This window comes from Bufo bufo, chromosome 1 (assembly GCF_905171765.1).
Source record: "Bufo bufo chromosome 1, aBufBuf1.1, whole genome shotgun sequence".
NCBI lineage: Eukaryota > Metazoa > Chordata > Amphibia > Anura > Bufonidae > Bufo > Bufo bufo.
This window is the reverse complement of record NC_053389.1, coordinates 53,245,470-53,389,648: the sequence shown is the minus strand read 5'-3', so window position 1 is coordinate 53,389,648 and position 144,179 is coordinate 53,245,470. Positions and strand designations below refer to the sequence as shown.

General features: G+C 44.0%; 1 protein-coding gene and 1 long non-coding RNA gene across 2 annotated transcripts; one reads left to right on the top strand and one right to left on the bottom strand.

Annotated features, from left to right (window-relative positions):
• The first annotated feature begins 36,550 nt into the window (after nt 1-36,550).
• EPHA8 (EPH receptor A8) lies at nt 36,551-135,467 on the top strand. Its single transcript, XM_040415534.1, has 17 exons — nt 36,551-36,655; nt 56,245-56,309; nt 92,056-92,719; nt 114,918-115,073; nt 116,007-116,342; nt 119,970-120,094; nt 120,455-120,617; nt 121,063-121,159; nt 121,312-121,379; nt 121,771-121,896; nt 125,812-125,997; nt 126,333-126,394; nt 126,662-126,871; nt 128,332-128,481; nt 131,965-132,155; nt 134,936-135,091; nt 135,353-135,467. The coding sequence occupies exons 1-17, from the start codon at nt 36,574-36,576 to the stop codon at nt 135,465-135,467; spliced, it is 2,952 nt and encodes a 983-aa protein (XP_040271468.1). The 5' UTR covers nt 36,551-36,573.
• On the bottom strand, nt 93,570-106,229 carry LOC120986829. Its single transcript, XR_005775804.1, has 3 exons — nt 106,218-106,229; nt 102,838-102,840; nt 93,570-93,712 (listed from the first exon to the last, which is right to left on the bottom strand). It is a non-coding gene; the product is annotated as an uncharacterized LOC120986829 (long non-coding RNA).
• Nucleotides 135,468-144,179: the final 8,712 nt, after the last annotated feature.

Here is a 144,179-nt window from a genome sequence, read left to right as displayed (position 1 = left end):
TTCTGCTGCTGCAGCTCGAGGAGGGTGTGCTTTGCGGTGTACGAGTGCTGAAGTGCATGCAAAGTTTACTGGCCATTTTTAGGATGTCTTGCAGATGGGTGGAAGATTTCAGGAACTGCTTAACAACCAGATTGAACATGTGTGCCATGCAGGGCGCATGGCTCAGCCCTCCTTGACGCAGCGCCGACACAATGTTCTTCTCGTTGTCGATCATCATGGTTCCGATTTTCAGTTGTCGCAGAGAAAGCCAGGATTCGATTTCTTGATGAAGGACACGGAGCAGTTCCTCCCCTGTGTGACTCCGTTCGCCCAGACAAACGAGATGTAGAACAGCGTGACACCGCCGTGCCCTGCACATGTGGTATGCTGGAGGGACACTGTGAATTGTCCCTGCAGTGGAGGCTGAGGACATGGTGGAGGATGAGAAGGCAGAGGCGGACATTGTCGAAGGACCAATGGCGTGAGAACGTAGAGGCGGAAACGGCGTCACCTGGCCAAGTTGCTGGTGTGGCTGTGCAGGAACCACATTCACCCAGTGGGCCATAAAGGACATGTATTGTCCCTGACCGTAGTTACAGCTCCACAAGTCAGCACTGCGGTGCAGTTTGCCAGACACCGACAGGCTCAAGGACTGGCCCACCTTCTGTTCTACATATGTGTGCAGGGCTGGTACTGCCTTTTTGGCAACTAAATGACGGCTTGGGACTCTCCACCTTGGCTTGGCACAAGCCATCAGTTCTCTGAAAGGTGCAGAGTCTACTACTTGAAACGGGAGGGACTGCAGCACCAATAACTTGGACAGGAGCATGTTCACACACTGTTGTCTCTTGGCAACCGCTTCACTGATCGATTGCTGACGGAATGAGTGATGAGGAGCAGGAGGAGGAAGAGGAGCAGGAGCATCAGGACCAGCAGATGATGGGAAGGACAGACAGCTTCCTTCGGTTGAGGTGGTGGAGCCTTGACTGCCTGAAATCGGGTGCGTGCCACTGGGTGATGCAGCGGTTGCTGTGGCAGGCTGAATCTCCACATCGGAGCCACGGTTCTCCCAGGCCACTTGATGGTGACGCTTCATATGTTGACTCAGGGCCGTAGTGCCAACATTGGCACCCTGTCCATATGTAATGACCCAGAGTGCCATTACCACACTTTTTAACACCTTGCTACCATTTCCTATGTGCTAATATCATTCATCCAATGTATTTCATGTCATTTTCTGATAATGTGCATATTTACTCCATGTAACTGTTATATCTCACGTAGTGTGCCTGGTTACCACAAGGTGGCAGCAACATTTGGCAGTGCTACTAGCAGGGAATGGACTGGATTTCCATTCTCTCTCTCCCTCTAGAGGGAGAAGGAGAGGAGGAGTTAGTATGTAGGAGCAGTCTAGCTTCCTGTAAGGAAAAGCAGCAGGTTCTCGTCCTTCCTGGGCGAGCCTGCAAAGAGAGTCTTGCCTTCACCCTCCTAAGGAAGAGGCTGTACCGGCCAGCAGAGCGCTGCCTGCTCTGCTGGGCCTGCAGGTTCTGCCTGCAAAGGACTATTTGGTTGCATGTCCCCTCTTGGGCTTGTATTGCCTTCACCCAAGCTGAGACGAAGCTTGAGGTACTAAATACCAGGACAAGAATTTCCTAGGAGTACCTACACCAAGAGACTACTACTATTGCTAACATAGCAGAGCTGAGATTGCTACCGCATAGCAGAGCTGAGATTGTTTTGCAGAAGGGTTTGCCTGCCATTTGCCTGCTGAAACCTATAGGAAACCAAGATCAAGTCTGGAAACTGTCTGGATTATCGTTTATGCCAAGTAAAAGCAACTGTTCAACGTTTACCAAGTCTGGGCTCAACTTTGTTCTACCCCATCCAAGTTCTTCATCCTCTTTTGCACTGCCTCGGTCGGCCACGTCTGGGATCCACCCGTATTCAGGTAGGAGCACCGTGACAAAAGTGCTACACAACATCTCCAGGGATATTGTGGCCTATTTAACACCACTCTGGCTTTCCTACACTGGGTACCAACATTACCATTTGTCAGGGGGTAAAACACATTTACTAAGGGGACTTCATGTTCCCGTTGCTTAACTGCAACTGGCGTCACGTTTACTTGCTCTTTAAGAGGGACATGTTTTGTAGAAACCTCCTAAGGAGCAAGGGATCCCCCAGGAGCTGGCCACCGACCGTGGGTATCACACATGCTTCACCTTCTGCCCACAGATTCTACAAATTCTGCAAATGGCCATGTTGACCTCCTCCAGCGGCTTAACAAAAAACTGCCACACCGCCGAGTAAGTGATTTTACCCCCAACACTATGCACTTAATGACTGCTACTGCTGCCTCCTGCATGAACCCCTGCACGAAGTGGGTGGTCTACCCCGGGCCCGTTTGGCTACCGACCTCCCACTGCTGCCACCCTGCTGACTCCCGCCCACGCTAGCGACTTGCTGGCTCCGCTGCTGGCTCACGGGCAAGCTGCCACCCTCTTCTCCCGATGATGAAGCCCCTTCGTCACCAGGCTCCCAAGTGCGATCAGCTACATCATCATCATCGAGTACTGTCTGCACGTCACTGATGTCCTCCTCAACCGTCTCTGGGTTTAGGAGCCATACCGCTCTCAACACCAGCTCCCACACCACTCTCCTCATCACTACTTGGCCGTCTAGCGGAGGAAGAGGCGGATGTCTCCTTCACATCTTGGCTGGACAGTAGCTGCTGACTGTCCTCTAGTAGCTCTTCTTCGCTAAAAAGTGGAGCTGAGCCTACTGCATATAATACTTCTCACGGTGAGGGAACAGAAACAAACACAGGCAGGTTGAGAACAGGTGAGGGCACAGGGCCTGCTCCCGGCCCATGCCAACTAAGGGTTGTGTCTGACAAACTCACTGACGCTTGGCTGGGGGTGTCTGATGTAAGTTGCGACGAAGCTGAAGATCGAGTCAACCATTCAAGAGCCACTGGGTTGCTTGCAACGACACGACTGCTAGATGACACCAGGAGCTCAGGCCTCTCGCTGCGACTCCTGCTGCCACTCTCCCTTACTCTGCTGAGACCTCTGACTGCGTCAGAAACATTTAGGCCTCTGCCACTCCCCTGTGCAGGGCCTGGCACTTCTCTGTCTGACATACTGTTAGATCAAATAACCAAATGTTAAATCAAATATTTTTTATTTCGCCACTAATACACGGCAAACTGGGCTGTAAAATATCTCACTGCACCGTAGAACGGCAATTAGGCACTAATTTTTTTCTATTTTTCACAAAAGGATCTTCGACAGAGAAGTGCAACGATGAACGGCGAATATATTTGTACTGTATTTCGCCACTAATACACGACAAAAAGGGCTGTAATTTTTGCACTTAACCACCCAACAGCTAATAAGCCCTTTTTTCCCACTAATACAAGCTAAAAATGCTTTAGAGCATATAACTGCACCGCACAAGAAAGGGCAAATAAGACATAGAAATATTTCCTTGTAATAAACCCTGTTAATGGCTGTAGCAAACAGCACTTGCACCCCAATTACAAGAACGGTTTGCTGGAATTATAGAGCTGTATAATGGCAATTCGGATCCCCAGTCAGTGCAGCAAGGTGTAATGGGATTGTTCCTATTACTTGGGCTGTATCCTTCCCTACTGAACCCTGTTTTACATAAATGCTGTGGAATGATTCCTCCCTATCCTTTCCCTACACCGTGAATAATCTTTCCCTGCACTTGTAAATCGTTTTTTCCTAGCACAATGACGTCGTTTTTTCTATCACTGTCCCTAGCGCCGGCAGACACGTCTCTCCCTGCACAAAGACTGTACATTATAACTTTTCATATACAGTATAATACACTGTACATTGTAGCCCTCCATATAGAACACACTGTATATAATAACCATCCATATAAAACAGTACATTAGAACTTTTCCACCTACTGTACATTATAACCCTCCATTTATACCATAACACTTTATTATAAACTTTAATATATTACACACTGTATATTATAACTAGAGATGAGCGAATTTCATATTTTGAAATTCGTTCACGCTTCGTTTACTGGTAAAAGATGAATTGCGTTATGGATTCCGTTACCACGGACCATAACGCAATTCTATGACGGAATGCATAACGGAATACCTTTAGAGGCATTCCGTTATTCATTCCATCATAATTGTAGTCTATGGGCTGCATAACGGACCCGTCCCGTTTCCGTTATGTAGGGGAGTCCATCCGTGATGCGGAGAGCACACGGCCGGTGCCCGCATATTGCGGACCTGCTGTTTGCGGGCCGCAGTACGGCCATGGCCGGGCAACGGCCTTGTGTATGAGGCCTTATCCTGCAAGTTGATCCAGAGGAAGGCAAAAAAAAAAACATGAGGTAGAAGCCAATTTTCCTCATTTTAGGGGGGAAAAAATTCGACTCCAATCAGGCAATCGGAATAACTCCCTGGATCAACGATCCCTCTCTAGTAGCTATAGCCTGTAATATTATTACACTCTAGAAATACGTCCAGGCCCCTCTTGAATTCCTTTATTGTACTCACCATCACCACCTCCCCAGGCAGAGAGTTCCATAGTCTCACTGCTCTTACCGTAAAGAATCCTCTTCTATGTTTGTGTACAAACCTTCTTTCCTCAAGACGCAGAGGATGTCCCCTCGTCACAGTCACAGTCCTGGGGATAAATAGATGATGGGAGAGATCTCTGTACTGACCCCTGATATATTTATACATAGTAATTAGATCTCCCCTCAGTCGTCTTTTTTCTAAAGTGAATAAAGTGAAAAACCCTAATGTTGATATTCTTTCAGGGTACTGTAGTCCCCCCATTCCAGTCATTACTTTAGTTGCCCTCCTCTGAGCCCTCTCCAGCTCTGCTATGTCTGCCTTGTTTACAGGAGCCCAGAACTGTACACAGTACTCCATGTGTGGTCTGACTAGTGATTTGTAAAGTAGTAGGACTATGTTCTCATCACGGGCATCAATGCCCCTTTTGATGCAACCCATTATCTTATTGGCCTTGGCAGCCATTGGCCTTATTTTCAGATTTTATCGGATCTGAAAAAAAGTATTTTCCAGTTTTTTAAGTTCATTATCACAGCGGAAGAAAAAGATGGCTACGGTCTATTGCGGTTTTAGTCCCATGCTAGGTGAATGAGGTTGGAATTACAGCCCTTCTAGTGAGGAGAGAAAAAGTGGATAAGTCGTGAATGGAAGATGCTATTTAATTACAGACGAGGAATAAGGGTGGACTTTGGCTAAGAGAATATTGGGTGTTGACACACTCGGTATCTTGGTGCCATAATAGGTGTGTGGTGATGGTCACTCACGTGACACAACCACACATATTGCTCCCTCTCAAGTTAAGCCTTATAATGGCTATAACTCAACCTTATACAATTGTAGATGTACTGTCCCTTTAAGGGACTTATGTTCTTCCGACATTGACGGCTTGATATCCTTATTTTATAGTATTCACACAAATCTGCCTATTAACACTATACAACCTTATCATTCCCTATATGGTACTTCATTTCCCTGTTTGGTCATAATTGCGGTGCCCTGTCCAGCTCTGGATGTCAGTGACGTGCCGGTATGGTGGACGCTTCCCGGTAGCCAAGCGACGGCTCACATGATGCGTCATGTGATCCTGTGGCTGGGCAATGGGGCGTCGCCTTCTGGCCTGTCACGCTTCTGGGGAGGGGCCTGGCCGTTGGTGCGCGCCTCGTGACTGACGTCACACAGAGGGGGACGTGTCACGTGCTGTGTGCACTGGTTGCCGGGTTACCGAGCATGCGCAATGGAGGACCAGGGACGCCGAGACAGTCGCCATCACAGTACTCCGCTGTGTAAGTTTATTTTCTATACAATTTGTGCGGCCGATTGACCGCCACCTAGCACACACAGGTGATCACTTTGATTAAATCACATGGCACTTTATGAAAATGTATGTTTTTATTTGCGATCTCTTGAGGATTAGTGACTATGGCTTCACAATGTATATGCACTAACGACTTGATATATGCTGTATATAATTTATTCACATTGGATCATGTATTCTTAATATTTTTGTATAATTGATTATGTAATTGTCACTTGTTATTAATTGACTCACAAAGGCTTGTGGGTATAAAAGGGGATACTTTGACACCAAATGTATGCTTGAGAAAGACTGCAATGAGCAGAGGGGAATAAAGCGGGTCATTTCACCTTTACATTGGAGTGCTGCCTCATTTTTGGAAAACTATATATATATATAATTTAGAAAGCTGAGTGTATGTGAGTATGTGTGTGTGTATGTGTGTATGTCCTCTAAAGGAATCCACACAGTCCTATTTACAATCACGAAATTTGGCACACAGGTACCTCAGGTGTCCGGGAAGGTTTTAGACCAGGTCTCAGCTCTCTAGTACGTACCCTTCCTGAGATATTCCCAAAAAATGCAAATATCGCACATCACCTGACCTACATTAGCCAATAGAAGCCTGCAGGTCTTTTGTAATGACCCAGAGTGCCATTACCACTCTTTTGCACCTTGCTACTGTCTCCTATGTGCTAACTTGTGTCATCAAAATGTATGCATATCTATTCCTATGTAACTGGTTGTGCTCATGTAATAGCCTGGTTCACCAGTAGGTGGCAGCAACACTTGGCAGTGCTGGTTAGCAGAGGATGGAACCTTTCTTTCCTTTTCTCCTGCTCCCTCTAGGGAGGAGAATAGTTAGGAGTCAGTTCCAGCCTACCCCTCCTGGGGAGAAGTTGTGTCTAGCTTGCCCCCTGCTAGGGGAGAAAGCAGGCCTTGTCCTGTCTGGACAGGTTTTGCCAGTGTGTTCTAAATGGTTGCATGTCCCCTCCTGTGCTTGCTTTGCCTAAAGCCAAGCTAAGGAACCTTGAAGCCAGGAAGAAGTTTTCCTAGGATTACAGAGAGAGAAAGACTACAGCTAAGTTAGAAGTTTCAGCAGAAAACAAGCTGAAGGAAACAAGCTGAAGGAAAATATTCCTATTTAATATTGCTGACATAGCAGAGCTGAGAAAGCTACTCACAAAAGGTACAGCATAGAGAAGTTTGTTGCAGAAGTTGTTTGCCTGCCAAATCAATGGTAAAAACCTATTGGGAATCAAGACGATTTCTGTGGATTGTTTTGGAACACATTTATTCAAGTAAAGCTGCATTGGAACTACCTACAAGTCTGAACTCCATTTATTCTACTTCCTTCATCATCCAAGTAATTCATCCCTTTTTGCACTGCTTCGTCCGACCACATCTGGGATCCAAGGATATCCAGGTAGGAGCACCGTGACACGTGCATTCAACACCTTCAGGGAGATTGCAGGTCTAGTGATGAGCGGCAGGTGCCATATTCGATTTCGACGAAATTCGCGAATATTCAATAGAATATTCGTTTTATATTCGACGAAATCGAATATTCGTCATTATTCTTGTTATCGCGATTAAGATGCGATTTAAATAATCGCGTATTGCGATTTTAACTTAAAGGCTACTCTCCTATTGAAATAGCAATGCGATTAATTCAAGTTATAATAATCGAATTTCGATTTTAACTTAGCACTGCTATATTCCATATTCGTTAATATGGAATATAGCAGTGCTAAGTTAAAATCGAAATTCGATTATTATAACTTGATTTATAAAAAAAAAATTTATTATATTTTTTTCTTTCCCACTTCCCTAAAGTTGTTCTTACCTGTCCTTTGGATTCCTGGCTTCCTGGCTGCTCCAGTCAGTGCCCGTTGCCGCTTCTGCCGACTTCCGTGCTCATGGAGCGTCCCCATCACCATGGGAACGTCTCCATATACTAGAATGTACTGTCGGATTTGAGAATTACGTGAAAAATCGCAATTCGATTATTTCAAGTTATAATAATCGAATTTCGATTTTAACTTAGCACTGCTATATTTAATTCTAGCCTAATATGGAATATAGCAGTGCTAAGTTAAAATCGAAATTCGATTATTATAACTTGAATTAATCGAATTGCGATTTTAACTTGGACCTGGTTTACTATGGTTGGCTTGGTAGAATTAGCGAATATGACGAATGTATTCGTCATATTCCACAAAACGAATATAACGAATGTATTCGTCATATTCCACAAAACGAAGATAACGAAGTATTCTGCATCTTCGTTTTAGCTACCTATTCATCAACTTCGCTAATTCTAGCAATCATATAGGAAAGTTTACTATAGAGACAGCTGTGTTTAATTCGCTATGCGATTATATTACTTTGCTTTTTTTTAAAAAAATAAATAGAATAATTATAATACCTGATAATTATTATAATTATTCTATTTATAAAAAAAGCAAAGTAATATAATCGCATAGAAAATTAAACACAGCTGTCTCTATAGTAAACTTTCCTATTTGATTGCTAGAATTAGCGAAGTTGATGAATAGGTAGCTAAAACGAAGATGCAGAATACTTCGTTATCTTCGTTTTGTGGAATATGACGAATACATTCGTCATATTTGCTAATTCTACCAAGCCAACCATAGTAAACCAGGTCCAAGTTAAAATCGCAATTCGATTAATTCAAGTTATAATAATCGAATTTCGATTTTAACTTAGCACCGCTATATTCCATATTAGGCTAGAATTAAATATAGCAGTGCTAAGTTAAAATCGAAATTCGATTATTATAACTTGAAATAATCGAATTGCGATTTTATACGTAATTCTCAAATCCGACAGTACATTCTAGTATATGGAGACGTTCCCATGGGGACGCTCCATGAGCACGGAAGTCGGCAGAAGCGGCAACGGGCACTGACTGGAGCAGCCAGGAAGCCAGGAATCCAAAGGACAGGTAAGAACTACTTTAGGGAAGTGGGAAAGAAAAAAATATAACAATAAAAAAATAAAAAAACGAATATTTGAAATATCGAATTTATATCACTATATTCGAAATATTCGCGAATTAGCGAAGTGCCGATATTCTCGAAAAAAATTCGATAATCGAATATTCGCGCTCAACACTATGTAGGTCCACCTACATCACTCTGTCATTCCTACCCTGGGTATCAACACCACCATACTTAATGGGGACTCCATGTCCTCGTTGCTTAACTGCAACTGGCGTCACGACTACTTGCTCTATAAGAGGGACATATTTCATATAAACCTCCTAAGGGGAAAGAGATACACCAGACGCACGGCCCTCGGGCACTGCACTTTCTCTTCATATCCCAATTGCCATATACACAGTCACATGTCCCTTATCAGCAGGGCCGGCACTTCCATATAGGCAAGGGGGGCAATTGCCCCAGGGCCCCCGAGTCCTTAGGGGCCCCCCCGCAACTAACTATATTTTCGTGGGGGCATCGGCGGCAGGACAGTCACACGGAGATGAGCGCTTCCATTGTGGAAGCGCTCATCTCCATAGTCATCTGTATCGCCGTCCTCAGGACAGCGATACAGATAGCTGTGCAGCAGGGCAGGGGAGGGAGAGGTGTGTCCCTTCCCCTTCATCTGATAGGCTGCAGGCACTAGGCCAGCAGCCTATCAGAGGCCGGTGCAGGCGACGCGATGACGTAATTGCGCCGCCTGAGCTGTACAGCGCGGGACACAGGCCGGAAGAGGCCTGCATCGCATCGCTGACATGGATGTAAGTATAAGTGTTTTTTTGTTTTTGTGTACAATACTGGTGGCTACTGGCACATGATGGGGGGCTCTGGCTACTGGCACATGTTGATGGGGGGGCCTCAGGCTACTGGTACATGATAGGGAAGGGGGGGCTCTGGCTACTGGCACATGTTGATGGGGGGCTTAGGCTACTGGCACATGATAGGGGGGCCTATGGCTACTGGCACATGATAGGGGGGCCTATGGCTACTGGCACATGATAGGGGGGCTCTGACTACTGGCACATGATAGGGGGGCTCTGGCTACTGGCACATTATAGGGGGTGCTCTGGCTACTGGTACATGATAGGGGGGCCCTATGGCTACTGGCACATGATAGGGGGGCCTATGGCTACTGGCACATGATGGGGGGGCTCAGGCTACTGGCACATGATAGGGGGGCCTATGGCTATTGGCACATGATAGGGGGGCCTCTGGCTACTGGCACATGATAGGGGGGCTCTGGCTCATGGCACATGATAGCGGGGCTCTGGCTACTGGCACATGATAGGGGGGGGCTCTGGCTACTGGCACAAAATTGGGGGCTCTGGCTACTGGCACATGATATAGGAAGGGTGCTCTGGCTACTGGCACATGATATGGGGGGGGGGCTCTGGCTACTGACACATGATAGGGGGGGGGGGGGTCTGGCTACTGACACATGATAGGGGGGCTCTGGCTACTGGCACATGATATAGGGAGTTCTTTGGCTACTGGCACATGATATAGGGGGGGCTCTGGTTACTGGCACAGGAAGTGTCCCACAGGATTGGCGCATGGCAAATGTGGTGCCAATATTCAAAAAGGGTCCAAAAACAGATACTGGAAACTATAGGCCGGTAAGTTTAACATCTGTTGTGGGTAAACTGTTTGAAGGTTTTCTGAGAGATGCTATCTTAGAGCATCTTAACGGAAATAAGCAAATAACGCCATATCAGCATGGCTTCATGAGGGATCGGTCATGTCAAACTAATTTAATCAGTTTCTATGAGGAGGTAAGTTCTAGACTTGACAGCGGCGAATCAATGGATGTCGTGTATCTGGACTTCTCCAAAGCATTTGACACTGTACCGCATAAAAGGTTAGTATATAAAATGAGAATGCTCGGACTGGGAGAAAATGTCTGTATGTGGGTAAGTAACTGGCTCAGTGATAGAAAACAGAGGGTGGTTATTAACGGTACATAGCAGATTGGGTCACTGTCACTAGTGGGGTACCTCAGGGGTCAGTATTGGGCCCTATTCTCTTCAATATATTTATTAATGATCTTGTAGAAGGCTTGCATAGTAAAGTATCAATTTTCGCAGATGACACTAAACTGTGTAAAGTAATTAACACTGAAGAGGACAGTATACTGTATATATACTACAGAGGACAGTATACTGTATATATACTACAGAGGACAGTATACTGTATATATACACTACAGAGGGCAGTATACTACTACAGAGGGATCTAGATAGATTGGAGGCTTGGGCAGATAAGTGGCAGATGAGGTTTAACACTGACAAATGTAAGGTTATGCACATGGGAAGGAATAATGCAAGTCACCCGTACATACTTAATGGTAAAACACTCGGTAACACTGACATGGAAAAGGATCTAGGAATTTTAATAAACAGCAAACTAAGCTGCAAAAACCAGTGTCAGGCAGCTGCTGCCAAGGCCAATAAGATAATGGGTTGCATCAAAAGGGGCATAGATGCCCGTGATGAGAACATAGTCCTACTACTTTACAAATCACTGGTCAGACCACACATGGAGTACTGTGTACAGTTCTGGGCTCCTGTAAACAAGGCAGACATAGCAGAGCTGGAGAGGGTACAGAGGAGGGCAACTAAAGTAATAACTGGAATGGGGCAACTACAGTACCCTGAAAGATTATCAAAATTAGGGCTATTCACTTTAGAAAAAAGACGACAGAGGGGAGATCTAATAACTATGTATAAATATATCAGGGGTCAGTACAGAGATCTATCCCATCATCTATTTACCCCCAGGACTGTGACGAGGGGACATCCTCTGCGTCTGGAGGAAAGAAGGTTTGTACACAAACATAGAAGAGGATTCTTTACGGTAAGAGCAGTGAGACTATGGAGCTCTCTGCCTGAGGAGGTGGTGATGGTGAGTACAATAAAGGAATTCAAGAGGGGCCTGGATGTATTTCTGGAGTGTAATAATATTACAGGCTATAGCTACTAGAGAGGGGTCGTTGATCCAGGGAGTTATTCTGATTGCCTGATTGGAGTCGGGAAGGAATTTGTTATTCCCCTAAAGCAGTGCTTCTCAATTATTTTCTGTCATGCCCCCCCCCTAGGAAGAAGAAAACATTTTGCGCCCCCCGCGCGACTGTAAATAGTATCATTTGTCTATAAAATTGTTATAAGTACTGCTACTGGGGCTCCCTCTCTCCAGCCGTAGAGTTGCTAGGCAACCGACGCCGTGTGGGACGCCGCTTGTGGATGACGGACACTTATGGGGGATCTGTGGATGACGGACACTTATGGGGGATCTGTGGATGACGGACACTTATGGGGGGGGATCTGTGGATGACGGACACTTATGGGGGGATCTGTGGATAACGGACACTTATGGGGGGATCTGTGGATGACGGACACTTATAGGGGGATCTGTGGATGACGGACACTTATGGGGGGATCTGTGGATGACGGACACTTATGGGGGGATCTGTGGATGACTGACACACACTTATGGGGGGGATCTGTGGATGACTGACACACACTTATGGGGGGATCTGTGGATGACGGACACACACTTATGGGGGGATCTGTGGATGACGGACACACACTTATGGGGGGATCTGTGGATGACGGACACACACTTATGGGGGGATCTGTGGATGACGGACACACACTTATGGGGGGATCTGTGGATGACGGACACACACTTATGGGGGGATCTGTGGATGACGGACACACACTTATGGGGGGATCTGTGGATGACGGACACACACTTATGGGGGGATCTGTGGATGACGGACACACACTTATGGGGGGATCTGTGGATGACGGACACACACTTATGGGGGGATCTGTGGATGACGGACACACACTTATGGGGGATCTGTGGATGACGGACACACACTTATGGGGGATCTGTGGATGATGGACACACACTTATGGGGGGATCTGTGGATGACGGACACACACTTATGGGGGGATCTGTGGATGACGGACACACACTCATGGGGGGATCTGTGGATGACTGACACACACTTATGGGGGGATCTGTGGATGACGGACACACACTTATGGGGGGATCTGTGGATGACGGACACACACTTATGGGGGGATCTGTGGATGACGGACACACACTTATGGGGGGATCTGTGGATGACGGACACTTATGGGGGGGATCTGTGGCTGGCACTGTTATATATGTGCCATCCACAGACCCCCCACCCCATAACTGTGCCATCCACAGATTCCGTGTGCCCGCCGCCGCCGTTTAAAGTTATTAAACATGCCCCCCTCACTCCTAATAGTACCGTATATCCGAATTTCTTCTGTATAAAGCCGGCAGGCGGGCCGGGCGGCCGGCAGTCCCTCAGTGACGTCACTTGTCTGCGCCGCCTGCTTCATTCATAAAGCAGGCGGCGCAGGCACGTGACATCACTGAGGGACGCGCCGGCCGCCCCTGGCCCGCCTGCCGGCATTATACAGAAGAAATTCGGATATACGGTACTATTAGGAGTGAGGGGGCATGTTTAATAACTTTTAATTCAATAATACATTTTATATTAGTATACCGGAGGGAGCGGTGGGGCTGGGCTATAGTACAGTGACCGCACCGCCCCACTGCTATTGCCGGTCCCCAGCTCCTCCTCCCAGTCCCTCCCCCGGCCCCGCTCCGTACATCGCGTCCAGCGCCTGTGCCGGCCTCTGATCAGAGGAAGGGAGATGAGCGCTTCCACAATGGAAGCGCTCAACTCCCTGCCGCATATTACACTTATGTACTATGTTACTATGATGGGGGGCCTCTGGCTACTGGCACATGATGGGGGGGCTCTGGCTACTGGCACATGATAGGGGGGGCTCTGGCTACTGGCACATGATATGGGGAGGCTCTTGTTACTGACACATGATGGTGGGGGGGCTCTTATTACTGGCACATGATTGGGGGCATCTATGAGGGCACATTTTACTGGCACATTATTGGGGGACATCTATGGGGGTACGTATTACTGGCACATTATTGGGGGCACTTATTACTGGCACATTGGGGGCACTTATTACTGGCACATTATTGGTGGGTACTATAGGGACATCTACTGAGGCCACAAAGAACGGTTATTTTATATGGGGGCTCTGTATAGGGGCATTTTATACTGAGACACATTATGGTGGGTACTATGGGGAAGGGGGGAGATGAGTACTATGGGGTCATCTACGGGGGCACTGAGAAGGGGTATTTTATACTTATATAACAAAATAATAGCAAAGACAGGTGCACTCTGTGGTCTTACTAAACCCTCAAACTGATTTTAAAATTGAGAGATTAGCCAACATATCCTACGGTGTAGGACATGTCTGAGCCCGAGCACCGCGACAAGGTTTCTCAAGTAGCTCGGGGACCTAACACTCACCTACCTGCGCTGTATGGGCACTACCAGGAGCCAGTGGGCAAATTACAGGAGCATGAGGCCGACTCACAAACAATTCACCAGTTACCTCCAGCATGTAACCATGCGGTCTTACTAAACCCTCAAACTGATTTTAAAATTGAGAGATTAGCCAACATATCCTACGGTGTAGGACATGTCTGAGCCCGAGCACCTATATATATGCACAACTGCATGTGGGTTTGAGCACTTACTGCTTGTTTAATGCCACGCCGACTCCTCCCTCCTCCCATTGCTAGCATGGCTACATGCTGGAGGTCACTGGTGAGTTGTCTGTGAGTCGGCCTCATGCTCCTGTAATTTGCCCACTGGCTCCTGGTATTGCCCATACGGCGCAGGTAGGTGAGTGTTAGCTTCCCGAGCTACTTGAGAAACCTTGGCGCGGTGCTCAGGCTCAGACATGTCCTACACCGTAGGATATTTTGGCTAATCTCTCAATTTTAAAATCAGTTTGAGGGTTTAGTAAGACCGCAGAGTGCACCTGTCTTTGCTATTATTTTGTTATATTGCTATATTGATTATCACATCCACATAATTGCTATCTTGTGTAGGATGTCTATTGTGGTACTTGTGGTTCGCTGCGGGCATCCTCCACTGTATGCATTTTTACTGGGGATCATCATTAGCAATGGGCCACAAGTGCAGGATTTGCTCCCCTATATATATGCACAACTGCATGTGGGTTTGAGCACTTCCTGCCTGTTTAATGCCACGCCATTCTTTTCAGTTTGTATTTTATACTTAAAAATTATGGGGGACACTGAGGGCATCTACTGGGGCACTATATATGGGGCATTTTATACAGGTACATCATGGGGGGCACTAGGAGGGAGGGGGGAGAGGAGCACTATGGGGGCATTTACTGGGGGCACTATATAGGGGTATTTTATACTGGCACATTATGGGGGCACTATGGGGACATTAGCTCAACTGGGGGCATTACAAGGGGGTATTTTTTGCACTGTCACATTATAAGGAGAATTATTTCTACTGGGGGGGAGAGGGCATTATGGTGGGCTTTATTACTCCCCCATTGTATGAGCCCCCTAGTAGCAGCACCAGCCTCTCCCTGCTCTGCTATTCCTCTGCCCTTTCTCCAAATCCTTATTATGAAATCTTTCTCATTAGGATAAAACACAACATCAGCTCCACCGAGCCCCCGGCCAAAGTGTTGAAGTGGCGTCCGAGATCCCCAAGGGCCAAGCCAAGTAATTGTAAGTTTTCATGTGAAATATGTTTGTTATACACATATAGCCTACACTGTGCCACACAATATACAGTATACCGCTACACTGTGACACACAATATACAGTATACCGCTACACTGTGCCACACAATGTACAGTATACCTCTACACTGTGCCCCACAATATACAGTATACCGCTACACTGTGCCACACAATATACAGTATACCTCTACACTGTGACACACAATATACAGTATACCGCTACACTGTGCCACACAATGTACAGTATACCTCTACACTGTGCCACACAATATACAGTATACCGCTACACTGTGCCACACAATGTACAGTATACCGCTACACTGTGCCACACAATATACAGTATACCGCTACACTGTGCCACACAATGTACAGTATACCGCTACACTGTGCCACACAATATACAGTATACCTCTACACTGTGCCACACAATGTACAGTATACCGCTACACTGTGCCACACAATATACAGTTTCTTCCGTAAAAGTCATCAAGTGTCATGGGGAGGGGCCCTTATTGTTTTTCGCCCCAGGGCCCCATTTCACCTAGAACCGGCCCTGCTTATCAGCCAATAGAAGCTCGCAGGTCCTTAGTCTCCACATACACACAGTTTTACACCAGCTTTCCATAACAACCCAGCCATTTTTCTTCACTGCTGCAGGTCAGCTTTAAAGGGGCAGGGTGCTGTGGATGACACTGTTAGGGGGACAGAGTGATGTGGAGGTCACAGTTCAGGGGCAGGTAAGACTTTAAAACCCTGCCCCCAGATCCCGCTAAGCTGCGCCCCCGATCCGGTTAGGTCACGCCCCCTCCCACTCCGCAGCCGATTGGGATTCAAAAAATGAAGGTAAAAATCAACATCTGTCAGCTGCAGGTGTGGGAAGGATGGTGACTTTCTCCCTGCAGTTCACACTCAGACAGCACAGTGCTGCTGTCTGAGAGTGAGCAGTTCAAAAGGACATCCCTGCATCCGTCCAGGCCCTGTGGACAGGGAGTCTGAAAGCCAGACTGTCCGGCCTAAAACCGGACCTCTGGCTACCCTAGGGGCATGCTGCTGTGGAGGTCACAGTTAAGGGGACGATCCGCTATGGAGGTCAGTGTTAAGGGGCAGATTGCTGTAGAGGCCACTGTTAAGGGGACGGGGTGTTGTGGAAATTCCTGTTAAGGAGATTGGGTACTGTGGAGGTCACTAATAAAGGGGCGGCCGCTGTGGAGGTCACTGTTAATGGGGTGGGATGCTGTTGAACTCACTGTTAAGGGGGCGGGCACTGTGGAGGTCTCTGTTAAGAGGGCAGGGAACGGTGGAGGTCACAGTTAAGGGGACGGTCCGCTATGGAGGTCAGTGCTAAGGTGCAGGGTGCTGTAGAGGTAACTGTTAAGGGGGTGAGGTGTTGTGGAAGTCACATTTTAAGGGAACAGAGCTCTGTGGAGGTCACTGTTAAAGAGGCGAGTTATTGTGGAAATCAATGTTAACAAGATGGGGTACTGTGGAGGTCACTAATAAATAGGTGGCCGCTGTGGTGGTCACTGTTAAAGGGGAGGGAGCTGTAGATGTTACTGTTAAGGGGGCAGGCCACTGTGGCGGTCAATGTTAAGGGAGGAGGGCCTGTGGAGGCCACTATTAAAGGGGCAAAGGGGTACTGTGAGGCCACTGTTAAGGGAGCGCAAAACAGTGGAGGTCACTGTTAAGGGATTGGGGTACTGTGGCAGTCACTGTTAAAGGGTCAGTCGCTGTGGAGGTCTCTGTTAAGGGGGCCGGGAATGGTGGAGGTCAGTTAAGGGGACTGTAACCTATGGTCAGTGTTAAGGGGAGGGTGCTATAGATGTCACTGTTAAGGGGGCGGCCCCCTTGGAGGTCACTGTCAAGGGGATGGGGTGCTGTAGAACTCACTATTAAAAGGGCAGGCTGCTTTAAAGGTCAAAGTTAAGGGGGTGGGCTGCTGTGGAGGTCCCATTTTAAGGAGACGGGGCACTGTGGGGGATCAGTGTTAAGGAGTGGGGGCTGTGGAGGTCACTGTTAAGGGGGCGGGGTGCTATAGATGTCACTGCTATAGTGGATACAGTCGATATCTTTTAACGACTCACACAAACATTAAATGAAATACATTAAATATACCCTGTGTGAAGCCGGATCCTTCTGCTAGTATATATATATATATATATATCTTATATATATATAAATGAATTACTGTCTGTCTGTCTGTCTAGACGTCTGTCTGTCTGTCTGGACGTTCTTTATGCGCGACCAAACGACTGGACCGATCTTTACCAAATTTGGCACACAGGTACATCAGGTGTCCAGGAAGGTTTTAGACCGGATCTCAGCTCTCTAGGACGTACCGTTCCTGAGATATTCCCAAAAAATTACCCACATTAGCCAATACAAGCCAGCAAGTCTTTCTCTTCAAATCCCAACTGCAATAAACACAGTTTTACTCCAGGTTTCCATAACAACCCAGCCATTATTCTTTACTGCTTAAAGGGGCGGGCACTGTGGAGGTCACTGTTTTTAAAGGGGCGGGAACAGTGGAGGTCATTGTTATTAAAGGGGCGGGTACTGTGGAGGTCACTGTTATTAAATGGGTGTGCACTGTGGAGGTCACTGTTATTAAAGGGGCGGGCGCTATGAAGGTCCCTGTTAAAAGGGCGGTCACTGTGAAAGTCACTGTTAAAGGGGCGGTTACTATGAAAGTCACTGCTAACGGGGCGGTCAGTGTGAAAGTCACTGTTAAAGGGGCGGTTACTGTTAAAGAGGCAGTCACTGTTAAAGGGGCAGTCATTGTGAAAGTCACTGTGAAAGTCACTGTTAAAGGGGCGGTCACTGTGAAAGTCACTGTTAAAGGGGCGGTCACTGTGAAAGTCACTGTTAAAGGGGCGGTCACTGTAAAAGTCACTGTTAAAGGGGCGGTCACTGTGAAAGTCACTGTTAAAGGGGCGGTCACTGTGAAATTCACTGTTAAAGGGGCGGTCCTGTGAAAGTCACTGTTAAAGGGGCGGTCACTGTAAAAGTCACTGTTAAAGGGGCGGTCACTGTTAAAGGGGGTGGTCACTGTGAAAGTCACTGTTAAAGGGGCGGTCACTGTGAAAGTCACTGTTAAAGGGGCGGTCACTGTGAAAGTCACTGTTAAAGGGGCGTCACTGTGAAAGTCACTGTTAAAGGGGCGGTCACTGTGAAAGTCACTGTTAAAGGGGCGGTCACTGTGAAAGTCACTGTTAAAGGGGCGGTCACTGTGAAATTTACTGTTAAAGGGGCGGTCACTGTGAAAGTCACTGTTAAAGGGGCGGTCACTGTAAAAGTCACTGTTAAAGGGGCGGTCACTGTGGAAGTCACTGTTAAAGGGGCGGTCACTGTAAAAGTCACTGTTAAAGGGGCGGTCACTGTGAAAGTCACTGTTAAAGGGGCGGTCACTGTGAAAGTCACTGTTAAAGGGGCGGTCACTGTGAAAGTCACTGTTAAAGGGGCGGTCACTGTAAAAGTCACTGTTAAAGGGGCGGTCACTGTTAAAGGGGTGGTCACTGTGAAAGTCACTGTTAAAGGGGCGGTCACTGTGAAAGTCACTGTTAAAGGGGCGGTCACTGTGAAAGTCACTGTTAAAGGGGCGGTCACTGTGAAAGTCACTGTTAAAGGGGCGGTCACTGTGAAAGTCACTGTTAAAGGGGCGGTCACTGTGAAAGTCACTGTTAAAGGGGCGGTCACTGTAAAAGTCACTGTTAAAGGGGCGGTCACTGTGAAAGTCACTGTTAAAGGGCTGGTCAATGTGAAAATCACTATTAAAGGGGCGGTCACTGTGAAAGTCACTGTTAAAGGGGCAGTCACTGTTAAATGGCTGGTCAATGTGAAAATCACTATTAAAGGGGTGGTCACTGTGGAAGTCACTGTTAAAGGGCTGGTCAATGTGAAAATCACTATTAAAGGGGCGGTCACTGTGAAAGTCACTGTTAAAGGGGCGGTCACTGTTAAATGGGTGGTCACTGTGAAAGTCGCTGTTAAAGGGGCGGTCACTGTGAAAGTCACTGTTAAAGGGGCGGTCACTGTGAAAGTCACTGTTAAAGGGGCGGTCACTGTGGAAGTCACTGTTAAAGGGCTGGTCAATGTGAAAATCACTATTAAAGGGCGGTCACTGTGAAAGTCGCTGTTAAAGGGGCGGTCACTGTTAAATGGGTGGTCACTGTGAAAGTCGCTGTTAAAGGGGCGGTCACTGTGAAAGTCACTGTTAAAGGGGCGGTCACTGTTAAAGGGGCGGTCACTGTGAAAGTCACTATTTAAGGGACAGTCACTGTGAAAGTCACTGTTAAAGGGGAGGTCACTGTAAAAGTCACTGTTAAAGGGGTGGTCACTGTGAAAGTCACAGTTAAAGGGGCGGTCACTGTGAAAGTCACAGTTAAAGGGGCGATCACTGTCAAAGTCACTTTTAAATGGGCGGGCACTGTGTAGGTCACTGTTAAAGGGGTGGTCAATGCTAAAGGGGTGGTCATTGTTAAAGAGGCGGGCACTGTGGAGGTCACTGCTAAAGGGGCAGGCACCGGTAAAGGGGCGGGCACTCTAAAGGTCCTTGTTAAAGGGGGGCACTGTGGAGGTCAATGTTAAAGTGGCGGCCACTGTGGAGGTCAATGTTAAAGGGGTGGGCACTGTGGAGGTCATTGTTAAAGGGGCGGGTACTGTAGAGGTCACTCTTATGGGGGAAACTGTCAATATATTTTTGCGACACATGGAAACATAAAATAAAAAATAGATGAAATATACCCGTGCAAAGCCGGGTCCTTCTGCTAGTATATATATATTTACCTGAGTGCACGTAGTGTTAACAGTTACCCCTATGATAATAATGTCCCCCATAGTACCCATACTAGTTATCATCTTTCCCAGTAATAATAATTCCCCTCAGGGTCCACTCACACGTCTGTAGTTCTGGGTCCGCATCCGTTTCGCAAATTTTGCAGCTTGGTTCAATTCAATGGGGCCGAAAAAGAGGCGGAAAGCACACCGTGTGCTGCACACATCCGTAGTTACGTTTTTTGGCTCCGCAAAAAAGTTAGAGCATGTTATATTCTTGTCTGGACAAGAATAGGCATTTTTATCATAGTGCTGGCCATGTGCACAAAAATACCCCCTTATAATGTGCACAAGCACAAAAAAATGCCCCCTTATATACTCCTTTATAATACGTGCCAGTACAAAAAATGCTCCCCCTTAGTGTCTCCAGTAGAGCTTATGTCCCCATTGTGCCCCCAGGACTTTCCTTTCTGTCCTGGATAATGGCAGACGGATCAGTTATGGTGCCCATAGACCTCAATTATGACGGATCAAAACAGAATGCCTGTAAAGGTTTCCATTGTGAATTCTGTCTTACACTTACGTTATTTTCTGTTGTAACCATGTTATAACAGAAAGCAATGATGGAACGCTCATGTGAACTTTTACTGTGCAAGCCTTCTACAAAATCATTAATAAATATATTGAAGAGTATAGGGGCCCAATACTGACCCATTTCGTACCCCACTAGTAACAGTGACCCCTACAATACTGCCCCCTGTGTTACCCCACTAGTAACAGTGACCCCTCCAGTACTGGCCCCTTTGTTACCCCACTAGTAACAGTGACCCCTCCAGTACTGGCCCTTGTGTTAACCCACTAGTAACTATGACCTCTCCAATACTCACCCCCGTGGTGTCCCACTAGTAAAAGTGACCCTTCCAATACTGCCCCCTGTGTTACCCCCACTAGTAACTATGACCTCTCCAATACTGCCCCCTGTGGTATCCCACTAGTAACTATGACCTCTCCAATACTGCCCCATGTGGTATCCCACTAGTAACAATGACCTCTCCAATACTGCCCCCTGTGGTACCCCACTTGTAACAATCACTTCTCCAATACTGCCCCCTTTGATACCCAACTACTAACAATGACCTCTCCAATACTGCCCCCTGTGGTACCCCATTAGTAACAATGACCTCTCCAATACTGCCCCCCTGTGGTACCCCATTAGTAACAATGACCTCTCGAATACTGCCCCCTGTGGTACCCTATTAATAACAATGACCTCTCCAATACTGCCCCCTGTGGTACTCCACTAATAACAATGACCACTCTAATACTGCCCCCTGTAGTACTCCACAAGTAGTGACCCAATGAACCGATAATGACAATCAGCTTTTGCATGAACAACTTTCCCCTTCCCCCACAATGACACCTGACAAGCCGTCCCGTTGCCTTTGGCTAATAAAGGATCTCATTTCAGCTTTAGTGACAGAGGAGACGCCATTTGAAAAGAACTTCTCAGGTTTAATGGATAAAAGAACATGAATCCCTTTAATATCCGACAATCAGTCATGAAATAGCGCTGTCTCCTTCCACCTCATTCTAATGAGAGGCGCCCGGACGGTAAAGGGCTGTTTAGCATTTCAATGCATTTCATATCCTCACAGATAACCAAAGTCTTTAAAAACATAGACTGCTCTTCAGGCAGTACCCTGTTGGCTCGAGGGGTGCACTGAATTCCAATTCTGAGACATTGTCCTCAATGTGGTAAGACAATTTAAGCAGAAAGAAGCCGCGTGGCCACAAAGACCCAGACCTAAATTACTGTGTGCAGTATGCTCAGTGGGTCAAGGTGTAGTAAGAAACATCCATACAGACCGATCCCTTGGCATCCTAAATAGCTGCGTAAGAGGGTCACAAACCTAGATCTTTTAGGTCAGTCTGCAGGAACTAGCCCAAAAAGTGGGGATATCAATTGAGCCTCCTAAATCTCAAATGGTGATTTATGTTTGTGCTGTGGAATGTATTGGATTAAAGGGGGCTCAGATGGTCTGCTAATGCTAAGCAGATCACAAAATGTCTACTTGATGGTGGGACCAGTGGCATACCTCCAATAGAGGCAGACCAGGCAGCTGCTATGGGGTCCATGGGGAAACGGAGCCAGCAGTGAACCAAAGGCCCCACCCCCTAATTACACTCATTACTGTCCAGCTCCAGTATAGTATCCCTATCAAAAGTCCAGAAAGCTAAAGGACCTGTCACAGGTCCTGTACATTTAGTAAAGGAACTGTACAAAGAATGGTGTAGTTCCCAGGTTAGATAGGAACGTCTGCCAGGACCTGTGATGACACTGACTTCACCATCACAGTTCCTGTACATCTAGTTAAGAAACTGCACAGAGCTTGGTGTAGTTCCCAGGTTAGATAGGAGCATCTGCCAGGACCTGTGATGACATCATCATCGTCATTATTACAGGTCCTCTACATCTAGTAAAGGAACTGCACAGAGCATCATCACAGGTCCTTCAATCCCCAATGTCACGGAGAAGAACTGCAGGATGAGCTCTGCACTGAGACTAGAATGGAGTGGTAAGAGGAGGTCCTCTTCCTTTCTTTTCATTTGCCCCCCATTCCCTATTTTTACTCATATCTTACTCATGTATGTAGTACTTGTGGGGTTTCGCTCTGGTAGACAGGGTGTGCGGACACAGTACAGAGGCAAATTACCAGTTCTTAAATCAAACGTCCGTGTTTCTTCACACATAAAGCAAAAACAAAACGTCACTTTGCAGTCTTGGTGTTAGTTCACACACAATGGAAAGTCCACATAGCAAAAATCATTTTGTTGGCAGTTATGCTTCCAGCAGTCTATGGCAGGCTTTTAGGGGGGCAGTTTCCCTTACAGACAGGTCTCAGCCATCCAACACGGCACAAGCCTCAGATCCTAGCACACACACCTCCTGAGCTCTACTGTCAGACTAAGGTAATCCTCCTCACCTGGCAGTGCTGGCTGGTTTTTAGGCCTGGCAAAACCCGGCCTGGAACATGGGGAGTAGTCACCCACCCATCACTTTGACTACTCCCAGTAAGAGCCGTACTTATCATCCACGATGATTCCTTGTACCTTCTTACATACTGCGGATGGTTACAACCACTATTACCTAATGTACCTTACACACAGTGACCATGATATACAGTACAGACCAAAAGTTTGGACACACCTTCTCATTCAAAGAGTTTTCTTTATTTTCATGACTATGAAGGTATCAAAACTATGAATTAACACATGTGGAATTATATACATGACAAACAAGTGTGAAACAACTGAAAATATGTCATATTATAGGTTCTTCAAAGTAGCCACCTTTTGCTTTGATTACTGCTTTGCACACTCTTGGCATTCTCTTGATGAGCTTCAAGAGGTAGTCCCCTGAAATGGTCTTCCAACAGTCTTGAAGGAGTTACCAGAGATGCTTAGCACTTGTTGGCCCTTTTGCCTTCACTCTGCGGTCCAGCTCCCCCCAAACCATCTCGATTGGGTTCAGGTCTGGTGACTGGGTTCAGGTCTGGCGCAGCACCCCATCACTCTCCTTCATGGTCAAATAGCCCTTACTTTCAAAGTTTTCCCAATTTTTCGGCTGACTGACTGACCTTCATTTCTTAAAGTAATGATGGCCACTCGCTTTTCTTTACTTAGCTGCTTTTTTCTTGCCATAATACCAATTCTAACAGTCTATTCAGTAGGACTATCAGCTGTGTATCCACCTGACTTCTCCTCAACGCAACTGATGGTCCCAACCCTATTTATAAGGCAAGAAATCCCACTTATTAAACCTGACAGGGCACACCTGTGAAGTGAAAACCATTTCAGGGGACTACCTCTTGAAGCTCATCAAGAGAATGCCAAGAGTGTGCAAAGCAGTAATCAAAGCAAAAGGTGGCTACTTTGAAGAAGTTTTGATGCCTTCAGTGTGAATCTACAATTCATAGTCATTAAAATAAAGAAAACTCTTTGAATGAGAAGGTGTGTCCAAACTTTTGGTCTGTACTGTATAACTGACCACATATATCTATACCTACTGCATCAGTTATACCTTGTACTTCTCACATCAGTACACTGCTGTGTGTGTGTGTATATATATATATATATGTAATATCAGAATAAATTCCGCGGCACTTCAAGTAATGTGAAGCAAAAGTACTTGAGAAGGACCTTGGAGAGGGTTTAAATACCATGGCTGAATAAACGTCACTTTTGCTTCACCATTACTTACATGGAGTGCCGCAGAATTTATTCTGATGTCTTGGGTCAAGGTAATTAGTTTTCCTGAAGGGCCTCCACAGGTAGGATAGAGGATAGATCATCAAAATAAAAGTTACAAGTTACAAATTCCCTAAGTTTTGGAGCTTTGATTCGGATCAACAGTGCAAAACGACTCCTGCCATTTTACCTATCAAATTCAGGGAAACAAGGCAGGGGAGATGAAGGATCACATGACTCTGGACAGTCAACTACTCATTAGACCACTTTTATCTCTACTTTCAGTCCAAGAATTGGACACCCTTTACAGCAGGGAAGCGTTTCTTCCCGACAATCTGCTGCTCGCTGGTGGAGGAGACCACTGCATTTACATGCAGAGATCTCCTCCAGAGATGGGGAGGAGTGATCGCTAATGCCATCGCTCTTCTCCATGCTGTCTCGTCAGCAGATCGTGTTTAAACAGCGCAATCTGATGTCGGGAAACAAGGATTTTTGTGTTCGCACAAACGATCCAATTACTCGATGAATGAGTGTAATCGGTGGTACATTTACACCACCAGCTCTATGCAATTCTCGGCCAAGGTAAAGAGCCCTTAAGTCATGCCCTAGGACTAGGAGCCAGCCTACATTGACAAGCCCATGTCCTGGCCCTGAGAAAGTTGAAAATGCCCTTGCACCCCTTACAAAGAAAGGTGTTCCCGTTATGTCATGTTGTGGCACTGTGGCAGTGTCAGTACCACTTGAACACTGTTAGATACCAGTATGCACCTGATACATGATTATAATGACATCCTACCTTACTGTATTTATCCACACTTGTGTAACATGTATCATACGCCATGTGATGTGCTATTATGATATGCCAGGGATAAGTAATGTTCTTGCACTACTGTGGGTGAAACACCCTGTGTATATTTAGGTCATGTGCATAGCTGTGCACTGTATTGGTGATGTCACATGTGACAGATGAAGTGAGTCACATACCTTCAGACAGAATGTTGATGACTGCATCGACCATGTGGGATGTCAACTGCACTTTTAGAGTGAGCAACACACTGTAATTGTGGCGGAAACGCCCAGTGAATATGTGCCTATGAAGAGGTTAATGTCAGAGGTCACACTTGAGGCACTCTTATCTGTAGTACCCCAGAGGGAGCACTACCATTCTTACACTTAGCTACTGTCTCTAATGGCTAACAAAGAATGTCATCTGTGTATTTAATTCCAGGTCCTCTGATACTGTGCCTTAATAATATTGTTATGCAACTGTTATTACATATAATGTGCCTGGTTGTCCAGCAGGTGGCAGTGTATCTAGAAGAGAGTACCTTTAGATAGAATGGAACTTACCATTTCTTTCTCCCCTTTTTGGGCAGAAGTGAGCGAGTTCTGCTTCCTACCAAGGGAGGGGTTGGAAGAAGCTTTAGGGGAGTCGAGAGTGCAAAGTTGAGCAGTGAAGTTGAAAGTTGGAGCAAAAGAGTGAAGTAGCACGGTGTGGTGAGGGAGCGTTTCCCCTCACTGCTGCAGGAGCTTTGGGAAAGTAGCTCAGAGAGCAGCCTACTACTGATATATAAAAGGATTTAGTATCTCAGCAAAACTGGTCACAGGATACCTTACTCTCAAAAGAAACTGTAACTGAAGCTGAGAGGAACCAGAGATAAGCCAGAGATTAGCAGCAGGGAGATAAAGCAAAGTATTTAAGTTTACCTGCCTGTTTACCCTTAGGCTGCTGGAGCCAAGAGAAAGATCAAATATTGTTTGAATGACGCTAGTTTATTGCAAGTTTATTCATGTAAAAAACATTAAACTTCACCAACTCTGGACTCTACTTACTCCACCAAATATAACTCCTTTGTTGCTGTGGAGCCTAACCCCCAAGGAGCGACAGTATCCAGGTAGGAGCATCGTGACACAAACTATTAGGGCCACAACATAAAACCCAGCATTCCTAAACACGGGGACCTGGGGGCAGCACACTGCACATCATGCTAAAAGATAAAAAGAGGTGATGTGGTCAGAGTCACCCAGACAGCAGTAAAGCGAGTTGTGATGCCTGTAGCTAGAGAGCCAGCAAACCTGCATGGTAGTTAGCTAGTAGTGTTGAGCGCGAATATTCGAATAGCGAATTTTTTTAGCAAATATCGGCACTTCGCTAATTCGCGAATATTTCGAATATAGTGCTAGAAATTCCGAATATTCTTTTTTTTTTTTATTGTTATATTTTTTTCTTTCCCACTTCCCAAAAGTAGTTCTTACCTGTCCTTAGGATTCCTGGCTGCTCCAGTCAGTGCCAGTTGCCGCTTCTGTCGACTTCCGTGCTCATGGAGCATCCCCATCACCATGGGAACGCCTCCATACTAGAATGTACTGTCGGATTTGAGAATTACTTTGAAATCGCAATGCGATTAATATAACTTGAAGTAATCGCATTGCGATTTCAACTTAGCACTGCTATATTCCATATTCGTTAATTCTAGCCTAGAATTAACAAAGTTAACGAACGAATATGGAATATAGCAGTGCTAAGTTGAAATCGCAATGCGATTAATATAACTTGAAATAATCGCATTACGATTTCAACTTAGACCTGGTTTACTATGGTTGGCTTGGTAGAATTAGCGAAGATGACAAATATGACAAATGTATTTGTCATATTCCTCAAAACTAAGATAACGAAATATTCTCCATCTTCGTTTTAGCTCCATATTCGTCAACTTCGCTAATTCTAGCAATCAATCAAATAGGAAAGTTGACTAGAGACAGCTAAGTTTTTAATTCGCTATGCGATAATATTACTTTGCTTTTTCTTTTATAAATAAAATAATTATAATACTTGATAATTATTATAATTATTCTATTTATTTTAAAAAAAAAGCAAAGTAATATAATCGCATAGCGAATTAAACACAGCTGTCTCTATAGTCAACTTTCCTATTTGATTGATTGCTAGAATTAGTGAAGTTGACGAATATGGAGCTAAAACGAAGATGGAGAATACTTCGTTATCTTCGTTTTAAGGAATATGACGAATACATTCGTCATATTCGTCATCTTAGCTAATTCTAGATATCAAACCAACAGGAAAGTTACCTTAAGTTAAAATCGCAATACGCGATTATTTAAATCGCATATTAATCGCGATAACTAGAATAATGACGAATATTCAAGCTAATTTTGTGGAAATCGAATATGGAACCTCCCGCTCATCACTATTAGCTAGCAGTGGAGGTGAGTGAAACACAAAAGTTGGTGCACCTCCTCAGCGTCTAGAGAGAAGCAGTAACAGCTGCAGCAGACAAGGTAACCTGAAGCAAGGGTAACTAACTGAAACTTGCTAGTCCCCATACCCTGAAGCAGCAGAAAATCTTTGGAAAAACTAGAACAGAGTAAAGACCAGCCAGCCTTACTCTCTTTGCCTCTACAGACATTTCACTCACTGCTTCAGAGATGACACTCAGGGAGTTTTCCTGGGTATGACAGCAATGAAGATGGCTTTGATCACTTGACAGGCCGCAGAATATTCTTCTTGTGATGCATTACTACACAGTCTGCACAAGGTGTCTAACCAGTCCCAGTATTTCTTTCCATACTGCACCCTGGTATTCACCCAGCCTACATGCCATTGTGATCAGAAGCAAGCTGGCTGGTTGTACCTTGCCCCGTTCCCTCACACTAAGCCCCATTCCTTTTTCTCACCAGTTTCGAACAGTGATGAGAAGTGAGAAGAGTAATTTGTGACAAAACTTTTAACTGTCAAAAAAGTTAATACTTTATTGAACCTGCCACAGTGTGGCCTCGTGAGCTGGAGGAGCATTCATTTTTGAGCATGCGGATCATTATCTTACTGGATTACACACATGGAGGCTCTCAGCTGCTGACTTCGCCGTCATGTCATACAGATGATTTCGGAAGCTGTCATTTACCCTTCCAGCCTCTTGTCTATAACCAGTCAGTGGGACAATTGCAGAGATGCATCCCCTAAGCTGCTTTTGTCTGTGACCTGCATCCTAATGGCTGTTTTCGTTTTGCGTTGCGCTCCTTTAAATTATCAGTCAGTAAGTTATTCAGAGAACATGATGAGATGGTTCCTGCCTGGGAAGTGTCTGCTGCTGCTCATTATGACAATGCTCAGAGGTAACGCTCGTGTGTTCTCCAACCTCCAGCTGCTAATGGACAATCCTATTTTAATTTTTAATATCCGGCTAGGTGTTGGATATCACATGGCTACGTGACAAAGGACTGGATCCTCTCTGGAAACCTGGGATTTGCATCGTACTGAAAGTTCGCTCCTCAAGTCGACTGAGAGCCATTGACTGCTAGATGAGAATTTAAATGACGGAGAACATCTGCTAAGAGGAAAATGAAATGTTGCTTCCTGTGATCTTTGGATCCAGATATATGGACCCGACCTCCCACCTGAGCTGAGAATAGATTTGGTATTGGACCAGCACCTTTGTCGCATACGATTTCCCTGTGCAAATCCTCATTATCAGGGCGGTGGAAGTGCTACTGAGTTTAATTATTTCTGACAGAGCTGAATGAAATTCCAGTACATGATGAAGTTTTGAGGAAATGAAATGATGGAGGCTCAAGCACATGACATGATGGAGGTTCTTGGCACATGAGATAATGGAGGTTTCTGGCAAATTTTCTGTACATGTAATGATGGAGGCATCTGCCACATGATAAAATGAAGTTTTCCACCATATGAGATGATGGAGGCCCCAACACATGAAATGATGGAGGTTTCCAGCACATGATGGAGGCTTCTACAATACAATATAATACAGTTCTCCACCACATGAAATAAGGTTCTGACACATGAAATTATGAAAGTTTCTGATGCATGAGATGATGGAGGTTATCAGAACACAAAAATATTATAGTTTCCTGCACATGAAATGATAAAGGTTTCTGGCATATGAGATAATGGATATTTCTGGCACATGAGATTATGGAGACTCAAAGCACATCAGAAGAAGGTTTTCAAACCATGAGATGATAGAGGTTCCCAGCACATGACATGATGAAGGCTCCTGGCACATGAGATAATGGAGATTAACAGCATATATGATGGAAGCTTGTGCCACATGAATTAATGCAGTCTAATGCAGATGATGGAGGCTGTGGTGTACAAGATGATGAGGTTTCCACTACCTGAAATAATAGAGTCTTCAGCACAAGTGATGATAAAGATTTCTGGCACATGAGATAATTAAGGCCCAAAGCACATTAGACGATGGAGGTTTATCTGAGTTAGACAAATGGACATGGGAAGATGGAGGCATCCAGGACATGAGATGATGGAGGATTCTGGTTCATGCAATGATTGAGGTCCCCAGCACATGTAATGATAGAGTCAATCAGCCCATTACATCTCCTTGAGCACGAGATGACGTACGTACTGGCCCATGGGGAAATTGGACGTAGGGGGCGCACCAAATATAAACGAGTGCCAACCACAGTATTACAGCACAACCACATGAAATAAAAAGAAAAGAAATACTGCATGCAAGGCTGCACCTCTTATTATAAAAATATGAAATTTATTAGAAAGCACAAAAACTCAAGGGATAAAAACATTGTAAACAATGTGTGTGGACCAGAATACCGCCAGAATAATGCAAAAATACATAGGTATAACATCATAAATAAGGCATCAAAAATCACAGATACTTATCATAGTATATAAATCAGTGGGCATGGTGTGTAGGGAAAATACGCTCCACGCGTATCGCCAGGTCAAACTGGCTTCCTCAGGGGTCCATAAACTGGAGTAGATGTGCACAAGATATATATGAACAATTATATAACTAAGCATCACCTGTATAGAAAATAAATGGGCCGGAGGTAAGGGGGAGGATTTATTTTGGTTCCCGGTGCAGAACCTATGCCTGGTCATTATAGCACCGCCAAGTGTATCCCGGAGTCTCCAATAATCGACCGGGCATACGCAAAATGGCACACGACCGGAAGTAAGTAAGCGGTGCGTTCCAAAGACCGGAAGCGATGCATTCCAAAGACCGGAAGCGCATCGCTCCGATGGATGTGAGCGGACGCCGGATATAGACCATGCGTGCCATCATGTGTGCCAGCCATAACTCATAGAAACAACAAACCACAATTCAATTTTATAGGATAAAATAAAGTAATACAGGTCTGGCAACGCCAGTCAGAAAACCAAAAGCATATATACATAAATCATGGAAAAAAACTTTTATGATCTGAGAAAATGATAAAGACTAATAAAAATGATAATCAAAAATACACTTTAAATAACCCACAATATATATGCGCATATAGATGTATCCCTATTATATACAAATAAAGAGTTTATATATAAAGTGAAGATTGTTATAGAGATAATAATTAATTGCATGATCTGTAATAAATAGCGCAACAAATAAAAATAATAAAGAAATAAAAAAATTACATAAATTCATAATTCAAATATACAATAATAAATAAATTAATAAACAGTGATACCAAACACTCCAACACAAATGATAATCAAGCCATGATCCAAATGTCATCACCAAAAATGTGTAAATATAATGAATTAATTAACAATATTATGGCCAACACAACCCATATAATACGTACTGGCCCATGAGATGATGGAGGCTTCTGGCACAATAAATAATGGAAACACTGGAAGATGAGATAATGAACGCTCTCGACACATGAGATGATGGAGGCTTACAGCACATGAGCTGATGGAGGTTTAAAGAACATAAAAATAATAGATTCACTGTTATATGAATAAGATTATGGAGGTTTCTGGCACATGAGATTATGGAGGCTTCTGGCACATGAGAAGATGGAGGCTTCCAGCATAAGAGATTATGGAAGTTTCTTGCACATGAGATGATGGAGGATTTTGAAACATGAAGTGGTGAAGGTTTTCAAAAAATCAAATGATAGAGGCTCCCAGCACATTACATGAGATCATGGAGCACTGGCACACAAGATGATGGAGGCTATTGTGTGGATGTAGAAGGCTCCTGATAAATGAGATGAGGCTTACAGCACATACTATAAGATAGGGGTTGTAAGAACAAGAAAATAATCAAGGTTTCTGGCTGATGAGATACTAGAGGCTTCTGGCACAATAAATAATGGAAACACTGGAAGATGAGATAATGAACGCTCTCGACACATGAGATGATGGAGGCTTACAGCACATGAGCTGATGGAGGTTTAAAGAACATAAAAATAATAGATTCACTGTTATATGAATAAGATGATGGAGGTTTCTGGCACATGAGATTATGGAGGCTTCTGGCACATGAGAAGATGGAGGCTTCCAGCATAAGAGATTATGGAAGTTTCTTGCACATGAGATGATGGAGGATTTTGAAACATGAAGTGGTGAAGGTTTTCAAAAAATCAAATGATAGAGGCTCCCAGCACATTACATGAGATCATGGAGCACTGGCACACAAGAGGATGGAGGCTTTTGGCACATGAAATTATGGAGACACCGACACATGGATGTAGAAGGCTCCTGATAAATGAGATGAGGCTTACAGCACATACTGTAAGATAGGGGTTGTAAGAACAAGAAAATAATCAAGGTTTCTGGCTGAGATACTAGAGGCTTCTGGCAAATAAACTGATGGAGACTCTTAACTCATCAGATAATGGAGTGGAGAGTTACAACACATGATATAATAAAGATTACTGCTACATGAGGTTAGGTAGGCTGTGGCACATGAGATGATGAAGACTCTCAATACATACGATGAAGGAGGTTTCTGGTTTACAAGACGGTTTAGTTTTCTTAATCTTAAGTACGAGATGATGCATATTTCTGGTATATTATATGACAGACATTTATAGCACGTAGAATGATGGAGGCCCATCTATTTGGCAGGCTGAGAACGCCTGAAAGACTCAGCATTCTCAGATGCATCCATGAAAGAATTATGCATACTTATTGAAATAAAAGAAAGGAATGATTGTAAATGGAGATGGGTATAAAATTCCCATCTATGCCCAGTAAAAGTGTAACCCTGTGATTGGTTTGCAACTGCCAATTTGGCACATGAGATGATTATGTAGGCTCTGGCATATGAGATGATGGAAATTTCTGGAATTTGAGATAACAGAGGTTTCTGTAATATAAAATAATGAAGGCCCCCAGCATATGAGATGAAGGCTACAAGCACATGAGATGGTGAGGTCTACGAGCACATGAGATGATGGAGGGTACTAGCACATGTGATGATTGGTTCAGGCACATGAGATGGTGAGGTATCCTATACATGAAATGATGGAAGTTTCTGGAATATGACATGATAGACATCTACACAGACAGGATGTAAATCCTGTGCCTCTTAAAAGTATTGGTCTTGGACGTGCAGGGACACATCTGCTGCACAATCCATACACTCTGACCGATTCTATTATTTTATGAGGATTTTTTGGTTGTTTCGTCTTGATTCCTGATTCCTCTCCTTACTTCCTTGTGAATCCAAACTATTGTCATCAAAGACCTCTTTCAAACTCATACAAAGTGTGTAAAGTAGGAATGGACCCTTCCATGAATCATCACATATTCAAAGTCATCTGTTTTTTAAAGACTTTTATGGCAGATCTTCATGGGCCTAACAGCTAACAGCTAATAAAATGTTATACCCCTATACTCTCAACTAATTTACGATTCTTCACTAGTTGCAAGATCTTCTCTTGTTGTCAGGGATCATTTCACTGTATAAATCTAGCAGTTGAAACCCCACTTTTACCTTGTCCTGAGGGCTTGTTCTAATGTAGCAGAGCAAAACACAACTAAACACGGCAGAAAAACAAATCTGCCCCAGTGATGTCTAATGTAGACAATCCTCTATGAGCTGAATAGCCTGGCATCCAGATAGGCACTGTACATATCCCATGTGATACATTGTAACTATGAGGACAGGAGAGAATTGTGCTGCTGCTTTGTTTTGCTTATAAAGATTTATGCATAGATTATATTTCTTTTTGCTTACATAGAATGAAAATACTGCACAGCGCTGAACAGTGATTGTCATCTCCCAGATCAGTCTACACTAATACAGACCATTAGCTGATGACCTCTTAGGTAAAGCACTGTAGTAAACCACTCACCCGTCAGGTACAGCACTGTAGTAAACCACTCACCTGTCTGGTATAGCTCTGTAGCAAACCACTCACCTGTCAGGTACAGCACTGTAGTAAACCACTCAGCTGTCAGGTACGGTGCTATAGTAAATCACTCATCTGTCAGGTACATTACTGTAGTAAACCACTCACCTGTCAGGTACAGCTCTGTAGTAAACCACTCACCTGTCAGGTATTGCCCTGTAGTAAACCACTCACCTGTCAGGTAAAGCTCTGTGGTAAACCACTCACCTGTCAGGTATAACTCTGTAGTAAGCCACTTACCTGTCAGGTATAGTTCTGTAGTAAACCACTAACCTGTCCGGTATAGCTCTGTTGCAAACCACTCACCTGTCAGGTATAACTCTGTAGTATACCACTCACCTGTCAGGTACAGCACTGTATTAAACCACTCACTTGTCAGGTACAGCACTGTAGTAAACCACTCACCTGTCCGGTATAGCTCTGTAGCAAACCACTCACCTGTCAGGTACAGCACTGTAGCAAACCACTCACCTGTCAGGTACAGCACTGTAGCAAACCATTCACCTGTCAGGTACAGCACTGTAGTAAACCACTCACCTGTCATGTACAGCACTGTAGTAAACCACTCACCTGTCCGGTATAGCTCTGTAGCAAACCACTCACCTGTCAGGTACAGCACTGTAGTAAACCACTCACCTGTCCAGAATAGCTCTGTAGCAAACCACTCACCTGTCAGGTATAGCTCTGTAGTAGACCACTTACCTCCCAGGTACAGCTCTGCGATAAACCACTCACCTGTCAGGTACAGCTCTGTAGTAAACCACTCACCTATCAGGTATAGCTCTGTAGTAAACCACTCACCTGTCAGGTATAGCACTGTAGTAAACCACTCAGCTGTCAGGTACAGTGCTGTAGTAAACCACTCAGCTGTCAGGTACGGTGCTATAGTAAATCACTCATCTGTCAGGTACATTACTGTAGTAAACCACTCACCTGTCAGGTACAGCTCTGTAGTAAACCACTCACCTGTCAGGTATTGCCCTGTAGTAAACCACTCACCTGTCAGGTAAAGCTCTGTGGTAAACCACTCACCTGTCCGGTATAGCTCTGTTGCAAACCACTCACCTGTCAGGTATAACTCTGTAGTAAACCACTCACCTGTCCGGTATAGCTCTGTAGTAAACCACTCACCTGTCAGGTACAGCACTGTAGTAAACCACTCACTTGTCAGGTACAGCACTGTAGTAAACCACTCACCTGTCAGGTACAGCACTGTAGTAAACCACTCACCTGTCCGGTATAGCTCTGTAGCAGACCACTCACCTGTCAGGTACAGCACTGTAGTAAACTACTCACCTGTCTGGTATAGCTCTGTAGCAAACCACTCACCTGTCAGGTATAACTCTGTAGTAAACCACTCACCTGTCCGGTACAGCTCTGTAGCAAACCACTCACCTGTCAGGTATAACTCTGTAGTAAACCACTCACCTGTCAGGTACAGCTCTGTAGCAAACCACTCACCTGTCAGGTACAGCACTGTAGTAAACCACTCACCTGTCAGGTACAGCACTGTAGTAAACTACTCACCTGTCAAGTATAGCTCTGTAGTAAACCACTTACCTGTCAGGTACAACTCTGTAGTAAACCACTCACCTGTCATGTACAGCACTGTAGTAAACACTTACTTGTCAGGTACAGCTCTTTAGTAAACCACTCACCTGTCAGGTATAGCTCTGTAGTAAACCACTTACCTGTCAGGTAGAGCTCTGTAGTAAACCACTCATCTGTTAGGTACAGCACTGTAGTAAACCACTCACCTGTCAGGTATAGCTCACCTGTCAGGTATAGCTCTGTAGTAAACCACTCACCTGTCAGTTATAGCTCTGTAGTAAACTACTCACCTGTCAAGTATAGCTCTGTAGTAAACCACTTACCTGTCAGGTACAACTCTGTAGTAAACCACTTACCTGTCACGTACAGCACTGTAGTAAACACTTACTTGTCAGGTACAGCTCTTTAGTAAACCACTCACCTGTCAGGTATAGCTCTGTAGTAAACCACTTACCTGTCAGGTAGAGCTCTGTAGTAAACCACTCATCTGTCAGGTACAGCTCCGTAGTAAACCACTCACCTGTCAGGTACAGCTCCGTAGTAAACCACTCAGCTGTCAGGTACAGCACTGTAGTAAACCACTCACCTGTCAGGTACAGTGCTGTAGTAAACCACTCACGTGTCAGGTTTGGTTCTGTAATAAACCATTTACCTGCCAGGAACAGTACTATGGTACTGACCCCTCCAATACTGACCCCTTGGTACCCAAATTGTGATGGTGACTCCTCCAATACTGACCCTTGTGGTACCTCACTAGTGACGGTGACCCGTTCCAATGCTGGCCCCCGTGGTACCTCACTAGTGACTGTGACCGAATCTGAGTATTTAATTTTAATACCCACCCTTTGTTTTCTATCACGGAGTCAGTCTTTTACCCAGATACACAGTCCAGTCCAAGCATTCTCATTTAATGTACCATTTTGTATGTGGCACAGTATGAAAGGCTTTGGCAGACATGGATTTGATAACATTCCCACCCCTCCCCATGTAATGAAAATGACCAGTAAGAGTGGTGATTAACCTTCCCGTACAGTCCACGCTGAGACCCAATGTTATCATATACACTCCGGTATCTGAGAGGTGAGAAAGTGTCCGCTCCGCTGCGCTGTGCGTCTGTTGGGGGGGTGCAGCAGATGTGAGATGGAGAAGGGGTTTCAGTACAATTGGCTGCTAGGATTTGACAGGCAGCCTGCCCCCTCCTCCTCCTTGCAGCCTGCCTATGTGTATGTGAGAAAATGGTTTTAAAGTGCTCTAGGATTTGCTGGCGCCTGTATCGCAGTGATCCTGTGAGCTTGTAAAGAGAGAGACGGCCAAAGATCCAGGCAGGAGTGCTCGCTTCCAATGGCACAGGCACCTCGGATTGCTTGCATGCTTTGTATCGGGCTTTCTGTGGTCTCCTATGTCTCTGCTGGTGGCAGTGAAGGTAAGAGTCAGTTTGCTCCAGTCTGACACTTTCATCGATTTACCTCTGCTACTATATTATTTTACATGATTTATTTTAGATTATTTTATTTTTATTTTTTATTGCATTTGGATGAAAAACTATTTACTGCCAATTTCATCTAATGAAATGCTACCGAAATCCTACAAAATATGCCAGGGGATAGCGGGGGGGGGGGGGGGGGGGGGGAGCTCTGCCATTCTAAAGTTGCAGCTGTCATTGATCCTAGGTTGCTTTGAAGGTGCATGAAATACTCTAAGGTCCTCCAGACAATGCTGGCTCGTTCTTCGCCTGGGGCGACAAGGTGGGATAGGTCCTTTGAAGTGTGGACAATGGCTGGTGAGCTGCCAAACTTGATATCTCTATCAGATGACTGACACTATCACAGCTGTGCCGAGTTACGCTCACGGTTCTCCATGTCTCTGTCCTCCTGCCACATCCAACTTATTTCGAGTCAGTCAGACGCTGCAGAGAAGCCCATGTCGGGCAGAAAATGTGAGACTGACGACGTCCGTGTTATCAAATCATATCCTTTTTATGGTGAAGTGGTGTCGACTCAGTCAAATCCACTACCCGCATAAAACATCATGCACCCAGGGGCGTATAAGATACTTAGAGCTGAAGATGACGTTCTTCTAAAAAAAAAAAAATAATCCATAGGAATGTGACTATTCACATGAAAAAATTGTTGAGGATCTTGATTTTGCAGGATTGAAGCCCAACAAGCGTTGGTTATGTTGGATTTAACTTACCTGATATTTCACTTCCCCAGAACATACTCAGCCACTTATCTCCTGATGGCAGTAAACATGCATGCTCAGCCAAATAGACTGCGCTTGTGTATGCCAGAAAATAAGCATTCTGCCCGCAGTTTTCTAAAATGTATGGCCAGCTGTCTATAGACTGTCAAGGAGAAACTGTACACTAAATTAAAATCACCAACATCCACTACCAGTCAACAATAGCAGTGACTGATCCCATCACCATGTCTGCCTCCAAACCATTGATGGTTGAACCTTATGCCTTGTGCAATGCATTTATACATTTCACCCATTCTCAGGACTCCCACATAAAGAATATAGCTATGTCTACCTTCCCCATAGCACCTTTCTTCCAGGTCTTCTCACAATCAGAGATTTTACCCAGATTCTTCCACTCATTTGATGATTCCTATTTCCCCCCCATACCCTTAGGATTCCTCTGTTTCCTCTACGGTTCTAGACTTCTCGAGATGCATATTTCCCCTCCAAACCAGCCTATTTCTTCTCCAAACCATCACTCCTCTTCAAACCCCTCTATTCCATCCAGATTCCCCGTTCCTCTACAGAGTTCTCTGTCCCCTCCAGGCAAATCTGTTACTCCAGATTCCTCCACCCCACCCAGGCTCCTCTGTAACCTACAAATTCTTCTGTCCCCTTCAGGTTCCTGCTACCTCCAGATTCCTCTGCCCCATCAAGGCTCCTCTTTTTCCTCTTCTATGTCATCTCAAGACCCCTCTGGTAGTAACTTACCTCCTATGGTAACAAAAAATCAGACATGTCCAATTCAAGAGGCCTGATCCTTCTTTTCCCCCAACATCTGCCATCTGGAGAGAGTAGGGACATCGCCATAGACATAAGGGTACGACCAGCAGGTTTGGCCCATTTATATCTAATGTATATGGCCACCTTATGGAAGGTTAGACTAGGTCAGGTGGAGTATAAAGGTGTAGATACTCGATTAATTTCACAGGACATCACAGTATCCACTGTGATCTATATGTGACCACCATGAGCCCACTCCTGTGAGCGCAGGTATATGTCACACAAAGTCGTATGTGTGTGCACATTTCAGTCAATTCAGTCATGTGATGTCCTTTGTGTAGAAGTTTTTGGTCATGTAATGCACAGAGTGTAGGTCTCCATCATATAATGTGTGTTTGCATGGAGGTCTCTGTTATGTGAAGTTTTGTGTGGAGGTCTTGTCATGTAATGTCCTGTGAGTGGATTTCTCAGTCCACTGTGTGGGGTTCTCAGTCATGTTAGTCCTGTTTATGGACGTCTTAGTCATATAATGTCATATTTCTGGAGGTATTGGTTATGTAATGTCCAATATGTAGAGGTCTCAGTCATGTAATGTCCATGTGTGGACGGCTCAGTCATGTAATGTCCTGTATGTTGAGGTCTCTGACATGTAATCTCTTCTTTGTTAATGTTGGTCATTTAATGTCTACTGTGTAGTTGTGTTGATCATGTAAGGCCCTATTTGTGTACTTTTTAATCATGTTAGGTCCTGTGTGTGGAGTTCGCAGTCATGTAAGGTCTTGTGTGTGAAGGTCAAAGTCATATAATGCCCTACATGTGGAAGTCTCAGTCACGTAATGTCTGTATGTAGCGGTCTTAATCATTTAAAATCCTACATGTGAAGGACTCAACCATTTAGGGGGAGATTTATCAAACTGGTGCAAAGTAGAACTGGCTTAGTTGCCCATAGCAACCAATCAGATTCCACCTTTCATATTCCAAAGAAGCTGTGAAAAATAAAAGGTGGAATCTGATTGGTTGCCATGGGCAACTAAGCCAGTTCTACTTTACACCAGTTTGATAAATCTCTCCCTTCATGTATGATGTGGCAGTCTGGATCCTGTAATTTCTTATCGGACAGGTAATGTTCAGTGTACAGCGGTCCCAGTCATGTAATATCCTATGTAGAGGTCGTGCATGTGGAGGTCTCAATTATGTAATGTCAGCTATGTAGAGGTCTCAGTCATGTAATGTATTATATAGATGTTTTGGTCATGAAATGTCCAACTCCTTTGTAAAGAGATATTGGTCATGAAATGTTCTGTATGTGGAGGTCACAGTCATGTCAGCTATGTGAAAATCTCGGAGGTCTTGATCATGTAATGTCCTATGTAGCAGTCTTGGTCAGGTAATGTCCAATGTGTAGAGGGCTTTAATCATGTAATGTTCTGCATGTGGAGGTCTTGGTCATGTCATGTCAGCTATGTAGAGGTCTGAGTCATGTGATATCCTATATGAATGTCTCTGTCTTGTAATGTCCTATGTACAGAGGTCTCAGTCATGTAATGTCCAGTGTGTGGAGGTCTCGGTCATGATATTTCCTGTGATATGAGGTCTAGGTCATGCCATGTATCTGCTCCTCTCGATTCCCGCTTCTCTCCTGTCATTTTGCTCTTCCTTTCTGCACTAGGCCTTTTTTAGAAGTGTCACCAAACCCTCTTTAAATCTGTCAAAATGAATGCCTGGCACCAACCTATGTCCAGGTCATGCGCTTCCCGATTTGCAGGCAGAATGTAACATGCCCCCGCATAGGGACAGGGGGGATGCCCTCTAATACCAGTATCCAAAATGATTTCTTCACGTAGAAAAAACTCAAGCGAACCACACACCACAATGATGATGATGAGGAGAATGATGATCAGGGGGAGGGAGAAGTGTATGATGAGGATGATGAGAAGGAGAGGAGAATGACGATGAAGATGAGGAAGAAGAGAATGATCAGGATCATGATAAGGAGGAGGAAGAGAATGATGAGGATGATGAGGAGGAGGAGGAGGAGAATGATGAGGATGATGATGAGGAAAACGATGAGGATGATAATGATGAGGAGACTGATGAGGATGATGATGAGGAGAATGATGAGGATGATGATGATGAAGTGAAAAATGAGGATGATGATAAAGAGGAGGAAGAGAATGATTATGATCATGACGAGAATGATGAGGATGATAATGAGGAGAATGATGATGATAATGATGAGGATGATGGTGAGAATGATGATGATGAAGATGATGATGAAAAGAATGATGAGTAGGATGATGATGAGGAGAATAATGAGGATGATCATGAGGATGATGATGAGGAGAAAGAGAATGATGAGCATGATGATGATCAGGAGGAGAATGATGAGGATCATGATGAGGATGATGTGGAGGATGGGGAGGATGGGGCGCTGGTCCTATTGAGGTACTTCATAATTACCCTCTATACACTGATCTACAGGATAAACTACCAATAGAGAGAAGGAGGGGGATGTGGGGAGAAGCCGCTGTATTTTATAATGCCTTGTCTCGTCACATTGCTGTGGATTGCATTGTACGGTATGACTGAGTTGGACATACATGTGTTACAGTATATATAAGCTGTTCAACATGCATGTGTTATGTATGGGGGTGTTAGGCTACTCTCACATCTGCGCTTTTCCTTTCCGGTATTGAGATCCGTTATAGGATCTCAATACCGGAAGAAAACGCTTCCGTTTTGCTCCCATTCATTGTCAATACATTCCATTTCGTTTGGTTGCGTTCCCATCCCGGACAGAAAAACGCTGCGTTTTAGAGTGCGTCATGGGATGCGGAGCAAGACGGATTCGGCGTGAAACAAAATGTGAGTCAATGGAGATGGATCCGTTTTCTCTGACACAAAAGTGCCAGATCCGTCATAGCTATTTTAGAGTTAATACAACCGGATCTGTTCATAACGAATTCAGGCGGTTGTATTATCATGACGGAAGATGTGAAAGTAGCCTTATACATACTTGTGCATACAAATGTACATACAGGTTGTACATACAAGTGTAAGGTATTGTATATGCATATTTTATACGTGAGGTGTTGTACACAGATGTGTGCAATGTGGTACATAAATGTGTGATATATCAGAGGTATTGTCCATTCATCTGTTATATGTGAGGTATTGTACATGCAAGTGCTACACGTGAGGTATTATACACACGTGTAATGCATTAGCTGATGTTCATACATGGAGATAAGTACATCTATGTGTTATATGCGCCTCATTGTTTTATAAGTGCAGACTTGTCCATATATGTGTGTGTAGGAGACATCCATGAGATGTACATCGAGTCTTGATGTGATTTTTTTTTCTACAATCCCTCTGGACACAAGGGTCTGGGGAAAGACAGACAAATCTGGAGGACAACATACAGAACTATACATTCTCCTACATTTCTTATTTGTCAGTCGCCTGCCCCATCTGGAGTATCACATGCTCAGTCCTAGCACAAGGCCTCTCGTGGTCTCCTTTTCCCTAAATGATTTGATGACAATTGATTGACTGCTGACTGTATCTAAGAGTAAACCATCAAATATACATTACAGAAAACTTGGCCAAAGATTTCACATTTATGGGGGTCTCCCAACTTTTGGGCCTGATGGCTCATGTCAGGGGAGAAAGGATGCACAAATCTTTGTCATGGCCCTCACAGGTGGAAAGAAGGGTCTGGAGGGACAAAGGGGATTGGAGGAGAGAGAAGAGTTGGGATGAGGACAGAGAGTTTTGGAGGAGGACAGAAGAGTGTGGAGGGACAGAGAAGTCTGGAGAAGGACAGAGGGGTATGAAGGCGGACAGAGTCTGGAGGAGGACATGGAAGTCTGGAGGGGTAAGGGGTCTAGAGGAGGAGACAGAGGAATCTGGAAGAATAAAGGAGTCTTGAGGAGGACACAGGGATCTGAGGCTAGACAGAAGAAGTCTGGAGGAGGACCGAGGAGTCTGGAGGAGGAATGAGGAGTCTAGGGGGGACAGAGGAGTCTAGAGGACCACAGATGGGTCTGGAGGAGATAGTGGAGCCTGGAGGACACCAAAAGCGTCTGGACAGGTACAAGAGGATCTGTAGGAGACAGGGGGTTCTGTTGGAGGGGACAGGGATGTTTAGTTTATTGAGAACACAGTATTCTGGAGATGAATAGAGAAGCCTGGAAAAGGACAGAGGGGTCTGGTGGGGGTCACGGGGTGGGATTAGAAGGTTACGTTTGAGGGCATCAGGGCCACATGTATTTATGAATTAGAAGTTTCCGCTCAGCAGGGATTCTTATCGCTGGGCTTGGCTCAAGATGTTGTCATGGTTGTTGACAGGATATCAAGTCTCCTTGTGAACATCTTTAGGGGGCACTTACATGACCGTATTTTCAGCCCACATTCTATCTGCATTTTTTGCGGATTGCATGCAGACCCATTTATTACTACGGGTACACAAAAAATGCGGACAGCACACCGTTTGCTGTCCACATCCATATGTCTGTGCCACGGCCCCACAATAATGTCCTATTCTTCTCAGCAAAACAGCATTTCCAATAAAGGCCGAAAAGCGCACAAACGGAATCCTCAATTTGCAGATCGCAAAAGGCATACAGTCGTGTGAAGGTTCCTTACATTGTGATGGGCTAGGGAATGTGCCACCAAACATGGAGATCATGTATGGAGGACTGTGTAACGTACGGAGCGCCTGTGTATAATGCAGAGCAGAGCAAGAGCAGTACAAAAGAGATGACCACAATAATACTGTGTATAAGATGCAGCAGAGCTGGAGCAGTGTAGAGGAAATGACTTAAGTGGTAGGCTGATGATGACCACAGTAATACATAGAATATTGTGTACAGTTCTGAGCACCTGTGTATAAGACATAGCAGAGCTTCAATGGTAGAGAGGAGATGACTTTAGCAATACATGGGATAATGTGTGCACTGCAGGTCATTGTACATAAGATACAGCAGAGCTGGAGCAGTGTAGAGGAGACAACATTACGAATACATATAATTATGTATAGTATTGAACAACATTAAAAATAAGACATAGCAGTGCCAGAGCCGTAAATGGTTATGGTTACATTATCTATACAATGAAGCTTATGCTCCAGTCATATCTAGGATTAGGGTTACACTATACAATATGGGTTAGGGTTAGTGCCTGTGTATAAGACACAACTAAGCTGCAGCGGCATATAGGAGACTACCGCAGTAATACATTACGTAAACACCTGTACATAAGACATAGGAGAGCTGGAGCGCAGGGAGATGAATTTTATCAATATATAGGATGCTGTGTACAGTACTGATCACTTGTGATACTATATAGCAGAGCTGGAGCAGTGTAGCGGAGACAACCACAGTACTACATGGGGTATTGTGTATAATACTGAGCACCTGTGTGTAAAATATAGCAGAGCTGGAGCGGTGTACAGCAGACGACTTCAGTAATACATAGAATATTATATACAGAAAAGTACTGAGCACATGTGCATAAGACATAGCAGCGCTGGAGTGGTGTAGCAGAGATGACTTTAGTAATACATAGAATATTATATATAGGACTACTCACCTGTACATAAGACATAGCAGAGCTGGAGTGATGTAGAAGACACAACTTTGGTAATACATAGAATATTATATATAGTACTGAGCACCTATGTATAAGACATAGCAGAGCTGGAGTGGTGTAGCGGAGATGACTTTAGTATTACATAGAATATTATATATAATACTGAGCACCTGTATATAAGACATAGCAGAGCTGGAGTGGTGTAGCGGAAATGACTTTAGTAATACATCGAAGATTATATATAGGACTGAGCACCTGTGTGTAAGACATAGCAGGCTGGAGCGGTGTAGAGGAGACGACTTAGTAATACATAGAATATTATGTACAGTACTGAGCACCTGTCTATAAGACATAGCAGAGCTGGAGTGGTGTAAAGGAGGCGACTTAGTAATACATAGAATATTATATATAGTACTGAGCACCTATATATAAGACATAGCAGACCTGGAGTGGTGTAGAGTTTACAACTTAGTAATACATAGAATATTATGTACAGTACTGAGCACCTGAGTATAATTCATAGCATAGCTGGAGATGTAAAGCAGAGATGACTTAGTAATACATAGAATATTATGTATAGTACTGAGCACCTGTGTATAACACATAGCAGAGCTAGAGTGGTGTAGAGGAGACGACTTCAGTAATACATAGAATATCATATATAGTACTGAGCACTTCTGTATAAGACATAGCAGATCTGGAGCGGTGTAGAGGAGATGACTTAGTAATACATAGAATATTATGTATAGTACTGAGCACCTGAGTATAAGACATAGCAGAGCTGGAGAGGTAAAGAAGAGATGACTTAGTAATACATAGAATATTATGTATAGTACTGAGCACCTCTGAATAAGACATAGCAGAGCTGGAGCGGTGTAGAGGAGACAATCACACTAATAAATGGAATATTGTGTACAGTACTGAGCACGTCTATATAAGACTGGAGTGGTGTACAGTTAGGTTTACACATATAATTAAGGTTGGGGTCTGGTCGCCGTTGGGGTTAACACCCGGATTAGGCCCTGACTGGGGTTATACAATAAGTGATATATTGTCATGTTTAAAGGGACTGTCACCTCCCTGTGCGTCCTCTGGAGCAGCACTGCATGAATATTACGTGTAATTGCCAAAAGACATTGAGAGGACTCCTGCGCTCCTCTACATCATGTGAACGCGGCCCAGGAGTCCTCTTAATGTGCAGTCCCTGCTGAGCCTCATAGCCCTCCAGGATGGTGACAGACTGCCACTGACCTCACACCGGGGACACCACTGCTGCCTCTATATGTCATCACCAGACTATGATGCTTCTCTGTGGTTACTTTAGGGTTAATGCTAACCCCCAATAGAACCATAGTACTATAGGACGCCAGTAGGAAAGTGTCATAAGGGTTGTAAATGTTCCGGGTCTTGGGCTTGTGACATTTTAAGAATGGTTAGCATGAGCATGGACACTTCCTGTGATCAGCACTCTCTTCCTGTAATACTCTGCGCTGCTGGGGTCCCTCTTTATGATGGCCACCCCATGATCTCTTTCACCTAGCCCTTTTGCTGTACATGGGAGATAAATGTTTCCCTGCTATAAAAGTTCCCATTGTATCTGCCCTTTGTAACATAACAAAAACAAATACAGGTGCACTCTGCGGTCTAACTAACCCTCGTACTGGTGTAAAATTGAGAATTAGCCAACATATCCTGCTTGGAGGACATTATATAGATGCACCACTGCATATGGGGTTGAGTACTTATTGCTTTTTAACACCACGCCAATTTGTAGTTTGTATCTGCCCTTTGTTGTCGAGGTATCCGTAGTGTGACTGCTCTTACTGGAGAGAACCCTTTCCTATATCTTTTCCTGCACATGCCATCCCCTGGCTCGCTGTCCAGATGCTGAAATTAATAAATCCCGTGCTGTCTGCAGTCTTCACCTTCCTGCTACTGACTGAAGCTACCTGGAAGGTAGTGGGTGAGGGGAGTATTATAGGGGGCAATGGTTGTGGAAGGGGAGCAGTCTGTGAGAGGGAAATGGGGAACCTTGGTAGTCAGTGAGAGGGGGAATGGGCGCCGCTGCTCTCTTCTAGTCTCAGCCTTCCTGCTACAGCGACAACCCTGAAAGAGGTGAGTAACCCACCCAGACAATACGTATGTATGGTTAACACACATTCTTATCGAGAATGGAGCCCCGAAAGTGGTGGAAGGCGCACGGTGCATGGACAGCCGCACTCCATTCATTTCTATTGGGCCACCGAAAATAGCTGAGCGCTGGCTTGGCAATTTCCGTTGGGCCCATAAAAGTTAATGGAAGTGGTGGTCGGTCATGTACAGTTCGCTCCCATTCACTTCTAAGGAGAGAGCGCTTGGTGGTGGCCGGACCAGAGTCCTCCAGCCACCATTTTGCCAAGATCCATTCTGGATATAGGTGCGTGTCCTATTGGTGGGACCCGCACCTATCAGACAATGGGGGCATATCTTAGTGATATGCCCCCATGTATCAGATGAGACAACCTATTTGACTGTTTTGCTGCCCTAGACCACCAAGGATGAAGACATGAACCCTTTCTCTGCCCTAGTCTATCAGAGATACTGACATGAATAGCTTCGCTGCTCTGGGACAGCAGGGTTACAGACGTAAACTCTTTATCTGCATTAGACTTAGGGGTGTTGCCATAAACCCATAACTACCCAAGCTGATTATGGCAAATTGTATGGCGCTAAGGGATTGTCCATTTTAGAAGAAACATCGCCCAGGTCCATAACTTGACCCCCACTAGCTACAAAGGCTTAAAGGGAACATTTTTTCTTACCCCATGTCTGTATGGAGCTCACTGTGTGCACAGGGGCGGTCATAATGGAAAAGGAAATGGTCTTCTACTCTTCTCCAAACAAGTATCAAAAGGGTGGAAGCAACAATTGTGTGACGTCTGTGTCTGCTGAAGCCTGCCCTGGAAATAAAGGGGTCAAACTCTATAAAACAGCCCCAGGACACTTTGCATTCCACTTCTCCGGGCATCAGCCAAACACAGATTCATCCACCAGACCATATTGTGAGTGATGACTCCCTACCATAGAACTCGTTTCCTCTGCTCCACTGATGATGTGCTTCACACCACTTCAGCAGACGCTTAGCATTGTGCATGATGATCTCAGGCTTGTGTGAAGCTGCTCCACAACGGAAGCTCATTTCTCAAAGCTACTGACACATGACAGTTCTGCCGTGAGCGATGCAATGGAGGATAGATGGTTTTTACCCTTTAAGGAGGATATTAGTGTTATTGCGTCCGTTGGGTCCGTTGGGTTTCTACTATGGTGTCCATGATTTTTCAGGGCCAAATAGCGATGGAGGTTCCTAAAAGAACCTTAAGTGCTGATGTAAACTAAGCCCTACTCCTAGACACTTGAACTATAATAGCACTTAGTGGGGCAGATCTAGTGGATATTTTAGCCACAGGCTTCACTGCTGTCTATGAGAAGAATTTCTCTGACTAAGAACCTCAGTAGTATTCTTCTCCTCAGGGTTAATGTGCTGGTATATACAGATATATCTCTATATGCCTATACGTTATTGGTTAAAGGGCATCTGTCAGCAGTTTTGTACCTATGAAACTGGTTGACCTGTTGCATGTGCGCTTGGCAGCTGAAGACATCTGTGTTGGTCCAATGTTCATATGTGCCCGCATTGCTGAGAAAAAAGAGGTTTGAATATATGCAAATGAGCCTATAGGAGCAACAGGGGCGTTGCTGTTACTCCCAGAGGCTCTGCTCTCTCTGCAACTGCTGCACCCTATGCAGGAGAAGTAAGGGCCAGGTGGGATCACATTTACACTGCCTGGTCCTGTATAGTGTTGGGTGCGAATATTCAAACAGCGAATATTAATCGCAAATATCGGCACTTCAAGAATTCGTGAATATTTAGAATATAGTGATGTATATTCGTCATCTCGAATATTCTAGATTTTTTTTTCATCAGTAACCTCCCTTCCTGCTTGGTGGCCAATGAGAAGGCTGCAATGCCTTTGTCTGAGCTTAGCAACATCCCTAGCAACCAATAGGAAAGTTGCCCACCCCTTACTATATAAGAACCTCCCCAGCAGCCCTTGTATGCAGTCTTTTGCAGTTCTGAGAGAGACAACAGTGACATTGCTGTGCTCTGCGCTTTCCTGTGTCATTACATTAGATAGTTAGATAGTTAGTTTTATATACGGTATATAATACAGATAGTTAGTGGGAGATAGTCGGTGGAGGTTAGATAGTGATATAGTGTTGCTGATAGGTTCTGCTGTCCATACATACATACATACATACATACATACATACATAGTGCTGTGATGTCACACGTTCACAACAATACGTAATGCACCAATCACTAATATGTAGTCAGACCTGTTAAAATGTAAAGTTGCACGTATTGCGCCAAAATATTCGCAATCGCGAATATATTTGAGCACTCTATATGCATATAAAGCTATTGTAATGTTCTGCCGTGCCAACCATTTTCTCCAGTTTTAGGAAACTTTTAGCAGCTTGAAAAATGTAGCTATCGTGACCAGTGAGGAGTGGCAGGGGCAATATTCGAATTTGCGATATTTCGCGAATATTTGGGTAAATATTTGTCATGTATTCCAGAATTCGTGATCTCGTCATTATTTTCTTGATTGCGAAAATCGCCATTCAGAAAATTCGCAATAAAAATTTGCGATATGAAAATTTGCGATCAACACTACTCCTAAAGTCAAAGACATTGCAGCCTTCTCATTGGCCCACAAGCAAGAAGCAGTGAGGGATCATGGGTACTGCTGAAAAAAAATCTATAATATTCACGATTACGAAGATATAGCACTATATTCTATATATTTGCGAATTCTCGAAGTGCCAATATTCGCGATAAAAATTTGCGATTAGAATATTCACGATTAACACTAATAGTGAACCACGCTTGTATTTCGCGCGTATTACGCGAATATTACATTGCCGATTTTTCGCGATCAAGAAAATAATCTCGAATTCGCGAACATATGACGAATATTCAACCAAATATTTGCGAAATATCACGAATTCGAATATTGCCTCTGTCGCTCATCATTAGTCCTGTTAATCAAAGTGCCAAGAGCGTGGCAGTTGCAAAGTAGAGCCTCTAGGTGTAAGGGGAACACCCCTGTTGCTCGTAGGGGCTCATTTGCATATATTAAAACAGTACAAAACTACATAGGTACAAAACTGCTGACAGATGCGCTTTAAAAAAAGGATGAAGAATAAAAGTTACATTTTATTTCTGTAAAGTTGCTAAAAAGTTCCATCCTTACCTTTGCTCAAATTTGGTTAATCTTTTACGAAACAAATTCAAGACAACATCACAACATCATAGTAACATAGTGACATAGTATATAAGGCCGAAAAAATACATTTGTCCATAGAGTTCGGCCTGTTATCCTGCAAGTTGATTCAGAGGAAGGTAAAAAAATAAAAACTGTGAGGTAGAAGCCAATTTTCCCTTAAGGGGAAAAAAATTCCTTCCCAACTCCAATCAGGCAATCAGAATAACTCCCTGGATCAACGACCCCTCTCTAGTAGCTATAGCCTGTAATATTATTACGCTCCAGAAATACATCCAGGCCCCTCTTGAATTCCTTTATTGTACTCACCATCAACACCTCCTCAGGAAGAGAGTTCCATAGTCTCACTGCTCTTACTGTAAAGAACCTTCTATGTTTGTGTAGAAGCCTTCTTTCCTCCAGACGCACAGGATGTCCCCTCATCACAGTCACAGTCCTGGGGGTAAATAGATGATGGGATAGATCTCTGTACTGACCCCTATTATATTTATACATAGTTATTAGATCTCCCTTGAGTCATCTTTTTTCTAAAGTGAATAACCCTAATGCTGATAATCTTTCAGATTACTGTAGTCCCCCCATTCCAGTTATTACTTTAGTTGCCCTCTTCTGTACCCTCTCCAGCTCTGCTATGTCTGCCTTGTTCACAGGAGCCCAGAACTGTACACAGTCCTCCATGTGTGGTCTGACTAGTGATTTGTAAAGTGGTAGGACTATGTTCTCATCATGGGCATCTATGCCCCTTTTGATGCAACCCATTATCTTTTTGGCCTTGGCAGCAGCTGCCTGACACTGGTTTTTACAGCTTAGTTTGCTGTTCACTAAAATTCCTAGGTCCTTTTCCATGTCAGTGATACCCAGTGTTTTACCATTTAGTATGTCTGGGTGACTTGCATTATTCCTTCCCATGTGCATAACCTTACATTTGTCAGTGTTAAACCTCATCTGCCACATAACTGCCCAAGCCTCTAATCTATCCAGATTAATCTGTAGCAGTATACTGTCCTCTTCCGTGTCAATTACTTTACACAGTTATGTGTCATCTACAAAAATGTATATTTTATTGTGCAAGCCTTCTACAAGATCATTAATAAATATATAGAAGAGAATAGGGCCCAATACTGACCCCTGAGGTACCCCACTAGTGACAGTGACCCAATCTGAGTGTGTACCGTTAATAACCACCCTCTGTTTTCTATCACTGAGCCAGTTACTTACCCACATACAGACATTTTCTCCCAGTCCGAGCATTCTTATTTTATATACTAACCTTTTATGTGGTACAGTGTCAAATGCTTTGGAGAAGTCCAGATATACGACATCCATTGATTCAACGCTGTCAAGTCTAGAACTTACCTCCTCATAGAAACTGATTAAATTAGTTTGACATGACCGAACCCTCATGAAGCCATGCTGATATGGTGTTAGTTGCTTATTTTCATTGACATACTCCAAGATAGCATCTCCTAGAAAACCTTCAAACAGTTTACCCACGACAAATGTTAAACTTACCGGCCTATAGTTTCCGGGCTCTGTTTTTGGACCCTTTTTGAATATTGGCACTTTGCTATGCGGAATGTGGAACACTCCCTGTCAGTATAGAGTCCTTAAATATCAGAGGGTCTGGCTATGGCATTACTTAATTCTCCTAGGATACGGGGGTGTATGCCATCTGGTCCTGGCGATTTGTCTATTTTAATCTTTTTAAGACACTGCTTCACTTTTTCCTGGGTCAGATAGGGCACTTTTAATGGGGAATTAACTTTTTTATTCTGCATTTCATCTGACAGTTTAATTTCTTCAGTGAATACAGTGGAGAAAAAAATATTTAATAGCTTTGCTTTCTCCTCATCGCTCTCTGCAACTCCCCCCTCATTACTCTGTAGAGTGCCGACACCTTTAGATTTATACTTTTTACCATTTATATAATTGAAGAACATTTTAGGGTTAGTTTTGCTCTCTTTGGAAATTAATCTCTCGGTCTCTAGTTTGGCTGCTTTTATTTGGTTTTTACATTTTTTTCTTTATAGTTTCTCAGTGCTTTCTCTCTCCCCTCCTGTTTTAGTGATTTAAATGCTTTCTTTTTGTCATTTATTGCCTTCTTTACAGTTCTATTTTTACACATTGGTTTCTTCTTGTTCCTTAACCTTTTATTCCCATAAGGTATGTACCTCTCACAATTAGGTTTTAGGATGCTTTTAAAAATATTCCATTTTGTGGCTGTATTTTTATTTTTGAGGACTTTGTCCCAGTTAGTTAGGCCTATGGCCTCTCTTAGTTGGCTAAATTTAGCTTTTTTGAAGTTTGGTATTTTTATTCCTCCCTGAAGAACACTCTTTTGAATGATAATTGGAAGGTTATTACTTTATAGTCACTATTTCCCAGGTGTCCCCCAACCTGCACATCGGTTGTTCTGTCAGGTCCAGTATTGCCGTCCCTCTAGTCGGGTCCTGAACCAGTTGGGAAAGGTAATTGTCTTTGGTTATTGCCAAGAACCTGTTTCCTTTATGAGATGTACAGCTTTCAGTTTCCCAGTCTATATCTGGGTACTTGAAGTCCCCCATAATAACCACCTTATTATGATTTACCGCCTCGTCTATCTCGTTTAGTAGAAGATTTTCTATGAACTCTGGTATATTAGGTGGTTTATAATAAACTCCTATTAATAATTTATTATTGTTTGTGCCTCCATGTATTTCTACCCACAGTGACTCCACATGTTCATGTCTCTCACTTATATCTTCCCGGAGTGTGGGCTTTAGACAGGACTTTACATAAAGGCATACCCCTCCCCCTCTCCGGTTTTGGTGATCCTTTCTAAACAGACTGTAACCTTGTACATTGACTGCCCAGTCATAGTTATCATCTAGCCATGTCTCAGTTATTCCCACTATCTCATAGCTATCATCCAGCCATGTCTCAGGTATTCCCACTATGTCAGTGTCCTCCTCACACATCACTAATTCCAGTTCACCAGTTTTATTAGTCAGACTTCTGGCATTAGTATACATACATTTAAGAGGTTTATGTATATTTTTTACCCTACAATTTCCTTCTGAACTGTTCTAGTCCCTCCTCCCATTCCTCACCCAGTTTCATTACCTCACCCCAGGTCTCTATCTGCACTATCTTCCCATCCTATAATGTAGTTACCCTCCCCCCCAGTCCCTAGTTTAAACACTCCTCCAACCTTCTAGCCATCTTCTCTCCCAACACAGCTGCCCCTTCCCCATTGAGGTGCAGCCCATTCCTACGATAGAGTCTGTAGCCGATAGAGAAGTCGGCCCAGTTCTCCAGGAACCCAAACCCCTCCTTCCTACACCAGTTCTTGAGCCATTTGTTAACCTCCCTAATCTCCCGCTGCCTTTCTTGTGTTGCTCGTGGTATCGGTAGTATTTCATAAAATACTACCTTTGAGGTCCTTGCCCTAAGTTTTTGACCTAATCCCTAAAATAATTTTTAAGGACGCTCCACCTACCTCTAACTTTGTCATTGGTTCCGATATGGACCATGACCACTGGATCTTCTCCAGCCCCTACCAGTAATCTGTCAAACTGATCCGCAATGTGTCGAACTCGAGCGCCAGGAAGACAACACACCGTTCGGCGATCTTTGTGACAGATCGCCCTATCTGTACCCCTAATAATTGAGTCTCCCACTACAGCACCTGTCTGGCCTGCCCTGTTCTCCTGGTCCCCTGCTTACTGGAGCTGACATTCCCCTGACTGGCAGAGGAAGTGTCCGGCTGCAGCAGTGCTCTCCCTAAACTAAAAACCATTGCCAACCTGCAACTTACATTGCAACCACTGGGAAGCCCACACATATACAGTCCATACTGTATATAACATCTTGTGACAGAGTATTGCAAAACAAGGATTTTCTTTTCAAGGGGTTATGCTATGATCAATGTAAAACATAAAAATCAGACACCCTATAGTACATGACAATATCTTTCTAGCAAAGCAAGAACCTGCCCTGTAGCTCACTTGGGTCCAGAGATCTCCACATTCACTGCTATGCTTGCTCTGCCAGATAATCTTTAGCCTGGCATGTCCTTTCTGCTGCTGCTGCTCTCTTCCTGAGCACGTTCAACCAGCTCAGTGAGATAGACAAAAAATAAGGAAAATAACAAACAGCAGGTGGCGCTATGCAGATACGGTTTTTGAATAACTCAGTGTCTATAATACATTTTTAATTACATGCAATTACAAAAGTTTTAAGATCCAGGTGCTGGTTTGTAGAATATGTTTCGTGAGACAACCCCTTTAAGTAGGGCATCTTGTCACACACATGTATTTAGCCAAGAGGATTGGTAAGTTGGGACACATCTGTACAGTACAGATTTGATATTATTTATAACTGGTATTTTAAAAAAAAGTAAAAAAAATAATTTTCTCCTGCATTTAACCCATCGTATAATCAGAGCGACCCTTCTTGTGTGGATTACCAGAACATGGTGAGATAGTAGAATCACATATACTACTTATATGACTAGGGCTGCGTAAGGTCCCATCCATCTGCTCAGAACCATCACTGTTGCTTCCCCCTTTCTCACAACACAAGTGAGTGTCTTATACATCCCCCTTATTATTTCAAAGTGTTTTATATCAACTACTCATTTAGACTTTAGGCTAGTCCTAAGGGCGTTATCCTGACAGTTCCCTGGTTTTCCCCCTTCAACCCCTGTACAGAAATCTGGCCTTCGATGCAGGGGAGCCACCAGGCTGCTACCTCTTGAAGTTTTCCCAGTGTAGTTGGCATCTGACCTACAGATATAGAGACACCGGTGTGAATCACTGAATGATCATGTAACACTCCTCGTAGTGAGGAAAGTTTAAGGTCAGGGCAGGCAAGAGAGAATCAGAGTCAGTAAACAGGCAGAGCTATGGTACACAGGCAGACAAACAGAATAGCACAACTTCACTGGTAAACTAGCAAGCTAGTAACCTGGAGCTCAGGCACAATGTTCCTAGGGGATGGTGCCCTAAATATCCGGCAGTGACCAGTGATACTATAGGGACAACTAAAGGCTTTCACACGCTGGCCCTTTAAGAACCAGGGAGTGTGCGCTTAGAGCAGGAAGACCTGGCAGAAGAACTCAGGCCGTGGCCTGCAGCAGAGGTCTTCTTGGTACAGATGCTCGCTGTGAGCACTGCACGTTTCCAAGTCACCTCAGTGTAGGTGGAATCAATTTCCATAATCCTTGCTGACATCATATATGAACCCGGTGTGAACTCGGTCACTGGGAGGGAAAGTTTTGCATTTATATTCTGCATTATTCCTGGAACACGGGCCGATAAGGGTTTAATTATCAATGTGAAGGGAATTGTTCCAAAGGAATCAGAGCCGGCCAAGAAATCTCTTGGGAACCCTTTGAAGTTTTAATCGTGAGCAATTGTAGCCGGAGGGGACAGTTCCTACATCATTGACCGTCGAGCTGACGGCTATGAAGATGTTATAATTAAACATACGTGAGCTTGGACTACGTCCTTCCTTAACCCTTCTAACAGACCCATCGAGCAAATGCCCCAAATGCCCATGAGCGGGCAGACCAGATGGATAGATAGATGGATAGCCAGATAATAGAGAGCTATGGAATAGATGTGAGAGAGAGCAAGAAAGACAGAGAGGTAGGGGGGAGATAAAAGGATGGATAGAAATGAGACAGAAAGATACAGTAGATATGAGACAGATAGATAGATAGATAGATAGATAGATAGATAGATAGATAGATAGATAGACAGATCTTCTGCTGACAGATCTTGATACCTCTCACTATCAGTAAGGCCAGGTTAACATCTGCTTTGCGAACTTTGGCATTCTGATCCGGTAGATCTGTTGCCTTTTGGCCAGACAAAACATACTACGTGCAGCATATATGCCGGAAAGCGACCAGATCCGGCGGTGCGCGATTACAGTGAACCCTGGTAGTCTCTTCCTCCACTGGAACAGACTGCTGGAGTTCACAACGCAGATGTGAATGCGGCCTAAATGTTTTGTCCTCTGTTGTTGACAGATCCTGTTGTTTATCTGTCAGTGAATATTTTCTCCTCTGTAGGTGACAGGTCTTTTCTGCTGACAGATCCTGATACCTCTCATTGTCAGAAAGTGTTTTGTCCTCTGCAGGTGATGGTATCAGAGATCCTGATACATCTCTCTGTCAGTATGTGTTTGTCCTCTGTAGATGACAGGTCTTATGCTGACTGATCTGGATACAGCTCACTATCAATATATGTATTGTCCTTTGTAGGTGGTGGGTCTTCTGTCGATAGATCCTGATACCTTTCACTGTCAGTAAATGTTTTACCCCAGTAGGTATCAGGTCTTCTGCTGACAGATCCTGATACCACTCACTGTCAGTAAATGTTTTGTCTTCTGTAGGTGATGGGTCTTCACTCTTCTGTTGACAGATCTTGATATCTCTCACTGTCAGTAAATGTTTTGTCCTGTGCAGGTGATGGGTCTTCTGTTGACAGATCTGATACCTCTCACTGTCAGTTAATGTTTTGTCCTTTAGGTGATGGGTCTTCTGTTGATAGATACTGATACCTTTGAAGGTCAGTACATGTTTTATCCTCTGTAGGTGATGGGTCTTCTGCTGATAGATCCTGATACCTCTCGTTGTCAGTAAAAGTTTTTTTCCCTCTGTAGGTGATGAGTCTTCATACCTCTCACTGTCAGTAAATGTTTTGTCCTTTAGGGGATGGGTCTTCTGCTGACAGATCCTGATACCTCTCATAGTCAGTAAATGTTTTGTCCTCTGTAAGTGATGGGTCTACTGCTGATAGATCCTGATACCTCTCAACGTCAGTACACGGTTTGGCCTCTGTAGGTGATGGGTCTTCTGCTGACAGATCCTGCTGCTTCTAACAGTGAGTATTTATTTCCTCTGTTGGTGACAGGTCTTCTGCTGACAGATCCTAATACCTCTTAATATCAGTAAATATTTTGTCCTCCCCTGACAATTCTTGATACCACTCGCTATTAGTAAATACTTTGTCATCTGTAGGTGACAGTTCTTCTGCTGACAGATCCTGTTGCTTCTTCCTGTCAGTAAATGTTTTGTCCTCTGTGGCATTGTTTGGCTGATGCATGGACAGTAATGTCACCTTTTCTTTCTTTCCAGTGAATTTATTAGACACAACGACGATTCCTGGGGACTGGGGCTGGCTGACCTACCCCGCTCATGGGGTAAGTACCTTGATACTACTGACCATCACATTCTGCATCTGTCTGTGGAGCCTTCCTGTTTCATACTCTGATGTTACAATGGAGCGGTATCTCGGTGTCATGTGCAGCCGACTGGCGTACGTCTTGTAATGGACAAGGATTCTGAGAGCTCCGGTGGAATTGCTCATAACACTTCAGGTGTAATTGGCTGTAAAATAAGAGTGGAGTTTGTGTGAGGAGAGTAATTGTGGTGTCTGTGTGCAGCCTGCGGGAGGGAGAGGGGGTCACTGAGTATAGGCCTGACCCCTTCATCCTCCTCCTGGGAGACCCTAGTCTAAACAATCGCTGACTCCAGAGCTATTTAAAAAGATATCACAAACAAGTGACAGCAAGGAGACCTCTCATCTTGCAGCCACATGAGTTGGTGACCTTGCAGGACACAGCAGGAAGCATGCTAAATGGCACAGGGAATCTCTCCAGTGAAAGTTTCTTATATGTCAGATCTGATAAATGCACAATTATTTTTAGGGTTGTCACCGGGTGATAGGACCATATATATGTGTCTAGTGATGGTGCTCTAGGATATACTGTGCTGAAAGATGGACACTGGTACCGTGTGTATGACATAGGGCTAGTTATCTATCACCTCTTCCCATTATCCAGTTCATCTAGTCTCGCATCTCCAGCAATACTAGAAGCCCTCCAGTCTATTCAGTGATCTTCATTACTGGTGTGAAAGGGTTAAAGAGGTTTTATGATAGTAGAGGTGATTGGCGGGGGTGTCAGGATTCAGAAGGCCATCAATCAGCTATTGATGGCCTATCCTGAGGATAGGTAATTCATTTTGTACTCCTAGAAAACCCCTGTTCTGTCTATATGATATGTGAGGTCTTCAAGTCCATTTAATGGAATAGCAAATCTTTCTGACCATGGGTAGCCCTTACCGCTATGCCCTGGTGACTTTTTTTAGAAGTGGCGAGACCACCGGAAAATTGAAAAAAATTGCACTTTTTTGTGCAAATATTAGCTTTTTTAACATCATAAAATTGCCCCCAAATGAAATGACAAATTCCTTCCCAAATTTTCATGAAGTCCCAAATCAACGAGAGGAAAATGCAAGTTGGATACTGAGCCCTAAAGTAGGAGACTGAAGCCACAAACTAGGGAGGTATGGTTGGTAAGAGTCAGTTATGACTAAGGACTAAGTGTCTGAAACGCGTCAACTGGTGTTGGAGTGTGAGGTATGATCCACATGCTGTAATTTTGCTACCATGAAAAAAGAGACAAGCGACACAACAATTACTTTGCAGTGCTGGAACTTCATTTATTATTGTTTTGCTACCAAAGGACTCTTTTACCTGTTCCGTGCACCAGGGGCTGATTGAATCTACCAAAGGTAAGCTGGAATTTTACTATGGACGGTTGGTAAGAGCCTGCTTAGAAGGGGAAAATTTCTGTGGTGAAGCAAATGCACCGAGCCATCATGATGTGACAGGTAAAGAAGAAGTGAGGCTTTAATAAAAGGGGAGGTCATTATATGGTGTCAAAAAGGAGCTGCTGTTGGTCTATGCACTAGTTAGGCTTGGGGCCTATTCCACTTAGAGGAGCATGGCGTATTTTGGGCCTTGATAGGTTGAAATATCATTACAAAGTTGGAGTAGAGGCTAAGAGACATAATTTGGGTCTATGGAGAACTTTGAGGAGAGTCATTTGGCCTATTGATGAAGGGGACTACCGCAGTAGCACCACCCTAAACAATGCTCGTGATGCCTTCTCCTGATCTTCATAACTCCACATCTATATGTTTGGATTCAACTCAGAATACATTAGGGGCATCTTTCTATGGTGACAGAACAGTGACAGGAGCAGCTGTGAGGGAGAAATATATGTTAAGTATCTGGCAGAATAGGCACATTAAGTAACGTTCATTATGATACCTAACATGCATCAGGCACACGGGACTCTGACTGATTTTTGCAGCCTTCACTGTCATGTTGAAGATGACATCGGGTCCCAGCATAATAATAGCTCTAATGAATAATGAAACAGATGCTAGAAAGCTGATGACAGAAACAATAGAGGCTGGCTGGATGAAGAGGCGCATCAGGCAGTGAATTGGACATTGTGTCACGTCCAAGCACAACACATAAAGATCTCCGGCACTGTATGAAAAAGCAAACGTAGCATCGGTAGACTGGAGGTAGACCCTAAAGATAAAGGCTGATGGAGGAAAGAGGCTGTCTACAATATATCCAGTCTGAAGTCCCATTCACTTGGGTGCTGATCAGTTGAGCGGTCATTCATATGATTGTTCATTTCCAACCATTGCAAATGAGCTGTGCCCATTTGATGGCTGATCAACTTGGTATGCCAGTGATCGTCGCTACATTTGGGCAGAATATCTGCCTGTACAGAAGGACGCACTAGACCATGACCACCAGTTCGGTCTTCAAATCCCCACCAAGTCCATTCTGGTCCTCTAGCATCTTTCCTGAGCCCTTGGAGCAGCAGCTTTGTTGCTTCCATCTCATGCATTGACCTTAATTGAAGCCATAAGAAGAGGTTTGATGCAGACGGAATTAGAACCTCCCCTTGTTAATTAATATGTCCTCATTTGCGTCTCGCTAGGGGATGTTATCACGATGGCAGCAGACGAGACAGACCGAAACTCATTTATTAAAAAACACTTCAAACTAACAGGGAGGAATTGTGGATGAAAGAACGCCAGAGAGAGCAGGTATTTGGGCTGCAGATATGAAGCTGATCAAAATCTCACCTTTTTCCGTAGAGTTGAGAAGATGGCTCATTTAAGGCAAAAGGAAATTCTCCCCGACTCTCCCATCAGGACGTGAAGGGCTTTTTGAAATCCATTAATTAGTTTTTTTTTATTATGTTTTATTTTAATGTGAAGAGTAAAACATCAAAAGACCCTTCCATGTGGTTCCCCGAGTCACCGGATGAGCGCCTGCTCCCTGAGAAATTTACATTTTCATACTTCTGCTGAGGTTACACACAGTTTGTTAGATGTCACCTCTCTAGATCTGAAGGGGAAGGGGGGGGGGGGGGGTTGTTGAATATTTTCCACACATTGTATGGGAATATGGGAACAGATGAGATTATCAAGTCCCTTGCAGTCACGATTAATGATTGTCACTCGATCACAGGCAGCTAGTGTTTAGTGTATCGCTGGGCCTCCAGTAACTGTGCTCACATGAATCATTTATGGGGGACACATCTACGCTGATTGCCATCGGTTCCTGTTTCTACAATAGGTTTCTTTCAAACCACTTAAACTTGTCCTTTCCAAGGATCTTCTTAACATGTTACATCTTTAAGTAGAAACCCGAGAGGCAATAGTATTAACACTGAAAGACATCTATCTGGCTTTGTTCTCCCAGGAACTTCCATGAAAGCTACACAACAAACAAAAATTTCGTTTTCAAAGCACTAGAAGACTTTCGCAAGTGTCCATTTGAGGGTCACAGTCACTCTATAGGAAACCTGTGGTGAAACAGATTCTTCTGGAAATAGAAAATCTACTCAGTTCCTCTATGGATCTCAATGTAGCATTTAAAAAAAACATTAAATCTGGAGAACTTTCTGAGGAACCTTACCTGCCACCATAAAAGATGATGATGGGGGCTACACTAAATCTGAATTGAACCAAATTTTTCAGCTTTTCGTACATGCTTCAAAGTTAACGTCTTAGAATAAATGAGCTGTTATGTATATGATTGTGACAACAGTCATGGCTGTACCAGGAAGTAGCCCATGAGAACTCAGGGAGAACATACAAATTCCATGCAGATGTTGCCCGTGGCCAAATGGGAACCCAGGAACTCACAGCTGCCAGTCAAGAGTGCTAAGTTTTGGGCAATTATGGTATCGGTCTCTGTATTTGTCTTGCAAAATTTGCATGGCGACAAAATGTAAAGGTAAACATCTCCAAAAATTGTGCCATTACTAGGCAACCCACTATCATCTGAGGGTGCCAATTAACATCTGTGGAATCGAGTATTAGGGTTACAATGTAAAGATTGGTAAATAAGCTATTGCCTCTATTTGTGGATAGGACATCTGAAGTTTATTTACCATGGGCCAATGCTAAATTGGCAGAAGAACACATTCCAGGACCAGAAGGTATAGACAGCTCATATTTAAAAACTGGACTAACCCCAGGGGGCTATACTAGGACCATTACTGCTTAACCTGCTTATAAATGGTGCATAGGTTGGACTTTATAGCACTTTGTCTGGAATTGCAGATAACATGAGCTCCATAGTGTTGTAGCTATTGTTCATAATGTCATAACCCAAGATGACCTAGATAAAACGGTCACCTGGGCAGCAGCATGGTCCAACAATAGAGATGAGCGAACTTTAAAAAAATTTGATTTGGCTGGTTCGCTGAATTTTGGCGAATCACGTTAAAAAACAGCTATTTCCTGTCTGCAGAGAGCCTGTATAGTGGTGTAGAACACTGTGCCTTGCAGTAACACACACAGGGAGTCTGCTGTAGTAGTGAAACAATACTGTGAGTCAGTATGACATGTACATGACAGGCGTCGCTCTTAGAATCACTGCACACTTCACTTATTTGGGCAGTTACGGGGCCAAAAAAATCTGCCTTACAGGTCGATGTTAGCGACAGGAATAAAGAACCGTGCAGAAGCCCACTGCTACTGTAGCGTGAAAGACCGCACTCCTTTTACACCGTCATCAGGTGATTCCACATAGATGTCTACAGAACCTGTTCTATTAAATGCTTATACAAGTAGAGCCCCCCCCCTGACAGAGTGGAGAGGGTGTCAGCAGTAAGTTTGTGTTGACGTCACTGATTATTTTGCCCTTCCTCGGATCCGTCAGAACAATAACCCCCCCAAAAAACTGATCCTGTCTGTTGAGCATCCGCCTTCACTCAGTCAGAATTTGGTCAGTAATCCATCAGTATTGCTAAAGCCAAAAAATAAAACAGGAGTGGATCCAAAACAGATGACACGTGAATGGAATATTTGCATTTCTTCTGTATTTTGTACCCACTCCTGCTTTTGGCTACCAAATCATAAGCCAATTCTGATGGGACCATACAGGCCTTATAGCTGCTACACAGACAGGATCCACTGTGTGTCTCATTTTTCCTTCCTTCTGAAAGATCAGAAGAAGGGTCAAATAAATAATGATGTCAACTAGGCCAAAAAGGCAAAATAGTGGCCCATTCATGGAGTGGGGAGGGTTGGAGAACAGCTTGAGAAGTCCACAGAGTGGCCCAATGACATAGTGTTGAGGTAGCAGCAGCATGAGGAGACCACAGAGTGGCCCAGTGACATAGTGGGGAGGTGGCAGTAGAAGCAGCATGAGGAGACCACAGAGTGTCCCATTTACATAGTGCTGATGTGGCAGCAGTATGAGGAAGCCACAGAGTGGCCCAGTGACATAGTGTTGATTTAGAAGCAGCATGAGGAGGCCACAGAGTGGCAAGGTGACATCGTGTGAAGGTGGCAGCAGCGGCATGAGGAGGCCGCAGACTGGCAAGGTGACATAATGTTGAGTTAATAGCAGCATGAGGAGGCTACAGACTGGCAAGTTGACATCGTGTGGAGGTGGAAGCAGCAGCAGCATGAGGAGGCCACAGAGTGGCACAATGACAGAGTGTGGAGGTGGCAGCAGCATGAGGAGACCTGATGGGTGAGGTGGCAGCAGCATCAGGAGACCACAAAGTGACCCGGTGACAGAGTGGGGAGGTGGGTGGCAATAACAGTACCCGCTGACGATGGTGGGTGTAAGAAGGAGCACTTGGCATCAGATGTGTGGCATCAGGCGGGTAGCAGCATCAGAATAGTAGCTGAGGCAGGTAGCCAGAAGAAACTGGTCTCTTTTGACAAGGTTTGGGTGAGGCAGCATGGATGATCTAATCTGATGCATCAGGCACTGGTGGGTGGAAATCCTGGCTGATCCATGCCTGATTCATCTTGACAAAGGTCAGCCTCTCCACATTTTGGGTGGACAGGCGAGTTCTTCTTGGGGTAACTATGGCCCCCGCCGCACTAAACACCCGCTTTGATGCCACACTACTGGCCGGGCAGGACAGCTTTTCCAGGGCAAACTCAGCCAGTTGCGGCCACAAATCCAGTTTGGCTGCCCAGTAGTCAAGCAGATCTTCAATGTGGGGTGGCAGGGTGCTGTCCAAGTATGCCACCACCTGCTGGTCCAAGTTCTGCTACAGGTATAGCTGCTGCTGCTGGTGAATAGTTTCTTCACTAGGCGGGTTAAGAAAGCTGCTCATCATCAACTCTAGACTCAAGCTGCTGCCGATTGAGCTGGTACTGCTCCTACCCCCCCCCCCTGCCACAGCAATCATGGCAGTGGAATGAGAGTGCAGAGGGCCCCGGTCAGACCTGCGAGAGGATGGACGATGGTGCAGATAGGCAGCGGCCAACTGACTACGTAGGATGTCTCTATAGTAGTTCAGTTTGTCCTCCCTCTCAGTGGATGTAAAAAAAGGCCCCCATTTTGGACTGGTAGTGAGGGTCCAACAAGGTGGAGAGCCAGAATTCATCCGTCTGCCGAATGGTGACAATTTGGCTGTCACTACCCAAGCAAGTGAGCATGTAGAGAGCTATTTGCGCAAGTGGCTCAGAAGGACTCACTGCATACATCTCCACTGCATTCTGCCTTGGTGTGCCTGGGTGATCTGCCTCATCTTCCTCATCTCCCTCTTGCTCCTCCGGCTGCTCCTCCTCTCCTGTCACCCATGTAGAAAAACACCCATTTCGCTACACATTGCTTGTGCTCCAATGTCCTCCTCCTCCTCCAGTTCAGCCCTCACAGGGCTCATGTGGCCATGAGATATAGGTGCCTTGTCTCCACTAGTGTTGATCACGAATATTCAAATTTTGAATTTTTATCGCGAATATAGGTACTTTGAAAATTCGCGAATATTTCGAATATAGTGATATATATTTGTAATTTCGAATATTCGATTTTTTTTTTAATCAGTACACATGATCCCTCCCTGCTTCTAGCTTGTGGGCCAATGAGAAGGCTGCAGTATATTTGACTTTAGGAGTAGTGTTGTTTGCGAATTTTCGAATTTTTATAGCGATTTTTTTTCAACTTACAACTATTAGACAAAGAAGATTATAGCATTATATTAGCTAAATTGCTCTATATTCATTTTTTTTGAATATTTGCTATATTGCTATAACTTAGTTTTTTCGAATATTCGTAATATTCTAAAACAAGAATATATAGCAATATAGTGAATATTCGAAAAAAAATGAATTTAGAGCAATTTAGCTAATATAGTGCTATAATCTTCTTAGTCTAATAGTTGTAATTTTTTTCTCATCTGAAGTTCAGATTGGAAAAAAATTACAACTATAAAAAAAAATTATAACACTATATTAGCTAAATTGCTCTAAATTCGTTTTTTTTTCCAATATTCACTATATTGCTATATATTCTTGTTTTAGAATATTACGAATATTCAAAAAAATGAAGTTATAGCAATATAGCAAATATTAAAAAAAAAAAAGAATATAGAGCAATTTAGCTAATATAGTGCTATAATCTTCTTTGTCTAATAGTTGTAATTTTTTTCTCATCTGAAGCTCAGCACTATATTAGCTAAATTGATCTAAATTCGTTTTTTTTCGAATATTCACTATATTGCTATATATTCTTGTTTTAGAATATTACGAATATTAGAAAAAACAAAGTTATAGCAATATAGCAAATATTCGAAAAAAAACAAATATAGAGCAATTTAGCTAATATAGTGCTATAATCTTCTTTGTCTAATAGTTGTAAGTTGATAAAAATCACAATAAAAATTCGCATGACTAAAATTCGCATGACGAAAATTCGCTTATTACACGATCATTTTCGAGTAAAAAAAATCTTAGAATATAACGAATATTCGAATTTGCGAATATTCGATGAATATTCTACAAAATATTCGCAAAATATCGCGAATTCGAATATGACCCCTGCCGCTCATCACTAGTCTCCAGTCCCCTGCCCAGCCAGATGTACCAGCATCTGTTCCAGGATATGAAGCAGTGGAATGACGTTCTTCATCCTGTAGTCCTGGCGATGGACATATAACGTGGCATCCTCAAAAGGCCTGAGAAAACGGCAGGTGTCTTGCCGACATCGAAGTTACACAGGGGAGTACTCCTGCTTGCTTGGGTCATCAAGAAATCTGTTCGTATAGTCGGTCCAATATATGGAGGGTGGAATTCCAATGGGTGGAAACGTTGCATATTAGCCTATGTTGGGGGACCCGATTCTGCCGCTGCAGCTCAAGGAGGGTGTGCTTGGCGGTGTACGAGAGGCTGAAGTGCATGCAAAGTTTCTTGGCCATTTTCAGGATGGGTGGAAGACTTCAGGAACAGCTTGACAACCAGATTGAAAACGTGCGCCATGCAGGGCTCATGGCTCAGCCCTCCTTGACGCAGCGCTGACACCATGTTCTTCCCGTTGTCGGTCACCATGTTTCAGATTTTGAGTTGTCGTGGAGAAAGCCAGGATTTGATTTCTTGATGAAGGACACGGAGCAGTTCCTCCCCTGTGTGATTCCATTTGCCCAGGCAAATTAGGTGTAGAACAGCGTGACACTGCCATGCCCTGCGCATGTGGTATGCTGAAGGAGCACTGTGAATTGTTCCTGCAGTGGAGGCTGAGGACACAGTGGAGGATGAGAAGTCAGAGGCGGACATTGTCGCAGGACCAACAGCGTGAGATGGTGGAGGCGGAAGCGATATCACCTGGCCAAGTTGCTGGTTTGGCTGGGCAGGAACCACATTTACCCAGTGGGCCATAAAAGACATATATTGTCCTTGACTGTAGTTACACTCCACATGTCAGCACTGCCGTGCACTTTGGCAGACACGAACAGGTTCAAGGACTGGTCCACCTTCTGTTCTACATATTTGTGCAGGGCTGGTACTGCCTTTTTGGCAAAGAAATGACAGCTAGGGACTCTCCACCTCGGCTCGGCACAAGCCATCAGTTCTCTGAAAGGTGCAGAGTCCACCACTTGGAAAGGGAGGGACTGCAGCACCAGCAACTTGGCCAGGAGCACGTTCAGCTTCTGTGCCGTTGGATGATTGTACGCATACTGTTGTCTCTTGGCAATCGCTTCGGTGATCAATTGCTGACGGAATGACTGATGAGGAGTAGGAGGGCGAGGAGCAGGAGCATAAGGACCAGTAGATGATGAGAAGGACAGACAGCTCCTTTTGGTTGAGGTGGTGGAGCCTTGACTGCCTGAAATCGGGTGCGTGCCACTGGGTGATGCAGCGGTTGCTGCGGCAGGCTGAACCACCACATTGGAGCCATGGTTTTCCCAGGCCACTTTATGGTGATATTGCATTTGTTGATGCAGGGCATTGGTGCCAACATTGGCACCCTGGCCACGCTTCACCTTCTGCCCACAGATTTGGCAAATGGCCATGTTCACCTCCTCCGGCAGCTTAACAAAAAACTGCCACACTGCCGAGTAGGTGATTTTACCTCTAACACTCCATACTGACTGACTGCTACCGCCGCTGCTTCCGTGAACCCCTGCACCACTACTTTACAGGCAGGTAGGCTCCTGCGAAGTGGGTGGTCTACCCAGTCACGTTTGGCTCCCAGCTCCCACTACTGCCACCTTGCTGATTCCCAGCCACGCTGCCGACTTTCTGGCTCCGCCGTTGCCTCACGGGCAAGCTGCCACCCTCTTCTCCCGATGATGATGAAGCCCCTAATTCACCCGGCTCCCAAGTGCGATCAGCTACATCATCATCATAGAGTACCGTCTGCACATCACTGATGTCCTCCTCAACGGTCCCTGGGTCAGGAGCATCACCGCTCACAACACCAGCTCCCACGACACTCTCCTCATTACTGCTTGCCCGTCTAGCAGAGGAAGCGGTGGATGTCTCCTCCACATCTTGGCTGGCCAGTAGCTGCTGACTGCTATCTATTAGCTCGTCCTCGCTGTATAGTGGAGTTCCGCCCACAGCATATAATACTTCTCTGGTTGAGGGAACAGAAAATGACAGAGGCACGTTGAGGACAGGTGAGGGCACAGGGCCTGCTCCCGGGCCATGCCAACTAAGGGATGTGTCTGACGTACCAACCGACTCTTGGCTGGGGGTGTCTGATGTCACTTGGGACGAAGTGGATGACCGAGTCAACCATTCAAGAAACGCTGGGTTGCTGGTCAAGACACGACCGCTAGATGACACTGGGAGCTCAGGCCTCTCGCTGCGACTCCTGCTGCCACTCTCTCTTACTCTGCTGCGACCTGTGCCTGCGCCAGAATCATTTAGGCCTCTGCCACTCCCCTGTGCAGGGCCTGGCACTTCTCTGTCTGACATACTGCTAGATCAAATAAGTAAATAAAAAGGAAATTAGTACACCCCAAAAAAGGCTGTAATTTTCTCACTTTACCACACAACGGCTAATAAGCCCTTTTTTTGCCACTAATACACGCCAAAAAGGGCTTTAGAACATATAACTGCACCGCTGAACGGCAAATACTTTTTTTTTTGCATTAATACACGCCAAAAAGGGCTGTAATTTTCTCACTTCACCACACAACGGCAAATAATACTTTTTTTTTGCAATACATGCCAAAAAAGGCTTTAGAACATATAACTGCACCGCACAAGGGCTAATACACTGTTATACCCTGTTAATAGCTGTATCACACAGCACTTGCACCCCAATAAAAAAACTTTTTGCTGGAATTGCAGAGGTATCATCTATTGCAAACCTAAAAGCAGCAGTTTGGATCCCCAGTCAGTGCAGCAAGATGTAATAGGATTGTTCCTATTAACTAGGCTGTGACCTCCCCTATTGGACCTTGTTCTGCTTCAATACTTTGGAATAATTACTCCCTATCCTTTCCCTACACTTCTTATGATCTTTCCCTGAACTTCTATTCAGCAAAATAAAAGTTTTAAAGTCTTTCCTAGCACTGTCTCTAGCGTCTGCTAACGTCTCTCCCTGCACTAAGTACACTGTAAAATGGCTGAATCCAAGATGGCTGAGGCTATTAATAGGGCTGTGACATCACAGAGCTGGCTGGCTGCTGATTGGCTGCATGCATGGCATTGTGGGTGATCCCTCGTTCCCAGAGTTCTTTGCTCCATGTCCTAAAACGTGCAGCAGCCATTTTAGGAAAAAATGTGATTCGTTACCACGAAGCGTCAGGAAATTCAGATAAAATTCTAGTTCGTCAACTTACATTCGTTCATCTCTATCCAACAACATGGATGAGGTTGAATGGTGATAAAAGTAAGGTTACATATTTAGGCTAACGGAGAAGGATTTTGGTGTACTTGTTGATAATAAATAGTGTTGGGCGCGAATATTCGAATCACGAATTTTAATCGCAAATTTTGCCACTTCGCGAACATTTTAAATATAGTGCTATATATTCGTATTCGTGAATATTCTACAAACCGGATTCCAAAAAAGTTGGGACACTAAACAAATTGTGAATAAAAACTGAATGCAATGATGTGGAGATGGCAAATGTCAATATTTTATTTGTAATAGAACGTAGATGACAGATCAAACGTTTAATCCGAGTAAATGTATCATTTTAAAGGAAAAATACGTTGATTCCAATTTTCACGGTGTCAACAAATCCCCAAAAAGTTGGGACAAGTAGCAATAAGAGGCTGGAAAAAGTAAATTTGAGCATAACGAAGAGCTGGAAGACCAATTAACACTAATTAGTTCAATTGGCAACATGATTGGGTATAAAAAGAGGTTCTCAGAGTGGCAGTGTCTCTCAGAAGCCAAGATGGGTAGAGGATCACCAATTCCCACAATGTTGTGCAGAAAGATAGTGGAGCAATATCAGAAAGGTGTTACCCAGCGAAAAATTGCAAAGACTTTGCATCTATCATCATCAACTGTGCATAACATCATCCGAAGATTCAGAGAATCTGGAACAATCTCTGTGCGTAAGGGTCAAGGCCGTAAAACCATACTGGATGCCCGTGATCTCCGGGCCCTTAAACGACACTGCACCACAAACAGGAATGCTACTGTAAAGGAAATCACAGAATGGGCTCAGGAATACTTCCAGAAACCATTGTCAGTGAACACAATCCACCGTGCCATCCGCCGTTGCCAGCTGAAACTCTACAGTGCAAAGAAGAAGCCATTTCTAAGCAAGATCCACAAGCTCAGGCGTTTTCACTGGGCCAGGGATCATTTAAAATGGAGTGTGGCAAAATGGAAGACTGTTCTGTGGTCAGACGAGTCACGATACAAAGTTCTTTTTGGAAATCTGGGACGCCATGTCATCCGGACCAAAGAGGACAAGGACAACCCAAGTTGTTATCAACGCTCAATTCAGAAGCCTGCATCTCTGATGGTATGGGGTTGCATGAGTGCGTGTGGCATGGGCAGCTTGCATGTCTGGAAAGGCACCATCAATGCAGAAAAATATATTCAGGTTCTAGAACAACATATGCTCCCATCCAGACGTCATCTCTTTCAGGGAAGACCCTGTATTTTTCAACAAGATAATGCCAGACCACATTCTGCATCAATCACAACATCATGGCTGCGTAGGAGAAGGATCCGGGTACTGAAATGGCCAGTCTGCAGTCCAGATCTTTCACCTGTAACGGGGTTTTGGTGGCGCCCCCTAGTGTCTATGGGGTCCCTAACCCTAGTTAACTCACTATGCCTGACAGGCGGATCCTGAGCCTCCGCTATCTGGGAGTTGGGGTACATGTCTGCGGCAGTGCCTCCACCCAGTGGAACATCCGGGGTAGGGATGTGAGGCTCCACTGGGAACATACTTGGTGCAAATGAGACTGACACAGCCTAACTGGAATTAACTTTATATAGTGCGTAACAAAATGAACCAACATACATAGGAAAATACAATAGCGTAACACAAATAACAGAGTAATGTGGATTCTTCCTCACCCACCCACTAGCACACCTGCGTCCCACCCCCTATCTTCGCCCTAATGGCCGTTGGTGCACATAGGAGAGTTGGGGCCCTTATAAGCTCTTGCTCCGCAGGGTCACTGAAGCAGCCTGAGCTGTGTAATGTCTGTCACTGGACCTCAGAGTCTTTATTGTGGTGAGGAGACAGGTGCCCTGTGGTGATACAGGGAGAGGTTTGACTTACCCTCACAACACCATTTACCAGGCCAGTCCGCAGCAATCTCCTTTCACTGGATTCACCAGACGTCTGGACTCAGTGCTTGTCTTTGCCAGCGGTCCCTCTCTCAGCAGGTGTGATCTTGGGTGAAGTAAGTTCTCTCCGCCAGGTTCTATCTCTGTGCTGCAGTCTCTCAATGCCAGACCCATGTCCTCTCTCTGGCTGAGCAAATCGTAGCTTCCAGAAACTTTTCCAGGACCTTCCTCTTTAGAGCTGTGCAGCCCACGTCGTTTTAGGACCTGCGATGATGTCACTAACCATGTGACTCCTTTCAGCCAGTCATGTGATAAATGCTCAATGTCTTATTAACAGCATACTGAGTCCATCTACTGGGCATTTCAGATAACGCAGCCGGTGTAACTTTACAGGGTTACATGCTCCCCCTTGAAAAATACTTGCCTTCCACTGGCAAGTCCGAGCCAGGGGGCTTAACAAAAATTCAACAGAAATATATTTAGCATACATACAGTACAGTTGGCACAGTAATATCCTAGCTAGCTATTTATTTAGGGTAAAGAGTCACTAACATTTACCACTTCAGCTAGTGCATGTAGGAAAGTGGCCATTTTAGATGCTGCTTGTGTCAGCGGGGCATAACTGGGCTCTCCTATATTATCATAAACTAAGGCCCTAGGGGGTTGCCGCACTCTGGTACTGTGTCTCAGTTCTCGCTGTGGGAGAGGATCTTGGGACATCAACTGTGGGACTTCGACTCCTGCCTTCGAAGTAGAGTCTCTAAGGGAAGTTCCAGGCACAAAACATGGACTTTCTGGATTCAACCTTGGAGAACTTTGTGACCCAGAAGAGGTTCCGGGACTTTGTGGAACCACCGGAGTTAAAGGAGGCAATTGCTGTGTTTCTTCTGCGGGTGATGACCACCACTGATCCTCTGCAGTGGGAGTTCCCGGGGTCTCCTCTGCCCCATTTCCAGGACTCTCTGCTGGGTTTTCCTCCAGTTCTTCACTACTCTCTTCCTCTTCATCAGCATACACAACTGGAAGCAGATGGTTTCTATGCCAAGCCTTTATTCGGCCCTCCGGGCCCCTAATGTTGTACACTGGCAGTCCTTCCAGTTTGGACACAACCTCAAACAGGGTATCTTTCCATCTGTCAGCCAGTTTGTGTTTTCCAGGCACACCTAGATTCCGGAGAAGAACTTTATCCCCTGCTTGAATCTCCCGATATCTCACCTTAGAATCATACCTTCTTTTGTTCCGTTCTTCCATTTTTGCTGCAGCTTGGGTGGCCAACTCATAGGCCCGATGAAGGTTTTGTTTGAGGTTCCTCACATATTGAAAATGTGAAGTTGAATCTGTTCCATCAGGAGACACTCCCAAACGGACATCTATCGGTAATCGAGCTTCTCTTCCGAACATTAGGAAATAGGGTGAGAACCCTGTAGATTCATGCCTTGTACAGTTGTATGCGTGGACCATGGCTTCCACATGTTTACTCCAAGACCGCTTCTCGACTTGCTTGAGAGTCCCTAGCATATCTAGGAGGGTCCTATTGAACCGTTCTGGCTGTGCATCACCCTCCGGATGATAAGGTGTGGTTCTGGACTTCTGCACCTGCAACATGTCCAACAGCTCCTTGATCAACTTACTCTCAAAGTCTCTACCTTGATCAGAGTGTATCCGATTGGGTAGTCCATAGTGAATAAAATACTTCTGCCAAAGGACTTTGGCTACAGTCACAGCTTTTTGATCTTTAGTGGGGAAGGCTTGAGCATATCTGGTGAAATGGTCCGTTACCACCAGCACATTTCCAATTCCCGCTGTATCGCTCTCAATGCCGAGATAGTCCATGCACACAAGATCCATGGGTCCCGTACTTTTCAGATGACCCATAGGGGCAGCTCTCACAGGCAGGGTCTTCCTCTGGATACACCTCCTGCATGTCTTTACATGTTGCTCGACATGTTCCCTCATGCGAGGCCAATAGAACCGATCTTGTACTAGGCCATAGGTCTTGTCCACCCCGAGATGCCCATGTTGATCGTGGAGAGCTCTCAGGACCATGCCACGGTATCTGTGGGGTAGTACCAATTGTTTTCTGTCAGGGTGATCATGATACTTCACGACCCTATAGAGTACTCCATCTTCAAGATGTAGTCGGCTCCATTCTCTTCGGTATAATTCTCTTTGACTCACAGGTAGAGAAGTCAGCAATTTAGGATTCTTAGTCTTTATTGCTCTGATAACTATCCCAATATACCAGTCCTGCGCTTGAGCCTTCTTCTTGTCTTCTGTGGTTATACTGGACCACTGTTGAAGCATGACTGGAGCATGGAACACCTCAGGCACGGCTTCTGGAGAGTGGCTAATGGAGTCTATCCCCCTTAGCTCGGCAAACTCTTCTTGACTCTCGGCCACCACATACATCTGACAAAAGGCTCCTACCCCCGGCCCAGGGATCTCTTCCCACTCCTCTTCTTCTTGGTGAGGAGGGAGTCTAGGTCTGCGGGACAGGGCATCTGCGCTGACATTCTTGGGCCCAGGCTTGTACTTCAGGCTGAAACTGTAGCTTGATAAGGCAGCCAACCACCTATGTCCTGTGGCATCCAGCTTAGCTGTAGTCTGAATGTAGGTAAGTGGATTGTTGTCAGTCCTTACTTCGAATGTTGCTCCATACAAATAGTCATGTAGCTTATCCACGATGGCCCACTTGAGTGCCAGAAATTCCAATTTATGGACTGGATAGTTCTTCTCTGCACCTGTAAGGCTTCTACTTATGTAAGCCACCGGCCTCAATCCTTCTGGATAACTTTGGTGCAGTACACCCCCTAGACCTTCCATACTGGCATCCACATGGAGGATATATGGTTTCTCAGGGTCTGCATAGGCTAAAACAGGAGCTTCTGTAAGTCTCTTCTTCAATGTCAGAAAGGCATCTTCACATCCTGAAGTCCATTTCTCTCCAAAGGGGTCTTTAGGAGATGGTGCCTTAGCACCCGTTACGTCAGAGGTAATCTTCAGTAGGTCATGTAACTCTCGAGCAATCTTTGAGTAGTCTTTCACAAACCTTCGGTAGTAACCACAGAATCCGAGAAAGGACCGCAACTCACTGATGTTATCTGGTCTTGGCCAATTCAACACTGCTTCAATTTTAGCAGGATCTGTGGCTACTCCTTCAGCGGAGACTATATGCCCCACATAAGTGACAGAGTTCTGGGCAAATCAGCATTTGTCCACTGATAGCTTCAGGCCTTCAGCTTGAAGTCGATCCAACACCTTTAGCAATCTTTGTTCATGCTCCTCTGGTGTCTTCCCGAAAACAATTAGGTCATCTAGATACACTAGACACTCTTTGGGATTCATATCCCCCACAGTTTTCTCCATCAGCCTCTGAAAAGTAGCAGGAGCTCCTGTGACTCCCTGTGGCATTCTGGTAAACTGGAAAAACCCCAAAGGGCAGATGAAAGCTGTCTTTTCCTGATCCTCCTTCTTCATGGGTACCTGATAATATCCAGACCTCAAGTCAAGCACACTGAACCACTGGCTGCCAGATAGGGCGTTCAGAAGATCCTCTATCCGGGGCAAAGTGTACTGATCTGGCACAGTCCTCTTGTTCAAAGTACGGTAGTCCACACATAGCCGAACTGAACCATTCTTTTTTCTCACTACCACAATAGGTGAGGCATAGGGGGTCCGAGACTCTGTGATGATGCCTGCTCCTTCCATCTGCTGGAGTATGTCCCGGACATCTTCCACATCTCGAGGGGGTATTCTTCTTGACCTTTCTCTGAAAGGAGTAGAATCAGCAAGTCTTATAGTATGGGTGGCACTCTTAGAACACCCCACGTCCATCTCTGCTCTGGAAAACACTCCCTCTCGGGTGACCAGTTTTGAACGAAGGCTGTCTTTCCACTCCTGTGGTAGAGGAGAATCTTCTAGATCAAAATCTAAAGGTGCTTTCACATGATCCTTCTGTTCTGCACTCACAGACATGATGGACGAAACTTGATCCAAAAGGTGTATCACACCAATCTTCTGATGACGATCAATCCGGATTTCCGTGGGGGTTAAATTCTGTACCATCACAGGAAAGCTCCGACACCACCTTTTCCGCCAATCTTTTACCTCAGGTATGAGAGTCCACCCTTTCTTCTGATCCTCTTCAGGCAGAGACTCTATAAGGTATTGTCCAGTTCCTCCCAACATTTCATGGTGCATTGAGGCTATGGCTCGTAAGGTTTTGGTCTCACCAGGCTTCACAAATGCAGGTTCTGTTCCTGAATAGTGGCACGACCCTGGTTTTGTTTCAAGGGCTAGTCGTCTACACTCTTTCCCTAGGACAGGGCTGACCTCCATCAGTCGGTCTAAGGAGACATCTCCCACTTCTGTCAGATAGGCCTTGAATACATCCTGTACCATCTTTGCATTAGTGCCCAATATTATTGGGGCACACACTTTCCTGGCTGCAGGGCATATTAAAGCTTCCAGCTCCATAGGACATATTATCCCAGTGTTTAACTGGGGAATAGTTATGGTCACTTTTATGCATCCTTCCACAGGTTGAGCTTGAGAACCAACGCCCCATAGCTGAAACTCTCCTGCAGGTTCCATAGGAATGTGTTTCAAATGACGTTCATAGAAGTCCCGGTAGATAATGGTGACTTGAGAACCTGTATCTAGCAATGCTGAAGCCTGAATTCCTTCTACTTGCACGTGTATCAAAGATTTAGGCCCAATCTTGGCTCCTACAGATAACCCATATGTAGGCCGGGTCTTCCTTCGCTTGTAAGACCTGGTCATTTGAGTCTCCTCAAGCTCGGTTGTCAGCACCTCCACGGAGTTCGCAGGGCACTCCCGCTGAAAATGCCCTGACTTTCCACATTTAAAGCAATCCCCTCGGCGGGGTGAATCCTCAGGAAACAGTTTTTTCTGAGTCTTCCTGTGTTGCCCCCCACTTCCAGGGGGAGGATCTGCTCTCTCTGGTGGTGACTTGCATAAGAACTCCAATTCAGCCACCTTCTTCCTAAGAGCTGACAGTTCTGTATCCTCTTTCTCCTTCTGTAGGGGTGGACACATCTGGTCTTCCAATCTCCTGGCTGTATTTATTAAGGTGGAATAAGGCAGGACTTTATCATCCAACTTGGCTCTCAGCAGAATCATAATTGGATTATTGATTAAGCCACCTCTCTGAATTTGCTTAGATAGCCGAGCATCCAACTCAGAGGCAGGAACTGCTCCTTTATGGAATAACTTTCCAAGCGATAGCTGTAACCGGTTGATATAGTCAGTGGCTTTTTCATGCTCCTTCTGCTTAGTGGCTAGGAACTTAACCAGCAGATCATCCAAATCTTCTGATTTCCCATAAGCATCCTGCAAAACTTGTAGATAGTCGTGCACAGTAGCTTGCCCATTTACTCCCTTGTACAGTCTTATCATGTCTGTAGCGGGAAAACGAAGACTCTCCACCAACCGCTGTTTCTTTATGGTATCCGTACAAGACCATTCCTGCAACAACTGCATAGCATTATCCTTCCAGACCTCAAAAGGCTCTTCTCCTGAAGGAACAGGCTGATTCCCAGAAAACACCTTTAGTTTGCGGTAACTATGGGTGTGGTTTGCCGTCACTATGGCTTCTGAGAGTTTCTGGAGTATGTCCGATACATCACTACCTCCTGTAGGCGGGGTGCGGACTTCAGGGTTGTCTGGTTTCAGTAATGCTGTAGATGGATGAAATTCTGCTTTAGGAGTAATCATCCCCCGTTCTCTAGGAGGATGAGCAGCTTGTTTAGGAATGGCTCCGGCCTTTCTGGAGATGGGAGTCAGGAGCTTAGAATAATTTTCTGTGACATAATCTCTCTGTTCTAATTTAAAGGGTTGTTGCAGCGAGACCCTTTCTTTCTTCTCAAGTAGAGCGTACACTAAAGAGCATCCTTCATCCGGGGCTCCATATAAATGAATGTTGGTAGGCATCTCATGGTCTCCCAAGTCCGTATGACAATATATTAACATGTAAGTTTGGCCTTCAGAATCCTGCAGGATATCCCTGACGGTCGCCATTTCTATTCCCAATCGAAGTTCTATACACAAGATGACGTGATTCATCTCACAGCAGGATGGGACTCTGCATAACATCACAGCTTGCTGCAATGGTACATTTCTTTGCTGGGCCCACTCTTTTGCAAAGGAGGGAGTGGCCTGAGGATTTAATCTATTCTCACTGGTTGTACCCCAATTGATCTCAGCAGTGCCTCCATATGTAACGGGGTTTTGGTGGCGCCCCCTAGTGTCTATGGGGTCCCTAACCCTAGTTAACTCACTATGCCTGACAGGCGGATCCTGAGCCTCCGCTATCTGGGAGTTGGGGTATATGTCTGCGGCAGTGCCTCCACCCAGTGGAACATCCGGGGTAGGGATGTGAGGCTCCACTGGGAACATACTTGGTGCAAATGAGACTGACACAGCCTAACTGGAATTAACTTTATATAGTGCATAACAAAATGAACCAACATACATAGAAAAATACAATAGCGTAACACAAATAACAGGGTAATGTGGATTCTTCCTCACCCACCCACTAGCACACCTGCGTCCCACCCCCTATCTTCGCCCTAATGGCCGTTGGTGCACATAGGAGAGTTGGGGCCCTTATAAGCTCTTGCTCCGCAGGGTCACTGAAGCAGCCTGAGCTGTGTAATGTCTGTCACTGGACCTCAGAGTCTTTATTGTGGTGAGGAGACAGGTGCCCTGTGGTGATACAGGGAGAGGTTTGACTTACCCTCACAACACCATTTACCAGGCCAGTCCGCAGCAATCTCCTTTCACTGGATTCACCAGACGTCTGGACTCAGTGCTTGTCTTTGCCAGCGGTCCCTCTCTCAGCAGGTGTGATCTTGGGTGAAGTAAGTTCTCTCCGCCAGGTTCTATCTCTGTGCTGCAGTCTCTCAATGCCAGACCCATGTCCTCTCTCTGGCTGAGCAAATCGTAGCTTCTAGAAGCTTTTCCAGGACCTTCCTCTTTAGAGCTGTGCAGCCCACGTCGTTTTAGGACCTGCGATGATGTCACTAACCATGTGACTCCTTTCAGCCAGTCATGTGATAAATGCTCAATGTCTTATTAACAGCATACTGAGTCCATCTACTGGGCATTTCAGATAACGCAGCCGGTGTAACTTTACAGGGTTACACACCTATAAAGAATATTTGGCGCATCATAAAGAGGAAGGTGCAACAAAGAAGGCCCAAGACGATTGAACAGTTAGAGGCCTGTATTAGACAAGAATGGGAGAGCATTCCTATTTCTAAACTTGAGAAACTGGTCTCCTCGGTCCCCAGACGTCTGTTGAGTGTTGTAAGAAGAAGGGGAGATGCCACACAGCGGTGAAAATGGCCTTGTCCCAACTTTTTGGGGATTTGTTGACACCATGAAATTCTGATTCAACATATTTTTCCCTTAAAATGGTACATTTTCTCAGTTTAAACTTTTGTTCCGTGATTTATGTTCTATTCTGAATAAAATATTAGAAGTTGGCACCTCCACATCATTGCATTCAGTTTTTATTCACGATTTGTATAGTGTCCCAACTTTTTTGGAATCCGGTTTGTAGATTTTTTTTCATCTGAACCCATGATCCCTCCCTGCTTCATGCTTGTGGGCCAATGAGAAGGCTGCAATGTCTTTGTCTGAGCTTAGCAACATCCCTAGCAACCAATAGGAAAGTTGCCTTCCCCTTACTATATAAGAACCTCCCCAGCAGCCATTTTCTGCAGTTTTTTGCAGTTCTGAGACAGACAGCAGTGTAGGTTAGATAGTGATATAGTGTAGCTGTGTTAGGTAGTGTGATAGGTTCTGCTGTCCATACATACATGCTACATACAGACATAGTTCTGTGATGTCACAAGTTCACAACAATACTTAGTGCACCAATCAGTAATATGTAGTCAGACCTGCTAAAAGGCGAAGTTGCACGTATTGCGCAAAAATATGTGCATCATTAATTGCCGATTTGCGCAATCGCAAATATATTGGAGCACTCTATCTGCATATAAAGCTATTGTAATGTTCTGCCGTGCCAACCATTTTCTCCAGTCTCAGGAAACTTCTAGCAGCTCAAAAAATTTAGCAAAAGTGACCCACGCCTGTATTGAGCTCGCAATACGCGCATATTTCACTGCCGATTTTCACAATCAAGAAAATAATTGCGAATTCTCGAATTCGTGAATTTATGACGAATATTCGCAAAATATCGCAAATTCAAATATTGCTCATCACTAATAATAAACTAAATTATGGCATGCAATGCCAGTCTGCCGCATCAAAAGCCAACACAATGTTGTTTTGTGTAAGAAAAAGGCATGTCTTCTAGAGAATAAAAGTATTATTTTACTTCATATAAAGCACTGGTGTGACCATATCTTGAGTAGACAGACTAGTTTTATTGGCGAGTCCATGAATAAAGATATCAGAGAGCCGGAGAGAGTTCAATGAAAGGTAAGCCAATAATTGAAAAGTAGGGAAGATCTCAATTGCAAAGAATGGTTGTTGAAAGTAAATGTATTTATCCTACCGAAGAGTAGTGTTGATCACGAATATTCGAATTGCGAATTTTTATCGCGAATATAGGTACTTCAAAAATTCACGAATATTTAGAATATAGTGATATATATATTTGATTTTTTTATCGCAAATTTTTCAATTGCCGAGTAAAAACATGATTCCTCCCTGCTTCTTGCTTGTGGGCCAATGACTCATTAGCCCACAAGCAAGAAGCAGGGAGGAATCATGACTTTAAATAGGAAAAATGATGAATATTCTAAAAAATGAATATATAGCACTGTATCGAATATTTGTTTTTTAGAATATTCGTAATATATAGCAATATAGCGAATATAAAAAAAAACTAATATAGAGCAATTCAGCTAATATAGTGCTATAATCTTCTTTGTCTAATAGTTGAAATTTTTTTCTCATCTGAAGTTCAGATTGGAAACAAATTTCAACTATTGAAAAAAAGATTATAGCACTATATTAGCTAAATTGCTCTATATTCGTTTTTTTCAAATATTCGCTATATTGCTATATATTCTTGTTTTAGAATATTATGAATATTTGAAAAAACAAATATATTCAATATAGTGCTATGACTCATTGGCCCACAAGCAAGAAGCAGGGAGGAATCATGTTTTTGCTCGGCAATTGAAAAATTTGCGATAAAAATTACGGAAATTTGCATATTACGCGATCATTACCGTGTCGATTTTTCGAGTTAAAATATCGTAGTATATAACTAATAATCAAATTTGCGAATATTCACAGAATATTCTACAAAATATTCGCGAAATATCGCGAATTCGAATATGACCCCAGCCGCTCATCACTACCGAAGAGAAGGTGAAGGGCGTCCATTCAAAAATCTATGCTATAAATTTTCACAGGGTTACTGATTATGGATAAATAAAGTGCAATTTCATCACAAAGTCCAAAGTTACTGGATGTGGTAATGGTTGATAGTGTGGAGAGGTGTAAGGAACGATTAGAGATCTTCCTTGTAAAGGAAGGTCATTGAATGTTGGTCCAGGGATTTGTCCAGTGGCCAGCAGTTGGCAGGAAATAATTTTGTGAGTATAAAAGCTTGAACTTCATGGATTATGCCTATTTTCAATCCTCAATCTATGTACTAATGAGAGGCCGCTGTTTCTTCAGGACTTCCATCTTCTCTCATTGCCCTCACATGGGTCTTTCAGGCAATCCATTCATAGACAAGGGAATATGAGGATCTTCATGGTATAGATTAGAGATGAGGGAATAGATTCCTTAGAATCGAAATTCAACCTGAAGTTTTGAAAAAAGTTTCTTCAGATTTGTTTGGGTAGAATTTTTCGAGAGAGAGAGATTTTCCATAATTTGTGTAGAACCAATTCGTACCCAAAGTGAATTTCCTGGCCAAGTCAAACGAATCGAACTGAAACAAATTTTGAGAAATCTGCTCATCTCTAGTATAAATAGTGGATTTTACCATGAAAAAAGACTCCTCAGGGATCCGATCTCATCTCAGGATCCTGCACTGAGCTCTAATACAGCCACCGTTGTAAAGTCTTTTGAGATGATTCTCTTTCTACCATCGAGCCTTGTAGACTGTGTGGTTGGGAGGCAAGATTATGATTACAGGTCAGAGCTTCTTCAGCTCACAAAGCTGTTTTGAGTCTTTGAATATTCAAGTCAGTGGCTAGTCATCTAGGACAAGAAACGCGCCAACGCTGCCCCTAGTATCCTCTTTGCCCTGTACTTGGTTCATTTCTAATTATAGTGGCATGTGAGGAGAATGCTTGGAGCGTTGTCCGCTCGGCTGTGGCTCTGCATGCGCGGGCTCCACACGATTTTCTGTTGTGCTTGTTTGTGAGTCTGTATTAAATATGTGATTATTTTTCTGCCCGCGGCCATGTGTAACGGTGGTGAGTCTCCTCAGCTGTAATTAGCCCCTCTGTCCGGCTGCACGGCTTCATTTCATAATACATTTTAGGAGAATTCACCTGTAAAATATGTGAATCAAATTAGCTTCATGAATCTAATAACAGATAAGAACTTTTCTGAGGGATATGCACAATATTGCAGCTGCAGATAAATAGGACTGGATGATTTCCAGACGTCTGCTCTGTGCTTCCAATTCTAATGACATGACCCATGAGATGATGTAAAGCTCAGGAGCTCGCTCTTGTGGCTGGGTGCGTCCTAGTCCAGGCTCTAGAGGTTCCATCTACGTGAGGAGAGCTTTGCATCTAGAAGAGTAGTGATTTGTAGTCATCTTCAATGCCATGATCCTGACTCAGGAGTGTAACTACCATAGTGGCAGATCATGCGACTGCTATGAGGCCCAGGGCAAGAGGGGGCCCAGTCTTAGTTGGGATCATCCTCTATTCTACTGGAGGTGAAAACTCGGTCAGGACTCTACCCTCTAAAGGAACAACTTTTAGCAAATGAGGCAGTGGAAAAATAGCCAAAGGGTCATTGAAAAAGGGTTTAGGCAGAAACCCTTCTGTCCTGTGTGGGGGGCCTGGTGTGATCCTTGCTATGGGCCCCTTACTTCTCTATGTACACCACTGTCCTGACTTATTATATCAGTAGGTCCTGGTTGGGAATGATGTCCCTTGAAGAATTTTCATGTGTGTCCACTCCTACTTTAAATTCTTTGGCTGGATTTCACAAAACCATTTTAGGCTACTTTCACACTAGCGTTATTACCGGCATAGAGTTCCGTCACAGGGTCTCTATACCGGAAAAGAATTGATTAGGCATATCCCCATGCATTCTGAATAGAGAGTAATTCATTCAGGATGCTACGGTTTTATCTCCGGCGAAAAAAACTGAAGACTTGCCTGAATGCCGGATCCGGCATTTTTTTCCATAGGTATGTATTAGTGCCGGATCTGGCATTCAAAATACCGGAATGCCGGATCCGTCCTTCCGGTCTGCGCATGTGCAAAGTTCATTTTTCACAAAAATGGAGGCACAAAGAAAGAAGGGACAAAGACTGTTAGTCTCAGCTGACATTGGCACATGTCTGAAGTCAGAACGTTTAATAACAATGTTCCTGATGACAGAAGCCCGATAAAGAGGTTTTCCAAGATTCTGATCAAGATGACCTACCCTAAGGTGAGTGCCGTGGCCTCTTCCTAGACCATTTTTCACAAAAATGGAGGCACATGGAAAGAAGGGACAAAGACTGTTAGTCTCAGCTGACGTTAGCACACGTCTAAAGTTGGCCAGTTTAATAACCATGTTCCTGATAACAAAAGCCCTTTAAGGGACAAAAAAAATCACGAGTTGTAAATGGTACGTACTCAAAATGGGATAAAGTCAGCAGCGGGGTGCCTAGGTCCAATTCTCTGTAATCTCTTTATTATTGACTTTGTGGATGGGATTGAAAAGTGTTCGTTTTTGCTGATGACAAAACTTTGTAAGAGATTTAAAACTCACCTTGATTGTAAAATTTTACAGAGAGACCTAGATAAGTCGGTGGCATGGGCGAGACTGTGGCGGACGAATTTGAACAGGGTCTTCTGAGAGTTTTGTAATGGTGAACTATCCTCTGGATAGGTCATCAGTATTTGATCGGTGGGGGTCTGAAACCTGGGACCCCCGCTGATCAGCCGTTTGATGAGGCAACAGCACTTACAGTAGACCTGCGGCCTTCTCTCATCAAGCACAGCGCCGTACAGTGTACAGTGGCTGTGCTTGGTATTACAGCTCAGCCCCATTCATGTGAATAGGTCTAAGCTGCGCCTATGTGAAGAGACGTCACGTAGCCTAGCAGTGTTCCTTATCTCCAGTCCTCAGGGACCACCTACCGATCATGATTTGAAAATATACCACACAATGAATACCTGTGGTAAGTCCTGATGCACTGACACTAATTATATCACCTGCTCAATACAAAGGAAATTCTGAAAACATGAACAGCAGGTGGGCCCTGAGGACCATAGTTGAGGAACCCTGGCCTAGAGAAAGCTGAGAGAAGGCTGCCGCACTACTGCCAGGAGCCAGTGCCTTCTCAAACAGCTGATCAGTGATGGTTCCAGGTGTTGGACCACCACCAATCAGATACTGATGAACTATCCAGAGGAGAGGTCATTAATCACTCGCCAAACCACTTTAATGTTAATAAATGTAAAGTAATGCACCTGAACTACAGAAATCGTATGGCTGCATACACATTACATGGAATAAAACTGGTGGCAACAGAACAAGAGAAGGACTTGGGTATTCCGGTTACAAGTAGGCTAAGCAACAGTACTCAATGTCAGGTAGCAGCTACAAAAGCAAATAAGATTTTAGGGTGTATAAAAATACATGATCACCCTTCTATTAATCCATTGTAAGGCCACACCTTAAATATGTGATTTAGTTTTGGGCTCCACAAACTGTAAAGGATATTGGAGAGCTAGAAAGCGTTCAGAGGCGGCAACCAGATTATTAAATGGGATGGAAGGTCTCACAATGACAGAAAATCAGGATTGTTCAGCTTGCAAGAAAGACCCCTTAGACGTGGTTTACACATATGTGTATACAGCATGCCTGTATATCTTTTCAACCCAATTAGCTAGGAGGCCTGTTTAATATCGTTTCTGTGGTCATGGTTCTTGAGGATTTCATGATGCAATTTCCTGAAGGAAGGTGCAATCAAGTGAACTTCTTCTTCATGGTTGCCATGATAGAGTGATGGCCAACAATCAGTCACCCTAATGAGAAAGAAAGTGAACATTGTGCAAGTGGCAGCTGCTGCTCCTCAACTGCCAAACTCTTCTCCATACGTCCAAACTTATGAAAATCACAGAGGGACAATAGCAATGGCGCTACATGCCTCTAACTCAGTGCATATCTATACACGCCCAGTCAGGCCTTCTCCCCTTAGTGCACCCACACTAAGTTATATCTATACTGTGGCCCCTCACAGTAGTTATAATCACATTGTGCCCCCTCAGTAGTTGTGTCCAGATTGTGCCACCTTCATAGCAGTTATGTCCCCATTGTGCCCTCACTATAGATATGCCCACATTGAGCCCGCACAGCAGATATGGCCACATTGTGCCCCTTCACATTAGTTATGTCCACGTTGTGCCCCCACTGTAGTTATGTCCACATTGTGCCCCCTTCATAGTAGTTATATCCACATTGTGCCCCCACAGTAGATATGGCCACCTTGTACCCTCACTATAGACATGCCCACATTGTGCTCGCACAGCAGATGTGGCCACATTGTGCCTCTTCACAGTAGTTATGTCCTCATTGTGCCCCCTTCACAGTAGTTATGCCCACATTGTGCCCCCACTGTAGATATGTGCACCTTGTGCTCGTACAGTAGATATGCCCACATTTAGTCCTTACAGTAGCTTTGTCCCCTAATTCAGTAGTGCCACCTCTGTTAATAAAAAATAAAAATAAAAACTTAAATACTCACCTGGGCTGTTCCCCTGATGATCAGAGCACATCCTGCACTTCCCAGCAGGCATAATGAGGTCACAAGCACATCTCACTTACTGGGCTGTGTAGGAGAAGCACAGGCTGATAACCGGTCCTGGACGATCCACCTACACAGCCCAGCAGAGTGATGTGTGACCGCACCGACAGTTGAGTTGAATGGTGAAACAGCTCCCTGCTGCATCCGCTGTCTCTGCATCCTAAGGATGCAGAGACAGTTTAGAGCGGGACATACTTTGGCCTGACTGGGACTGTCCAGCTGGATTCAGAATGGTTGGGAGGTGTGCATCTCTATTTCATTATCCTTTGTTGGGGTTTCCTTATATGTTTTATTGAAGAAAGGTCATTTCCGTGTAAATATCTGCAGCCATAAACTTGTCTTTTACTCTGATTTTCTGCACATTCCACACTCCGTGGCTGTTCCGAGGAGCTTGGCTGAGGCCGTCAAGATTCAGATCATAGATCTGAAGTCGCTTCGGTCAAAACTTTGTTTGAATGCTGTACGGAGATTCGTCTCCATACAGCATTCAAATGTACGCGTTATGAGTTATCACAGAAGTCTCGTGGGACTTTGGTGAGTAACTTTGGGATTTGATTTTTAAACTTTAAAACCATTTTAAAACATGGATCGGAAGTCAGCTTTGGATTCATGTTTTAAAATGGGTTTAAAAGTTCAATAATCAATGGGCGAAGTTATTCTCCAAAGTTTGGAGCGAATCGACTTCGGATCTAGGATCTGAAGCTCGATTCGCTCAACACTACCTTAAACATCCTCGGCTAAGTTGGAACTAGAAGCATCATTTCCTCCCGTAGAGCAAAGAAGAACATTTCTTTTGTGCTATTTGTTTTTGTAAATGTTTGGTGCTTTTTCTTTTCAAGGATAAAATGTTAATAGGCGTTTTGCTCCAGGCACTACAATTAATGTATTAAACATGTAAAAATCTCTGCCTGGTTCTACCCCCACCCCGGCGCAGGCAGACGGGCCCATCTTATCTGCATCTCACTTAATAAGTCAGATTGATATCACTAATTCAGCGGTGGGGGACACATACCTATTTACTGACTGCACAAACCGCGCCACATAAGCCCCACTACTCGCTCCCTGTTTATAGGCTTAAGAACCATACCTGCTGTTCTGAGCTCATTTCGTTTCCAAAACAAGACATTTACGGCAAGGCTGATGCTTTGAAATAAGCATATCATTATACAAGGATTGAGTGAACAGTCAGACCATGATTAATCCGTAGAGATGTCTGCCCCAGCAATGTCTACACCCCCCCCTTAATAGACCAAGTGACCCTACTGTTAACAAAACAATTGACAAAACCAAACCCCAGGCTTCTGCTCCCTGCCTTTTTTTGTGTGCCAAAGATGAAGGTTGCGAAACCTTTCCTCAGATTCATTTGCTGGAGCCTCCTGATATTTCCATGGGGAAGACTTCCTAGCTGTACTAGCTGGATGTCTGCGATCGGGATTGGAATCCTTTATATTCATTTTCTGCTCCCAGCCAAAACCTTAACACTAACCATTAGGAGGCACATATCATGATGGCCATACACATGAGGTTAAGGTCGGCCGGGATGGTCGATTTTGGTCATTTTGTCCAACTGTCGTTTGAAAAACTAGGGGGAACGATCATTTGCCATGGCCAAAAGCAGACTTTTGTCGGCTGAAAAATGTAATCGTTCATCTGCCGAAACTAAATATTGATGGCATGATCGTTTGAATTCAGACAATAACTTGCCATTGTGCTGACTTACTTTTATGAAAACACTGTCTCCCTGGTTGGCCAGTTTAGTTTGTGGGATCGTTCGTAAGAACAAGCGACCATGGACGACTGATTGACCACAATGTGGCCAATCATGATCTCAAATTTATGACAAGCTTTAGGACGTTCCTCTGAATAATGTGAACGTTAAGGAGGTTTGACCTTACGTAAGGATCTTATTTGCCCATGAGTGGTAGATGTGGCTCCTCGCTCAAATGGTTAGCTTGCTGGGGCCTCTCTGTGGCGTAAGTCACATAACATGGCATATCATACATGGTGCTGGTTTCATGGCACACATAAGTGAGGGAAGATATAATGAAGCATATATAACTATACCAAAGACACATTACTGGTGTAATCCAAATGAATACACAGACAGTTTTTCATCTACTGCTTTACGGTACAGCCACATGGTCAGGTTTCTGCATGCAGTTTCGGCAGACAAAATCAGGATTGGATCATAAAAGGAGAGAAAGTATAAAGGACAGATACAACTTCTCTTTTTTGGAGTAGACTGCAACAGGAAACCTAACCATGTGGCCGTACTATTAGAGATCAATCATGATCTACACAAGAAAAACGCCACATTAGGATCAGAAATCACAAGACGTAGAGAATGGAAATGAATGTCTGCAACATGAGGACATGGCTGCGAAATGAGGACTGTGCTCATGGCTAAGCAACAGACCATCAAGAAGATTGAATCTTTAATCCTGAGTAGTTTTGATGGTTGTTAAATAAATAGTAGATGTAGGTGTGATGATTCAGACTGATGTGCACTGAGAGGACATTCTAGAGAAAGAGTGCTTCAAAAATTTATATATCCAGGATGTTTTTTTTTTAATTTTAGAGCATTTTTTTCAGAAACCGGTCCACAGCTGTTTTTTTTAGGACAAACTTAAATAGCTAATTTATGAACCTCCAGAAATATTGTTAGCATGCCCTCAAACCCTTTTATAAAAAAAAAAACCTGAAATCATTGTTAGGATAAGCTCTAAAACCATCCTCGGGACAAGACCCAGAAATGTCAGGAGAAGCTCCAGAACTATTCTAGTAACAAGCTTCAGGACCTTCATTAGGACCACCCAATGTCTTTGAAAAGCTTCATAGGATCAGTATAGTGGTGGCGAACACATGGCACGGATGCCAGAGGGGGCACTCAGAGCCCTCTCTGTGGGCACCCGCACCCTGGTTTTCTGGTTAGCATCAACATTTTTTAAAATAATGTTTGTTCCTGCAACCTGGATCTTCCTTTTGGTGGAGAAGATCCTAGTCTTTTTTAGCTCTAGTAGATGCCTGGGTTGTTGCCTATGCAAATACTAGTGCGTAAATGGATTCTCTCTAAGCTTTGCCAGTGAGGACCCTGGTGATGATCAGGGGTAATTCTCCTTTTGGAGATGGCTTGTGCTAGACCACATCTTTGTGGGCCTTATTTTTGTGGCAGTTGAGTTCAGAAAGCATGATCTCAGGCTTTCAAGAAAATATATAATGTCATGTATGCACACAGTATGCTATGACAATTTATTCTGTTTGTTAAAATAGCAATTTGAGGTGATTGTGGCTTTAACTTTTAAAGGGCTTCTGTCACCCCACTAAAGTCATTTTTATTTTTTTGGCTACTTAAATTCCTTATACTGCGATATATTAATATACTGTATAATGCTCTTACTGATTTTCGTTCTGTAGTTTCTTCAAAAAACAGACTTTTATAATATGTAAATTACCTCTCTACCAGCAAGTAGGGCAGCTACTTGCTGGTAGCAGCCGCATCCTCCTTTCATAATGACGCCCCCTCCTCATGTTGATTGACAGGGCCAGCGAACGCGCTCATCCTCTGGCTGGCCCTGTCTGAATTCAAAATTTCGCGCTTGCACCGTACCGGTCTTCAGTCGGCGCAGGCGCACTGAGAGGAGGACGCTCGCTCGGCCGCTCCATCCTCAATGTGCCTGCGCCGATGACGTCACATCTACACCTGGTGCAGGCGCACTGAGGAAGAAGCGGCTGAGTGAGCGTCCTCCTATCAGTGCGTCTGCGCTGACTGAAGACCGGTACGGCGAAGGCGCGAGATTTAAAACGCAGACAGGGCCAGCCAGAGGACGAGCGTGTTCGCTGGCCCTGTCAATCAACATGAGGAGGGGGCGTCATTATGAGAGGAGGATGCGGCTGCTACCAGCAAGTAGCCGCCCTACTTGCTGGTAGAGAGGTAATTTACATATTATAAAAGTCTGTTTTTTTAAGAAACTACAGAACGAAAATCAGTAAGAGCATTATATATTGATATATCGCAGTATAAGGAATTTAAGTAGCCCAAAAAAAAAAATGACTTTAGTGGGGTGACAGAAGCCCTTTAAAGAGGACTTTTCACTGATTATTACACTATGAACTAACTATACAGACATGTAGAGCGGCGCCCGGGGATCTCACTGCACTTACTATTATCCCCGGACGCCGCTCCGTTCTCCCGCTATGCCCTCCGGTATCTCCGCTCACTAAGTTATAGTAGGCGGAGATTCCAGTCCCTAAGTTATGGTAGGCGGAGTTTGCCCTTGTTCTGCTCTAGCGCTGGCCAATCGCAGCGCAGAGCTCACAGCCTGGAAGGTTATTTCTCACAGGCTGTGAGCTCTGCGATGCGATTGGCCAGCGATACAGAAGAACAAGGGCAGACTCCGCCTACCATAACTTAGTGAACGGAGATACCGGAGGACATAGCAGGAGAACGGAGCGGCGCCCGGGGATAATAGTAAGTGCAGTGAGATCCCCGGGCGCCGCTCTACATGTCTGTATACTTAGTTCATAGGGTAATAATCGGTGAAAGGTCCTCTTTAAGTTCCGTCTCACATACTAAACCATCAAAGAGAACCATCAGAAGATATATGCGCTTCATTACCTGACAGTTCTGCCATTTGAGTCTCAAACATTGCTTTTATTAGCCCAAAGAGGTGAAGCCGAAAGAAGCCATCTCCAGGCATAACTCTTATCTGTGAGGACAAAGAATGTCATTACAGGCTGGGATGACGTGGACAATGACAGCACGTGTGCAAGATTTTTCCCTCCTTGTAATGATGTTCCCTGTCTTCAGGCCAAAAAGGGCAGTATTTGAACCTGGAAACCTTAACATCTTGTCGCTCAGTTTCCACCTTACTTCAGGAACCTAACTTGCATATGGCAAGTTATTTTTTGTCATAATGAAGCACCCCTAATAAGGAGATCACTGGAGACTAGACAAGCAGAACTGTCAGGTACTTGTGGCGGTTTGGAGGCATATGCAGCAGCCCAAGAGGAGTAGAGGATGAGAGTGGTAGTGGCTCTGGTAGTTACAGTCAATAACAGTGGCTGTCCTCACACCGTTGCTCTCTAGGGCTGAGCATTAAAAGGAGGATGCACCCTTTTTGGGGTACCAGAAATGTTGAGTGTTTGTAGTGGTGCAAGACAGGGAGTGTAGAGAGCAAAGGCTGGCATATGATGCAGAAGTCAGTAATCAGGCCAGATATAGTAGAATAAATGTCTCTCTTTACCGAAGTGCAACATATGAGTTGTAGTACATCCATAAATATCAAAACATGTACACAGTGCAATTCTTCCCAGATAACAATGTTTGAATTTAGGCAAGGATGGGAGCTATGGCCCTTTTCCCTCTCTATCTGTCTCAGGTCTCTTCCTTTAGAGTCCAAGGCAGGCAATTGGACTCTTGAAGTGGTGGCTGTAATGTCTACAGAGAGATAGAGGGTTTTAGAGATATGACTGGCCAAGTCATGTCCAGGTTTAGAGTGTGTCTTGACAATGTCCCTCACTGCAGTAAAGTCTCAACAGCTTTTGGTAGCAGGTTACTTTTCTGACTCCAGTGCTTGACCATGCAGACTCTAGGTTCTATAGTTCTCTCCTTGATCTTACTCCTTCTATCCTTCTGTAAATAATGCAGATAAGCTTCCTCTCCCTCTTTAGTCTAGACTAGAGCTAGGGGTGGGGCCAGTCCACACCTAACCTCCTACAAGGGCTGAGACATGATTGTTAACCCTGGCTATGCCATCCATACATAGTTATATTGGGTGCAATACATAGCATGACATAACATTACATTACAGAAATAAACACAAAGAAAATAACAATTTTGAGGTACCCCATGTTCTGTAGTACTGGTACCCCATGTTCTGGGGTACTGCACATATACCTTCCGACAGGTTCCCTTTAAACTCCATTTAAAAAGTATATCAGGAAATCCTTACAAGCCCCTAGTTACTGTCTGTTACTAATATGGTGGTGAGATATTCTGCAGCTCTATCTGGTACTGGTCAATTCTCATAGGGAACTACTTACCCTAAATGTATTTGATGCAGAGGGAGAGGAAGGTGAAGTTTGTGATCTGCAGACGCTGGCAGTTCACAGAGGAACAATACAAATTGAACGTGATTGAATAGTGATCTCCAGTCATGCGTGGTGGAAACCAGTATAGAAGAGCCTGCTGAGAGGAGCTGACTCTGTTGGGCCTCAGGACATTCATTTTGTTTGGGATAATTGAAGCCTCAATTAGTGATGTTTCTTATAAATCTTTTCTTCGCTGAATCCTTCTAGTTATGAAACCTTCACTGGGAGAAGCATAAAATACATGTATATTAGCAGAAATGGCCACAGTATCAGCAGGAGATATTGTTATGTTGGTAACATGACCCCAGGAATTGAAAGTAGTTTACCAAATCTAGGGAAATGGGCACACACTTTGGGTTGGTTTCGCTCCAAGACCATAAATCCATGTTCTAGTGTCAAGTGTGTTACGCTAACATCCTCAGCACCCTAAACCATTCACACTATGTCCTATCATTGTTCTTTCTTGGTCCCCTCTACCTGTCTTTGCCCTGGTGTACTTTAATAATGCTATTTGTTGTTCTTCCTCTTCCACATATGCACAATTATTATCATTAGAGATGAGCAAATTGATTCTAAAATTCCAAATTTCAAGCCGAATTTTTCAAAAATTTCTGATTCCACTAAAGTCAAATTTTGTGTGATGCAATTTGGCAAAATCAAGGGTAGAGAGAGGGAGAGGCAATCAAAGCATATATTAGAGTCAAATTTATTCAGACTTCAGTTGAATTGGATGGTTGATATGGCAAAGTCAGTCCGGAATAGTATTTTAAGAAATTTGCTCATTTCTAATTATCATTTTTTTTTGCACCATCTGATATGCTGTGCTGAGACAACGCTGTCCAAGATGAGACAGCAGAGCTCACCAGAACCTTCAATTGCCCTCCTGAAAACACAATGCGTCACCCTGTCATGGGACCAGCTACAACTATAGTCTTCAATGTATGGAAGCGTTATCTGTCCTGCTTTTAATATTTGTGCACAGACATCACAGAGCCCCATCATAAAACTCATAATTGGCCCCACTACTATTAAAAACTTAGGACCAGATTTATCATTACTCTGACAGCTCACTCCACTTTCACATATGGCTAAAGTCAGTTTTAGCCAAGTCAGATTTATGATCGGCCCTTTAAGACAGTAATAAATGTGGTTTGACGGTAGCAATTTATCCGTCAGTAAGCCGCTTGACAAAAGTCACACGTCTTTACAAAAAAGTTGCATGTTCTATTAAAAAGTCTCATAATATAAGCATGGTCCTCACTGGAGTGAAATTGCGCATTTTTTGCGACTTTTTAGCGACTTTTTAAATAGTCCCAATAGTAAATCGAATAGTCTAGAGATTCATTTACATAAGAAAACACGCCCACTTTCAGAAAACTGGCGAGCATAGTGCAGAGCAGAAAAAGTCGCAAATTTGTGCGCAGTTTTAGCTATTGCGCAAAAATTTGTGACTTTTTCACTCCATTATTCTGACTTGAGCTAATGATAAATCTGGCCCTTAGTGTCCGGTCCACCATCATTTTCTAACAGAACTCCAAATCCTCTATATTAATATAGGGTTTAAAGAGTTATCCCATAAAAAAAAAAAAACATTTATCCAGATGCTAAATGTTAAAAAGAGGTTTTCAATGGAAGGGTGGTCACACATTTGCACTGTCCCTCCATTCAAAGTCTATAGACTAATGGAGATGGTATAAACAATGGTTGATGATCCACTGTGCCAACTAACTCATTTGACTTTGGGCTGTTCCTGAGGGAGTTGTCCTGGTTGTTCCCTGGCTTTCATCCTTTGCTGCAAGGGAACCACCAGGCTTCTACCTCATGGAATAGTCCCAGTGTAGTTGGCACCTGACACATGGGGGTCAGAGACACTGGTGCAAAGCAGAAGTAAGGGCTGGCATAGTTTGTGCAATTCCAAGAAACTAATCCAAGCTCAGGGCAGGCAGCAAAGGTTCAGTACGACAGACAGACTAAGGCCAGGGCAGGCAGATGAGTTTCAGAGTCAGTTAATAGGCAGAAGTTCGGTACACGGGCAGACAACCAGAATTTCTCACCTGCACTGGTTAAACTAATAAACTGGGAACCTGAGCTCAGGCATCTTTCCACTGGAGAAGGGAGCATGTGTGATTAACGCTCCATTCAAATTCCTCTGTAACATTGGTTCGAGATCCCAATTCTAGTTATTGGTCAGGTTCTCATTGGTGGGGCACCCAGCATTCATGCATCTGTCACTTATCAAGTGGATAGATGACAAATGATGTTCATAGGATAACCTCTTTTATGATAAAAATTTCTCGTACCTGAAGTTACTGGAGGTCAAGCTGAGAGGGACCAGGTGGTCAGGACATCCAAGTTGTCTGGATGAACATGTTTGAAAATGTTAATAACTATCTGTTTTACAGTGTGAATGGTGAAGGAATAGTAATCTCACGGTGAGAACTCAGTTGGGGTAACCCAAGAGATATGTTTGATTGATATGAGATTTACTTTAAACTAACAGAGCGACCCTTCTATCTTGTCACAGTGGGACTCCATCAATGAAATGGATGAGTTTTACAGCCCTATCCATACCTACCAAGTCTGCAACGTCATGTCTCCAAACCAGAACAACTGGCTGCGGACAAATTGGGTGCAAAGAGATGGTGCCCGTCGAGTATATGCAGAGATTAAGTTCACACTGAGAGATTGCAACAGTATGCCAGGGGTTCTTGGAACTTGCAAAGAGACTTTCAACCTGTACTACATGGAGAGTGATCGGGACCTTGGCACCAGCACGCGAGAGAGTCAGTTTATGAAGATTGACACAATAGCCGCAGATGAAAGTTTCACCAGTGTTGATCTTGGAGTACGGCGGCTCAAGCTTAACACAGAAGTCCGTGGCGTGGGACCCCTCAGCAGACGTGGATTTTATTTGGCCTTTCAAGACATTGGGGCTTGTATCGCCATTGTATCAGTGCGAGTGTATTATAAGAAGTGTCCTTCAATGGTGCGTAACTTGGCTGCTTTCTCAGAAGCAGTTACCGGAGCTGACTCATCTTCCTTAGTGGAGGTACAAGGAGAGTGTGTGGGGCACTCAGAGGAGAGGGACACCCCAAAAATGTACTGCAGTGCGGAGGGAGAATGGCTGGTTCCTATCGGGAAGTGTGTGTGCAGCGCTGGCTTCGAGGAACGTAGTGACTCTTGTGTCGGTAAGTCGGAAAGTCCACATTTCTCACTATGAACCCCTACAGTTTTGGAAAACATAAATACAGACTGCTCTAGAATCTACCTTTCTCAATAGTCAGTAAATTTCTCAATACTCAGTATCTGTAGATTACATATACAGAAATTGCAATTATCACTAGTAAACACTGCTCCTACCATGATATGCTAGGTTCCTGCTGTCATAACAAATCCAATGCACAGTGTTCAGGCTTTTACTCACTCCATTCAAGCTTCTACGTGATGTTATATGTGGGCAAATCCACTGCTCCTCCAAGTATCAGTGAAACATCACTCCATCAGTGATGTATAACACTGACTGTCAGCTTCTTGTGGCGCTCCAAGGCCACTGCGTCTGCATTGTACATAACGTCTCTCCATCAGTGACATGGTAACATCCTACGCGGCGCCAACATAGCGGCCCAGGCTGGCAGCAGTCAGTCAAAGAGACCTCTGCCAGTATTCGCTCCCCATAACTCTATGTGTGTCCTGAAGAGGCAGATACAGTTGAAAGCTCTGGTGCTGTCATTGACCTGGATAGTAGGAGGGGACTCCACACAACTGCATCGTTTGCATGATAGTATAAAGTACCACCTCTGCTGACGATAGGCCATCACTTGCAAAATAATTGACAGATGTTTACCTTGTTCTGGATCACCATTGCAGGATTATAGGTGAAATCTGACTGACCATGTTAGTAATAGTGACTGCAGCCTTGGTGATGCTTTCTTTAACCCCTTCACGAGAAATTATGGATATATCTATCACAATGCCTATTGTACTCATTTATTAATTTTATTCTACTACATTCCGCAACGCCCAACGGGGCTCACAATGTGGGAGGAAACCAGAGAACCCGAAGGAAACCCACACAAACACAGGGAGAACATACAAACTTCATGCAGATGTTGTCCTTGGTCAGATTCGAACCTAGGATGCCAGCACTGCAAGGAACCAGTACTAACCACTGGGCCACCGTGCTGCCCACACATGAGGCTGTAATACACATCTGGGTTCCTGCTGCAAGCGCCGCCATAGGAGATAACTCAGATCCTGTTGATTTAACCTTTTAGATGCCATGATCAGTGCCAAATATGGCATCTAACTTGTTTGCTAGGGTGTGATGGACTGCTGGTGAGTTACCATGACAAGATCGGTGCTTCAAATCCCATAATAGGGTCAAGAAAAATGTGATTATTATTAAACTATCTTTTAATTTTTAATAACGTTTTATAACAAAAAAAAAGTGTCCCTTATGAAAATATCCGCTCCCCCAAAAAATTCTAATAGTATTTATTTCTACCCCAAAATAGTAGCAACTATAAAAAAAACTATACATGGAGCAGTCTGTAACTTTACATCATGTCACAAAATCCATATAAAGCCGATGAAAAGTGAAGTAAAAGTTTCTTCAAGTCTTTATTTAACTCATTTAAGTGTGAAGAAAAGTATGGCTGCATCGAGAACAATTCATCCTACCAAAAATCAAGTCGTCATACTGCTATGGAAAAATTTAAAGGGGTTCTGCACTTTCATTTAACTGATGATCTATTCTCTGGATAGATCATCAGCTTCTGATCGGCGGGGGTCCGACACCCGGGACCCCCGCCGATCAGCTGTTTGAGAAGGCGGCCTTCTCACTGTTTACCGCCAGGCCGCCTGCCCACTGACATTGAGGGAAATTGTGGAGTCCGCACACCTTAATATAGTGGTGGGTGCTCGCAGAGGACTTCAGTCGTAAATTATGTAGAGATAATCCACGGCACACCAATGTCTTTTGTTTTGCAAATTTATTATTGGTACAAAAATATTCACAAGTTTGTCAATATATGACTGGTCGCGCCATCATAGTAATATCAGCATAATATATCTTTGTAGGCCGTGATGTATCCCTCTCAAGGGATCTGTAAATAAATATAACGTTTTCAATAGCGTCTACATATGGCGACCATAATATACTGTTGACATGTGGTGAAAGAGGAAAACAATATAAGAATAGGATGAATCGTACATGTACGTGTCTATATGTGTGCCCGCAATGCCTGCACACACATACACACATATACATGTACATACACATGCATAAACATACATACAAGTCTCGGATTCTGACTATAGTAAAAAGAGAGAGTAAGGGGTAGGTAAAGTAAGAGGGATGCAAGACAGATAAGGCAAAGGCTGTCTCTAAGAGAGGAGGGGATAGTGATCAGGACTGGGCTAAAAGCATGAACCATAACTAATCAATGGGGCATAAGATTAAGTCAAGATTATATGTGTTGGATAGATTAGGTCAGTGTAATCAGCATAAAAAGAAGAAATCTCTGTGGATAACTGAAGCAGCAGATGGAATATAAATATCGCATATGGACTCACCATGGCCGGGTAGCAAACGGTTTGAAGCAGGCGCTGTGTGTCTCACGTTTGTCTGCGTTTTAAACTCTGAGGCCGGAAGTCATGTGGGCTCTTTGCCCTGTGTCCGGGTTCAGCCGGTCACATGATCGTCAGTGACGTCATGTGAACCGCGTGACCGCGGGCCGCAGTTTGCGCATGCGCACTGGGTGCTGGGACAGAAATAGAAGATAGCTTGGTGCTGGGAATATATAACATGTTGTCTCTTGGAAAACGGGAATAATAGACTAGGGATCGGTCTGCTATTAGGTTGAAAGGAGAAAGAAGAGTTGTAAAGAAAGATATTGAAGATATTTTGAGGAGTATATATAGTTGGTTCTATGCTGACACTTTAACTAAGAAGAATGGGGGAAATTGTCACAGGTAAGGAAAAAGGGGTCACATACATATATAGAAAAGATGGTTTGAAGGATAATTAGACAATTGCTTCCATTTTCGTCGTGCTAGAACGTAAAGGATGAAAAAATAAAGAAACAAAAAACAAAAAAACAAGAAAACAAAAAAACAAAAGGCGAATAATCACATTATATGGTTCTAGATTTAGTGGATACGTGTCTAGGCATATAGGTATCTAACATACTATAATCTTATACTATATTATGGTCTATGATGAGAGGGAGGGGTGGGGGAGAGGGATGGAGGAGGGGAAAAGGGGAGAGGGACTAGTATCAACTAGCGTGGGCGCGGCTAAGCTCTGTTCAATTGAATGGAGCTTAGCCCCGCCCACGCTAGTTGATACTAGTCGTGGCGTCAGTGGGCCAGCGGTAAACAGTGAGAAGGCCGCGGCACTGCTGGAGCGCGGCTGCCTTCTCAAACAGCTGATCGGCGGGGGTCCCGGGTGTCGGACCCCCGCCGATCAGGAGCTGATGATCTATCCAGAGGATAGATCATCAGTTAAATGAAAGTGCAGAACCCCTTTAAAATGTTATAGCTCTTGGAATGCAGCGACTCAAAATTTACTTTCTTTCTATAAAACAGGTTTTTATTGTGCAAAATTAATAAAATGTAAGATATACTGTACTATACAGATTTGTTGTCCCAGTACAGACCCATAGGATAATGTTCACATGTTCCTTTTACCACATGATGAACAGGTTAAGATAAAAAGGCAAAAGAAATGTCGGAATGACAGTTTTTTTTGCAATCAACTCCCCCCAAAAAATCTAAGGTAATCAATAAATTAAAAATCTTGCATTAGCGGGTACTTCTGTCTGGTCATAGTAATGGGTCTTGTTACAGAGAAGGTCACGGGGCCTGGAAGCAGAAAGTTTAGGATGGATGAATCTCTCCCACTGTTTTCATGATGCTTCCTTCCATTTGCCATTTTTGGGTTGAGCTTCATTTTGACAATATTGTCGGTTCCTGCTCATATAATGATAGTATACCTCTGAACAATTCAGACATACACTTCCAAAGTAATACCACTATGTACGCCAAAAAAGATAACAAAAGGTAATCAATTAATTGTATTCATTGCAAAATGATGGAATTGTAACACATAAACAGAAGAGGTGGAGATGAAATCATGCAAAATGACCTTAGCCCTTGACTAGTAGATATGTTCTAGATAAAGAAAGTTCTAGATGGAGAGAATGAATATGTAAAACAAGGAGAATAAAGAAAGTTCTAGCAAATGAAAGGAGTACAAGGGAAGAATCTTCAGAGTCCCCTGAAGGAATACCACACTAGACATTCTCAAGGGAGGAACCAGCGGAGAATCCAACAAGAAGGAGCAGAATGAGGATTGTAGAAAGGATGTGTAGTGTGATGTTAGGTGTTGACTGGCAGGAGACCAATCCTGGGCTTTGAATGGATCTTGACAACTTTTCCATTTGGGGGATTCTCTGTATTTAAATGTTTTTCAAAAAGTAAAAAACAAATTCTTGCACAACCAGGACAATCAGTTCCCACAGTAACATTTAATATATCCTATATAAACACAAAGAATACGGGATGATGACCAAACGCCGCTTTAAATACTCTGAGAGGGTCACCATTTTAGAAGATCTAGCTCTTGAAGCTGACAGCCCTGTATGGGTATAACGACTCTGTTTTGTGATGAGTGCCCCAATATTTTGAAGTCAATGTCCTTGCAGTCAATACATCCTTCTAGGGGTAACCCTGTGTCATCCCCTCATCCCCCACCACACTCACTCTTCTGTTAAAATGATTGGATCGGTATGTCTCCACCTCTTAGGTCATTATTTCATACACAATCTCTGGAGCCTGGTGATGACCAGTCAGCACAGGGTTAATGGATTTTTTTTTCTTCTTTTCCGTGATATGGACTGCAATTATTTCTAATTATCCACTAGCCCGTTTTTCACTTTCCCCACGACGCACGTTCAGAAAATTCTATTTCTACTCGTCGGGCTCCCGTAGGAAGCTGAATTGAAGGAACATTACATTTCCAGACACATAAAGCTCACACCACCCAGGTTCCAACTGTGCAAACGCTGATAGATTGGCGAGCCTGACGGACATCTGACTCCTTACAGTCATTTCGGAGTAGACTGTTGATATAAATGGACGATCTGGGGTCCCAAGGAGACTCTTTAGAGGGTTATTTGTTTGGTCGGCTCTATAATGGGTACTTAGTGGAAAGGTGTCCTCTTCTTCAAACATGAAAATGATGTTTGCCAAGTCTCCCTGGACGTCTTTCTGTAGAACTTTATTCAAGGTTAAATGCTGATGGCTTTTATCAAACCTTTCATTAATTATTTCAACACTAATTATCTGGAAAATATTGACTTAATCCAGGAAGTAGGAACGAAGAGCAGGCTGCATGCTGCCCGCCAGTTGACTCCCTTGTCTCTGTAGCACCCCTGCAATGGATAAAACGGTAAATGTAAGACCCAACGGAAAGTCTGGTCCATGTCCATTTGACATATTAGAAAGATCCATCAACTTCCAGCTGCTAAACCCCGAGTGAGAACAGAAATGACAGAAATATAAGTTTTTCGGATTGATAACATTGGTGAAGGAGTAAGTGATTGCTACTGGGCCACATATATTGGGAACCTGACACTAGTGTTGATCAAAGTTTAGGAAAACTTCGATTCGCAACGATGCCGGCTCTCAGGGGGTGCCAGAGCCTAGAAGCAATGAACGCTTCCATCAATATAGATGGAAGCGTTCATTGCTGGAGCACAGAGAGCTGTGATCCTGTCACTCAGCATCCTGCGCTCTGTCTCTCCGACACTGAATGGTGAAGCAGGAAGACTTCTCCCCGCTCCACCATTCAGCCTGCAGGCACAGATCGTGCTGCCAGACGGTGTGGGCATAGCCTGCAGTCCGGAAATCTGCATAAGCTCTGCCTACATGGTGCTGCAGAGCGATCTGTGTCTGTAGGGGAGAGAGGACTGTGAGCTTCAGGAACGGAACAAGGTGAGTAGGTACTCTGTTTTTTTTTTTTAACAGAGGGAATTTCTACCATGGTGGCGGCACAGAGGGTATTTCTACCATGGAGGGGGCAAAGAGGGCAAAATTACTACAAAGGGGGCACAGAGGGCATTACTACTACAAAGGGGGCACAGAGGGCATTATTACTACTACAAAGGGGGCACAAAGGGCATTACAACTACAAAGGGGGCACAGAGGGCATTACTACTAAAAAGAGGGCACAGAGGGCAATACTACTACAAAGGGGGCACAGAGGGCAATACTACTACAAAGGGCATTACTAGTATTAGGGGGCACAATGGGCATTACTACTATTGAGGGGGCACAATGGGCATTACTACTATGGAGGTGCACAATGGGCATTACTACTATGAAGGAAGCACAGATTGCATTACTACTGTGAAGGGGCACAGAGAGCATTACTCTTGTAAAGTGGGTGGGCATAACTGTTATGGGGCACTGAGTGGGCATTATTACTATGAAGGGGCACAGAGGGCATTACTACTGGTATGGGGGCACAGTGAGGGCATAACTACTCTGAAGGGGCACAGAGAGGGCATTACAACTGTGAATGGGGCACAGATAGGGCATTACTACTTTGAAATGGGCACAGAGAGGGCATAACTACTGTGAGGAATGCACAAAGAGGGCATTACAACTGTGAAGGGGGCACAATGAAGGTATAAGTACTTTAAATGGGCACAATGTGGGCATAACTACTGTGAAAGTTGTACAGTGAAGGCATAACTACCTTGAAGGGGTACAATATGGGCATAACTACCATGAGAGGGCACATATCTGGACAAAACTACTGTGAAGGTAGTACAATGAGGGCAATACTACTGTCAGGGGGTACAATTTTTTTAAAAGTATTGGTGGGGGGGGGGGGGGGGTGCCAGAGAAAGGACCCACCCCGGGTGCCAAACACCCTAGGCACGCCACTGCCCGACACACATTTGATCAAAAATGTGCGCAAAGAGCTTCTATTTTTTTTCACTTATAGTAGGTATTATACCACTTTAATTTAGAATATTCCCTATTTCCCAGTTTTATTGTTTGTATGTGAGATGCTGTGCTGCCATACCTTTTTTTGTTTGCTTTATGCAGTGCAATCTTCATTATTCAATGAAAGGCCGCACGGCTCTTGACTGCAGCATGGCCCAAGCCGCCCACAGCCATACCCTAAGGCCTGATTTAGAGCAAGTCATGATGAATTAATTTGTAACCAATCAAATTTCTTGGCTAACTTTGGCGAAGTTGGCGAATCAAATTTTTCAAGACTTTGCTCTTCTCTACCTGACACCCTACACCTCAGGAGGCCTCTATGCGAGGGCGGATCCATGTCTGGTGTGTAATACTGTGGACATAAGTACCATTTTAGTCTGCATCAGGTATCGGAATAGGATGGCCCTTGGCACTGAGGCCCACACATGGTGATGATGCTTTGCTTGCGTTGTCCTTTTCATACGACTAGATCAAGGCGATAAATGCGCATTGGCTACTGGGAAGCGCCGAGGTTCATTTCGAGGTTATTCACTGTACGTGTTCACATGTGAAGAAAGCTGAACAAAGACTTTAGTGCTGATAGAAGCCGCAGATCTGCATACTGCTCGCCTGAAATAAACACTCTGGGCCGCGGCGCTTTCTTAGGAGCCGCTCCGACAGAAATGTCATTTTTTTTCTCTCCCCAGCAAAAGCCGCTTCACCAGAGAGGTTTACAAGCCAAGCGGATCTGTTGGAATAAGAAATTAGCACTTTTAATTGTCAGGCGGAGGAGCCGAGATCCAGCTGCTGTCGCTCATGTCGAGGTTTTTATCTGCACGTGGAGAGATAAATCACTTTCTGCAGGCTAATAATCTTTCTAAAAATACTGAGGGACTTCAGATTCTCCATGGAAATAAATAAGAAAGCTTGCATCAGCAGGATCGGAGCTATCTGCAGGGGCCCCTTCCATCTGGTCATAGTAATGGGTCTTGTTGCAGAGCAGATCACGGGGCCCGGAAGCAGGAAGGTTAGGATGGAGGAATCTCTCCCGTTTTGTTTTATTTAGGTGGAGCTTCATTTTGACATAACTTTCGGCTCCCGCTCACACATATATATGACGGTATTCCTCTGAACTCAGACATACAGCACACTGAACAAATAATACCCCTACATCTCCGCACCGTGACCACATAGAACTACCACACAGACCAATAAAACCAATAATATCACTACACAGTGAGTAGGATCATACTGTAAATGCAACACAAGGACAACAGTGACTCCCAGGTGACATCTTCTCTTATTGGAGTCATTTACTCCAAGCTGTAGCACTGGCTTTTGTTTTTCATCAAAAGAAAATATTCAGTATGGTTCTTCAGCCCTCCCATCTCTCTTCACCCACATATACACACACACACACCCATAAAACGTCTGTATATGTGGGTGCTAAATTGTTGACAGCATTAAGTAGGGGAGAGCTGCCCAAATATACCTTTTGTGGAAATTTTTAGCATCAGGAGTAGTGTGAATAGAAATGTTTTATTCTGCCAGATTCTGCTACTGCAAGTGCTTTGGAGGCAGAGCTTCACTGTGAAGCTCTTTCTGCATTGAGCTGATTTACAGCCCATTCCCTCTACGTTAAGTGATGGCTGTAGCATCCAACCAGGAGGCCACTACAACCACCACTCAGAGCAGAGGGGAGACGCTTTGAAGCAGCTCAATGCAGAGAGCACTTCAGTGTGAAGCTCTGCCTCCGAAGCACTTGCAGGAGCAGAATCTGGCAGAATAAAACTTCACATTCATACTATACCTGATACCAACACACTCCACAAAAGGGATTTGTGTGTGCAGCCCTTACCTAGTAACATCAGCAGTTTAGCAGTTTAACAAAATTTTCCTTTTCTATAAAATGTAATGTAGAAAACATTGATCACAGAAATGAATAGTAAAACTGCACTGCGCATAAACATGATTCCATTATATAACACACATATATGATGCTGCTATATCGAACACATAATACATTGCTTACACTCACATACATCACGTACATATGCACATTACACATACAGTGGCTTGAAAAAGTATTCATACCCCTTGAACTTTTCCACATTTTCTCACGTTAAACCCGCAAACTTGAATGTATGTTATTGGAATTTTCCGTGACAGACCAGCACAAAGTAGCAAGTATGTGTGTGATGTGAAAAGTAAATGATACATGGATTTCAAAATGTTAAATAAATAAAACTCTGGAAAGTGTGGCTTGCATTTGTCTTCAGCTTCCCTGAGTCAGTACTTTGTAGGACCACCTTTCGCTGCAATTACAGCTGAAAGTCTTTTACGGTCTGTCTCTACCAACGCTGCACATCTAGAGGCTGAAATGTTTGCCCATTCTTCTTTGCTCAAGCTCAGTCAGATTGGATGGAGAGCGTCTGTGAACAGCAATTTACAAGTCTTGCCACAGATTCTCAATGGGATTTAGGTCTGGACTTTGACTGGACCATTCTAACACATGAATATGTGTTGATCTAATTCTAAACCATTCCATTGTAGCTCTGGCTGGATGTTTAGGGTCGTTGTCCTGCTGGAAGGTGAACCTTCGCCCCAGTATCAAGTCTTTTGCAGCCTCTACCAGGTTTTCCTTCAGGATTGCCCTGTATTTAGCTCCATCCATCTTCCCATCAACTCTGACCAGCTTCCCTGTCCCTGCTGAAGAAAAGTCTCCCCGCAGCAGGATGCTTCCAAAACCATGTTTCACGGTGGGGATGGTGTGTTCAGGGAGATGTGCAGTGTTAGTTTAATGCCGCACATAGCGTTTTGAATTATGGCCAAAAAGTTCAACTTTGGTCTCATCTGACCAGAGCACCTTCTTCTACATGTTTGCTGTGTCCCTTACATGGCTTGTGGCAAACTGCAAACTGGACTTCTTATAGCTTGCTTTCAAAAATGTCTTTCTTCTTGCCACTCTTCCACAAAGACAAGATTTGTGGAGAACACGACTAATAGTTGTCCTCTGGACAGATTCTCCAACCTGAGCTGTGAATCTCTGCAGCTCCTCCAGAGTGACCATGGGCCTCTTAGCTGCTTCTCTGATTAGTGCTCTCCTTGCCTGGGCTGTTAGTTTAGGTGGACAGCCATGTCTTGGTAGTTTGGCAGTTGTGGCATACTCCTTACATTTTAAAGTGATGGATTGAACAGTGCTTCGTGAGATGTTCAGAGCTTGGGATATTTTTTTTATAACCTAACCCTGCTTTACACTTCTCCACAACTTTATTCCTGACCTGTCTGGCGTGTTCCTTGGTTTTCACACTGGCTTAGCTATAGGGGTCACAATGGTCGCAATCGTGACCCTTAGGGCCCCCAGAAGAGAAGGAGTGCTTGAGTGCTGCACACCTACCGCGCTCCCACAATGAGTCACTTACAGAGGTGGAGGCAGAGCGTGTGTGTGTGCAGGGAGTGCCAGGGGTGCTGTGTTGTGGCGGTGGATTGTGCAGGCAGTGGGACTCAGTGAGGAATGTCAGTAATCACTCACCTCCTCACACCCCTGAAAGGCAGATGTTATGGTAGACCCTACAGAGCTACAGGACCTGACCGTTTGGTAGTATAAAGGACCTTTGTTGATGTCATGATTGTAGGAGGAGTCAGCACTGCACTTGGTCAGAAGAACTGTCTGTATAAACTGCTGCAGAGCAGTGTATTTAATGTGTACGGTGGTGCTGTGTGTGAATGTGTGTGCAGCAGGGCTGTATGTGTAATGTGTACAGCAGAGATGTGTGCGGGTAATGCATGCAGGCTGCAGCAGAGCTGTTCATATAACGTGTACAGTGAGGCTGTGTGTGAATGTTCGTGCAGCAGGGCTATATGTGTAATGTGTACAGCAGAGATGTGTGTGGGTAATGTGCATGCAGCAGGGCTATATGTGTAATGTGTACAGCAGAGATGTGTGTGGGTAATGTGCATGCAGCAGAGCTGTATATTTAATGTGTACAACAGGGCTGTATATGTAATGTTACAGCATGGCTGTGTGTGGGAAATGTGCAAGCAGCAGAGCTATATGTGTAATGTGTAGAGCAGAGCTGTGTGTGAATGTGCGTGCAGCAGAGCTAGATATGTAATGTGTAGAGCAGAGCTGTGTGTGAATGTGCGTGCAGCAGAGCTAGATATGTAATGTGTATGGGGAAGCTGTGTGTGGGTAAGGTGCATGCAGCAGAGCTATACTGCATATGTAATGAGTACAGTGGGGCTGTGTGTGTGTAGGTGCATGCAGCAGAACTATAATGTATTATATTTACTCTTAAAAAGAGTAAAAAAAAAGAAAAAAATATATGAAAAAAATATATAAAAATGCAATTCACCCCCTTTCCTAAAACTTTAAATAAAAATACATAAACAAATATAAAAATTGACATTAAGTTTTTTTTTTACATGCGAAAACACCTGTACTGTTCAAATATAAAAATATTTATCCCATATAAACGGCAAGATGGAAGAAAACTGTTAAAATGGCTGATTCTACGATTTCCCACCAAAAAATATAACAAAAAGTGATAAAAAAAATTCATACACACCCCAAAACGGTATCAATGAAAAGTACAGGTCGCCCGCAAAAAATGGGCCCTCACACAGCTCCATACACATAAAAAAAAATTAAAAAAAATTATGGGGGTCAGAATATACAATGTATTGGTGAGATTTTAGCTCTGCCGTTAGGCGGGCGGGCATGGGAGCGCAGGGATCTGGTGGTGTTAGGAAGGGGTATTGAGGGTAGGGGGGCCCAAGATGAACTCTTGCACCAGGGCCCATGAGCTTTTAGTTACGCCCCTGGGTTTTCATGATGCTATTTGTTCCCTAACAAACCTCTGAAGCCTTCACAGAACAGCTGTATTTTTTTATTTATTTATTTTTTACATTTGTACCCGAAACACATCAACCCAACAATAAAAAAGTCCATTTAGCCAATAATAGTTACAATTACAATATATATATTTTTTCCCTTTTACTGTAGTTTTACTGAGTATAAATGACACACAGGTGGGCTCAATTTACTAATTAGGTGACTTCTGAAGGTCATTGGTCACAGTGGATTTTATTTAGGGGTATCAGAGTACAGGGGGCTGAATACAAGTGCGCGCCACATTTTCAAGATTTTATTTATTAAAAATTTAGAAAACCATGTACAGGTATCATTTTCTTTTCGCTTCACACACACTGTACTTGGTACTTTGTGTTGGTCTATCACATAAAATCCCAATAAAATACATTTTGTGGATGTAATGTGAAAAAATGTGGAAAAGTTCAAGAGATATGAATATTTTTTCAAAGCACTATAAAAGTACACAAATGAGACACACATGTACAGTGGGATGCGAAAGTTTGGGCAACCTTGTTAATCGTCATGATTTTCCTGTATAAATCGTTGGTTGTTACGATAAAAAATGTCAGTTAAATATATCATATAGGAGACACACACAGTGATATTTGAGAAGTGAAATGAAGTTTATTGGATTTACAGAAAGTGTGCTATAATTGTTTAAACAAAATTTGGCAGGTGCATAAATTTGGGCACTGTTGTCATTTTATTGATTTCAAAACCTTTAGAACTAATTATTGGAACTCAAATTGGCTTGGTAAGCTCAGCGACCCCTGACCTACATACACAGGTGAATCCAATTATGAGAAAGAGTATTTAAGGGGGTCAATTGTAAGTTTCCCTCCTCTTTTAATTTTCTCTTAAGAGTACCAACATGGGGGTCTCAAAACAACTCTCAAATGACCTGAAGACAAAGATTGTTCACCATCATGGTTTAGGGGAAGGATACAGAAAGCTGTCTCAGAGATTTCAGCTGTCTGTTTCCACAGTTAGGAACATATTGAGGAAATGGAAGACCACAGGCTCACTTCAAGTTAAGGCTCGAAGTGGCAGACCAAGAAAAATCTTGGATAGACAGAAGCGACGAATGGTGAGAACAGTCAGAGTCAACCCACAGACCAGCACCAAAGACCTACAACATCATCTTGCTGCAGATGGAGTCTCTGTGCATCGTTCAACCATTCGGCGCACTTTACACAAGGAGATGCTGTATGCGAGAGTGATGCAGAGGAAGCCTTTTCTCCGCCCACAGCACAAAAAGTGCCGCTTGAGGTGGGCTAAAGCACATTTGGACAAGCCAGCTTCATTTTGGAATAAGGTGCTGTGGACTGATGAAACTAAAATTGAGTTATTTGGCCATAACAAGGGACGTTATACATGGAGGAAAAAGAACACAGCATTCCAAGAAAAACACCTGCTACCTACAGTAAAATATGGTGGTGGTTTCATCATGCTGTGGGGCTGTGTGGCCAGTGCAGGGACTGGGAATCTTGTCAAAGTTGAGGGACGCATGGATTCCACTCAGTATCAGCAGATTCTGGAGACCAATGTCCAGGAATCAGTGACAAAGCTGAAGCTGCGCCGGGGCTGGATCTTTCAACAAGACAACGACCCTAAACACTGCTCAAAATCCACTAAGGCATTTATGCAGAGGAACAAGTACAACGTTCTGGAATGGCCATCTCAGTCCCCAGACCTGAATATAATTGAAAATCTGTGGTGTGACTTAAAGAGAGCTGTCCATGCTCGGAAGCCATCAAACCTGAATAAACTAAAGATGTTTTGTAAAGAGGAATGGTGCAAAATACCTTCAACCAAACTCTTGGAACTTACAATAAGCGTTTAGAGGCTGTAATTTCTGCAAAAGGAGGATCTACAAAATATTGATTTCATTTCTTTTTTGTGGTGCCCAAATTTATGCACCTGCCTCATTTTGTTTAAACAATTATAGCACACTTTCTGTAAATCCAATAAACTTCATTTCACTTCTCAAATATCACTGTGTGTGTCTCCTATATGATATATTTAACTGACATTTTTTATCGTAACAACCAACGATTTATACAAGAAAATCATGACGATTAACAAGGTTGCCCAAACTTTCGCATCCCACTGTATATACATTACAAATATACACATTACATACATACATATTATATATACGGTATATTACACACACAGCAGTCATCTGCAAAACATAGATACATATATAACGCACACACATTCATACTTATTACAAACATACAATACACATATGTACATTACATACATATACATGATATACTTACCTCTCCTGTAGATCTATCACATCCCAGTAGTCGAGAGCAAAGGGCAGGAGAGGACAAAACTTCTCTGCACTCCCTCAGGCGTCATGCACACGACCGTTGTTCGGGTCCGCATCCGAGCCCCATTCACTTCAAAAGATGCGGACAGCACTCCGTGTGCTGTCCGCATCCGTTGCTCCGTTCCGTGGTCCGCAAAAAAAATATAACCTGTCCTATTCTTGTCCGCGCTTTGCGGACAAGAATAGGGAGTTATATTAAAGGCTGTCCGTGCCGTTCCGCAAATTGCCATCCGTGTTTTGCGTATCCGCGATTCGCAGACCGCAAAACACCCAATGGTCGTGTGCATGTAGCCTAACTCTGACCAGCTCAGCAATGCTGCTACCTGGATTACGTTAAAGTGGTTTTGTCACTTCAGCAAATAGCATTAATCGTGTGGAGAGAAAGTTAATACAAGGCACTTACTAATGTATTGTGATTGTCCATATTGCTTCCTTTGCTGGTTGGATTCATTTTTCCACTGCATTTTCCACTGCTCGTTTTCAGGGGTTACGACCACCCTGAAATCCAGCAGCAGCAGTGGTCGTGCTTGCACACTATAGCAAAAGGAGTCGGCCTCTCTGCTGGCCAGGACTCTGGGAGTGCTCATAGGCTGGAATTTTTTTCTATAGTGTGCATATACGATAGAAATGTTTGAACACATATACGATAGCATGTTTGAACACTTCCCCTTTAAGTCTAGTTTTCCTTCCCATTTTGGTGTGTACGGGGTTAAGGTGTGTGCAAGGTGAAGCTGGGTGTGACCTCTGGCTCTTCTTATGTTGGAGTTGTGAGCTGAAGGTCAGTTGTCTGTCTGTGCCTTCCGTTTTCTGGTGTGCATGCTTGTCCTCCGGAGGGAGGATGAAAGGGGAGATCCTGTTAACGGTGCGGTTCTCTGTAACAGCGGTTGCAGGTGGTGTGAACCCTTACTTGTGTTTGTGTCTCCCCTCGTCCATGTCTCAGTGGTTCAGTTGCTTGTGTTGTGTGGCTGGCTGCATTCCTTGTTGTACTGGCTCTGGTGTTTGCTGGTTGGGGATGCATGCTGGCAGCAACCTGGTGTCAACCGTGTCTGAATGTGGACGCAGTGGTCAGTGCGGTCTCTCCTGGCTGTTTGTTGGCTGGCTGCCTGGTTCCTAGTTGGTGGTTCCGGGGTGCTGGCGGCAGTCTTGGGAAGACTCTCTTGTGCTGACGCTGATTCTTTACCCCCTCCTCCCCCGTTGTTGTGGGTATTCCATTTAGCTTCCCCTTTTTCAGTTGGGAGGCCTTTGAGGGGCGGGAGTGTCATGGCCTCGGTGTTGTGACACTTTAGCCATGCATGCTGATTGCCAGGGGCAACGCATTGTTGTCGCAGCATGTATGTGCTTTGCTCCCCTTCTCCTGGTTCCTCTCCTGTTTGGTGTCTTTGGGGTTAACTATCTGTCTGATTCATATTGCCTGTGGCTTCCAGGCTGGAGTCAGTTGTCCTCCAGCCCTGGTGTGTGCCGGAGTTGCTTCTGTCCTGGATATGTCATCGGTCCAGTTTGAGGGCCACCTAGTTGGACATCGATGTCACCATGATGTCTCCCCTTTTGTTCACCTGTTTTGTACCCTTCCTTACATGTCTCTTTGTTTGGTGTGGGTTTATGTAATGGTGTGTTGTAATGTCTAGTTTGGTGTTCCATGTCTGGTATGTTTGGTGTTGTTTTCCAGCATGGTTGCTAGACATTTCCCCTATCTGTTGTCCCTCCAGTGAGGGGGTCCCAGGGGTTCCTCGGAAGGGGAACCACAAATCAGCAAGCGGCAGTTGTTCCACCCAGTAGTTGTGGCAAGTAAGTGCTGTTGTTTCCGTGTTTTTTGTTTTGCGCTGGGCTCTTACCTGCTGCTATGTGTTTTGCTTGCTGTCTGCTCCTTCCTAGTTGCTAGGCCTGTGTGATTGTTTTTAGGGATGCATAGGAGGTGTCCTGCTCCCCTTATCCAGGTACCCAAGCCTAATTGCTTTCCCAAATTCCCTACATTGTACGGTGGGGAGTTTTCCCCCACTCCCCACCGTGACAGACACACTGCCTTCATCTTTTTTTAAAAAACAATTGTGCATGCACAGAGACTGCATAAAGGATGAGTCTTGTTGGGGCTGTATAAAGTAAAGGTATAAAATGGTATATTGGTATAAAAAAAGGGGTTTGGTATGGGGTCTGTATTAACAGCTTGTTTGGTCTAGGGCAGTGATGGCTAACCTCCAGCACTCCAGCTGTGGTGAAACTACGACTCCCAGCATGCTCCAATCATTTCTATGGAGTTCTGAGAACAGCCAAGCAAGTATGCATCTTGGGAGCCGTAGTTTTACCACAGCTGGAGTGCCGGAGGTTAGCCATCACAGGTCTAGGGTCTGTATTAACCCGTTGGTGGTTGGGACTTTAAAGATGACTCCCATTTTTGCAGAGACCTACTGCTCAAGAATCCACCTATGAAGATTTCCTAGTTTGACCTCATTGTGTAGGTGCTCTGTCTAGGGAGTATTTCTAGGAGATTGTCAAGTCTATATGTGCCCTGTTTATAAGAAGATTGTCTGGGGTATAGGTGCCCTGTATATAGGGAGGATGTCTAGTCTCATAGATGGGGTCAGAAGTGTGCATTCTGCTCTGAATATCTACCATGGCTTTCCTTCTTTAAGCCCCCTCATCCATCATGTATAGCTATATAGCTATGTCCAAAGCTATGTCTGGTGGAGCAGTGCAAAAAAGTGTGTTTCAGAATACCTCATACTTCCTATAGAGCGAAGCCGGTGTCATTATTTATAACTGTTTGAGCGATGCAACAGTGTAAGGTGTGAGGGTGAAGCCTCAGATAAGACTGGAGGCGGATTTCCCAGTACCACTGATGATGGTACTCATGAGTGGTCAGTGGTTTGGAAATCATTCCTGATGGACATTTTAATCTTTGAGAATGGTTAGCTTCTATGAACTGTTTCAGCATAAGGCCATAGAGACTCGATATCAGGTTGTCACAGCCCCTCCCACCCGACTGTCCAGTTCTCACAGAACAGCACAGAAGACTGGACATCTGTGATTTGCTACGTTTCCCCTCTCTGTCTCTTGTCTACTATTATAAAGGCCCTGACGATAAATGAAGAGAATCCCGCAATTTGCCTTCATTTTATAATCTTCCCTAACCTTCCATGTTAATGAGCTAATTAACTTTTGCCTTAATTACTTTGGCTTCATTTTAATGACTTAGCTGTGGGAACACCTTCCAATCTGCAGCGATCTCCCCCCGTCTTGAATTCACAGAACAGTAATCGTGGCGCTGAAAGGAACAATAGCCCGATGTCGGAAAATTCTGAGCAAAACACATAATAGAGGCCAGAAAAGCCGGGCCTCATGCAAACCACGTGTGTGCTGGGTCTTTACTTACAGACTAGAGCCGCCATCGACCTCTTCAATCACGAGTGAGCAGAGATTCTGCTTTGATGGAGGGTCCCGTGGATGGGAGATAGTTGTTCCAGAGCAGCTTGGATTCCTTTCTTGAAAGGGACTATATTACAAGTTGTAGTTACTAGATTTCTGGAGAATGGTTGTTGCTCCAGGGAGTTAGGCCCCTTTCATACGAACGATCCGGATTAGGCCCGGATGCGTTCAGGGTGTGTTCAGGAAAACTCGCACCAATTTGCAAGCAATTGCAGTCAGTTTTGTCTGCGATTGCGTTCAGTTTTTATCGCGTGGGTAAAATGCGCATTGATTCGTTTTTCACGCGCGTGATAAAAAACGGAATGTTTACAAACAACATCTCTTAGCAACCATCAGTGAAAAACGCATCGCATCTGCATTTGCTTGCGGATGCAATGCATTTTTCACGCAGCCCCATTCACTTTTATGGGGCAGGCGTTGAGTGAAAAACGCTGAATATAGAACATGCTGCCATTTTCACGCAACGCACAAGTGATGCGTGAAAAACAACGCTCATGTACACAGACCCATTAAAATGAATAGGTCCGGATTCCGTGCGGGTGCAATGCGTTCGCATCATGCGTTGCACCCGCGCGGAAATCACACTCGTGCGAAAGGGGCCTTATTCTGATTGATGAGGAAAATGGACTTCTACTTCATTTTTACCTTCTTCTGGATCAACTTTGTAAGATAATAGTGGAATTAGATGGACAGATGTTTTCTCAACCTTACAAACTATATTACTGTGTGACTGTGTTTGGCTAAGCGTGAGCAATATGTTTACTCCCATAACGTGTCAATAACACAGTACCAGGGTCATGACGTGACCTTCAGAGACAATTTTATCCAGCAGATCATGTTCTTCAGGAGACAAACCCTGTCCTGTAGATTTTATGGACATAGGGGCAGTCGCTAACCATTCTCCCAGAATACGCTGACATGAGGCTTAGTTTACTGAACAAAGTGGATGGGAATCCATGAACAGAATATGTCACAACCCTATTCTGGGGCCATGATAGTCTATCCAATGTGCTGGTTGTCATCAGTGTTCAAGCTTGTCCATGTAACATCCATGAAGCGCTTCAACACATAACTTCCATATAGGGCTTCAGTACCTAACCTCCATATAAGATCTCAGCATATACAGTAACCTCTATATAGGGCCTCAACACATAACCTCCATATAGTACCTCAACACATGACCTCAATATAGGGCCTCAGCACAGAACTTCATTACAGGACCTCAGTACATGACCTCAATCTAGTGCCTCAGTACATGACCTCAATCTAGTGCCTCAGTACATGACCTCCATCTAATGCCTCAGTACATGACCTCCATCTAATGCCTCAGTACATGACCTCCATCTAAAGTGTTGCAGAATATTTCAGCGCTATATAAGCAATAATGAAAGGGGTTCAGAAACTCCATATAGTGCCCCGGCCAGGTAACTCTCATATATGGACTAATCCTGTAACTTCCAGGGAGGACCTCAGGCTAGAGTATCGAATATACAGTCAGGTCCATAAATATTGGGACATTGACACAATTCAAAAATTTTTGGCTCTATACACCACCACAATGGATTTGAAATGAAACGAACCCGATGTGCTTTAACTGCAGACTGTCAGCTTTAATTTGAGGGTATTTACATCCAAATCAGGTGAACGGTGTAGGAATTACAACAGTTGCATATGCGTCTCCCAGTTGTTGGGGGCCAAAAGTAATGGGACAACTGGCTTCTCAGCTGTTCCATGGCCGGGTGTGTGTAATTCCCTCATTATCCCAATTACAATGAGCAGATAAAAGGTCCAGAGTTCATTTCAAGTGTGCTATTTGCATTTGGAATCTGTTGCTGTCAACTCTCAAGATGAGATCCAAAGAGCTGTCACTATCAGTGAAGCAAGCCATCATTAGGCTGAAAAAACAAAACAAACCCATCAGAGAGATAGCAAAAACATTAGGCTTGGCCAAAACAACTGTTTGGAACATTCTTAAAAAGAAGGAATGCACTGGTGAGCTCAGCACCACTAAAAGACCCGGAAGACCACTGACATCAACTGTGGTGGATGACCAAAGAATTTTTTCCATGGTGAAGAAAACACCCTTGACAACAGTTGGCCAGATCAAGAACACTCTCCGGGAGGTAGGTGTATGTGTGTCAAAGTCAACAATCAAGAGAGGACTTCACCAGAGTTAATACAGAGGGTTCACCACAAGATGTTAACCATTGGTGAGCCTCAAAAACCGGAGGGCCAGATTCGAGTTTGCCAAACGACATCTAAAAAGAACCTTCACAGTTCTGGAACAACATCCTATGGACAGATGAGATCAAGATCAACTTGTACCAGAGTGATGGGAAGTGAAGAGTATGGAGAAGGAAAGGAACTGCTCATGATCCTAAGCATACCACCTCATCAGTGAAGCATGGTGGTGGTAGTGTCATGGCGTGGGCATGTATGGCTGCCAATGGAACTGGTTCTCTTGTATTTATTGATGATATGACTGCTGACAAAAGCAGCAGGATAAATTCTGAAGTGTTTCGGGCAATATTATCTGCTCATATTCAGCCAAATGCTTCAGAACTCATTGGACGGAGCTTCACAGTGCAGATGGACAATGACCCAAAGCATACTGCAAAAGCAACCAAAGAGTTTTTTAAGGGAAAAAAGTGGAATGTTATGCAATGGCCAAGTCAATCCCCTGACCTGAATACGATTGAGCATGCATTTTTTGCTGAAGACAAAACTGAAGGGAAAATGCTCCAAGAACAAGCAGGAACTGAAGACAGTTGCAGTAGAGGCCTCGCAGAGCATCACCAGGGATGAAACCCAGCGTCTGGTGATGTCTATGCGTTCTAGACTTCAGGCTGCATTGAATGCAAAGGATTTGCAACCAAGTATTAAAAAGTGAAAGTTTGAGTTGATTATTATTCTGTCCCATTACTTTTGGCTCCTTAACAAGTGGGAGGCACATATGCAAACTGTTGTAATTCCTACACCGTTCACCTGATTTGGATGTAAATACCCTCAAATTAAAGCTGACAGTCTGCAGTTAAAGCACATCTTGTTCGTTTCATTTCAAATATGTTAGAATTGTGTCAATGTCCCAATATTTATGGACCTGATTGTAGACTCCAGAATGTAGGTCTTCTGACCCCTCTACCACCTGGTCAGGGTTGGTGTAAATGTGTGCAGCTGTTTCCATACACTATGGGAGTTTTGGAGACACCTAACTCTAGCCTATGTAGGATGTCTACATGTAATCTGTATACAGAATTGAATCAGGTACAGTAACTTCCATGAAGGACCTCATGATGTAACCTCCAAATGGGATTGCTGAAGGTAGTATTCATATACTCATGTATGGACAAGTAAGACCACTATTTAAACCTAAAGAAATGCCTCACCATATAGCATTCACGTATGGACTCGGCATCCTTGTATATCAGTCTGTATTCTTTGTTCTAACCATACTTGCCATGATCAGAGCTTTCCTATGATTATCTGGCGGTGTAAATGCACCACCGATTACACGATGAACTAGCAGAACGCTTGTTTATCGGGTAATTGGATCATTTGTGTGAACACAAAAATCCTTGTTTCCTGACAGCAGATTGTGCTGTCTAAACAGAATCTGCTGACGAGAAACATCGAGTCAGTATGGGGACAAGCGATTGCATTAGTGATCGCTCCTCCCCATACTGTGGAGGAGATCGCTGCATGTAACTGCAGGGGTCTCCTCCACCAGCGAGCAGCAGATTGTCAGGAAAGAACGGTTCCCTCCCAACAATCTGCTGCTCTGTCGTTCCATGTAAAGGGACCTTTACTATTATCATAAGGATTACCCTTCACATCTTCCCCTCACAGCAGCAGTAAAGTGACAATAGATATATATTGTAGGGTTTAGCTCTGGTAGATAGGGTAAGTGGGCGCAGTACAGAGGTAAAATACAAGTTCTTAACTCAAAACGTCAGTGTTTATTCACACTTGAGGCAATTGCACAAAACAGCACGTAACTTTGCAGTGTTGGTGTTAATTCACACACAATGGAAAGTTCATATAACACAAGTCACCTTGCTGGCAGTTCTGCCTCCAGTAGTCCACAGCAGGCTTTAGGGGGCCTGTTTCCCCAGCATGCGGCTCTCAGCCCTCCAGCACGGCACAAAGCCTCAGATCCCAAAAACAGAGACATCTCTGCTGAGCCCAGCTGCCTATTTAAGGACAGCCAGGTGCTGCCAAAACCCGCACCGGCACTTAAATTCCGGTCCGGTATTTGACCTCACACGGCTGGAAACCAGCCCAGCCGCACATGCTAGGAGGAAAATACCTGCCTTCCCAGACACAACACCTCACTGTGTCACAATATACGGTGTATATATATATTACCATCTACATAGGATTACTTATTTAGCCACTGCACAGTGTTATTTTGGCAGTCTATGGATGGCATTAGTACTACATAGCTGTTCTATTTGGCTTTTATTTGGCTTCAAACTGTAAGGTGCTGGTACTGTAGTTAGGTGATGTGTAGTATATGTATTACAGTTATAAGAACAGTGGGGGAGATTTATCAAAACTGGTGTAAATGAAAACTGGCTTAGTTGCCCATAGCAACCAATCAGATCCCATCTTTCATTTTTCAGAGCTTCTTTGAAAAATGAAAGGTGGAATCTGATTGGTTTCTATGGGCAACTAAGCCAGTTTTCCTTTACCCCAGTTTTGATAAACCCCCCTATGGTCTACATTGTTGTTTATATGGAAATATTTTGACTTGCAGCCTGTGATCTTGGATACTATAAGTCTTCACCAGGAGACCAGCTGTGCTCAAAGTGCCCACCATTTAGTCATTCAGAAACCTTGGCTTCCCAGATCTGTGAATGTGACACCAACTACTATCGCTCTGCTACCGATCCAGCTTCCTCGGCTTGCACACGTGAGTAAAAGACAAGAAGTCACTCTACACACAAAGGTCCATTGGGAATGTGTATGGTTGGGTGGTCTGCTGTGAACTATGTAGTATTGTACCATTGACGCTGAGCAATGAATCTTCAGGCTCTCAGCATCTCCAGCTTCAAGGTCTTCAGTTCCTAAAGTGAACCACAACCAAAGAAAGGTATCTTATTGTATGTAAGAAAGATTTCCACTCCTGATGAGTAGAGTCATGGAAGTTTTGCAAGAGAGGTAGAATTTAAGCAACACCATTGAGGCACCTGAACAGAGCTGTCCCTCTTCACAGGTTCTTCAACATTTGCAAACAAGAGAAGAGGACATTAGCTCCGGGGAGGCCTTTACCAATTTTCCTCTACAATGGGTTGCCAGGAGATGAATAAGTGTTAAACACCCTTGACACCAAATGGTGGCCTTAGATGGTATGAGCCATCACCTGAAATTTGCCTCATTGTGAAGTTTGCTTAGAGCCCTGTATTCCCTAAATGTTGATGCCTTAGATGCCAGGATATCTTTTAAGGGAATGTGTGATCAGAAAATGGCTTGTTTAAATTGTGATTTAAAATCTTGTTAAGAATTTTGGGTGATTTTGGAATATTAGTGGACACTGCAGGTTTTGGTTCTCTTGACATACTTCTACAGGCGGCTGGATTACTGCATGTTCTTGAAGAATTCATGAAGGTGAAAATGCTGTGTTTTTTCAAGAATTCCAAGGGATTTTGTGTAAGCGGCTGTACACACAGCAGGGAAGGTGTTGATAGATAGAACTGGATGATCCTCTTAGAAACCTTCATGATATGATAAAAACATGTGTATCTGGTACTTCTCAGGACCGAATCTCTTCCCAACATGGGGGCTTCTTACATGTTAATGTAATGGTTGTGGTTGTGTTAACTCTTTTCTGTGTTTGTCCTGCTAGGTCCACCTTCTGCTCCAGTCAATCTCATCTCCAGTGTTAATGGCACCACCATAACCTTAGAGTGGAACCCACCAAGGGACACAGGTGGGCGCAGAGATGTCACATACAATGTCATTTGCCGGCGCTGCGCTTGGGATGCGGGTCAATGTGAGCCCTGTGGGGGAGGTGTTCGTTACACCCCCCAGCAGATGAGCCTTGCAAAGACCTCCCTTACAGTGGCAACTCTCCAAGCCCACATGAACTATACCTTCTGGGTGGAGGCCGTCAACGGGGTGTCCGACTTTAGCTTGGAGCAACGGATGTTCTCCACTGTGAATATAACCACGAACCAGGCAGGTAGGACCCTCTGCAAAACCCGTGTGTTCTATAATTGGGGCCATGATGTTCTGCAGTCTGGCCAAATTGTAATAATCATTATTATCATCAGAGCTTGTCTATATGCCAAAAATGACTTTTTGCTATTCCTTGTGCTGAAAGTTGTTAAGAGTGTTTGACATATATACATTTAGGTCTCCTGATAAGATTTCACTGAGGACGCAGAACTGCAAATCCAGAAACCAGAACATAAGCCTTAAAATGATTTTTATTGGCAATGAAGGAAACCTCCTTATATAATATATGCATTAAAGGGAAACTGATAGTGGTCAGTATCAGTAAATGTTACAATGAACAGAAAGGATTATTAAATGAGGAGTCCTTGATGGACAATGGTCACCAGTAGAGAGGTCTCATTGATGGAGGGGGACACTGAAGGAACAGAGTCAATGAGGTAGAGTGATCACTGAATTAAAGACACTGATGGAGAGGAATTACTGTGGGAGAGTGAACACTGACTTTGATAGACTGTAGTCACTGAGGAAGAGCACTCATTAATGGAGAGGAGTCAAGGAGGAAGAGGAGATGATAATGGGTTGACACAGAGCAAGAGGAGTGATAGTGGGAAGAGGTCCTTAAGTGAGAGTAGCCACTGATGTAGAGTAGACCCTAAATAAGAGGAGCCATTGATGGAGAGGAGTAACTGAAGGAGAGGAATGTAAATAAGCTCTTATCCAGAAGAACAAAAGTTGGCTCTCTAGTGTTTTCACATTGCCAGCCGGAGTTCCAGCAGGATGTTCTGGCAGAGAACACCCTGCCAGAGCTCTCTGCATCCGGCATTGTTGGTCGATACTGGAATATCCCCCTTCCTCGGCCATATTGACTATAATGGGGTCTGGCATAGATTCACTACCGCTGCATAACAGCTGGAATTCTGCCAGACCTCATTATAGTCAATGGGGCCAGAGGGCATTCCGGTAACATTTGGCAATGCCGGATTCAGATACTTCCAGCAGGCTGTTCTCTACCGGAACAGACTGGCAGAACCATTCCGGCAGTGTGAAACAGCCTAAACTAGAATCATTTTCATAAGGAACAGTAATAGTCATTAATGAAAAGGGATCACAGCAGAAGAGGAGTTGTTGAAAAACATTAGTCACTGAGAGGAGTCACTGATTAACAGTAGTTACTAAAGGAGAAAAATTATCAATGCTGAGTGGTCATCAAGGGAAAGGACAGAGTCATTGATGGAGAATAATCAGTGAGAGGGGTCACTGAGACACAGAAATCAATGATGAAGAGGGGTCACAGAGGGTGAGGAGTCACTGATGGAAAGCAGTCACTGAGGAAGAAGAGTCAGTAATAGAGAGGGGTAGCTGATTAAGAAGAGTCAATGGTGGAGAGGGGTCACTGAGGGAGGAGAGTCATTGATGGAGAGGGAACACTGAAGGATCTCTAGATCCAGCATTGCCGGTCGTTACTAGTGTTGAGCACGAATATTCGAATAGCGAATTTTTATCCCGAATATCGCCACTTCGAGAATTTGTGAATATTTAGAATATATTCATTATATCGAATATTTGATTTTTTTTTCTCCATCTGAACACATGATTCCCATCCTGCTTGCTGCTTGTGGGCCAATGAGAAGGAAGCAATGTCAAGTTCACAACAATACTTAGTGCACCAATCCAGTGGTGTATCTTGGGTTTTGTGCTGCCCTAGGCGAGACTAAACTCGGGCACCCCCCTAATATAAATTTGACCCACCCCTTCCTGTCAAGGCCAAACCCCTTTCTCTCTAAACCCCACACCTCGCTATGTGCCATCCACAGATCCCCCTCCCCGAAACAGTGCCATCCACAGATCCCCCTCCCCTAAACAGTGCCATCCACAGATCCCCCTCCCCTAAACAGTGCCATCCACAGATCCCCCTCCCCTAAACGGTGCCATCCACAGATCCCCCTCCCCTAAACGGTGCCATCCACAGATCCCCCTCCCCTAAACAGTGCCATCCAGATCCCCCTCCCCTAAACAGTGCCATCCACAGATCCCCCTCCCCTAAACAGTGCCATCCACAGATCCCCCTCCCCTAAACAGTGCCATCCACAGATCCCCCTCCCCCTAAACAGTGCCATCCACAGATCCCCCTCCCCTAAACAGTGCCATCCACAGATCTCCCCCCTAAACAGTGCCATCCACAGATCTCCCCCCTAAACAGTACCATCCACAGATCCCCCTCCCCTAAATAGTGCCATCCACAGATCCCCCTCCCCTAAATAGTGCCATCCACAGATCCCCCTCCTCTAAACAGTGCCATCCACAGATCCCCCTCCCCTAAATAGTGCCATCCACAGATCCCCCTTCCCTAAATAGTGCCATCAACAGATCCCCCTCCCCGACGCTCACAGGAGAACATTTATAAACTAATCATTAACTTTAATCATTGCTAATCTCTTTACTGGATATCTTACTCTGTCTTGACTCTTAGCTCTGGTAACAGCAGGCAGTGCGGGGGGGCGGCGCTCACTCACTGACGTCACGCGCCTGCTCCTCCCACTAACCATTTTCTCCAGTCTCAGGAAACTTATATCAGCTTGAAAAATGTAGCCAAAGTGACCCACTCCTGTATTTCGTGTTATGAATTTGCATTTTTACATTGCCAATTTTTCGCATTCAATAAAATAATCTCGAAATTTGCGAATATATGAGGAATATTCTACAAAATATTCGTTAAATATCGCAAATTAAAATATAGCCCCTGCTGCCCCTAGTCGTTACTAGAACGCCCCCCTTCCCCCAAAATGTAATTGACTATAATGGGGTCTGGCGGAGATCCTTCCGGGATTCGGCCGAACAAATACTGATTCGTGGTTGACGGATTTCCTTTTGACCCCATTATAGTCAATGGGGCCAGTGGACATTCTGATAACATCTTGTAATGCCGGAACCCAATAGCTCCAGCAAGCTGTTCTCTGCTAGAACAGCCTGCCGACGCTATGACAGTAGTGTGGAACAAGCCTACATCAGAATCTGTTTCATAAGAAAAAATAGTAGTCACTGATTGAGAGGGATAGCAGCAGGAGAGGAGTCATTGAGGAAAATTAGTCACTGAGGGAAAGGAGTCACTGAGGAACAGTAGTTACTAATGGAGAAAAATCATTGATGCAGATTGGTCATCAAGGGTGAGTAGTCGTTGATGGAGAACACTTTCGGAGGGGAGAAGAATGAGTAGGAGGGCTCAGAGAGAGAAATTGATGGAGAGGGGTCACTGAAGGTGAGGAGTCATTGATGAAGTGCAGTCACTGGGGGAGAAGAGTCAGTGATAAAGAGCAATCACTGATTAAGAAGAGTCAGTGATGGAGAGGGGTCACTGAGGAAGAAGAGTTAGTGATGGAGAGGGTTCATTGAGAGAGAAAAGTGAGTGATAGATAGACGTCATTGAGAGAGAGGAGTCAAGGATGGAGGGGATTCACTGAGGGAGAAAAGTTAGTGATTGAGAGGGTTCATTGAGAGAGAAGAGTAAGTGATTGACTCCTGTCTCTCAGAGACTACTCTCATTGTCAACTATGGCATTATATGTGATTAAAACAATGTATTTCACAGGATAAAACAATGGAAAATGATAGCAGCTCCATTTGTAATTTGTCAGCCCCTTCTCAGGTTCTGGTGATTCGTAAAGAGAAGACGGCACAGAACAGCGTTACACTAATATGGCAAGAACCTGACCAGCCCAACGGCATCATCTTGGAATACGAGATCAAATACTTTGAAAAGGTGACTAATTATAGCTATTACATTATATACACACGCTGTTTGTTTACTGACCTAGCAACTATGCCTGAAATTATCTCAGTGCATCATACGTCATTCATGAGAATGGTAACTGACTGTACCCAAGTACAATAGATGGTTGGCGGCTTCATACGTGTGGTCCTATATTGCCATACACCACCATGTTTTATCTGTATACAGTCCAGTTGTCCTTTACCATTGCTACCTGACAGTGGAAAACCTCATCCCATCACCGTGGTGTATATGTCTAGTGGCCTGGACCAGATTCTTCTCTGTATTAGTTGTGTCCTATTTTCATCAGGATATTGTTCCATGCTTTTTTTTTTTATTTCTGGGTCTTAGGACAAGGAGATGCAGAGCTATTCCACATTGAAGTCTAAGGACACCCGAGCTATAGTGACTGGACTGAAGCCTTCCACCCGCTATGTCTTCCAGGTCCGGGCCCGCACCTCTGCTGGCGGTGGGAGGTTTAGCCAAACGCTAGAGGTGGAGACTAGTAAAGAAAGTAAGTGACAGTATAGGCTGGGATATAAAGTAGAAAACACATGCGGAATGATAGACATTCAATGAGAATGCAGGTCATATATTGAAGAACTTCTGTATCCATATATGAAACTTCCCAGTCCTACAGAAAAGGTCTGTCTTTCACATATACTGTAACAGGCTGATATGTACAGTAGTTATTCTGCTTCATATCAGTCCTGAGCGCTTCTTCACTCTCCAGTAAGGCTGGCCATAAACGGTCATTTAGCTGACAGCTGTCCCTCCTGACCCCACCACCCACATTGTGTCTCATTTTGGTTGTGCATGCCTTTACCCTGAACAAGGTGAGGAGAAAAGGATCAGGCATGTTGAAATCCAACAGTCCAATCCTTCTCTTAATTGACTCATGAACACAATATAAAAAATTATATAACATCTAATGTATTTGCTTTATCATTATGTCTCAGTGGCCCTAAGATATGACACCATGACGATAGTTTGGATCTGCCTGACATTAATTACCGGGTTGGTGATTCTCCTGGCTGTGCTGATCTGCAAAAAAAGGTGGGAATGGGAGCGGGGTGGTTTATGGTAATTTTGGTGGTGGTGACTCTTCCGAGCTCTCGGGCATCTTTACCAGCTCTTCATTTCATACACATTTCTTTGAGTGTTGTCAGATCTGTCTCCTATCTTTGGTTTGTCCCTCCGTTCTACAGACACTGTGGATACAGCAAGGCTTTCCAGGACTCTGACGAGGAGAAAATGCATTATCAGAACGGACAAAGTAAGTTGAAGTCAGCAGGAGGAGAAGATAAATCAGTTAATATCATTAGATGCTTCCGACGCTGGAAGTTATTATCATGCTGAGGAATTAAAATCACAGAAGCAAAAGATGAAATGATGTATCTCAACTTCTGCTTTAATCTCCAGAACGAGCTAGAAAAATCCTTTGAAATTAAATTGACGCCAGTCTGTACTGTGATAATCACGGGGTTGAGTTTAACTAGAGGAGGAATTGGGACAATTAAAACTTTATTACAACTCTGGGTTTTCTGAAGGTCTGGGAGGAGAGGGAGAACAATAGTGGCCGCTTGATTTACTTTATAATGCTCACATATTATTGTATGTTGGGTTGCATGACGAGCCATGGATGCTTTGTTGTCTCTGTCTTATAGTCACCTTGGCAGAGTCTAAGCTCTACGTTGACCCTCACACCTATGAAGATCCCTGCCAGGCCGTCCATGAATTTGCTCGGGAGATCGAGGCTTCCAGAATCAAGATTGAAAAGATAATTGGATCTGGTTTGTACAGTTTCGGTAACATAATGAAAAGCTTCTTCCTAATTATCATTTGACCTCAAGAAACTATAATACCCTTGTGGCCAGCTTTCTCCTCGGGAGCGTGTCTATGGTGACCTCTGTATGACAGCTTCATTGCCCTTCTCTTTCCCAGTTGATGATACACACATTTACTAATCCTGCCTAAAATGTAGATTTAGGCATTCTAAACATGTGTCAGATTTATAAACGTGGCTCAAGCCGAAGGACAAATTTGGTGCATGGCTAAACACATTTGTACCACCTATGGTACAGACTTTTGTTCCAAATTTTGGGAACAATTTTGGAGCAAAACGTAACAAACTTTCTTTGTGGCTAAGTCACAAATCCTTGGCAGGCTAGGTTCAGTGGATTTACCTACTACTAGAGGCACCAAATTGTGCCAAAAACTAACCCAATTGCGGCAAAGATCTAGGTACAATCACCTTAGTAAATGTGGGCCATTGTGACCATTCTAGAACTTCACATTCACACAGTGGCCCACAAATGTGATGTGTAGACCTTGTGGTAAAATATGCCAAAATTTGGGTCAGTTTGGCAAATTATTTGGTGTACCTAGTGTTAACCCCTCAAGAAACTGGGTAATTTTCACTTTTGCCTGTTCGCTTTCCCATAATGTTTCTACATTTTCCATTCATACAACCTTATGAGGGCTTTTTAGCAGACAAGTTGTATTTTTTAATAGCACCATTTAATTCTTTATATCTTGTTTTGAAAAATGGAAAATTGTTTTTATGGTGCTCATTATCCATTAAAAGTGACATGATGAGCTTATTCTGTGGGTTAGTGTAATTACGACAATACCAAACTGATATAACTTATTTATTACTTGTTTTACTACATAAAAAAATAAAAACCTTTGAAAAAAATTCTTTGCACTTTATTTGAATGGCCATAAATGTTTTTTGTCTACAGAACTGTGTAAAGGTTTAGAATAGGCAAACAACATTTGTAATGTGCTTTTCTCACAGTTATGTGGCTGGGACAACTACCTGGTTGCGATATAGGCACTCAATCCCAACCCACTCTAGGGTCAATTTCATAGTAGGCCAATTTGCCTGGAGTTTTTTGGAATGTGGAGGAAACCCACACAAACACAAGGAGAATATGTAAACTTCATGCAGATGTTGTCCCTGGTTTAATTTGAACTCAGGACCCTGGTGCTGTAAGACACCAGTGCTAGCCATTGAGCCTCCGTGCTGCCTAAATACTATAGTAGTCTATGGGATTATGACAGCCTCAGGCTTGGCTTCCCGGGTGGCTCACTATAACGGACCTGGAAGCTTTCACAAGGCCCCAGTCTGTCATAGCAACTTATTGAAGCCTCATGATTTCGCTCCTGGGGCTATGACTGGAGGGCAGAGAGAGAGCCCTCTCCTTCTCTTTATCCACTCAGATGCCACAGTTGCTATTGACAGCAGCATCTAAGGGGCTAAATGATCGGTGTTATCCTGGTTGTTGTGGCCAGGTGCCGGTAGTATTATACAGCTGCCACCCTCTGCGTATGGAGTGGTATCAGCTTGCAATTATGCTAAATACACCTCTCGTACATGTAATATTACATCAGGGGGTGCCAAGGGGTTAGAAAAAGTCCACTGAACCAACTAATCAAGGAGCATGGCTTAGCTAGAAAAGGGCATGGACTAAGATTCTACATGTTGTACCAAAAATTTACCATAAAATTCTGCTGCAAAGTAAGACAATAAATACTGTAGGTCATATACCATTAGATATGAGTTTGGTCATGCACCAGATTTATCATTCAGCATGAGCCATTGTCAGAAATTTGGCACATCTTTAGGTTGTCTTATGCTGTCTGCGTTTTTGAAAATACAGTGGTCCCTCAGGATACAATAGCCTCAGGATACAATATTTTCAGCTAACAATAGTCTTTTCTGGCCGATTGTATGTTGAAACCATACTCAACATACAATGCCTCACACTCAGATACAACCACTCAATGTGGCTCTATTGGCTGTATGGTAGCTTCTCTTTACAGTACAATGCAGTACTACATGTTCTGTACTGCCCCCTGTCTGTGCCAGGATGAGCTGCTCTTTTGAATGTCAAGTGAGGGCGGCTCCATCTTATTTTTCTGGTACACTGTGTGCTACACAGAACACTGAAGAAGCCCCTGTCCTCATCATGGAAAGGGAATTACGGCTTCCACCATCTATTTCTTACTGTGTTATATGTAAGGACTTGCTTTACTTGTTTTAGTTATCTGCTTACTTTTCTTATATCTTCACTTTCTCTTATTTTGGGATGACATTTGGGTCTTTGGAACCAATTACTAGTTTTCCAAGGAGTTATGGACACAAGTGGTTTTAAATTACAATGGTCGTTCCGAAACCAATAGATATTGTAACCTGAGGGACCACTGAATTAGCTATCTTGGTGTTACGACTGTAGGTAGGGACAGACAAGGACAGTGAACCCCAAGGCTAGAATGCAGCCTGCTTTCCCTAACTATTTGCAGTGCAAACCCTAGATGGCTAGACTGCAACTGGTCGATGATCCCTTTGCTATTTAAGTGCAGAGACGGACTAACAAACAATGACAGACAAACACAATACCAGAGTCGTACAAAAATGGGTCTGACCCAGACGGGCTATGCAGTACCAAACAAGAGTCAGAGAGTGGTCAGAAGACAAGCTGGGGTCTGATGCACGAGTGTAACAGTGGCTGCATTACACCACTGCTCCCCGCTTACCGCCGTGGACCTGGGCGCCATGCTCAGCGATGATTCTTCTGTCCACCGCTGCAGTCCTGGACTCTGTCGCCTGTACATGCTGTGGTGCTGAGGATTCCGCTCCACAGGTTCCATTCAGCCCTGGCCACAGCATGCTTGTTGCTGGTGCCTGGTTTCACTGCCCTGGGGGCAGCACGCATCACTCCCTGGGCTGCAGGGGTTGGTTGGTTCATATGATCTTACTGACCAAGTCAGGCTCTCCGGCAAGTATTAAGGTGGCTCGGACCCCTTCCCAGGTGCCTCAGTGTCAAGGTCCTTGTGCTTTCTAAGTTCCTGATACTCACGTGTGCTCCTGATTTATGCTTCGTTCATGGACTCTGCTTCTCGTCTGTTCCCTGCCTGCTTGCATTGACTCTCCTGTTGCCGATCCGGATTGCCTGACCTGTACCTGTGCTGCCTGCCCTGACGTTTTGCCTGTCTGACTACGCCTCTGCTTCGTCCTTGATTCTGCACTGTTGCTCCTGGTCACGACCACGCCTGCCTGACTACGCTGTACTGCTGGTACCTACTCAGGTATCTCCTGGTCCGCCTCGACCAGCTGCCTCTGACTGCTCTGGAGTAGCTCCTGGCAACTACCCTAACAGCTCAAGTCTATCTTCACCATCTGAGCTCTAGTGAAAACCAGGTAGTTGTTTAGACACGCCCCTCCAGAGAATAGCTAGTCAGTGGCATTGTGGGTTCACACCCGCTGATTTGTGACGAGCAATCTAAATAAGCACAGGAGCAATTCCCAGGAACACAGCTAGTGAGTCACAGACTATCACTGGCAATGGTGTAAGGCCAGTAAGGGATTTAAATAGAGAGGCGAGTCCCTGGATCAGCACCTGATAGGACAATTGACTGGACGCTCCATTAGTCCAACACCCTAGACACAGTAAAAGAGCAGCTGAGCAATCAGCCCTCTGCTAATCTCCCCCAGCACACACCCACTGCTGGAAAAAATTGAGCATTGCATTCTGTTACTAAAGGTGCTGTTGTGTTACCAGGGGGCACGGATCAGCAGTGCGTCTCTCCCGGCGCGGCTGCGCTAAGGCTGAGGATCACGCTGCTGGAGCCCGGACATGTGGATTCTATCTTGTGTTGTCTACCATCTTATTTTGTCCCATTTTTCCTCCTTGCCTTTGTAGGAGAGTTTGGAGAGGTTTGCTATGGGCGGTTGAAACTGCCAGCGAAACGTGAGATCCCAGTCGCCATCAAGACCTTAAAAGTTGGATATAACGAGAAGCAGAGACGAGACTTTCTCTCTGAAGCCAGCATCATGGCCCAGTTTGACCACCCGAATGTCATTCACTTGGAGGGCGTGGTGACCAGGAGTATGCAATGCAATTCATTCTTACAAAAATGAGCACAAGAGTCATATATTGATGAGGGATATTGCAGCATGATATGAGGCGTAGTGTAACGTTACATAGGGATACACACTGGAAGAACTTCAAGGATATATTTTAAGGGAAGTTACCAGTATATCAGAACACAACATTGCAGTATTGTGTCGAGGTAGACAAGGGGAATGGGATAAGATATGTTTGTAGACTATTTCATGTATTAGGACTAGGACTTAGTTGCTATTCTATATAGCCAATCAAATTTACCCCTTCTATGCCCCCTTTCTGGGATATGTTCACATTTCTACTCTTCTGGTTTACAGGCAAATTGACGATGATTGTAACAGAATATATGGAGAATGGTTCTCTGGACACGTTCCTTAGGGTATGTATGTAGATAGAAAGAACAGCGCAGAGTAATATTTCTAGTCCACGTGTGTCTGTGCACCAATGGTTTCCAACTGGTGGCTCTCAAGCTATTACAAAACTACAACTCCCATCGTCAGGGCATGATGGAACTTATAGTTTTTCTACAGCTGGAGAGCCACAGGATGGAGAACATCTCGCATCACATTAGATTCTAGAGACATGTCTATAATGAAAAGGGCTGTGGGAAGACCATGGTAGGTGTAACACGTATGTTTTATTCCAGAGCCGAGATGGCCACTTCACTATAATCCAGCTGGTTGGCATATTAAGGGGCATTGCTTCCGGAATGAAATACCTTTCTGACTTGGGCTACGTTCACCGGGACTTAGCAGCTCGTAATATTTTGGTCAACAGCAACCTGGTGTGTAAAGTGTCAGACTTCGGATTGTCCAGGATATTGGAGGATGACCCCGATGCCGCATACACAACTACGGTGAGATACCTGTATAGGTGCATACAGGTATCCTTTATAGGAGCAGAAAAAGAACAAAAGCACGCTGCTCTGCTATCTAAAAAATTACTATATTTATTAAAAACATACATAAAACACTAAAAATAAAAAGGTTAGCTATGCGTTTCAGTGGCGGACTGCCACCTCTGTCAGGCTGTAAACACAGCTGATGAAGGTGGCGACCTGCCACTGAAACGCGTAGCTAGTCTATTATTTATAGTGTTTAATGCATGTTTTTAATAAGTATGGTAATTGTATAGATAGCAGAGCAGCGTGCTTTGTTCTTTTTCTGCTCCTTGTTGAGCGAACGTGTTCCTATTGTTATCTGATCACATCATTCACTGGTAACATTGTTATCTAGTCACATTGTTTTTATCACATTGTTCTATGCTTACATTTTTCTCTGGTCACATTGGGACAGATTTACTAATCCTGTAGATGGTGTAAACTTAAGGCCCCTTTACACAAGTAGATAATCATAAAAAAGACGTAAAATCGAGTGAAAATGACCAGTTATTGTGTAGTGTAAAAGCATTGAACAATGGAACGACAAGTGATAATCGTTTAGTTTGTCATTCTTGCAATTGCGGATGTAGACACCTAAATCATCACTTATCATCCAGAATTCCCAAGTGTAAACCAGTATGGTTTACACCACAGACGACGTAATATGGGACATTTAGCATCCACAATTCTGGAATAAACTTTAGTGCATGTCTAGACAACCTGTCTAAGGTTCTTTTGCATGAACCGACAATCTGCCCAATTATAAGGGAAGAATGTTAGTATAAACTCGTTCCCGAGAGTTTATAAAAAAAAAGGTATAAAATGCTCATTCCTTGGGTGATCGTGTGTTTTGGCCGTCGCCAAAAATCATTCTTTCTGGTCAGCAAATCATCCTGTGTAAACAAGGGTCCATTTATTCCGCGCTCACATTGGTTTCTGGTCTCCTTGTTCTCTGTCTGGTCCATTGTCGTTTGCTCACATTGTTCTCTCTGTATCTGTTTACATGGTGATACTCCGTTTTAGGTAGAGTATAGGCAGACACAATAGATGTTTATTAAAAGCCATGAGCACCTTCAGGGATATTTTCTTTATGATTGCATTTTACTCATTTTGGGCTAAAAGCATTCTTTTAAATGATCCTTATTAAACATTTTCAGCAGTTTTTGTCCTACAGGGTTAAGTTTCAGTCTATCACCTTCCTTTATACATTTGCTCATGTTGCTATTCTAACAGCTCATGTGAAGGCCTTATCTCTGAATTCCTGACAGCTCATAAACACTTATTTCAGCCATATTCTTGACAAGAAAACGTATGGGTGCGACTTTTAAGCCAGCTTCAGGCATAGGGGATCTTAATAAATGGCCCCTATTGTTCTCGGTTCACATTGTTATTTTCATGTTATAAAATATGACACGACGACTATTCTGCCTTTCCAGGGAGGAAAAATCCCCATCCGCTGGACGGCACCAGAAGCCATCACCTACCGTAAATTCTCCTCTGCCAGTGATGTGTGGAGTTACGGCATTGTAATGTGGGAGGTCTTGGCTTATGGAGAGAGGCCCTACTGGAACATGACCAATCGAGATGTAGGTATCCTTTTCATTGATTATTCTGCGATTACTGCGAGTGGTGCTATATTTTTTTAAGTCCTTTGGAAAATGCACATTTTTTTGGAGCAATAGGGTGTAAAATGTGGTTGCTAGGGAAATACGTGATCCTACATTAGTGACCTGCTAATGGTTTGGTCAAGGTCCAGAACCTTGGTGCCAAATGTTCTTTGGCATAAAGTGAAATTCCTCTACAAGAACTCCTCCACCACAACCTCATACTCCAGACACAAGACCACCTTTATATGCCATTTCTTCCCTGTGTCCACCCAGCTTAGTCCAGGACTAGACGCAGCTGCTTCTGGCTTCCATGGTTGAGTCTCCCCGCCATGGTCTCCCCCACCAGTTACTATTAAATGAACCCTACTATCAGGTCACTTAGAGACTTTGTGGTCACTGAGAAAGGAAGTGATGTTGTTTGATTGACAGATGCAGGCAAGGGGATATTATATGGAGCAGAAGTGGAGCCATCTTGGAAAATGTCTGCAGTCATGTGACACGTCAGGTGGTATCTGCAACATAAGTCACATGGAAAATTAGGCTAGTTTCACACTAGCGGCAAGGAACTCCGGCAGGCTGTTCCGGTGGGTGAACAGCCTGTCGTAGTTCTATTCCAGCCGCCTCTCGGCATGTTTGCCATGCTGCCGCTGAAACTTCTACCCGCCCCCATTATAGCCAATGGGGCCGGAGCGGTAGACCGGGGGCACGTGTGCACTAGCGGCAGCACAGAGTTCCTTGCCGCTAGTGTAAAAGTACCCTTAAAAATTAAAAAGGAATGTATGAGACACAGGACTGGCCTGATCAGTTCACATTCTGATTACTGATAGTTGTATTAGATAGTATGTGGCGGACCACAGTGGTTTTTAGGTTACCAATAGTAATTTGGGGCTGTCCCAGCACACAACATTAGTGGCCAAGCACGTCAATACTATGGATCTTCATTGGGATCATACAACCATAAGCATCAAAATCATCCACTGCTCCTCTTTCAAAGCTAGGACCGACAGCGGATGTCGCGAATGTCACCATGAATGATTTCATGGAACAAGGAGATGTGGATTTAGAGATAAACGTAAAGCTGACGGTTATTAAATGGAAGAGATCATAACTAGACCAGCATAGTTCTAGACAACTGGGCAAACGGATACCGGTCCTGATAGAGGACAAAAAAGGTTCAGATTGTGCATATTTGAGGGTCTGGCAGGGAACATTAAATAAAACTGTGTAATGTCAGAATTGTCTCACTGGTATCTCTTAATAAGATCAGAGAAGGTAATAGTCAACTAATCCATATACTAGCTAAGGGCTCTCTTAAAGGGGTTGTCCAGGATTTTGATATTTATGGCCTATGCTCAGAATATGGCCATCAATTTCCGATTGGCTGGGGTGGGTTCCCGAGTAGCTCTGGCACTGAAACTACACAGCGCCATCCATTCTGTGGTGGACAGAGCTTGTAACTGCATCCGTTGCATGGAAGCAGTGCTACAGTTACCAGCTCTTTCCGCTAAACAATGGTGCTGTGCTGTTCCAGTGATGGCGCTACAACAAAACAGCTGATTGGTAGGGGTGCTTGATGATGACCCATCCTGAGGAGGGGCAACCAACCAATATTTGTTCTGTTGGGGTGAGTGCCAATAAGTGCTAGATTACAATAGAATGACCCATTGATATTATTCGATGTGGTGTCCTGATGAGTGTTTGCTTTGTTCTTAGTTCAAAAACGGCTTGAAACCAAAATGTTCTTGAATGTAGTTGCCCTATTGATGGTGATATGTAGTCTTACAGGTAGTGTCTTCTGCAGTGCCCAGGTTTGGGGTGCACCCAACGCTACGCTGGGTTCCCCGGACACCACTGAGTTGTCATCATGTGTTTATTGCTCTCCGGAGGGGATGGCAACTCGTGGTGTACCCCAATAGGAAGTAAGTTCACAGAGTTGGGGTCTGCAGTAAACCAGTGTGCTTCTTTACTGGAGGAACTCAATACAGGCAGTGTACTGGGCTGGCTTCTTCAGTCTCCTCCCTTGCAGAAGAAGGGTTTGACGCTGAAAAAAGGCAACCAATCAGATTCCACCTTTCATTTTTAGAAGGAGGTGTGAAAAATGAAAGGTGGAATCTGATTGGTTTCTATGGGTAACTAAGCCAGTTCTAGTTTACACCAGTTTGATAAATCTCCCCCTATGTGTTTTATTAAATTACTTTTTTTTGTGGTTGTAGAAATTCGTCCTGGGTTTGTGTCATGGTTTTATCGTAGGCCTTCATGAGTTTTCTTTTGGAATATACTTTCTGGATAAATCGGTCAGTTAAAACTTTAGACTGGTCCCTATCCTCTGAGCAATTTTTCAAAGTACACTTTGTGAGCCTTTCTTTGTTTAGGGTCCTAGAAAAACTTAAAAAAAACTCTGCCACTGTATAGGTTCCCATTATAAAAATCAATGGTATATGTTCTTTTACTGGGTGACAGCGGACTGTGCTATTCCATAATACAAAAACATAGATGTACCCAACAAACATAGCGTGAAAGTAGTCTTAAAGGGGTTTTCTGATAATTATCATTTTTAAGCAATTGCCCGCAGACTGCCCCTTGAAATAAAAGATTCATACTTTCCTGTTCGACAACGCTCCGGTCCACCACACTGCCTCCCTGTCTCCATCTTCCGTTCTCCACACTGTCTTCTTCTGGCGGTTCATAGGCATGGTGACATGCACTCCTCCAGCCAATGACTGGCTTCAGGGGTGATGTGGCCACTGGATGGAAACACTGCAGGGAACTGAAGATGGAGAAAGCGGAGGCAGCGTTGAGGACCAGAGCAGCATGGAGCAGGTAAGAATGAATCTTCTAATTCAGGGGGGCAGGCTCGGGCGTTTCCTAAATATCATTATAACGGGGAAACCCCCTTTAAAGAGATTTCCCAATTATTATGATCAACAATCTTCACAAGATCTCATGTTTTTGATTCAATACCTTCCCATATAATGGAAAGGTCATCAACAGAGTGTGAAGATGTGAATATGGTGACTACACTGATAATTACAAGTGATGTCTCAACATCCCCCATGGGGGGAAAAAATTAAACATTACTTACGTCACTGATTCCCTACTGCTGACGTTTCAATGCTGACTAGGTCTCATTTTCTTGATTCTGGAAGTGGCCGGAGATGTCTGCTCAGCCATTCATTGGTCATAGAGGTCGCACATTTCTTATCTGTCTAGCTGGGACCAAATGCATTTATGAACAGAGAGTAGGTTCTATTGTGAGGGACTGATAGTATTCTGGATCAGATACAACTCCGGGATTATTTTAAGTCACATATTCATCACTTATATAAGGCAAAAACTGGCATTGAATGGATGAACATAAATGGATGAGGGTAAGGAACATATTGCTTTGGATGTATATTGGCCTGTGAGTAGAAAAGGGTAAGATGCTAGAAAAGTTATCCAGATATTTTCATTATTTTTTAGGTGATAAATTCGGTTGAAGAAGGGTATCGCTTACCTGCTCCTATGGGCTGCCCAACAGCATTACACCAACTCATGCTGGACTGCTGGCAGAGGGACCGCAACGAGAGACCACGGTTTTCCCTAATTGTCAGCATTCTGGACAAACTTATCCGTAACCCAGAACACCTGAAGCTGAGCGCTACTGTCGGCAGGTAAAATAGACACCTCACAGGTGGTATTTATCACACCTCATGCACCTATGGCTCACATGTCATTGACATGTGGGATAGGGGTCCCAGGCCCCTTCCCCACCTGAGCCAGTCCATGTTCATTGCTTTTATCAGGTTACTCTCTTGTCAGAAAATGACCTATTGTTTATATATTCTTTGTGATGTTTTATTCTAATTGTCCATGTCACTATGGAGATGCAGAATGGTGCGGAACGGAAGCACGGAACAGAACACTACATAAGCACTACGGGGTCATTCCGTGGGGTTCCGTTCCGCAAAAAGATAGAACTTTCTCAATCTTTTTGCGGGACGGATCGATGCCGACCCATTCAAGTTGAATGGGTCTGGATCCGTCCCGATGGCCACACGGAGGTTGCCCGTGCACTGGGGACCGCAAATTGCGGTCCCCAATGCACAGAACGGAACAAAAACGTTTGTGTGCAGGAGGCCTTATCGTTAAGTGCCGGGGTCAGCAGTAATTTCATATCATAGGAAGGTAGGATTACAATGTGAGGTAACACCTCTGTTGTAAAGCTGAAGGGAGATTACACAGGATTCACCACTGACAATAGGTGATGAAGACTGTTCACCTCCTTCCCCTAGCTTCACAGTGACTTTTCCACATGCCATAGATCAAGTCGAGGGTTGTCAACCAGAATTTTTATCTTTTTTTTCTGGACAACCTATCCCAAAATCATGGACAGCCAACATTTTTTTACAGAAAAAATTGAAAACCATAATGACTGATAAAGATTATAAGTAATAGTTTTCAACATACTGATATAACTAATTACCAGTATTTACTGTGAGCTGCAAAATGATAATCACCACCAAAATAATCTACTGTAGTCAAATACCACCAGCCTCAAAAAACCACAGACACATCAATTTTTTTTCTCGGACACAGATAAAAAGTCAACTATTTTATGGACTGTCCAGAAATTTCTGGGTGGTTGGCAACCCTGATGATGCTTACATCATCGTTTTTATAGAAGTCAATAGGTGATGTGATCAGCTTAACTCCTTACCCTACCTGCACAATGACTTCTTCAATTATGATAGATATGCCCACAATATTCTTTTATAGAAGTTAATAGGTGATGGAGACAGCTCACACCCTCCACTTACCTGCCCCATGAATTCTTCATATATCACAGAGTATGCCCACAGTATTCTTTTGTAGAAGTCAGTAGGTGATGGGAACAACTTAACTCCTCCCCTTACCTGCGCAATGACTTTGCACATAAAAATATGCCCACACCATTCTTTTATAGAAGTGAATAAGTGATGGAGACAGCTCACACCCTCCCCATACCTGCACAATGACTTCTGCACATAACACAGAATATGCCCACAATATTATTTTATAAAAGTCAGTAGGTGATGGAGACATCTCACATGCTCACCCTAACTGCACTGTGACTTATGTACATATCATAGAAGTCAATATGTGATGGAGACAGCTCAGCCACTTTCCCCACCTGCACATATCACAGTATATACCCACAACATTCTTTTATATAAGCCAGTAGGTGATGGAGGCAGATCACCTTCTCACCCTACCTGCACAATGACTTCTGCACACATCACAGAATATGCCGACAACATTCTGTTATAGAAGTCAATAGGTAATGAGAACAGCTCACCTCCTACTCCTACAGTACCTGCACAGTAAATTTGCACATTACATTGCATTTTCCCTATATTTTCTTATTAAAGTCAATAGGTGATGGTATGGCTTAGCTCTTCCTCCCCCTCCCTCTGACCTCTATGACAGCATGCTTACTAAACTCTCCTATTGAAATCAATAGATCGTGACAGCTCAGAACCTTTTCACTTCCAGAATATAATGTCGCAGAACAAGCTCCCATCACTCTCCTATAGAAATCCATATGTGATGGGATACTCGCCTTCCTCCCTGCACAGTGACCTTTGCATGCAACACAGAACATTACCCCAACACTCTCCTATAAAAGATAATAGGTTATAGGGGCTCCTCAGCTTCTATTTCCTTCCTGCAAATCATGGCAAAGAGTGAAGTCTTCCGTCACTTCCTTGCACACTGAACACTCTACATAGCACAGAGCATGCTCACTGTACTCTTCCTTCCGGCACATCATGCCACATAGTATGCTACCAACATTCTCCTGTAGAAATCATTATGTAATACTGACAGCTCCTCTGTCCCCCTCCTTTTACACTGACCTTTGTACATGGCACAAAACTCTTCCATAAAGCCACAGACAGCTCAAGTCTTCTTCCTTCCCGGCAGATCATGTTGCAGAGCATGCCCACTACAAGTCATTCAGTCATTTTCTGATTGAAGTTTCTTATGTCCATATGGCTACCACAAGCATGTGTATATATACATACTATACTCTGGCACTTGCATATACTACAGGTTTTCCTGTCAGGCTGCTCAGCCATGATTTCATATCATGGGCAGGATCACATCATTAACATGTATTGTACAGCAGAGTAGTGAGGCCTCACCTGCCTAGGCAGCCATGCAAGAGGAGGCAACCAGTCCTGCTCACATTCCAGGACAGGTCGCTGAACCCTTTGAACTAATGGCAAGGTGACAGTCTATTTACTGTAAATAGGGTTGTGGCATGAAGCACTTATTAGATGTGAATTTGCGACTGGGAACTGAGACCATAAACCGAATAACTGTCCGTACACTCCCTTTGTTCTGCTGAGCCTTGTGGATTGTAGTAAAAGCAGCTCTAGAATACAACTGACCTCTCTCCTTCTTCTTCTAGAATTGCCCAACCACGACTGGACAGGGGAATGTTTGATTTTGCCAGCTGTGCCACAGTGGATGACTGGCTGGATTCCATCAAGTTGGGGCAATACAAGAACAACTTTTTGATGGGTGGATACCGGTCGCTAGGGATGGTCATGAGGATGAATATAGAGTAAGTACACTGGGGCCACTAACACATGGAAGGATTATGCTGACATACAGTGAAGTTTTATCATTTGCCTAGACATCATTTTTGCATGGGTACCTCAGTAGTGTTATTAGATCTTGATAAACTCATGGGCTTGGAGGTTCGAAGGATGGCTGATAACGGTGTAGGATATCTCTTATTGTTTTTACTGTTCTATGTTGAGGTCATTGTTTGTTTATTCTCATGATATTTCATGAGGTAAAATCTGAACTCTTGTCTCCACAGTGACATCAGGAAACTGGGAATCTCGTTAATAGGACATCAAAAGAAGATCTTAACAAGCATTCAAATCATGAGGGCTCATCTCATCAACACATTAGGACCTAGAATGCACTTGTGATGAAGCTGACCAGTGGAGAGGACTGGCTGTGAATAAGCCACAAGATAAACTGAACTGTACAAAGGACACTCTGCTTGAGAATGGGTCCCTCTGCAGAGGTCCAGACATGGAACAGAACAAGTGTAGGAGCGGGCTTTTTCTATAGACTCATTCCAGGCATCTTGTTTTGGGTTCCCTGTGTGCTGTGTTTACATAGATATCTCTTAGTGCTGCAGTCTTATTATAGCAATAGTACAGTGTAATATATACAGGGTGCTTTATGGATACAGGGTAGAACTGGACTTCATACCTCACCTGTGTGTGTGGGCTCCAATGGAAAATTCAAAAGAAGTCCACATCACCTGTGCTTCACAAACAATTTCACATTGTGGTTGTTACTGAGAACCTCTGCTCTATATACAAATCCACACAACAGAATGATGCTTCAGGTGGAGATGGAGCAGAGGACCTTTTGTTCAGTCATCACCCGACTCTTATCTATAGAGACCATAGTCTGAATGTCTATGAGTAAATGGTGATGTTGTTGACCAGAGTGACCATGAAAAGATCTGCATGTTGTATAGTAAGTGGTCTTTACTATAGAGAGGCCTTCTACGTGTGGGACCACTGGCTCTTCTGGTCTTACTGGTTGAGGCTTCATATACAATCCACCAAATCTGCAGCCTGCTGGGAGAGCAGGGGACTCTTCATACATGTAGTTGATTCCTCTTCTTGAATGTTAGAGTTTACCGCCAATAGCACATTTTGTATGGAGATTTTGACTCCTGCTTCATTAAAAATGTAGGATATTATGCTGTAATTGGAGCACATAGAAAACCTTTAATATTGACCTTCAGAGAGACCTTTGAGAGATCTTCAAGTTTTGCCTAGAACGTGGGAAGTGACCATTCTGGCACATGGTCAGACCAACATTGTGTCTGTGAGGAAGAGATTTTGGGGCATAGTGACTGTGGGATGGGTTAGGATTTCAATGTTTTATGGGTACTTCCCTGGAGCTTCAATGACATTATTGCACTTTAATCCACATATGGTTCTACTTTTATGCAGCCTACAGTATATAGAGGTCACTATTACCTGGAAATAGAATAAGGAGCAATATGCACTGGTGAGGCTAGTGTGCAATATAAATCTATTTAGATGTAACAAAGAGTAAATGTTTAACTTTTGGATAGGCATAATGGAAGTTTGGAGTTGTTTTAGAGAAATTTTATTCATAGAACGAATTTTCCTACTTTTAGAAGATGACAAGGGTCTCCAGAGTTGTGCAGACCTCACATGAGTTTGGTCTGATGGATGATACTCATATAGGTTGCATTAGAAAGTGCTCCCAGATTGATGCTAAAAGATGATACATTCTTGACAATTTGGTCACTAGGTTTTAGTAATGACTGTGGCCTTATGGTTGGATAAAGAAATAGTCAGATTAATTGTGAAAGGGATGAGCTGATGCAATCAATACCAAGAGAAATGCAGAGAAAGCTTCATTAGTCTCTAATTCCAGTGTAAAACAGCTGATGAGGATGAGCCTATTTTAGACAATCACTTTTCTCTAAATTCACAGGTTACAATAAATCATAAGTAGCCACCAGATAACTGGGAGATAAAACGGGGGTGGTGTGGACCTCATCTCTCTAGTACATTTCTCATGAAGACACACTGAGGTTGAGTATCGATGAGAGGAGATTATTTATGCTGTTGAAACGCACAAAGCTGATTGGAGTCTCCATTTCTCTCTCCACACCAAAGCTGCTGTCGGATGGATGAATGGCTAGATAGAAACATGGTGGGAACGCAATGGCCTCAAGCTGTGGGGCACCTAATACTACCGGAATACACGGGTCTCATGCACCTCGGACACACAGTGTCCAATAAGTAACAATTTTGTGACCGAAGGTGAAATTGTATAAACTACTGGATACTTCCAACAAGGACTCTTCCGAGGCAATGGACATACAATGACTCAAAGTTCTTAATGTTTCCTTATTGATGTTGTGATTTGTAACCTGCTCCCATTCTCTGATGTGTTTCACCTTATATTCATGCTGCTACCAAGAATGGGGAACAGTCTAGCAACTTCTAGTAGATGCCAGAAAGACAAGAGAAGAAGGAATGGGGATCCTTGGTCATGACTCAACACAGTTGACTAGCAGAAGATGATATGTTGGAGGCCCTGATGTCTCTAGTTTCTCATCTTGGAGGAAAGGTTGGGGATAGTTTTCTTTAGTCTTTACCTTGAAAAGCTCTGAATCTATGCGATTCAGCAAATAGGGGGTTAAATATAAACTGGAGAGGTCCAAGGAGCTGGCATATTGTGTGATCCGCTGGGCCCAGTGTTGCAGATGTACTTTTGTCTGGGAGATTACTGGCACTGGTGATAGAGTTACCCGCCAACTCTGAGGCTGCAGACAGCTCACGAGATTCAGGCCTTGTGTCCACGCTCATACATGTGGCTGCCGGAATTCAGCCTCCTGCAGTTTATTTTTGGGTCTGAATTGGTTTATTTTCACAAACTGAATGCAATTTCAACAATTCATCCTAAATTGTAAAAAAAAAGTGGAATGTCTGTAAACCGAACTATGAATTTCTTTGGTTAAAATCCCACATTTTTGAAAATCTACCAACAAATGAGAATGGAATAATTTCTCTACATCGCTATCTTCCTGAACCACCATGAAATGTGACTCTCTAAAATCTGTCACTTAACATGACCCCTTCTCACCAGAGACTTTTAGAGCTATCACCCATGGTCATGATTCTGGGTTTTGTTTAATGACAGATTGTAAGGTTTTACATTTGAGGGTGCAGGCCAGTGGGGTGGAGTGTTCTTGTTGTAGATGCTCGTAGACCCAAGGATTCAGAAAATTATATTGGATACCGGACGGATGTTGACTGTGAGATAACGCTGGGTCTGGATTGAGGATCAGGATGTCTCACTGCTGTAACCTACACCAGGACAATAATACAGACGTATTGCTCCCCATGCACATAGGAGCAGGCAATACTCAGAACCACCACACATCCGACTAAACTACTTGAGCTTGAATTTCGTGGAGGGGTTTCGTTTTCTATGGATCGATAACTCTCGATATATTATATATTGGTCATTTCTTCCTATGGAAGCTGTTTTTGTATGAACAACCTCAATGCCATGTGCTGTTTTACTGTACATCTCTATGTGCTTTCCAAGATGAACCGCTGTACATGTCACCCTTCATGACCTTATTACAGATCTTCACATTTTCTCATTGGAATAAAATATTGTCCTAAGGAAGCTCCTCCGGCTCATTGTTGTTGTTTGGTAACCACGGACCTGGGGTCTCTGGCTCTGGTACCATCTGTATGTAGTCAGGAAATAGAACAGTGAGTGCATCTCTGGAGTATAATACAGTATGTAACTCAGGATCAGTACAGGATAAGTAATGTATGTACACAGTGACTTCACCAGCAGAATAGTGAGTGCAGCTCTGGAGTATAATACAGGATGTAACTCAGGATCAGTACAGGATAAGTAATGTAATGTATGTACACAGTGACTGCACCAGCAGAATAGTGAGTGCATCTCTGGAGTATAATACAGGATGTAACTCAGGATCAGTACAGGATAAGTAATATATGTACACAGTGACTCCACCAGCAGAACAGTGAGTGCAGCTCTGGAGTATAATACAGCAGGATGTAACTCCGGATCAGTACAGGTAAGTAATGTAATGTATGTACACAGTGACTCCACCAGCAGAATAGAGAGTGCAGCTCTGGAGTATAATACAGGATAAGTAATGTATGTATACAATGACTCCACTAGCAGAATGGTGAGTGCAGCTCTGGAGTATAATACAGAATGTAACTTAGTACAGGATAAGTAATGTTTATACATAGTGACTCCACCAGCAGAATAGCCCCTTGTCTCTGGCTACAACCCCTATAAGCATTGCATCATAGCGACAGAGGACACGAGTAAAAACGTCATACTAAATATAGAGCTAAAATGCTAAATGGTATCATTACCACGTACATGAGAATTGCAGTCGCAAACTATTCCACTGGTATCATTAAAGGCTATGGACACCAATGAGAGCTTTTTTTTTCTACTGAAATGCATTTATTTTTGTCTGATTGTTTTTGTAATGAGTTAAAAATGTTGCACCATTGGCTTCTGAAGCTTCAATGTATCATAATAGATAGCAAGCTGCAGAATGCTGTTCACAGTTCATCGGACGACCTTGTCAGATGGTCTGTCTCCAACCACTCCTGGGTTCTGCTGAGCGATGATCTAAGCTCAATGTGATCAACTGGATGATCGCAATCAGCACTGCAGTTTTCATGTGATTTGTTGCTGTTTTGCAATGTGGTAGTTGAAATACAGCCTTAAGGCTCATGCACACAACCGCTGGATGTTTTTGCGGTCCACAAATTGTATATCGGCCGCGTTTCATCCGCATTTTTCAAAACAGAACCTCCTGCCCTCTATAGAACTGTCGTACACTTGTCCGTAAAACGGACAAGAATAGGACATGTTCTATTTTTTTGCGGGGCCGTGGAATGGACATACGAATGCGGACAGCACACAGGGAGTTCCCTGACGAAGAAGCCAGTAGGCTTCGAAACGCGTAGGATTGGTTGTTTGGTCCTTTGAAGTTTCCGTAGGACAGGTGTGACGTCAGACTCCACGCTCCGGAATTCCTTACCAACACGCTCCTTCGTGCGCACACCAGCTACTGGCCGGAGTGGCGCGCGCTTTTTCGAAGTCGAGCAAGAAGCACTGCAACCTGCCCTGCATCATGGATGGTTTGAAGAATCTCCCTGCACTACAGCATCATCGAGCAGCCATCCATCGGGACAGGTATTAGCTATTATTTTCTGCGTTTCCCTTTTCTCTATCCCAGCGCTGGTACCGCAATTATCTTTATGCATATATGCATGTTTATTTGGATCGGGGCAGCCGTCATCCTTTAGGTATTTAGCAGTGGCTCTGTGCACTAATTGCTCACAGAGACAGGAAAGTGATTCATTGATAGCGCAGGTACAACCACTTTATCCAAAACTCTATATTTATTGCCCCGATTCTGTAGTTTGCAGAAACACCCCATATGTGGCCGTAAACTACTGTACGGGCACACAATAGGGTGTAGAGGGAAAGGTGTGCCATATGGTTTTTGGAAGACAGATTTTGCTGGACTGGTTTATTTACACCATGTCCCATTTGAAGCCCCCCTGATGCACCCCTACAGTAGAAACTCCATAAAAGTGACCCCATATAAGAAACTACACCCCTCAAGGTATTCAAAACAGATTTTATAAACTTTTTTAACCCTTTAGGTGTTGCGCAAGAGTTATTGGCAAATGGGGATGAAATTTGAGAATTTAATTTTTTTGCCAAATTTTCCATTTTAACCCATTTTTTCCACTAACAAAGCAAGGGTTAACAGCCAAAAAAGACTGTATCTTTATTGCCCTGACTCTGCCGTTTACAGAAACACCCCATATGTGGTCGTACACTACTGTACGGGCACACAGTAGGGCATAGAGTGGAAGGTGCGCCGTTTGGTTTTTGGAAGGCTGATTTTTATGGACTGGTTTTTTGACACCATGTCCCATTTGAAGCCCCCTGATGCACCCCTAGAGGAGAAACTCCCTAAAAGTGACCCCATCTAAGAAACTACACCCCTCAAGGTATTCAAAACTGATTTTACATACGTCGTTAACCCTTTAGGTGTTGCACAAGAGTTATTGGCAAATGGGGATGAAATTTGAGAATTTCATTTTTTTGCCTAATTTTCAATTTTAACCCATTTTTTCCACTAACAAAGCAAGGGTTAACAGCCAAACAAGATTGTATCTTTATTGCCCTGACTCTGCCGTTTACAGAAACACCCCATATGTGGCCGTAAACTACTGTACGGGCACACAGCGGGGCGTAGAGTGAAAGGTACGCGGTTTGGTTTTTGGAAGCCAGATTTTGCTGGACTGGTTTTTTGACACCATGTCCCATTTGAAGCCCCCCTGATGCACCCCTAGATTAGAAATTCCATAAAAGTGACCCCATCTAAGAAACTACACCCCTCAAGCTATTCAAAACTGATTTTACAAACTTTGTTAACCCTTTAGGTGTTGCACAAGATTTAATGGAAAATAGAGACACAATTTCAAAATTTCACATTTTTGGCAGATTTTCCATTTTAATATTTTTTTTCCAGTTACAAAGCAAGGGTTAACAGCCAAACAAAACTCAATATTTATGGCCCTTATTCTGTAGTTTACAGAAACACCCCTTATGTGGTCGTAAACTGCTGTACGGGCACACGGCAGGGTGCAGAAGGAAAGGAATTCCATACGGTTTTTGGAAGGCAGGTTTTGCTGGACTGTTTTTTTTGACACCATGTCCCATTTGAAGCCCCCCTGATGCACCCCTAGAGTAAAAACTCCAAAAAAGTGACTCCATTTTAGAAACTACGGGATAGGGTGGCAGTTTTGTTGGTACTAGTTTAGGGTACATATGATTTTTGGTTGCTCTATATTACACTTTTTGTGCAGCAAGGTAACAAGAAATAGCTTTTTTGGCACGTTTTTTTTTTTTGTTATTTACAACATTCATCTGACAGGTTAGATCATGTGGTATTTTTATAGAGCAGGTTGTCGCGGACGCGGCGATACCTAATATGTATACATTTTTTTTTATTTATGTAAGTTTCATACAATAACTTCATTTTTAAAACCAAAAAAATGTTTTAGTGTCTCCATATTCTAAGAGCCATAGTTTTTTCAGTTTTTGGGCGATTATCTTGAGTAGGGTCTCATTTTTTGCGGGATGAGATGACTGTTTGATTGGCACTATTTTGGGGTGCATATGACTTTTTGATCGCTTGCTATTACACTTTTTGTGACGTAAGATGGCAAAAAATGGCTTTTTTTACACTGTTTTTATTTTTATTTTTTTACGGTGGTCATCTGAGGGGTTAGGTCATGTGATATTTTTATAGAGCCGGTCGATACGGACGCGGCGATACCTAATATGTATACTTTTTTTTTATTTATGTAAGTTTTACAGAATGAGTTCATTTTAAAAAAAAAAAAAATCATGTTTTAGTGTCTCCATAGTCTAAGAGCCATAGTTTTTTCAGCTTTTGGGCGATTATCTTGAGTAGGGTCTCATTTTTTGCGGGATGAGATGACGGTTTGATTGGTACTATTTTGGCGTACATGCGACTTTTTTGATCACTTTTATTACCTTTTTTGGGAAGTAAGGTGGGCAAAATTTAAATTTTCTCATAGTTTTTATTTTTTTATTTTTATGGCGTTCACCGTGCGGGGAAAGTAACATGACCGTTTTATAGATCAGGTCGTTACGGACGTGGCGATACCTAATATGTGTAGTTTATTTTATTTTTTTAATTTTTATTCAGCGATAAATGTTTTTTTTTTTATCTTAACTTTTTTCACTTTTTTTTTACATTTTTGTGACCCAGACCCACTTGGTTCTTGAAGATCCAGTGGGTCTGGTGTCTGTATAATACAGTACAGAACAATATATATCGTACAGTACTGTATTTTACTTACACTGAACAGATCTGTGCTTTTAGCATAGATCTGTTCAGCACCATGGACAGCAGGACGCCTGAGCAGGCGTCCTGTTGCCATGGGAACCTTCCCCGTCTGCTCAGAACTGCGCAGACGGGGAAGGGTAAGCACAGGGCTGAGGGGGGCTCTCTGGGGGCTCTCTCCCTCTCCATCGGGGGGCTGCAAAGGCACAGCAGCCCCCCGATGGAGAGGGAGGGAGCTCCCTGACCGATGACAGTTAACTTTTTCCATACAGCGGTCCGTACGGACCGCGGTATGGAAAGGGTTAAACGGCTGACATCTTCACAGATGTCAGCCGTTTATCGTTTATACCAGGGTGCCAGCAATGTGCTGGCACCCTGGTGCAACCACTAGAAGCCAACGATCGTTCATGGGGAGGCGGGCGGGGGATCGCGATCCCGCCTGCCGCACCGCCCGCCTCCCGCAACGCCCCCACCGCCTGCGACACCGCCCCCGGCACCACCCTCCGGCATAAAATCGTGCAGGGGTGCAGGGGGGGGTGAAAAATATTTATTTTAGCCACTCTAAAGTTTCTGATCCCCGCGGTCAGGGACCGCGGCGATCAGAAACTGCAAAAAGCGCAGCAAACCGCAGGTCTGAATTGACCTGCGGTTTGCTGCGATCGCCGATACGGGGGGGTCAAATGACCCCCCCCTGCATTGTTACGGGATGCCGGCTGAATGATTTCAGCCGAAATCCCGTTCCAATTAACCCCTGGGGCGCCGGAATACAGATTTTAAGTCAGGACGTACCGGTACGTCCTGGGTCCTTAAGGACTCGGGAAATAGGGTGTACCGGTACGTCCTAGGTCCTTAAGGGGTTAACAATTAAACAACATTATCCTGCCAACTCACTCTGCCTGCTTCAGAAACAAAATAATCGGCGAAACAGTCCCTCATTCGGGCCACGGCAAGGGTTAAACGGTACCGCAGATGTTGCAGCCTGGTGGGTGTGCAATCAACCTCTTGCGGGTCCAGGCGCAGTGGTTCCTCCAATAAAAGATAGCTATGTAGAACTACACAAGCTTTAACTACATAGTCTATGGTTTCAACCTAAGATTTATGGCTTTGGTGAGAATATGCCATTTGGCAACTAAAATGCCAAAGGCGCACTCCACCAGTCGTCTAGCTCGTGTCA

Coding starts and splice junctions, on each gene's coding strand:
- EPHA8 (XM_040415534.1), top strand. CDS start 36,574: ATGGCACAGGCACCTCGGATTGCTTGCATGCTTTGTATCGGGCTTTCT. Junction 116,343..119,969: donor TATAACCACGAACCAGGCAG/GTAGGACCCTCT, acceptor GTAATTTGTCAG/CCCCTTCTCAGGTTCTGGTG. Junction 121,897..125,811: donor TGAAAAGATAATTGGATCTG/GTTTGTACAGTT, acceptor TTGCCTTTGTAG/GAGAGTTTGGAGAGGTTTGC.